Source organism: Drosophila melanogaster, chromosome X (assembly GCF_000001215.4).
Source record: "Drosophila melanogaster chromosome X".
NCBI classification, from domain to species: Eukaryota; Metazoa; Arthropoda; class Insecta; order Diptera; family Drosophilidae; genus Drosophila; species Drosophila melanogaster.
In genome coordinates, this window is record NC_004354.4 from 22,802,715 (window position 1) to 22,946,389 (window position 143,675).

The 143,675-nt window shown below is 39.6% G+C and overlaps 5 protein-coding genes, 3 long non-coding RNA genes and 1 other non-coding gene across 16 annotated transcripts, besides 64 other annotated features; 4 read left to right on the top strand and 5 right to left on the bottom strand.

The window, feature by feature from the left end:
* Positions 1 to 3,620: 3,620 nt before the first annotated feature.
* Positions 3,621 to 3,725: a mobile genetic element.
* A 61-nt stretch (positions 3,726 to 3,786) lies between these two features.
* On the bottom strand, positions 3,787 to 4,685 carry lncRNA:CR45464 (long non-coding RNA:CR45464). The gene has a single exon (NR_123991.1). It is a non-coding gene; the product is annotated as a long non-coding RNA:CR45464 (long non-coding RNA).
* A 1,892-nt stretch (positions 4,686 to 6,577) lies between these two features.
* CG12446 (uncharacterized protein) lies at positions 6,578 to 9,221 on the bottom strand. The gene has a single exon (NM_134631.3). It carries the CDS (start codon positions 9,086 to 9,088, stop codon positions 6,959 to 6,961), a length of 2,130 nt encoding a protein of 709 aa, NP_608475.1. The 5' UTR covers positions 9,089 to 9,221; the 3' UTR covers positions 6,578 to 6,958.
* Positions 9,222 to 9,350: 129 nt separating this feature from the next.
* Positions 9,351 to 14,044: a mobile genetic element.
* A 2,400-nt stretch (positions 14,045 to 16,444) lies between these two features.
* Positions 16,445 to 16,581: a mobile genetic element.
* A 2,542-nt stretch (positions 16,582 to 19,123) lies between these two features.
* Positions 19,124 to 21,446: a mobile genetic element.
* Positions 20,550 to 20,651: a mobile genetic element.
* A 156-nt stretch (positions 21,447 to 21,602) lies between the features above and the next one.
* On the bottom strand, positions 21,603 to 52,480 carry fog (folded gastrulation). 6 transcript variants are annotated; one of them, NM_001272854.1, is made up of 4 exons: positions 52,441 to 52,480; positions 51,093 to 51,618; positions 42,045 to 42,187; positions 23,448 to 26,563 (listed from the first exon to the last, which is right to left on the bottom strand). In NM_001272854.1, exon 4 carries the CDS (start codon positions 26,523 to 26,525, stop codon positions 24,333 to 24,335), a length of 2,193 nt encoding a protein of 730 aa, NP_001259783.1. In that variant the 5' UTR covers positions 26,526 to 26,563; positions 42,045 to 42,187; positions 51,093 to 51,618; positions 52,441 to 52,480; the 3' UTR covers positions 23,448 to 24,332. The 6 variants fall into 6 exon arrangements, with proteins under 6 accessions (NP_001259784.1, NP_001259783.1, NP_001033860.1 ...); NM_001038771.3 differs by having other exon boundaries at positions 52,329 to 52,480; NM_001272855.2 differs by lacking the exon at positions 51,093 to 51,618 and having other exon boundaries at positions 21,603 to 26,563; positions 52,329 to 52,480.
* Positions 29,685 to 82,827, top strand: CG42346 (uncharacterized protein). 2 transcript variants are annotated; one of them, NM_001042838.2, is made up of 6 exons: positions 29,685 to 29,724; positions 63,337 to 64,228; positions 65,025 to 65,287; positions 74,090 to 77,012; positions 77,336 to 77,841; positions 78,296 to 82,827. In NM_001042838.2, the coding sequence occupies exons 2-6, from the start codon at positions 63,475 to 63,477 to the stop codon at positions 79,301 to 79,303; spliced, it is 5,454 nt and encodes a 1,817-aa protein (NP_001036303.2). In that variant the 5' UTR covers positions 29,685 to 29,724; positions 63,337 to 63,474; the 3' UTR covers positions 79,304 to 82,827. The 2 variants fall into 2 exon arrangements, with proteins under 2 accessions (NP_001036303.2, NP_001036306.3); NM_001042841.4 differs by having other exon boundaries at positions 78,296 to 81,520.
* Positions 30,353 to 30,694: a mobile genetic element.
* mir-2491 (mir-2491 stem loop) lies at positions 30,726 to 30,869 on the bottom strand. Its single transcript, NR_047863.1, has one exon. It is a non-coding gene; the product is annotated as a mir-2491 precursor RNA (primary transcript).
* Positions 32,385 to 32,484: a mobile genetic element.
* Positions 35,324 to 35,838: a mobile genetic element.
* Positions 35,889 to 35,938: a mobile genetic element.
* Positions 39,214 to 40,786: a mobile genetic element.
* Positions 41,600 to 41,752: a mobile genetic element.
* Positions 46,567 to 47,093: a mobile genetic element.
* Positions 52,764 to 53,408: a mobile genetic element.
* On the bottom strand, positions 67,553 to 69,444 carry lncRNA:CR43656 (long non-coding RNA:CR43656). Of its 2 annotated transcripts, none has more exons than NR_073669.1 (4): positions 69,304 to 69,444; positions 68,935 to 69,219; positions 68,488 to 68,563; positions 67,553 to 68,430 (listed from the first exon to the last, which is right to left on the bottom strand). It is a non-coding gene; the product is annotated as a long non-coding RNA:CR43656 (long non-coding RNA). The 2 variants fall into 2 exon arrangements; NR_073670.1 differs by having other exon boundaries at positions 68,188 to 68,430.
* Positions 67,726 to 67,914: a mobile genetic element.
* Positions 69,687 to 69,740: a mobile genetic element.
* CG34334 (uncharacterized protein) lies at positions 70,098 to 72,653 on the top strand. Its single transcript, NM_001103572.2, has one exon. The coding sequence runs from the start codon at positions 70,302 to 70,304 to the stop codon at positions 72,426 to 72,428; it is 2,127 nt and encodes a 708-aa protein (NP_001097042.1). The 5' UTR covers positions 70,098 to 70,301; the 3' UTR covers positions 72,429 to 72,653.
* Positions 72,886 to 73,214: a mobile genetic element.
* Positions 79,325 to 80,829: a mobile genetic element.
* A 572-nt stretch (positions 82,828 to 83,399) lies between the features above and the next one.
* Positions 83,400 to 83,799: a mobile genetic element.
* A 61-nt stretch (positions 83,800 to 83,860) lies between these two features.
* Positions 83,861 to 86,701: a mobile genetic element.
* Positions 85,726 to 86,024: a mobile genetic element.
* Positions 86,702 to 86,727: 26 nt separating the features above from the next.
* Positions 86,728 to 86,833: a mobile genetic element.
* Positions 86,834 to 92,436: 5,603 nt separating this feature from the next.
* Positions 92,437 to 92,538: a mobile genetic element.
* Positions 92,539 to 93,581: 1,043 nt separating this feature from the next.
* Positions 93,582 to 95,899: a mobile genetic element.
* Positions 93,959 to 94,071: a mobile genetic element.
* A 735-nt stretch (positions 95,900 to 96,634) lies between the features above and the next one.
* Positions 96,635 to 96,783: a mobile genetic element.
* Positions 96,784 to 96,855: 72 nt separating this feature from the next.
* Positions 96,856 to 97,591: a mobile genetic element.
* Positions 97,592 to 98,998: 1,407 nt separating this feature from the next.
* Positions 98,999 to 99,268: a mobile genetic element.
* Positions 99,269 to 99,271: 3 nt separating this feature from the next.
* Positions 99,272 to 99,302: a mobile genetic element.
* A 624-nt stretch (positions 99,303 to 99,926) lies between these two features.
* Positions 99,927 to 100,251: a mobile genetic element.
* Positions 100,252 to 100,544: 293 nt separating this feature from the next.
* Positions 100,545 to 100,581: a mobile genetic element.
* Positions 100,582 to 101,084: 503 nt separating this feature from the next.
* Positions 101,085 to 101,218: a mobile genetic element.
* A 167-nt stretch (positions 101,219 to 101,385) lies between these two features.
* Positions 101,386 to 101,488: a mobile genetic element.
* A 1,167-nt stretch (positions 101,489 to 102,655) lies between these two features.
* Positions 102,656 to 103,190: a mobile genetic element.
* A 595-nt stretch (positions 103,191 to 103,785) lies between these two features.
* Positions 103,786 to 103,839: a mobile genetic element.
* Positions 103,840 to 104,129: 290 nt separating this feature from the next.
* Positions 104,130 to 105,860: a mobile genetic element.
* A 143-nt stretch (positions 105,861 to 106,003) lies between these two features.
* Positions 106,004 to 106,271: a mobile genetic element.
* A 32-nt stretch (positions 106,272 to 106,303) lies between these two features.
* Positions 106,304 to 110,471: a mobile genetic element.
* Positions 110,472 to 111,538: 1,067 nt separating this feature from the next.
* Positions 111,539 to 111,676: a mobile genetic element.
* Positions 111,677 to 114,174: 2,498 nt separating this feature from the next.
* Positions 114,175 to 114,371: a mobile genetic element.
* A 19-nt stretch (positions 114,372 to 114,390) lies between these two features.
* Positions 114,391 to 114,784, top strand: lncRNA:CR41352 (long non-coding RNA:CR41352). Its single transcript, NR_073671.2, has one exon. It is a non-coding gene; the product is annotated as a long non-coding RNA:CR41352 (long non-coding RNA).
* A 284-nt stretch (positions 114,785 to 115,068) lies between these two features.
* Positions 115,069 to 115,386: a mobile genetic element.
* A 1,509-nt stretch (positions 115,387 to 116,895) lies between these two features.
* Positions 116,896 to 117,023: a mobile genetic element.
* A 4,047-nt stretch (positions 117,024 to 121,070) lies between these two features.
* Positions 121,071 to 121,506: a mobile genetic element.
* An 11-nt stretch (positions 121,507 to 121,517) lies between these two features.
* Positions 121,518 to 121,737: a mobile genetic element.
* Positions 121,738 to 121,870: a mobile genetic element.
* Positions 121,871 to 122,059: 189 nt separating this feature from the next.
* Positions 122,060 to 123,334: a mobile genetic element.
* An 8-nt stretch (positions 123,335 to 123,342) lies between these two features.
* Positions 123,343 to 123,474: a mobile genetic element.
* Positions 123,475 to 125,375: 1,901 nt separating this feature from the next.
* Positions 125,376 to 125,488: a mobile genetic element.
* Positions 125,489 to 127,334: 1,846 nt separating this feature from the next.
* Positions 127,335 to 127,498: a mobile genetic element.
* Positions 127,499 to 128,105: 607 nt separating this feature from the next.
* Positions 128,106 to 128,341: a mobile genetic element.
* Positions 128,342 to 128,371: 30 nt separating this feature from the next.
* Positions 128,372 to 128,467: a mobile genetic element.
* Positions 128,468 to 128,510: 43 nt separating this feature from the next.
* Positions 128,511 to 130,059: a mobile genetic element.
* Positions 128,928 to 129,181: a mobile genetic element.
* Positions 130,060 to 130,149: 90 nt separating the features above from the next.
* Positions 130,150 to 130,975: a mobile genetic element.
* Positions 130,976 to 132,345: 1,370 nt separating this feature from the next.
* Positions 132,346 to 133,386: a mobile genetic element.
* A 236-nt stretch (positions 133,387 to 133,622) lies between these two features.
* Positions 133,623 to 133,746: a mobile genetic element.
* Positions 133,747 to 133,801: a mobile genetic element.
* Positions 133,802 to 135,281: 1,480 nt separating this feature from the next.
* Positions 135,282 to 135,680: a mobile genetic element.
* Positions 135,681 to 135,843: 163 nt separating this feature from the next.
* Positions 135,844 to 135,964: a mobile genetic element.
* A 207-nt stretch (positions 135,965 to 136,171) lies between these two features.
* Positions 136,172 to 140,595: a mobile genetic element.
* Positions 138,249 to 138,547: a mobile genetic element.
* Positions 140,596 to 141,925: 1,330 nt separating the features above from the next.
* Positions 141,926 to 142,010: a mobile genetic element.
* Positions 142,011 to 142,163: 153 nt separating this feature from the next.
* Positions 142,164 to 142,230: a mobile genetic element.
* Positions 142,231 to 142,241: 11 nt separating this feature from the next.
* Positions 142,242 to 142,388: a mobile genetic element.
* A 218-nt stretch (positions 142,389 to 142,606) lies between these two features.
* On the top strand, positions 142,607 to 143,625 carry Cnep1r1 (CTD nuclear envelope phosphatase 1 regulatory subunit 1). Its single transcript, NM_001042844.2, has 2 exons — positions 142,607 to 143,294; positions 143,357 to 143,625. The coding sequence occupies exon 1, from the start codon at positions 142,771 to 142,773 to the stop codon at positions 143,140 to 143,142; it is 372 nt and encodes a 123-aa protein (NP_001036309.1). The 5' UTR covers positions 142,607 to 142,770; the 3' UTR covers positions 143,143 to 143,294; positions 143,357 to 143,625.
* Positions 143,577 to 143,675: part of a mobile genetic element that runs on past the window's edge.

Here is a 143,675-nt window from a genome sequence, read left to right on the forward strand (position 1 = left end):
CAGACCCATTTCGCGGAATACTTATTTCGTTCCATACCGCACCCACTTCCGTTCCACTTCCGGTCCACTGGTTCTGTTTCATTCTTCTGGGGGTAAATAATTAATTATGCAGGGCCCTGAGAACTATGCAACAGATATCGGTGGGTCGCTCGAAAAAAAAAACAAATACGCCGCGGCAACTTTCGCTGGGCGTTTGACGTTTCGTTGGCAAAAAAGTTAAATGAGTTTTTATGCTCCCCTTGGAAGCAGCCCCACCCTCCTACCACCCATTCCAGCCATCGCCCATCTCTAATTGGAAAAAGGTGCAATGACAATACAAAGGTTTGCTGCTCGACGAAAATTGAAATAAATTTCCGGCAATAACAACAGCACACAAATAAATATGATGAGCGAGTTGGCAGCACCTTGAGGGGCTGCGAAAAGCAGGGGGTGGTGAGCAATTGGGAAAGCGGGAAAATGGGAAAGTGGGAAAGTGGGAAAGTGGGAATGTGGGAATGTTGGAATATGGGGGTTGTGGCCATTTAAAACTTGAACGATCTCGTTAGGTGATAAGAAGGCGAGGAGCAGCGAGGAATATGCCTATTTAAAGAGGGACATTTATGTGCGCCGTTAAATCGCTTTAATTGCCAATTTGCCAGGAGAGCAATTAAATGGGAAAAATATTTCTCGTAGCGATTCCGCTAAAATGAATAAATTAATGTGCGCATGAACGATTGCCTGATTGATTGATTGACGCGGCAGCAGCAATCGAGCCAATGTGCTCGGAAAATTGGAAAAGTTTCCTTTGTCTGCGCGGCCGAAAACCATTCACGCTCGCCTTTAATTTTTTCGGCCGGCCACGAATGGGTTAAACAAGTTAATTCTGGTTAACGATTGCGTGGCTCTTCGCCTTCTTTTATTTGAACTCTTTCGCCCAGCTTGGTCATTGCTTTCGGTTGTTTTCAGATAATAAATCATATAAAATGAAATATAAAATGGCGAGATAATAGAAAAGAAGAAATAAAGCAATTTAAGCTGTTATTCTATAAAAAAAAATTGTAATGTTCAGATACAATATATGCAAGCAACTACTTGTTAAATATTTATGATTATTAAATCAAAAATAATAATTAAGTAAGAAATGGAATGGGATTGTATTTAACCTAAGATAACCACGAGATAAATATTTTTCAGATCGTAAATAATGTTCTTTCCATTTCATTTCCCGATGGAAGTAATGATATATTTATAATAATAGTAATAATAATAATAATAATAATAATTAAAAGTGAACTGAAAACTATCCAAAAATAGGGAAAAAGCTCCAGGCTTACACGCATGATTTTCGGCTTGCTCCTTGTATTTTCTTCAATTTTCCACAGCCTTTTCACAATGAAGACCCCTCGCTAATTGAGTTTGCCACGGAAAAAGAAAAACCCCCGAAAATTCTAATGGGGTTTTCTCCCCTGCTCGTGTGCTTAACGTTTAATTGCTCATTCGCATATTTCGGCATTGCAATAAATACAAAAAATAATTAACTCATTAAATAAGCATTTGGCGCTGCAATTTGTGGGTGAGTCTGTCATAAATACTGCTTAATGTCTTGACCAGTAATGGCGACTTTGGGTCAGGTAGTTTTTGGCCACTAGGACGCAATTAATGCCAAAAGCCGGTACATGGACAGGACATCGTCATTATCGTGCTGAACAACTGAACAACGTGCGGCAATAATAATGACATAATTTACAAAACTCATTTTGGCTGGACGGACTCTTGCCTTTTCCAGCCACTTAATAATTTAGTTAATTAATTTTCACACAGCCCAAGCCAGAAACTTTTGTCCGCCTGCAAAACCCCTGCACTTAATTAACATTCGGAATTATTTACCCAAATGATCACAGAGCCAGGTATACATGTATGTGCCTTGTATATCAAATTGGGCATGTGCAGAAGCTGAAGCAGGAGCAACAAGGAGAAAACACCGTCGACCACAACGACAAATGCCGCCCATTGTTGGCATTTGCAATTATTCATACGCCACGTAGACAAATGTGCTGACAGCCCACACACACACACGCCATGTACACAGGACATTCCTGCTTAGATTTGTTGCCTGCTTGTAATTGTCGCAGATAATTAAGTCGCCTATACTCGTAAGTCAGTCCCCGAGCTTTCCCCAGGTCAATGGTTCTGACTATTAAAGGATCATCCTGGGAAAAGGAAAATCGAAGGAGAAGCAGTCACGAAATGGCAGTTGACAGACATATTTCCGCCGACTTCCGTTCTATCAGGACTGAAACATAATTGTCGAATTACTCGTAATTTGCTAGGTGCAGAGAAAAAAAAATGTCGTATCAAGGTAAGGAAAACGAACTTTAAAACAGTTTTTCATCTATTTGTTATTAATAATATTCCTCTGCCTATGTTTTTTATTTTAACATTTTAATACTCGTACTAAAATTTATGTTGGGCGAAATCATTTAATTCTTATTTCGTTCCTCCATCTCGATTGATTTTCGTGTAATCCAATTTCCAATTTCAAGTTAAGCTCTGCCTAATCAAGTCGGAATCCGGCAATTAACAAACGTCATGGTTCATCAAAGGGTTAAGCAACAGAGGAAACGCAAATACAAGTAAATGAGAGCTACCGAAATTCGTTCTCCTCTTGCGAAAATTAGAAGCTACATTCTGCTGGATTTTTCTATCATTTCTGCTCGTCGCCTGTCGGATCTTTGTCCGTTGCAGTTATTTTTATTTACGACCCCCGACGCCACGCCTATTTCAGGCTCGCTCTAAGCATTCGGGGCTTATAAAAGCCAGGGAAGATGCGAAGAGGGAGCTGCAAAACGGCATAAGATTATAAACAAAGTGCTCAGTTTTTGAGTCTTTGTAAAATATTAAAACACATAATTTACAAGACGGAGTGGCAGGAAAAGGAAAGCGCAAAAAGAGGAGTCACTGGTCCCAGGGACGAGGAACAATGGCCAGATTAAAACGCATCCCAAAGACAAAGCCCGTGCAATTTGTTGCCAACGCAAAGTTGGCCCCGAGTTGCAAGTACACAAAAAAGGGATTCGACTAAAAGCTGAGCCAAGGAGTTTAGGATATATAAAAACGGAAAGGGCAGAAGGAGGGAATCAAGAGTCCTTTGCAGTCGTAACTAACACTTTTCAGCTGCACCGTACCCCTTCTCAGCTCGCTTACGCAGAAGAAGTCTTTTTTGCGGATTTTCGGAAAGTAAGCAATAACGAATTATAGCTTTATATAATTTGATCATTTAATGGCAAACATAAATTATTAAATACATGAAATTCTATAAGTCGAAAAAAGGAACCTTCTGTTCTTCCGCTATCATAATAACAAAACTTACAGGTGTTCATACCGAAAGCATTTCATGAAATGCTTGAAAAGCATGAAATTTAATAGCCAGCTTCCGAAATCAATCACCGTAGTTGCGTCAAACTAACATAGTTTTATCAAATATTTTATGATTTGGTTCCCATGTCGAATGTTTATTGCCATGCTCACAGTGTATTGAAGGCAAATTTTGTATATAGAACCCGGCGACTTTCTCAAATTGTTTAAATGAAGGCAAAAATTATTTGTGTATTTATGTGCAAAAGAAACAAGAGAGAATCAGATATCAGATACCCGTTACTCAGCTAGTGTGAATGCGAAGGCGAAATTTCATCATTTTTCTAGGATATCAACACATATTGGGGAATAAAATAAGAAATAATTTAAAAATGGTTCCAAGGTGTCGGCGTTACCGGTTCGGCGGCTTTGGGGCGCTAGAGTGGGCGTGGCAATATGTGTCAACAAACTTGCCCTACGTCCTCAAATTTGGACGAAAATACGGATAGACGCACAGACGGACATGGCTAGATCGACTCGACTATTGATCCTCATCAAGAATTCATATACAATACTTTATATAGTCGGAAACGCATCATTCAGCCCGTTACTTACTTTTCATAGAATTTAGTATACTCTTTTACTCTACAAGTAACTGGTATAAAAAGATGTATATAAAAGCCAGTTTATTAAGCTGTAAATTCAGGATCCCATTGAGAGAGGCAGTTGCTCATAAAGTGAGCTTTTGCTTCTTACATTAACTTGGTCAGCAGGAAGCTCCACAACACCTGATTGCCAAATCAAAAACGAAGTAATATTGATGTTTTGTTGCTGTTACCATGGCAAGGTATCTGTATTTGGCCGCACAAAGGACGCCGGACAATGGACACAGGACGAAGAATCCAGACATCAATTGACCGTGGCCGTGGCGATGGCTTCTTGTGGCTGCCACTGCGGCTGCTGCAGTTTTAAGAGTCCATAAATAGGGTCTAAGCATGTGCTCAGTAATCCGGCAGCAGTGTCCGAAGTATACGAAAAAAGTGAAAATAAAACCAGAACACAGCAGCACAACAATCCAGTCCACTCCACTGGCAGCCACTCTACTTGACTGTACGTACTCCAGTCCTTTCCACCTTCCCACTGGCCCTCTGCACTGGATTTCTTCTGGCTTGGAGTGGCCAAAGGTGCAACTCTTTAAGGCACTAACACTGTCCCAGGGCAAGCAAAATAAAAACACTCAGAAAAATCCCCAGCTCCATGAGACATACCATGCACAATCGGAATAGAATACTCGTAGTTATACACATGTGATTGTAGCCAGCTTAAAGTCGGGTAATAATCACTTTCCTTAAGTTTTTTTTACGGTGTCAGATATCCCTGTCTTTTGATTCCGGTGGGGCAGTGCAGTGCACAACAGGATCAAAGACACGCCCAGCTCCTGCAACATCAGATATTAAATGTTTTGCCTTGCCCAACGCCGAGAGACCGTCAGCTGCGCCCGCAAATTCCCACCGCTGTGCAGCATATTTTCCTTTTTTTTCTGGCCTGTTAAACTTCTGCCTGTCTTTTGGCTTCTACACCTTTTGTTGGGGGCGACAAAAGCACCAGCTCGTCGGGAGTGATAAATAATTATAAATAATTATGCTTAATAATTAGTTGGACACAAAAGCACAAATCGCACAAATCATAAAAGCTGAGTAAGAAAGAAAGTGAGCAAAATTATAGAATAATCAAATCACAGTTACAGTCACTTAATGCTTGCCGAACTGCATAACATATCTTTCACAATGGATATATATTTTTGAAGTCGAGATTGAAGTGTTTTTTATTTATGCCGTTTATATTTTTAGTGTACAAGTACATATGTACATATGCATGTATTTCATGTAGTCAGGATTCTTTGATATTTATGTTAAATAGTCACGGCCCGCTTCTGTGGCTTCGATCTCCGACACACGAGTACGAAAAGAATGAAGTGGAATTTTTTTAAGTGCATATTGGTGTGTTTTTCCCCGCCCGCCTTTCGATGGCCGGACAAATGCGACCTCGTTAGAGGCTGGCTGGTGAAAATGAATTAATCGAGGGCTGCAGAAACGTGTGGGTGTAGGCATGGGAAATGGATTCGCAAAGCGGACCGGAAAAGGGCGCTAATTGCGTGGACATGCCAAATGTCGCCCCTGTCCTGGACAAACAGGACAATTGCCAAACTGGACAGGACAGGAAGCGAGTGCCGAGAAGCGACGGAAAAGGATCAAGGATTGGTGAAATGGCACACAACAGGTACAAAAATTACAAATAAACATTAGAGAAAATACAACAACGGCAGAGCGTTGTTCAAAGGTCAATATCACGTGGCTCGAATCCTTTTTTCGCACTTGTCCCGAGTCCGTTGTATCCTCGCCAATGGATGCATAATAGAGAAGAGGAAGGGAAACCAAACGAGTCGGCCGCAATGAAAGCGCAACACGTAATTGTTGTTCGCATCTAATGGGTGTTCGACTGAGATGGGCGCATCTGAAAAGAACATATGGCCAGGATAATAACACTTGAAAGGCATACAAAATGAAATGAACGATAAAACAATCATGAGAATGAAATGCTCGAGTTCGAAGGCAACCACGTATAAGATGATGCCAACGAAAATCGCATTATATAACTATATAATTAACTTAACCAAGTAAAAAGATGTACATAAGCTCTGATCCTAAACTAATACCGTAAATAATAAAAGTAAGGAAAATTAAAAAGAGGGAGAAACAAATTTTTCCATAAAAATAAGCTTTTTATGGCGAGGATGATCTTTAACCATTCTATGCTGTATTTCAAAACGTATTAGAATCGACAATATAAAGTCAAATTTAACGAACTAATGAAGTTCCTGAAACTTTTGCTGCCCGATGAGGCGGCTTAAATACTTGCTAAGTGAGTATAGGCAAAAGGAGGAAAAAAGGCAGAAACAGCTCGATATCTACTGAGTTGGTTCACTTTGCAGTGGACCAGAAAAAAAGGAAAGAAAGAGCCAACAATCTTACTTACCACTATGAATTAAGCGAGGCAGTCTTCATTCGGCAGCTTCACTTGGCCAAGTTAAGGCTATAAAAATGCCGGACCTGGACAAAGTGGAACTCAGCTTGCAAGAGGACGAGTTATCCATTGTAGTGTGTGGTGTGGTGGTAACTTAGCGATAGTGTTGAAACATCGATGTCGCAATCTTTTCATAAAACAAAACAATTTGAAACGAATTATTTTGAGATTTGACGGGGAAAGCATTTTATTTTATAGGGTAGTTTATCTATTGGGATTAGGCAATTAACTGGACTGAACTGCATCGCAAAATCAGCTTTTACGTGCTGTTAAGGCTTATATGTATTTTTTTCCATCCATGGTTGTTACAATTTTGTTCTTTGGCTTATACATATTTCATCGTATAAACATCTTTTTTGATATTTCACGACCGTCAGAGCTTGCGGCTTGAAGTGGTTGGCAAATAAGGACACTGCCGCCGGATCGGCGAGTAATCAAAGCTGGACACGAAGCTCGAGGCTTCATCTTGGATATTTGCGGAGCTCTTGATGGTGTCTGGTGATGTTAGGTTTAAGGATATGACTTGGAGCTGAGCACATTGCTAAGCCTGGAACTCGTCTTGCTTTTCCCCGGGGCTCGCTCCCTCTGACCTGCCGTAGGGCAACAGGCTGAGAGGCCGATTCATCAGGAAATTGCCTTCTAGCCTGGGCAGGGGTATCAGAACTTGTCCGGGCCTTCTGAGCGGACTGCTCTCCCTGCTGTTCAGGATTTCCCTTCTCAGGACGAGGTCCTCCTGCAGTTCCTCCTCCCGCCAGTGGACATTCATCTTCTCGCGTTCCCTATTCGAACTTGTTGCCATAGGGACAGCGGGTCCAGGTTCCCCGCTCTTGGCTGCACCAAAGATCAGGCCTTGGATGCTCATAGCACTGGGTGGTTTATGTGGCCAGAGACGGGAATGGCTGCTGATGTCCGGCAGACTGCGGCAGCTGCTGAAGTCACTGCCCCCAATATTGGTCTGGTCGGAGTTTGGAGGCGCGCGCGTAAACAGCTCCATTATAGTCGGTGGTGGGGCGACCTTATGTGCAGACTTAAGTCGATGCAGCGTGATGCAGAACTCCTGGAAGCCATGCACCGTGTGATAGTTGTTCGGCTGATCCTTGCTGCAGGACAGGTTAATGTCGTAGCTTCCAATTCCTGTGTGCGAGGCGGTCTGACGATCTAGCCCTGGCGACCAGGCGCGCTGGTAAGGTGACGCGTCCGAATCCAGTTGAGACTTGTCCAGGCGATCTATGGCACTCTGCAGGACTGGATCTAGCGCCACCTCGCGTGCTGTGCGGATGTCATGATGCCAAAACTTCTGGTGTCGCTGAACCGCTGGAGCCACTTCCTTAATCCTCAAAACAACCGTTCCCATCAGCCAAACGCAAATTATGTTAAGGAGGGTGAGGGCCATGCTGACAGCTGCACAAACCAGTAGCTCAACGGAAAGTTGAGAGGAGTACGACCTGTGCTTCACCATGCTGGCCAGGGGCTCATGGTCGTCCGGCAGTACGTGGACTCCGACGGCCAGGGCCCACAGAAGTCCGGCATTAACAGCAGGCGGCAGCAGGGAGGCTGAGATGGCCACGCCCACCAGAGACCCCGTATTGCCACCCAAAACCGCTATGGCGCCCGCAGCTCCCGAAGCCAAGGCTGTGCATACTCCGATGGCAAGGGAATGCGTGTCGCATCGTGAGACGATTTCCTCCGTGAGTCCCTTGGAAATCGCGAAAAAGTGACCGAAACCACAGACCATGGCCCCAAAGAAGAATCCAATAGCCACAGACGCAGCTATACCCAGGAGTTCGTTCTTCAGACCCAACCATCGCAGGTCCCGATCGCCGATCACTGAACCGAATATGGCCGCTATGATTGGGCCCATCAAAGGGGAAATCAGCATGGAGCTGGAGAGAAAAAGAAAACTATTCTCGACAAGACCCACGCACGATAGCAGAGCGGCAGCAATAAGCAGCACCACGAAGTCAAAGGTTAGGGTGGCATCCCGCCGAACTTGGCGCACGACCTGGTTGACATTCAGCCTGCATCTTACCGAGTCCATGAAGCTCTGCCAGCCCTGGCCCTGGGCCTGGCCCTGACCCTGGCCCTGACCCTCTCCATGTTCCTGATGCTGATCCACGAAATTGTCATGGTCTTGTCTGGGTACCTGCAGGCAGGGCTTAGCCCGGGTTTCCAGGCAGGTTAGGGCAGACACATGGGTGCCGGGTCGATCACCGACGCCCCAATCTTGCAACGTGCACAGCAGTCTCTCGTATCGCTCGTCCTGCAGAAGGTCGAAGCGTGCCTGGACCTGCCTCCCGCTGATGTCGTGCGTCCAAAAGACGTTCTCCAATCGCAGCTCTTTGGCAATGGCCCGTAGCAGTTTCTCCAAAGAGGCATCCCCCTTAAGATTGAGCAGCTGCAGGGCCCTCCCCTGGGACATAGGTGCAGACGTAGTGCTGTATTGGAGAGTATTGGCCATTGGAACGGCATCTCTATGCACACTGCTCCCGGCTATTTGACTCAAGCGCCAACAGCGTTCGCACACCTCGCCACTGGGTTCCTCAGTGCACCTGCTCCTTACACATCCACCGCAGCTGGAGCAATATGATGCGCCAACCAGCGGCTTGGGGCACAGTTTCAGTTCCTCGGCTTCCGTGGGCACCGTGACCATCACGCAGACGGCGGCGCACATTTGAAGGGGTCCTATATGCAGCTGTTCGTTTTTAGACTCACTTCAAATCTGAAGTCCTCCTCAGCTTTACATTCGGAATGTAGTATGGGAGTGTGAAACGGAAAGAAATGGGATTGTTCAGTTTCGATAGTTCACTGAGGAGCTACTGGGATCAATATGTATTCATCAAAGTAAGTTCACGATGCTAAAATGTGGCATGCCTTACAGCTAAATACATTAAATACTTAATATCATCATTATTATTACTTTTAATTAATAATAATAATTTATTCGATCGCCGACGTGTGAAGACGTTTTTATCGTGCTCCGCACAAAATCGGTTGTTTTGAGTGAAGTGAACGCCAAATAAAATAAACTAAATAAAAAATCTGAAAGCGAAAGAGACGCTCTATGCGATGCAAGATCGCTTAAATACATAGTGAATTGTTATCTTAAATAATAAAACTATGAGTCAGAATGACACTCGCGCCCAGCGTCAGCGCGAGCATGACGAACGCCGACTCTCAATTCAGCGCAACAACGCGTACTTCTCCTACGTCTCACCGACAATCCCAAACGCAGACATCGAGCGGTCAATAACCCATAGCCCAGGAAACCTTCTTCTACCAACAAATCAAGAAAGAGCGCGCTCCTGCTCTCCCGCTCTATTGGCTCCGACAGAAGCCCCGCTACCTCCAACAACAACAGCTGGAGAGGGACCGGCAGCCCGCTCTGCCTCGTCATCGGCTGCACCCGCTCACGGTCTGACTAAGTCAGCGAAAGCAAAACCGCTAGCAATAAACGGTACTGCTGCACTGCCAGCAAAACAAAACGAAAACGTAAACAAAAAAGCTGGGTCGACCTGGCAGACTGGAATGGACCGCTACATTACAATAAAGCGAAAGCTCAGCCCGGAAAATTCAGATTTGGGAAACAAGCCGAAAAATACACGCGATAACTCTACCTTGATCAAAAATGTAGCCCCTGCAAATACCAACAGATTTGCCTTGCTGGTAGATACCGCTGAGGACGTGCCGCTGGGATCCGTTGATATCGAACCGAAGAAAACAAAGCCTCCGCCAATATACATCCGCGAGAAGAGCACAAGCCGTCTTGTAAATACTTTGATTGGCCTTATTGGGAAAGATAGCTTTCATATAACTCCCCTCGTAAGAGGTACTATCAACGAAATCAAACTTCAGACGAAAACGGAGGACGACTACAGAAAAGTCACAAACTATTTTACCGCACAAAAAATAGGCTTCTACACCTACCAGCTTAAAAGCAGCAAGGGCCTGCAAGTAGTCCTGAAGGGCATTGAGTCTGATGTTACGCCCGAAGAGATAACTGAGGCGCTAAAGGAAAAGGGATTTTACGCCAAAAACGTGTTCAATATCAAAAACAGAAACAGGCAGCCCCAACCACTCTTCAAGATTGAGCTTGAACCAGAAAACAAGCCTCCTAGAAAAAACGAGGTTCACCCAATTTACAAACTCCAGCTCCTTTTGCACCGTAGGATCACGGTAGAAGAGCCGCACAAACGCAACGCTCCTGTACAATGTACAAACTGCCAAGAGTATGGCCACACGAGGTCATATTGTACACTTCGCCCGGTGTGCGTAGTCTGTGGAGATCTCCACGACTCCAAACAGTGTCAAATTAACAAAGAAAATGCATGCGAGAAAAAAAACTGCGGGGGCAATCACACAGCAAACTACAGAGGCTGTCCAATCTACAAAGAGCTGAAAATCCGTCTTCACAAAAGAATGAACACGGCGCGGGCACACCAAGGATCAGCTACCCTGATACCATCAGAGACAAATCCTGAAGTAATTTTCTCGAAAGCAGCTAGTTTCGCTCCCTGGCCTACATTCAACACTAACAAGACAACATTTGCTAACGTTTTAAAATCAGGTATGACGCCTCCAACCCAAAACTCCCGAACTCCACATGAAGTGCACACAAAATTAGACACACAACAAAACTATCACCCAGCTGCGCAGCAGGAAACAAAAACTGAAGCTATGATGCAAGCCTTACAACAGAGCATGATGGAATTTATGACATTTATGAAGACCACCATTCAAGACATGATGCGTAATCAAAACCTTTTGATACAAATGCTTGTAGCCCAACAATCAAATAAATAATGGCTACCTTACGCATAGCTACGTGGAACGCCAATGGCGTCTCACAGCGCAAACTTGAGCTAGCTCAATTCCTACATGAGAAGCATATCGACGTAATGCTTCTTTCGGAAACTCATCTCACAAGCAAATACAATTTTCAAATAAGAGACTACCATTTCTACGGTACAAATCATCCCGACGGAAAAGCACACGGTGGCACCGCCATACTCATAAGGAACCGTATGAAGCACCACTTTTACAAAGAATTTGCGGAAAATCATCTTCAGGCCACATCTATCAACATTCAGCTGGATGACAACACTCTCCTTACACTAGCGGCCGTATACTGCCCCCCCCGTTTCACAGTATTAGAAGCTCAATTCCTGGATTTCTTCCAAGCACTAGGGCCACACTTCATTGCAGCAGGCGACTACAACGCTAAACATACTCACTGGGGATCGCGACTTGTGAACCCAAAAGGAAAACAGCTTTATAAGACGATAATAAAAGCCACTAATAAACTTGACCATGTTTCCCCCGGGAGTCCTACATACTGGCCATCAGACCTCAATAAGCTGCCAGACCTGATCGACTTCGCAGTTACGAAAAATATTTCCCGCAGTTTGGTTAAAGCTGAATGTCTGCCGGATCTCTCATCTGATCACTCGCCTGTACTAATTCACCTCCGCCGATACGCAGAAAACGTGAAACCACCAACCAGATTGACCTCTAGCAAAACAAACTGGCTCAGGTATAAAAAATATATAAGTTCACATATTGAGCTAAGCCCAAAACTCAATACTGAATCTGATATAGAGAGCTGCACGTGTGCATTGCAATCCATCCTTACTGCAGCAGCTCTTACTGCAACACCCAAAATAACAAATAATACAATTAATTCAAAAAAGACCAACGTACAAATCGAGCAACTCGTCCACGTAAAACGTCGCTTACGCAGAGAATGGCAATCTTCCAGATCCCCAACTGCAAAACAAAAGCTAAAAGTAGCCACACGGAAACTGGCCAACGCTCTGAAACAAGAAGAGGACGACGATCAGCGCCGATACATAGAGCAACTCACACCAACAGGCACAAAACAAAAGTCACTGTGGCGAGCCCACTCAACTCTTCGCCCACCGACTGAAACCGTTTTGCCGATAAGGAATTCATCAGGTGGCTGGGCCCGTAGTGATGAAGACAGAGCCAACACATTTGCCGCTCACCTACAAAATGTGTTCACGCCAAACCAGGCTACTAGCACATTCGCGCTACCGTCCTATCCCGTAAACCGCCATCAGCAACACACCCCAATTGTGTTTCGTCCTAAAGAAATAACTAAAATAATCAAAGACAATCTCAGCCCGAAAAAATCCCCCGGCTGCGACCTTATAACACCGGAAATGATCATCCAGCTGCCACATTCTGCAGTTCGCTACATAACCAAGCTCTTTAATGCCATCACCAAACTTGGTTACTTTCCACAACGATGGAAGATGATGAAGATCATAATGATTCCAAAGCCTGGTAAGAACCACACAGTCGCTTCATCTTACAGACCAATAAGTCTACTCTCATGCATTTCGAAACTATTCGAAAAATGCCTGCTGATCCGACTTAATCAACATCTGATATACCACAATATAATCCCAGCCCACCAATTTGGATTTCGCGAAAGCCACGGAACCATTGAACAGGTGAATCGTATTACAACGGAAATAAGAACTGCATTTGAATATCGCGAATACTGTACAGCAGTATTTTTAGACGTATCCCAAGCATTCGACAAAGTCTGGCTCGACGGCCTAATGTTTAAAATTAAAACATCCCTACCCGAAAGCACACACAAACTTCTAAAGTCTTACCTCTATGACAGAAAGTTTGCAGTGCGGTGCAACACTGCCACTTCCACTGTTCATACAATTGAGGCTGGAGTCCCCCAAGGCAGCGTTCTTGGGCCAACCTTATACCTCATCTATACAGCCGACATCCCTACAAATAGTCGCTTAACGGTATCCACATTTGCCGACGATACAGCTATCCTTAGCCGTTCAAGGTCCCCTATCCAAGCTACAGCACAGTTGGCACTGTACCTCATCGACATTGAGAAGTGGCTCTCTGACTGGCGAATAAAAGTAAACGAGCAAAAATGCAAGCACGTGACGTTTACGCTAAACAGACAAGACTGTCCTCCGCTCTTGTTGAACAGCATACCACTCCCGAAAGCAGACGAGGTAACGTACCTAGGAGTACACCTAGACAGAAGACTCACATGGCGCAGGCACATTGAAGCCAAAAAAACCCAACTTAAACTCAAAGCCAACAACTTACACTGGCTCATCAACTCTGGTTCTCCGCTCAGCCTAGATCACAAGGTCTTGCTCTACAATTCTATATTGAAACCAATCTGGACCTATGGCTCACAGTTATGGGGCAATGCCAGCAACAGCAATATTGACATCATTCAGCGAGCACAATCAAAGATTCTGAGAACCATCACTGGGGCACCGTGGTACGTTCGGAGTGAAAACATCCAAAGAGACTTAAATATCCCATCAGTTACCAACGCAATCACGGAACTTAAGGAAAAATACCATAGCAAGCTTCACACGCACCCCAACCACCTAGCGCGAGGTCTAATCCAGCTCAGCAGCCGTTCCCGTCTCCGGCGAAAGGACCTACCAACCCAGCGAATAAATTATTAGGGCCGTTTAAACATAGAACAGTTGGAAAAATAATACAACTGTTCAAAAAATACTTGTTATAGTTAAGATTTTTAAACTTATTGTTAGTTCTTATACAAGAAGATTCAATAAATAAAAGCAAAGTAAAAAAAAAAAAAAAAAAAAAATTATTATTACTTATTAGCTTCTTACAGAATCGAAATATAAAACATGATTGCCATGAAGGTTTCTACTAAAGCGTTTAGAGACCCCTCTAAACCTAGATTTGTTCGGCTTGTGCCCCGGAAAACCCCGTCGCCCACTTTGCGAGTAAACCAAAACTCACATCAAAACAATGGACATATCCGTTGCAACATCCTGATGAGTACGCTCTGGCGATGATGGAGCTGATGAGGATGATGATGATGGACACTGCGACAGATGCGCGTTTTGTCCTGTTTGCACAGGACTGTGGACGCAGCTAACCCCTGGATTCTCCCCTGGTTTGCATGAAGTTCCGGGACCCCACTCCACCTAAAACCCCTAAAATCTCGCCCCTATGCCAACATTTTCCTGGCGCTTCTGGCCGCGTTTGTTTGCATCCGCTGCAATGGCTGGTTTGTGAAAGACCCCACTCCTCTAAACATTCCCCCTGTTTGCCGCATAATCGAAACAACTACAGCAACTACGGGATAGAAAAAAAACCAAAAGAAACCGAACGGGACGCAGCCTGGAGGTGCACAGCAGCCAAAATGTCAACAATCTGCAACAGCCATGAAATATTATTAGGCTTTGTGGGTGGAAGAAGTGTAGAAGCTGCTGGCGGTTCGGTAGTAATAATGCACCACCACCACGCGAAAGTCGCACGAAAAACGCGTGAAAAACGAAACAAAAAAGGATGCAAAACCTCAAAACAAACACGCGCAGACCAACAGACCAACACAGATATGCACTGACCCACACATAAGTGGTCAGGCGTGCTTCCTTTTCTCCGGGTACTTACTCTATACGATCCAAGCCAGCTTATATTTTTAAAATGTGTTTGCCGCCGCTTGCTAAGCCAGTAAAATCGTTATAATTTAAGCTTAGTAGGGCTATTCAAATTACTTAACTGAGAATGCCATATTACTGATTTTTATAGTTGTTATGTATACATAGGAACTATGTATAGGACACGAGTCAATGTGCTGGTAGGTACAATTTGAAGGGTATATAATGGTTCGTACACCCTAATTTACCAAGTTCTACATTTTTTGGGAGCTGCGGGCAGAGAATTCCTCGGTGTGTATTATCTATTTTACGCTGAAACCAACGCGTTTTCCATCTACCATTTTGCAGTTGCTTTTCATATATGAACGTACACTGCAACAATATATAAAACAATTTATTTGTATTTTAATTTATAGTACAAGATATGTTTGCCTTAAAATTAAAATTGAACAGACACATAAATGCTTAAGCTTAGTATTTCCGTTTTCACGCTTGATTTGATCTATTAATCTAACCAATATTTCAATGAACTCTTCTCCTTTTCAAAACTAAAACTATAGGAATGATTATGATTATTATTTGAAAAGAGAAAGGAATAAATTGTTTTTAGGTATAATTTGGTTTGAATCATAGGAAATCCGGGTCGAAGGGTCGATTTGTATATTTAGTTCTAAAATTAAAATGTCTTGCATATTATCTTGCTGACAGGACCGACACCAAAGTTTGATTACTATCTCTCTGTGTATAGGTGCATGTGTGTCCGCCGAGATCAAGCGTCAAAATTACATTGTTGGCACACACTGTCTTTTTCTGGCCCCAACTTTTTTGTGCCTCTTGCAGTCCGTCTCTGCCACTTCCGTCTGTCTCATTCTCTGTCTCCTTTATCCCTCTCTGTCCAGCTATCTCATGCCGTCCCTATCATGTTCGGCTTGTTGTTTTTGCGGATCCTGTTGCTCGGAATCCTTGCCATTGTCTGGACATTTGTGTTTTTGTTCGTTGTTTTTTGACCATTTTTTGCATTCCCTGCCCGTCGACTGTCCGCAGGATGTATGGAGGGGTGTGGCGAAGGGGGCATAACAATGTAGGGATGAGAGCGTGTGGCATATCCTTGGTGGGTGGCGTAAAGGACGCGGGACGCAGGACGCAGGACACAGGAGCAGCGTTGATTGTTGCAATTTCTCGTTAAATTGAATTCGCTCGTTCAATGCGAGAGCCCTGGGATTCGAAGTGCGAGCAAGGATTGTGGACAGAAAATTGAGGAAAGCGCGAGAAAAACGGGGGAAGCGCTGGAAAAATTTGGTGGCAAACAAGGTCCTGCAAGCTGCACTGCTTATTTATGACGAGTGGCCAAAGAGAAGGGGCCGTGTGGCTTTCCTGCCGGACAACGGAAAACGAATGAATGCGACGACGCATTATGAGATTGCTGGGCTTTGGTTTTTCACCATAATTACATAAAACACAGGCGGCTCAATATGCGTTTTACCCCCATGTATTCCACCCATTTTCCTCCGCTTTTTTTCAACAACTTTTATCCTCAATTAAAACGCGAACCCAGATACAGAGAGGGAGGGATGGCATGATACTTTTTCTAAAAGCTTACGGGTCGAGGGACTCCAGTTCTTCGTATTGTCGCTTTGGAGTAGCCCCTATTGAACGGCACCACTAGCGCTCCGCTATGACATCAAATAACTAAATGGCGCGCATTTGAAAAAATGGAAGCGATGCTGCCGCACCCATTCGTAAAATTTACAAATGTCGAAAAGAAACAAAAAAAAAGTGCACATCACAACAATCTCATCTGAGCTGGCTGAAATGGCGCTATGGGTTAATTGATGTCAAATAATTGTGATAACCTCTAGAATTTCGCAAGTCTGGAAATGGCAGAGAAAGATGCAGATGCCTAAAATCAGGTGTCTTGCCAGCATTCGCATATGAAATTCAGAACTGTGCTTCGCACCTAAATGAAACTTAAATTTATTGCCACTAATTGAGATGTGCGAAGGCGGTCGTCGTCTTTGAATGCCGGTAGTTTGGATGATTAGTGAGCATTTAGGAAATGAGCTGACTTAAGGCTTAGACAGGCGGAGATATACTCACTGTCTTTGGCAAATATCTTTCTATCTGGTACTAGAGCCCAATCTTAGCCATTCCAATTACTTAGCTAAAATTCCGAGCAAGTGGATGAAACTCAGGCCCATGGAAGCGGAGGCAAAGTGGCAAATAAATAAGGTGCAAACACGTGTTGGAAGCAGGGGTTGGTAACTAAATCCCCGACGTTATCCTTATCATTGTTATACTTAAGTTAACAGCAGCTTAAGTAAGCAAACGCACACGAGCTTACGCCAGTAATCAAGCACACACGCACTCTTGGCTTTTATGCTTGCCGCACAGTGGGCAATTAGAGTGGATGCATGCTGAAAGCCCAGTTTTGTTATGGCTTGCATTGTCAAATACATATGGGATATATATAGTTTAGAGCTTATGCTCAACCCCATCTGTCAAGTGTATGTTAATACAATCTATAAACCATGCCATTTCCGAGATCATCATTCGAAATATCTTTGTATCTTCTTTAGTTTAGGAACTAAATCATTTCCATGATACTTTAATTGTGATTGCATTTTGCATAAAAAAGCATTTTGTTATAAAACTGGTCTGGAATGTTGATATGTATCATTTATACTGATTAGACCAAGCTTATCTTTGATTCAAAGGTCTAACTAACATAAGTTTTATATTTAATTCAGTGGCCAGCAGTGTCGTGCAATAGTATTTCTGCCAGTCTCACATTTTCATTAGGGAAAAACATAGTTCAGACCCACTGTCCCCGAGGTGTGCATCCTTGGAGCGGTTGCCGCTGCCAGAATTTCTGGCTTGGCGAAATGGAATAGCGGTGGAAAGCGTTGGAGGCAAAGCCGGCATTTGCCTTATTGTGGGGCAGGTGAAAATACCCATAATCAGAAAGCTTTTGCACTTTATTTGTGTTAGTTTCAATTATATAAACAACCGCGCAGGCGAACCGTTGGCAGTGGAAATGACAGCCGAAGAACCAATTACCGCTTGATTTAGCACACGCACACAAATGCAAAGCAAACACAGATACGCACCCCCACTCCCCCGCAACTCACACCCACACCCTGGCAATGACACACTTATGCATTAGCCATAGAGCCCATGACAAACTTATTGAGATTCATTGAGCAGATTGTGAAGCTTCAGTTCACTGCCCATGGGTATGGGCTTTGGTGCCTCAAAGGGCGGCTGCCAGGACCTACGAAAGGGTGGGCGGTTTCCTAGCTGTAGAAGGTGTGGCTAGTTTGTGGGCTTTTGCCGGCTGGTTTGTTTAACCAGACAATGGCTAGTGCCTCAACTGCTATACACAAACACAAATATGTACACTGAAAACATATGTATGTATGAATGAATGCGCTGTTGCTGTACCATTTTCGGAAGATACACTAAGAACAAATTTTCGGATAATATCAAAGATTTTAATCCTGAGGCCTTACAAGAATCGAATCATGTTATTGACATTAATCGTTCAGTCTATATAACTAAATAAAGAACGTAAAAAATTGAGCGCTAAAGAAAAAACGTACTTTAAGGATTGCACAAAAAACAATATTATTTAATAATATTAAATAAGTGAACTAACTTTTAAATATAATCTAGTTAAGTCTTTTTGTACTATACTTTACATTTTTTTTTTTTTGTGTTCGTCCGGTTATGTTAAGAACGATTTCGACGCAGATTTAAAAAAATATATATATGGCTAGACTGGGTTATAACATATTTCCAGCACTGTACTTGTGTTTAGGTGCGTGTAAATGCACGGCTGTGTATGGTTTGTTTACTTTGCATAAAGGCCAAGGCATTGAAAACTAAAATACTGCACAACACTTTGAAACTTTGTATTGCAAAGCATTAGGCCCGTTTCATTTATATTTTATGCACACACTGATACTAACACTCGCAAGCATGCAGACACAACTTGCAAGCGTTTAAGTGCCTGTGTGATTGTGTGATTGTGTGTATGCCTTTCTGCTTCATATTTAAATAAACAGAAGTTTCATTTTACAACGCACACTTGGCCATAAATTCGTCCAAGTTCTAGCACAGCCTTAAATATAATATATACGTATGCTTTTTTAATACAAATAAAGTAGTCATTTAGTATACAAGTAGCTATAGTTTTGAACAAGTAGTGGCGATTGAAGCTGTTAAAAATACAGCTCCCGATGGACAGACTTTAGGAAGCTTGCAGTCTTATGCAGTGGGAGTATACTAGACGGGATGCAACCCTTATCAGCTGCACACGGAAAGTTTTGGTATAATTTGGTTATCGTAAATAGAGTGACTTTCAGCTGATCGTGATTTCCGCCAATGGCCTAGACCCCGGCTTGAGTTTCCGTTATATTTATTTATTTATTTATTCTATTTTTCAAGTCGTGTAAAGTTTGTGTCGTTGAGAAATTATAACCTGCGGGAGTGGAATTTTTTTTTTAGTGCTGAAAGATATTATTAAAGTCAGTTATCCTCGCCACAAACCGGTGCGCGGACTAAGTTATGCGTGTGTTTTTCAGGCAGAAATTTAATCTGGAAAAATCTTCGCAGCGCCACCGCCCAGACCCAAAGGTTCGACTGGGGCAGTCACAGGTTACTGAATATCGGGGGGAAAAGTGATCTGTTGGTTGACGCGAAGGCTCTAACATTTTAGGCGGACAGAAAGATGGAAAAGAACCGAGTCAGGGTGTCTAGTGGAGAAGCAGAAGCAAACGCAGCGGGACCGCAGCTGCCAATAATGTGAGACCCTGCGATGTACACTTAAAATAATTGCCAGAAAAATATATAATTACAGGTTAGGAGTGCGGGAAAAAATATTGGGGTTAGGAGACAAGAATCATAGCGAGAACTTCCTGATGAAGTGAACATATATAAATCGAATATATATATAAAAATGCTTGATAAACTCTTTCTGATCTAACTCTACATCGGAGAAATTAAAAATTACCGAACTGCCATTCTGCACTGAGAGAAATGAAGTTATAGTTTTAAAAATATATTTTATTAGGTTTTACAATAAGTTACAAAAGTTAGGCGGGCTAGTTTACAATACTTTTGTATTGTTAATTTTATTTAAATTGAATACTTTTTAGTATTTAATATTTTTTATATTATATAAGCTAACCCAATCTAAATATTTTTCCAAGATTAATACATTTTCTGAGAGTGCGCGTTTAAAATTTCGGGTTAAATTTGAAAAAAAAAGTATGTTTCAAGTCGTTGGATTCGAAACTCGAGTGAGAGTATCTGTGTGTTCGTAAATTTTCAAACTATTCGTGGAAAATGCCACGCTTTCATTTCAGCTCATCTGCGCCGGGAAATCGATTTTTCGCCGAGGAATAAAAATTTTTTGTCAGTCTCATATATAAAAAAAAATTTTTTTAATTTGAAAAGATCCACGAAATACACTGAGTGAAATTGCGAAGAAAAAGTAATAATAGCAGGAAAAATCATGGAAGCTAAATAGCAAAATTTTTAGGAATACATTTAGGAATTTTACATTTATTTTTGAACTTTGCTTTCATATGATTAAAAAGAAAAGGAAACCATTCTAATGACTACACTACGAACTATTAATTGGTCGGTCCCTCAATAGTAGACAATAAATATAAGAGAGAAAAAATCTAGCCGAATTTACTATTGTAAGTCCTCACGTGCTTAGTGCGAGGTTTGGTTTTATCATGTACTTGGTAATTGCTCTGTTATGTTACTATTACTGCATTGTATGGATTCATCGCTTCCAAATAAATAAATAAAAAAAAGAAGAATTTACTTGCAACCCACTCCCATGCAGTTGTTTTATTTTTTCCTTTTTCGATTTAAGAAACTAATTTAAGCAAAAAAATAATAATTTATGGAACAAGAATATAGAGAAGAGAAATGAACTAAAAACACTGAATTTTGGAAAATTTAAATAAATAATTTTTTCCTCCTCTAAAAAATATATTTAGCAACAAGTGCTCTTCGCGCCTATCTAAGTATAATTTTCTTGAATAACTTTTATAAAAATTTGTTCAAATTTACAAAAAAAAAACCCATTTCCTTATATTTACTTAACTTACTTTAGTTTGTATTTATTTAGGTACTTCTTTAATTTATTATGTACTTATTGTTATCAGTTATAAATATTGTCATTAATTACGAGTCAGCACTAAAAACTTAAATACTGAACTCGTCTGATGTTTCTCTGGACATAGGGCACCAAAGGCTCCTTAAGACCCATGCTCTTAAGGAAAGTAGTCATAGGTAGATTACACCGGTGTTTCGCTTCCGAATATATGTATTAATTGGCTTCCTCCGATTTTGTATACTAGCTCCTCTCTTCTTTTGTTGCAAGCACGGTCAATTCCTGATCTTATTCATTAATGTCTGTAGCGAAAAGGTATCTGTACAAGAGAGACCACCACACCCAACGCCATGAGCTAGAGCCGGACCAAAGACACAAGTTATTTTAACGTCTTTGGGCGGACTCTAAAGTGTGCACTCGCAAGTACAGGTTTCCTTGCCTTCCATCAATTTATTTCGTTACGCGTTACAAAACAAGTATTAAATTTTAATTTAATTTTTTTTTTTAATTTTTTCTCTTTATTTTAAACTACATCTGTAAGCGGGATACTATGATTATCGATAGGTTACAACTTAAAATATTGTAAGCATTAAGTAAAAAGAAAAAACATTTTCTATTTTTCCCATATCATTACCCATTGGCTCAGTTTGCATACGCAGGATTGTTGAAGACACACACGCAGACGCCTTTAAGACCATTTAAACATTCCCCATTCCCTTTTCCCAATTGTATGAATAGCATTTTACGAATATTTATTATTTATTATCCAATTATCACAAAAAATCGGGGGTTTCTATTAAAAATTTAAGTGGTCTGTTTTCTCTTGTGCCCAAATGTCGTTGTACAATTGTCTATACAAAATCCGTACGAAATAGATAAGACAGAGCTGTCGTTGGAATAGATCATTACACACCTATAAATTCCTTAAAAGCAATAAAAGCAACTACACTAATAATATTGAAATACATAAATAAGCACTTGATCTAATTACATCGACGTAGACCCTATATATCTATAATCCTATATCCTTGTTGCAAGGATTTTTTGGTGCATCTTTTTGTAGAAATCAACGTAATTTCTTCCATGAAACACAGTGCTAACAACATGTCGAAATTAATTGTTTCGCTAGACTAACACTCGCAGCCTTAAGGTATGCAACGGAAAACGAGATCCAAGGCATTCTGCCGGTCGCCTACAGATGGCGCGTGTGTGCTTGGTGCGGGTGCTAGTACATTTGGGATTTAAATTTAAAGTTGGAGGATCCGACTGAAGCCAGGTGGTGCGGTGCCAAATACAAGATGCGTATTTCCCAGGCGCCACTGCCACTGCCTTCCCCGTGTTCCGTCCCCTCCACCTGCATCTGTCACCACAGCTCAGCTACTGCAATCAGCGACTAATGCAGCTCGTTAGGCAAACACACAGATGCAGGCGCACAAGATTTTATTCGCCATGTTAACATGCCTTCTGCATATGTTCACTGAGGACATTTTTCGACAAGGAGCAACCAAAGAAATGGGAAATCAGGCGGGGGAAATCGCGGAGTTTCGCTGCTGCGGGCAAATTCTATATTTTCCTAATGCATTTCTTTTGGAAACGGACGGCAGCCTCCCGCACCTACGACGAATATTTTGACAGATATTTTGACATATTATGTTAGTCATTTCTCCGCCAGTGTGTGTGTGCACGGGCACAGGCCCGTGTGTGGGCTTCCTGTAGCTGATTTTGTTTCCGCCCTCCTTCGACCGCTTTTTTCTCCCGCAACTGACGATTCGTCAGTGGCTGGAACCCGTCGTTTAGCGCCTTATTTGCCTCTAGCTTCACAGAGAAGAACGACTAAAACGGTGGATAAATTCAGTTGTTGGTACATTTATTTCGCAGATCTTCTCTGGCTGGTATAAGCGTTTTAATAAACAAAAGCAACCCGTGTTTGAAAAGACATTGGAAAACAGCTAAATTTTGTTGTGGTAGCCTAATAGTCTAGAGCGTGATTTCTGATTTCTGATCAGAATTGCAACTCACTCCAGGGAATATATCCCGGTACTCTTTTGCTTAGTGTATCGCCAAAGCTGGGGTGCAACGAAATTCTCTTTGGCATCTCCTTTGGCCAGTTGACACACAAAGCCCATTACGCAGTTGAAAGTCCTCCTATCGACCTGCACTTGAATATTTGGTTTATTTTGCGTCTGCCTTTTTGTCGTTTTGGCCAATTCGCTGCGGAACGAGTTAAGCGTCCGACTTTCGGACAAACTGTTAAGGTGAACAATAAAGGAATCTTCATAAAGTCCAAGCCGAGTGGCGGTTTGCAGTACGGTTGAATGAGTTTCGCCCGGGGCTCTCTTTCGAAGTTGTGGCTAATCCAGCACCGAATTCTTAGTGGGATACTTACCGCAGACTTTTGGCCAGCTATCAAATTAAGAGGAAGGCCCCAGCCGCACAATCGCCATTGTGCCAATGAAAATATACGATTTTTTGCATTTTTGCATTTGTTTTTCTTCTGAACTTTGGTTGCTGGTTGAATTTCAATTGACAAAAACATGCTGGTTGCCTGATTCGTTTCGTTCGATTCAATTCGATTCGTTTGAGTTAATGGATCGAAACGCATTTTCTATAAATATATACATGCATTACACTATTTTTTAGGCTTTAGTTTCGATTTGTGTTTGCAATGGTTAGCATAACTGTTGCGCTTACATGCTAGGTATAGATACACGTGTTGTTTCAGTAGATGCGTTAAAAATGCTTGGATTTGAAAGGTTTCTTCACTAATGTATATACAACAAATGCTCAGACTGTACGCACAATGAATATATGAGTTACAATGGTAATAATAGTAGTAAAAAAAAAGATACATCAAAAGATTCTGGATATACAAATAAGATTTCCTAAGTCTAACGATCAATTCATATGCCTAAGTAATCACAATGAAATATTGCTAAGGCTCGCAACAGCGACAGCAGCGCTCACATATAAAACTATTGTAATGTAAAAAAAACTTCCCCTAAAATTAAATCAACAACTTAAAAAAGAAAGCAGTTGCAATAACACAAAAAATATGGTATGATATAACGCCAAGGCAAAAAAAAATCAAAAGTGGTTGTTAAGTAGTGTGTTTTGGACATGCTATGTACAAGTGACATTCGATTAAAACATTAAAAGACAATAAATATTTACTCAGAAAAGGGAAAAGTGTGAAAGTGAGATAACTGTGAACAAACTTCAACACGCTATTGAAACGCTGTTGCTAACACGACACTATCCTGCACTACACTAGACTATACGGCACTCAGCTACTTCCTGTGGCTCTAATCGCTAGCCAGAGCCAGGAGTTGCTGCTGCTGTTGTTGACGATGTTGCTTTTAGCGTGTGGTTGCTGCCGTGTTGCTGCCGCGAAATGTGCTGAAGAACCGCAACAACAGCGACTGATCCTCGCCATTCCCATCCAGATGGCGGTCCAGACGCCACCCAATACTCGGTAGCCACCACAAGGGCGTATAGCCATCTGGGTTGCTGCTGCTGTTGGGAGTTGTGGCGGCGGTTCCTGCTGATTCCGTACTTGCTGCAGATTCGACAATTCCTTCCGGCTCTACGGTCAAGCGATCTTCTCTAATTATTTTACTATTTCTATAGCTACGATTAGTAATACTAAAATGTTTTACTTCTGTTGATGCTGACGTTGCTGTCAAGCTGATTTCATTAACCTGGCCCGATGTAGCAACTGTCTCTGTGGTGGCTGCTGTTTCAGATGTGCTCTGTCCTAATTGCGGCATCACCTTTGACCAATTTGTGTATGCTGTTGTGGTGGTGGTGGTGGTGGTGGCATCCTCAGTTGATGTTGATGTTAACGCTGAAGTTATTTCTGTACTGGTTGGCTCAAGCTGTTGTTTTTGTGGCTGATGCTGCTGTCGTTGCTTGCCCTTTACCAGCTCGTTGATGAGCCGCAGTTCCTGTTGGACATGAATTTCACTGGTAGCCTTATGTCCCCCATCATCATCGTCGTCGCCACGTCCGCCAATTGTATTTGTCATTAAATTGTCATTGTCACTCGCCGGCATATCGGACTGCTCGATAGGATCACCGGGAGTGCTGCTGCTGGGCTCTGGTGTTGCCGTCGTAGTACTGCTCTCATCTTCGACAAAATGCTGATAGTGAAACCGGTCAGTTGAGGAGCTTGAATTAGCAACATCAGCTGCAGTTGTTGCAGTTGCCGAAGTTGTTGTCGTTAACTGAACCGGTTGCACTTTCGATTTTATCAAGACCAGGCGATTTTCACGTTCATCTATCTCGGGTTCTTCTGGCGGATGTGGTGATGATTGGCCAGAGGTGGAGGTGGCAGTCGATGTATCCATTGACGCCTCCGCAACCGTTGTGTCCCCTGTGGTTGTTGCCGTCTCTGTGGTATACTCGTCTTCCTCACTTGGTAATATGTCCGTAGCGGTCACCTCCTCCTCTCCCACCTCCTCTTCCAGCTCCGCTCCTACCTTCTCTGCAGCATCAACCGCGTGTTTGGTTTTTACATCCTGGTCTGCGCTTAACGGCGGCGCCACCTTGCGATGACTGAAAAGCGGCGGCAACAACTCAATGCTGCCATCGTAGACCGGCCAAAAGGCGTCGACCTTGAGCAGTTGAGCCAGATCCGCCTCCGCGTTAAATCCATTCAATGTGGTGGAGGAGTCATCACTGTCATTGTCGGAAAGAGAACTGGTCACCAGGTGCACAAGGCCATCGTGCTCCTGATCCGCTGGCAAAACAATGGACTCTACTTGGCCAATGTCCTTGTTGCTGGTGGTGGTGGTGTTGCTGGTCGGCATGCTAAGTGTTGTCGATGTGGAGAAGGCATCACTGGGGGCCGCCAGCAAATCGACGCCGCCGGGAATGCGGTTACTGGCCTCTCCCGAAGGAACAGACGGTACGGCAAAAGTCGTCGTTGACGTGGGCGTGATGCTAGTTGATGTTTCTGGTGTGGTACTGATGTTTTTGGCATATGTTGCAGCCGCCATGTCCGGCGGTAGTGGCATCTCCTCGTGCTCACCCGTGCCCGTGGGGAATTTCTTCTCAAAAATATTAAATTTCAGTGGTGCATCCTCGCTGGGCAGGGCTTGATCCCCGGTGCCAACGCTGGGCGGTAAACCATCCTGCATGGCTGTAGGTATGACCGAAAGATCGTACACGATTTCTTCACTCTCCTCATCGTCGCCGTAGTCATAGTCTCCAATGGGTGGCGGTGGGGGACTGCCATTGGAGCCCCCGGCCAAGATGAGTTCCTGTTTGACCAGATCCGTGGGATCAATGTTGGACTGTGGGATGCAAAGCTGGTTGAACAGCGTATGACCCTGCGGACAGTGGCGAAACGGTAGCGTGAATATTGACTTGGCGGTTATCTTCTTCTCCTTGGTAAGGTTTCTCTGCTCTGGGTCCAGGTTCACCCAATCCTCCCACACCATTCTCTGGACATTCCCCTCGATGGGGCGCGAGGTGATAGGCAGGGCGTTGTTGGCCCCTATGAAAACCGTGAGCGCCAGAACAGCCAGCAGACAATTGGGCGGAGACATCTTCTCGGGACCGATCGATCGCTTACTCCTGGCTAGCGCTGAAAAACACAAAGAAGGGGAACACATATGAAAAAAGTAAAATGACAGTTGAAGAAGTACACTTATTCTACTTTTTACTGGGCAGACAATGCGGGGCTATCCACAATGTAGTTTTTCCTCCCTCCAGATCACCCGAACCCGTAACTCCAACGAAAAAGCACCCACTTCATTCTTTGTGGTCGTGGACGGACGGATAAGCAAACCGGAATACCGGTTCTGTAGCTACACAGAGAGCGGTGATAAATAGTGGAACAAGTGGGTAGAATTGACTTTTTTATGTGCGAATTTTCTCTTTTCCTTGGCGTGTACCTCATAGCTTGTAGATAGACATTAAAACCATTTGACCCGCAATTTTTTTCTATACAAAACCATCCGAATAAAACCCCTGGCGATTTATTGTATAATATCCACACGGGAAAAGAGGATTAGGAACGAAACGAAAGCAAATGTTGCAATGTGTTTTAACACGGGACTCCAAGTTTGGAAATACCGTTCTTTTTTCTGACGCTTAGAATAAGCTTTGCCCGCTCCTGGCTGTTTTCGATAACCTCAAGTAACACCAGTGGTGTACTCGTAAGTAATGTGACTGTATTCCTTTCAATTTCATTTAGATGAGTTGACCAATTTCGACTTTTCAGCAATTACTGTACTTTGGGGATAATAATATCGCATCAAGTTTCAGGCGGCTGCGCGCCCGGCCATCACAAATTGGCTATATCAACGACTCCACTGCACACCAAAGACAGTCACAGGGCTGTTGCACATCAGTCACCATGTTGGCATGCTGTCATCGTCATCGTCAGCAACAATATGAGGCAAATGCAACAACTTGTTGATGCTGTCGTTGCAGCTGTAAGATGATGTTGATACTGTTGCACGCGTTGGTCGCATCGTTGATCCTGCTTATGTTTGTTGCTGTTGACATTGCTGGTATCAGCTATAGCTCTTTGCGAGTATTATTGTTCTCTCAACTTTGACGCATGCTGCAATGCATTCGGAAGCACGCACCAGTGCATTCTTACAACACGTCGGCGGAAGCGAGACGGAGGCGGCCAGAGCAGGACAGCGACAGGGGCGCACGCACCTTTGTACTACTAATGTCGGCATATATTGTACATATTTATATGTATATATGTAGGTTATCGGGGTTCTTCGAATTTATTAGTTCAAGTGTGTGGCTCTTCAACAGCGATTTTTCTAACTGTTGCACTCGGCTTATGGCTGCTGCTGCTGCTGCTGCTTCTGTGGATGTTGCTTTTGTTGTTGTCATTATTACTTGTTAATAGCCCCGTGGAATCGGAAAGTGCGTGTGTCGCGTATCGGTCGTAAAAGCCGTCAGCCGTCAGCCGTCAGCAGCGGAACTCTCATCATTGCCCTCGGGACCCGCTTCATAATGTCAAGTACCTAGGAGATAGTGGTTGTTTGGGTTGTTGTCGGGCCTGCCCGATAAGCCTAATGTCTTTAGTGTAACGGTGTTATATAAGGCAATGACTTTGACACCCGCAGCAATCGAAGATTGTGGTGGTGGAGGAACGTGGCACGTGAATGCATATCATGATCGGGGCGAAACTATTTCGGATTCGGAACATAGCAGCAAGCCTTCCAATATAGCGACCCAATTTCACGTGGTGTATTTTGTGGCAAACGAATCACTAAGGCATATCATCAAAAGCATGATATAAAAAACATCCTTCTAAAATTGTTTAAAATTATATCCACCATTTTAAATTGAATTTAAATTTAATGGTTAAATTTAACCTTAATAATAAAAACAAAATACAACTATATGTTAAAATAAATAATTAAAGGCTTGGATGAAGTACAATAAAAGTAAAAGATTTAGCAACTACTAAGCTTGTTTAAGAATTGTCTAGCTGCGATTGCATCGGCACTGCTGCAATGAAAATCCATATCTGCCTGTCTCATCCCACCACTCGCTATCCTTCCAATAATGTGTCGCTCTATTTGCTGTTTCGATTTGCTAATCTATATTTATGAAGGGTCAGGAAACCGATGGATCCTATGGAATCCACCACTGGCGCTGGCATTCGGTGGACATGTGATGACTGCTGTTCAAGGCTGTCACCAGACATCAACTTTTATTTCAGCCACGAGAGTTCCGTGAAAACCCCCCATTTTCCCAATGTGTGCCCGCGAAAACGCCCTATTGGAGCCCCCGGAAATCCTCACAAAAGGCCCCTTCCTCTGCGGTCAGCAAACGGACGTGAAGGGTCGGACATTCCATCTTCCATGTCCTAAACATCGCAACATCCACATCCAGGGCGTTTCGCATCAATGCCCAGTTGAGCTTCCTATATCAGTTCATCTGTCAGTTTGGCGGGGCCCAAATTGAAATCAACTTCACACGTCGCAAATTTTTAATTAAAAATAAGCAACTGATGTCAATTTTTGGACGCTCTCTTTTCGTTCCTGTTCCTTTGCTCTTTTTCGTTGTTTGTTGATTCGGACAAAATTTGATGCCTTTAACGCGGACATGGAGATAGAGATAAAAAAAGGACATTTCGACATGTGGATATGGATGTGTCTGCTGTTTGTACATAATTCTGCAAACATACATTGACATCTTGCTAATACAAAACAGCGACACGTAGATTTCGTTGTTGGGTGCCGGTGCTTCGTGTCGACACGTATTCAATTCGATTCAATGATTCAATCCCGCATTCCGCATCCTGGGTCTCGTATCCTGGCAAACACGCACAGTCATCCTAGATTTCCCGCAGCTGCGTAATAGAACAAATGCGTGCTCAGAAGCCCACGGATTTGGACTTTTTTAAGAGCGCTTTCGTCCCCCTTTTCATTTTTCCGCCGACGAACACTTTTTTTTCTGCTCCCCCCACCACCCTTATTTTTCTGTTTAACTTCCACCCGGCTCGATTAATTCAGCTTGATTTTTAGCACACATATAGTATCACCGCGATCTGAAATCAGCTTTTTGTGCAGGTCGTTAGTTTTCAAAAAGGGCAGTTTACAGGGATTGCAAAAAGTTCTTTTAAAAGCCAGTGTCTGTTAAATAATACAATAATATTTATAATGATTTACCCCACACATGTCAGCAAATATTTCACACTTCTCTGGTATTTAATTAGGATTTCTTTTCTTTACAGAACACTTTGTTGGATGATCCCAGCCCTAAAACAAGGTGAGTGGGTAAACAGAATTTCTGGAACACAACATATCTGAAACACAACTTTATTATGTTAATAAGGTGTCAAGTTTTTAACTGAATATGTTTAATGCACTACTAACTAGCTTACTTTTAATAAATCAAAATGGATAAATATTATTAATTTGGTTGCAGCTTAGAAATATTAATATTCCCCAGACTTAATGAATAATTCAAGAGATCCGGCTTCAAAACCACCGCTAAGTTGCAGGTCAATTGCATCATTTGTGATCTCATCGATACCTCCTTGCCGTTTTAATGCCACACAATATCGTAGCTAATGGCCACTTAAGAGGCTGGACATTCAATTGGCAGTTGTTGGAAAGTAGTTCAATTAGCTGCAACTGCTTGCCGTAACGCAGATACATATACATACTTTGCAGCCGCTCGGTCTACAATGTCTGATAATGCTGCCGACTGTGTCAATGTCGGCTAAGAATTATACAATTTCTAATGTACGAGCATCTGGCCTTCCGACTAGCTGCGTCTTTTAGCTCGCCATTGCCCACGCACGTGGACACTTTTTACAGTGTCAACCAGTTATTGCCCTGGATTGTCCACCCCACGTTTTCGGTCGATGGTTAAAGACTGAAAATGCAAAATGCAAAGAACTGCAGCAAGCCACTGGCACTCTAAGTGCACCCTCTAAACACTGGGTAATAAAAAAATATCCGAGTGTTTTGCCAGCCTGGTGTGATTTGGTACGAGCAAAAAAACACCCGGGTGCCTGCTGAGCAATAACCATTTTGGGTGAGTGACGCACAACAAGCAACGATCGGTCGCAGTTCATTTTTATATTATAATATTGTATTTGTGCTTGCCTGCCCATGCAGATTTCGACTAGGTGTTTGTAAGTATGCGCAATGTAAATGGTGAGTGCCACCCGCACTCAAAATTGTTGAGTGTGAGTCGAGTGCCAAAAAAACGCCACCCTTGCAGTTCTCTGCAAGCAAACTGAAACGTAGCGACGAATTGAGTCGAAAGTGAATCACGAGTGCTGCTACTGCAGTTGCTGCTGCTGTTGTTGATGTTGTTGATGTTGCTGATGCGCAACAATTGGCCGCAGTAGCAACATGGAAAACAGCAACTGCAAAGGCAACAGCGGCACAAAGTGGTTCGCGGTGGTGTCATTTAGTTTTTATTGCCGCTTAACTGCCGGCACGAAAGTCACAGATACACTTGGAAAAAAAAGTGGCACCGTTTCTATTAATTAATGCAAGTTGTGCGAATTTTTAATTCATTGTACAACCAAATGTAACCAATCACGTTCACACTTCTGTTCATTACAATGCATTTAACACGATAAACGCAATACTTTGAAGTTTATTTGCACTTTAAAAATGTGTCCAAGTGCACAGACAATCACTCAGCCGCCTGACGACTTCGTGGACTGATGGCGGGCTTTCATCTATTGTTTTTTTTTTTGTTTTTCGATTTTTGTTTGTTTTCTTCTTTGTCGCTCGGTAAGGCACTTGGGCAGCGTTACCCCCCTAACTTGAATTTCAATTCGAGCGGAATATTGTATATATTGTAAAACAGCTCAGACGCTGCAGGCATTCGCATGAGATCACTTGGCCCTATCGCTTGAATAAAATCTGCATTCTGACATCATCTTCTGCGAGTAAGTGCACCGCAGACAATCCATGCCTTTTGTGCAATTGGGAATCTCGTTTCCCATCTTCTGACCCCCTTCCCTGTCATTCGCGAATGAGCAGCGCAATTTAGTCCCAAGTCCCATAATCGACAGGGAATACGTGCCCAAACACTTCAAACGAAAGTTTCCGATATCCCCAGCATGCTCATGGGCTTTTCTTCACCATCATAAACTATTGGAGTCGTAAATTGATTTCCAAACAAACCGAAATGCGCGTGAAAATCTGGAGTAAGAAACGCAATTAGTTTTCCATTACCACTCGGCGTAGGAAAAACGATTTGAATCAAATGGCGATTGAGTCCAACGCTGCAGGTGGCCGCAAGGGGGCAGGGTCAGTTCGCAGTTGCCAAACCGTCGGCCGAAAGCATAATTTAACGATAACATATAACATATATAACAACTCAGTTCTAAACGGCTGAGGAGTCCGAGGAAAACCAAAAAAAAAAAAAAACAACTAATCCAATTGAGGGCACACGCGCTGAAAATTGTTTACGACATCGTAGTGCGATTTTGTTTTCCTACATTTTTAGTTTGTTTTGTTTTTTTTTTTGGCTTTGTTTTGGTTTGTGGTGTGGGTGCGGGTGCGGCGGCTATACTCGTAGTCTTGGCGATACAGCAAAGACGGGAGTTCTACGGTCTGGCACAGGTCACAACAAACGCGCAGCTGACTGAAATGCGCACGCAGACGCGTGCCGAATTCATAAAAACGCATTCGCGCTCGAATCGATTTATGTACATTTCGGTGGCACTTAGGTATCAGACCCGAAGACCCCAAAACACCCAGAACGACAAGAGAGGCACGAAACTTGGTCCCAATAAATTGAAAAGCCCAAACAGAATTAAATAACACACCGAAATAAGCGTTTACAAACGAGTAGCATAACGCAAAATCAGAATTGAAACTGGCCGGTGATGAAAATAAACACCAAATAGAAAACACATTGGTATTGTCAACGATAGTCACTAAAACCGTAATGGTTTTTCTCAGCTTTCAAACTCTTATAGTTCCCGAGATGTGAACTTTCATACGAAGACTGATAGACATGGCCAGATCGTGATCCTCACCGATATACACCCATGTACCTTATGGGACCAAAAAGTGAATAAATAGATTGGGAGCCAAATAGTAAGTCGCCCGATGGAAAACAGCTTTTAGCCTAATCACAATATTATGTTGTGTTTCATGTCAAAAGTATTAAAGCTGTGCTGAATTTGGTCAGAACAGATTATTTTTTCAGAATTATCAGATCATTTCTATGATATTAATAGCATGACATGGCTTTATCAACTCGCCCTTGAAGCTAGGACACAATACAATATGTGTATATATTACCTGTTTAACGAATTATTCAAAGAACAAATAAACTATTGGATTATTTTTAATATCAGCGCATTTCCCCATTTTAAATGCATTAATTATTTAGAATTAGCCTATTTCAATTTTATTCTTATCGTTTAACGACCTATTCTATGCGTGTCTGCTTCTTTTCTACCATATGCTAGGATATATGTAAAAATCCCCTATTTATGACATATTGAAAAATGAAAAATGGTTCCGATAATCAAAATACTTGTTCATAAGATTCCTCTGGGATATATTAATCTCCTTATATTTCTCAAAAATCATTTTGACTTGCCGAGAACGGTCTGCGGAATCCGTGAAAATATGTTCAAATTATTCATTTCTCCCCAGAGTCTTAACATTTCCCAACGTCATAATCTTCGGCCCCCCAAATTCGTGACCCTCTCCAGAAAGTCTGGTAGGCCATTAGCATAAATAGCGATTAGAGGCTACCAAGAATCGTGAGTGAGTCTAATTTGTTGCCCTCGCCTAAGTCTGATATTTAAATTGCTTTACCGCCGATTTTTCGGGAGGCGTGGCTATATATTAAGCATGACTTCAATTTGGGTTCCCGTTTTGAATGACGCAAATAGTTTTGTAGACGGTATTCATATGCCATGTTTTGGCAGTTATCGGCCTTATTGCTGTGGCTATGTACTTACGCGAGAAACTAAACAAACTAAAGATGATGACGAATGATTTTCGCACTTCTTTCACTTTCTTACTCACGTTTTATTGGAGATTTTTGCACAACGGTTGAAGGAAACGGTTGTTTTATTTTAAATTTAAATTTTATAAGAATAGTCCAATTAGTTTGGTGTGGTTAAATGATCCGGCCATTCACAATGTATATCAATTAAAAACAAAAAAAAACACACACACAAAAACCAGATTTTAGCGTCTTGAATAGCTGAAGATCTGAATACAGACTGAGTGGAAAATACAAGAAAAATCACAGAGCAACCAAAACAAAATCTTGGCACAGCAGATGCAAAGACACAGAGGTACGTAGATAAAACGAAATTCATGTGTGAGAGATACGAAGAGCACGCTGGAGATAAACTTACGCAATATAAAGAACCAAAGAGCCGAGAACCCGCAATGAAAAAGTATCTGAATCTGTTAATGCAGCTGTATCAGTATCTGTAACTGCGCCCAAACTAGTATCTGTATATCTAAGCCTTGGCGATTTGGCGGTAAATCTTTGCCACACTTGTTTGTTTTGATCCTGAGGACAGGTAGAACACCGCATCCGGCTTCTCCCCTCCTGGTAACTACCTGGTAACCAGCCTTGAAATACTGTTCAATCAGAGCGAGACAGAGACAGAGTGCGACGGATCGAGGCAGAGAGAAGCCTATAGAATCGATAAGAACGTCCTTGCGAAGTGAGCACCAAAGAAGACGCATCCGCAAGTATCTTCTGCTGATAGCAACGAACGAACAAGCACAAGATATATTGTACAAACTTGTCCATGAAATTGCACTCTCTTTCTCTGTAAAGCTCTCCACCACTTCTTCGCTGTTTTTTTTTTTTTTTTTTTTTTACTGGTCAAGGCAAATTCCTGATAACGGACCGAGTCATATGATGCAACCAAGGTGAGACCCAACACAATAATTTACAATCGGCTAAGTTGGCAAGTAAATATGAATGAATGAATAAATATAAAATCTTTGGTGTAATGTATGAAATTTTTATTAATTACAAATTTCGTAGCAAATAATTTAATTTATAACTTATAACGAGCAAGTATACTGCATCTGCAACTAGTTGAGTCATTCAGCATCTTAAAGTATGTACCTTCAGTGCTGGAAAAAAGAGCATTCAAGAAGTCAAGAATCCAAGCGAAGCTCAAGCAAATACAAATGTACATCCACAACCTAGGTCAATGAATATATCCACAATCCACAACACCTGATTCCCCCCCACACCCCAGCAACGCTTCACAACCCGATCCCTTGAACCCAATCTCTCTTGGCAGCAGCCATTGGATTCTTTTCACGGTTCGTCGAAAGTGAATGATCACTCCGATCTCGAAGCTTTCGCTTGGGCACCGCAATATAAAAATGGAAATGCAAGAAAAAAACCCGTGTTTGCAATACAATTAACGTCTGTGTGTTGTTGACATTACAAGATCAGCGACGACCGTCGGCCAAAACATATACCTTTATCTATATTTATGGCTACAACAGTCTTGCGCTCGCTAAGCATCTGTATCTGCTGGATAGCTGGTGCGTTTGTGGCTTATCTAAAAGCCACGCTTTACTGACAGCCATTGTCTGGCCAAACTGTAAAGGAAAACATACGTATAATCAGATTTTGATCGATGCATTCATCGTTGGCAGACAATGCACAAATAGTAGAGATAACTTAAGCAGCGGCAAACAGGAGCAGCAACAAGTGTATGTGAAACAAACACTGAAAATAACACTGAGAAAACAATCGCAATGTAGTTAAAACGGTTTCATCTTATTATTTACTCTCTTTTCTCATGCACCATGTGCGTACGAGTATAAGCCGAGTACAGCAAGCGACCTACCAAAGATTTTAAGTTCAATTAAAATAGTTGGGTAAAGGTGTATACTAGATTCGTTCAAAAATGTATGTAACAGAAGGAAGCGTTTCCGACCCTATAAATTATATATATTCTTGATCAGGATCAATAGCCGAGTCGATCTACCCATATCCGTCGGCCGGTCTGTCTGTCCTTCATTCCGTATGAACGTCAAGATCTCAGGAACTATAAAAGCTTGAAATTTATCATACAGATTCCAGAGACAAAGACGCACTGCAAGTTTGTTGACCCATGTTGCCACGCCTAACGGCCACAACCCGCATATAACTGCCGCGACTTTTGAAAAATGTGTTTATATTTTTTAAAATTTTTATTAGTCTTGTAAATGTCTATCGATTTACCAAAAAAATTTTGGCCACTTCCACTATAACGCCCTAAACTCGCCGAAACCATTTTTGAATTTTTTCCATTTTATTCCACAATATCTATCGATGAAAATGATTAAATTTCGGGTACGCATTCACACTAGCTGAGTAACGGGTATCTGATAGTTGGGGAACAAGGTTATAGCATTCTCTCTTGTTACATTTTATGTTTTGCCATTCGACTTAATTCCGTTTCGTCTAGAAAACAAAAAAGATCGCTATAGCCCAGTGACTCGACTATCAGGTACCCGTTACTTGGAAATAAACAAAAAAAAAATTTTTTAAATCGCTAAAAATGGGCAAGAAAACTAATAAAGTAAAATGAAAGAATTTATCCATATTGTGTTAGCACTGCAGGTTTTTGCGGCTGCTGGGTGATACGTATGTTTAAACGAAATCAACTGCTGTTTTGAATATAAGTTTTACATATCATAAATCTCATACTTAAATATCAATCAGTTAATCAGTTCTAGCGGGTCGAACTGGACTTATTTGACTTAAAAGAAGAAATGTGCCCGAGGTCAAGGTAACCTTAACCTCTTTGGTTCCAGAAACTGGAATTCCAATAAATTCCAAATAAACTCAGCCAATTAAGATTAGAATAAATAAACAATTTGGAAAGGTCCCGCAGTGCCCCAGTATCGATGGGGCCCATTGGGGACTTACTTGTCATTGACATTTCACGTCTGCGTGGTAAGTGTTGCAACTACTCCGCCACACAATGAGCTTCCTTGTTTTCTATACATACAGCCCCTTTGCTCTGGGCAAAACACATTCTCTTCTGTTGAGTGTTGTACTTTCATCAAAAGTCATGGTCTTGAGCACAATAATATATGGTATTGAGAACTGCGACAAAAATAGTTAAGCCAAGAAAATTAATGAAATGGTAATTTTGTTCAGTTTATTTCAAGACGATTTTTTTTAAATGTTAAAATTATGTTTAGTTACATCAATTCAGTTATGGCGTATTCACCTTATTAATGAAATCCCAATAGTACGCACTAACATTAAAACAAAAGAAAATTGTTAGCACCTGAAATTTCTTCAAAAAATCATATAAGTTTAAGCAACACCTTTTCGCTAATAACCAAATATGAAGAGTGAAAAATTCTCGAAATAAACTATGTACTATATAGCCTCAAAATTATTGTATCAAATTTGTAACCTATTAGCAATCGATAAATTTAAATGAAATTGGAACGGAATGTTATCAAAACGAAAATCCGAAAGGGAATTGAATTTAATTCAAAATTTACGAAATGCGATTGCTGCATTTTTATCAATTTGGGTTTTAGTTTAGTCGTACTATTTTTATGTAACTCCCAATGAGCACTGAGTTTCGCGAGGGCGGATAAATAAGACATAAATAAATGGGGACTGAATGGGGCCAAAAAAGGGGAAAAAGAAAACGATTATTCGTCGTAGTCGACGTGTTTCTTTTCGTGCATGTAGCGCGCAATTCAAGGCCAGCCTTTATTTGTGCCATATTTCATTGTTTGAATTTTTGGGTTTTCGCAGTTTTGGCGCTGTGGGCGACGTGTAAACATAGAAAAATTGCCAAATTAACTGTCCATGTGAGTTGAATGGGAAAACAGATTTTGAAACGGCATTCGGCCCGTTCGTTTGAATATTTTGGATATTTTTAACTTCGCAATGTTTGAAAAAGGGCGATGATGGTGCAAATGAACATGTTCGTCGTGGATATTCTCAGTTGAATGCAAATCATTGATTGCATGACAATGCCAAACGGTATCGACAGGGCTGGGGAGGTAATATATTTTAATTTTGTTAAATGATCGCAATTCTATACATTAATTGCATCAAGTAAGTGCAGTTTACCAAGGTCATTCAATGTTACCTTAATACGATGTCGTGTTATTACATATATTGATAATTTTTATTTTATTTATTGAACTATTATTTGATTAACATGTTCACTCAGATCCAAAATATCTGCGGAAATAAGAATAACATGAGTAACATGTTAAGTAAACCAAAGCTTAACACAATTTAAATTTTCTCTTAAAAACAAAAAAAAATTCCACCGAAAAGCCGCAAATATTTTCGTGCAGCAAAGAATTTGGCAGAAGGTGCCCCCGACCTGCGTGTAATCTTTTCAATTGAAAATTTTTGGGCCTTCATTTCGATTTTGGCTGCTGTTTGCTTGTGTTTTGCAGTTTACGGGCTTCAGCTTTGCAGCTTATGTAGCGCATTTTTAAATGAATTGTTCGGCAAATCTATTTGCATATTGCGCGGCACATTTGCGGTAACAAAAGGCGGGCTAACAACAAAAACAGCATCAACTACAACAACATCGCTAGCTGCCCCAAGAGGTCGCGGCGCGTTCCTAACCCTCGACCCGACCCGACAATTTACAAAAATGTTTTTGTGTTCACACTCAATTAATGCCAATTGACTGCGAAATTGCCAACACCTTTGACACGTTTCAAATGGAAATGAAAATGGATGTGGATGCTCTCACGAACAATCTCACCGTGCGTATAGTATCTATGTATGTACATACATATCTATACATTTATCAGTGTATCTACGTATCCGCAATGCCCAAGCCAATTTACATGATGGCCAAAGCTCGCGGTTTCGCTCCACTGCTGGATGCAAAGTAAATCAATAAATAAATAAATTGTCACATGCAAAATGAGAAAATTTTCAAAATACAACCGTCGCATTGATAACAGGCAGCCAGAACAACAACCTCGAATTATTCACAATTTGAACGCAATTGAACTTTTCGCATACATTTTCGTGGCAAGAACTCCGGACCTTTTACTTTTTTTTTTAATTGCCACATACACATATGAACAGTATTGAATTGAAATAAATTAAATGTAACAGCTTAATTGATAAATAATTTTATTTTTATTGCATTAAATCGACTGAGCCCGAGACAAAATGTGAGAACATTACCCAAACTGAAATTGATGATGCGGCTGTATAATGATGTGTCGATGCTCAGCGAAGTTCAACAGATTAATTTAATGGTAGTGGGTAACTTGCCATTGATTTTTGGGACCTGTAAAAATATTATATACGTTTCTGTGATACATTAAGACATCTTCGCGAATTTGAACGAGACTCAACGATCCCTTTATATTCATTACGTGTTTGCACCTTTGTTTCCGATTTTATTTTAATTAAATTATGTCAACGTAATGAAAATGTTATTGAACCAGCACGAACGATGCTTGCCAACTAGATGTATTCATTAAATTGGGTTTTTGCAACTTTTATACAATGTGCGGTAACAGCAACACGAACGATATGAACATTGCCAATTTTAAAGCACCCCGAACTTTTGGACTTCCCCAATTTATGAGCATTGTGATAAAAAAAAAACAGTCAGCTTCGCGATGGAAACAGAAAAAGAATATATTTGGGAGTAATTAAAGATTTTCCAGCAAAGACGTTCGATGCTCTTCGTAGGTGTATTCGTGTACAGTGCTAATGTAAATAATTTGCTCTATTTATTAAAAAAAAAAAATACTATTAATTTATATACCGATAAAGACATACAGCTGTGTTTAGAAAAATAGCAGTGCGAGGGAAACTTAGTAATACAAATGCATTTTTCCATGTCCCTTTTTGGAATCGACTTTTTATTCCACTTATTTTTGTTAAATGTGTAGATAGGGGAAAAAAAAGAAAATCCGTTTAGTTTTTCATGTTATCCTTTTTTTATTTACATTCTTGAGCAATTTTTAGTCTGTTCATAAGAAAAGCAGTGTCTGGTTTTGACCAACGTAAAGTCCCGAAATGATTAATATTTTCTAAAAAGTGAGTTTAGATAAGTAAATTCGTATATTTAAATCGGCAATAAATTAAAAAAAAAATTTTTTTAATTATATTTTAGTGGGTAGAGGACAGCACTGCTCCCAGGAGAAAAGAATGTTAATTCTTTAGCTAAGAAATTAAGGACAAACATATAATGACATTTAAAAAACCCTTGAATGTTCTGCCAAAATGGTATCCAATGCCATTAAATATGAATGGAAGCCCGAAAGCCGTGGTAGCAAATGTAAAACCACAGTTATAGAGGATCGATGCATAGTTCGTTAGAGCAAAGCCTATCCTTTTGCATTCTCTAGGGACATAAAGTCTAAGCTGAACTTGGGAATCATGGACGTTACTATTCGGAGACGACTACTGAATCAAAATTTCAGTGCGAGGAGTCCACGAAAGGTTCCCCTACTTAGCCCAAGGCATGATAAGGCAAGGTTAAGCTTCGCTAAAACCTATCTAATCTAATCTAATCTACCTAATCTGGCCAGTCTCCAAATGGCGAAATATCCTTTGGACTGATGGGTCAAAAATAGTGTTATTTGGTGGAACTGGTTCACTACAGTATATCTGACGACCTTCAAACACGGAGTACCACCCAAAACACCCACTGAAGACTTTCAATCACGGTGGACCTAAAATCCTGGTATGGGCTTGTTTTTTTTACAATGGTATAAGTCCATAACATATGATTTATGGTATTATAGACCAAAACGCATATGTAAATATACTTATTGATGTCTTACTGTCATATTCTGAATATAATATGCCCTTAAAATGGACATTCCAACAGGATAATGATCCGAAACGCAAAAGCAAATCGGCTAAGAATAGGTTCTCCCAAAATATGTCGAAGAAGTCCCCGACGTCTAAGGCTCAGATTTGGCAAGTTGTGCAGGATGCATGATCAAAAATTTCTCCCAAACGTTGCCAGGACCTGGTGGACTCCATGCCGTGTGGGTGTAAGGCTGTGCTGGCTAACAAAGGCTATCCAACCAAGTATTAGGCCCTAATTAACATATTAAAAAGAAAAACTAAGTTCGTTCTAAGTCAAGTTGAATTTAATTACTATTTTTTCATAGCACTGCTATTTCATTGAACACCAGAATTTCTGCCTATTATGTTGTTTTAATCTATATTTTCGAAACTTTTGAAGAAATAAAAGTGAAACATTTGTTCAATTGTTTGAAATTAATCACCTAATGATATTATAAAAAAAATGTCCCATTAAAACTGTAAATCAAAGGAATTTTGTATCTTAAACTCTCAGGGCCAAAGCACTGCTATTTTTATGAACACAGCTGTATGTATTATCAATACCGATGAAGTCATATGTACATACATACATACACCCAACTGAACGAGGTGACAAACAAATCCTATATTCCAATTCTTATTCAGGTCGGAAGTAATACCGCATGCCCCAATAGCGAATGCTACTACGAGTATAAAAAATGAAAAGAAATTCGGGAGCATTTTCGGCAGTGGTCAGCAAGAAGCAATCGTAAACAGTTGTGTTTAATCAACTAAAACCGATGAATAAAAAGTAAAAGTGCGAAGAATAAAAACTGAATCGAACTGAAGGGAGCGGTGGAGTGAATGGATTTTCTGGGCTCATGGGTGGGTGGGTGTTTGTGTCTGCGAAACTTGTCAACGCCCCCGCGAAAGTGTTCCTTTCTGCGATTTATGACAGAAAATATATCAACTGGTAAATATGCGCGAAAACGGAAATATGCCAAAACAAATAAGCTAAATCCATTTTAATAGGGTTTATTGCAACGTACGGGTTCTTTGAAGTAAAAAGTACAAAAGGCATTGCAGCACAATTTTTATAAAATAAAACAAGAGAGTTCCCCGACGGGTATCTGTTAATTTTTCTGGGATATCGATACATATTGGGGAATAAAATAAGAAATAAATTAAAAGTTGTTTAAAAGTGTGGGCGCGACCGTTTTGGGCGTTTTGTAGGTAACAGTAGGAACGTGGCAAGACAAACAATAAAACGAAGAAAAATGTAAACGTTTTTCAAAAGTGTGGCGTGGCTGAATTGGGAGGCTTAAGTTTTTTGGCAATTCGATAGAAATTTACATGCCTAATAAAACTATGAAAAAATATGCAAAAACGGAGAGAGGAACAAGGTCAGATCGACTCGCCTATTGATTCTGATCAAGAATATATATACGTTATGTAGTCGGAAACGCTACCTTCTGCCTGTTACATACTTTTCAACGAACCTAGCATAGCCTTTTACTCTTCAAATAACTGGTATAAATACCACTTGATTATAGCATTTGAATGGCAATAAAGGTATTACTAGAAATCAATTAAAAAATGTAGATCGTTCAGTCAAAACCTAAAACAAAATACCCACTAACTATTGCTGTCAAACCATCTTAAGATTCTTGTAACGTGAAAGGTATATTACATAACTATTAAACGAATATAAGCCAAATTAATTTCATGGAGTGTCCCAAGCATAATTGCAAGATGCTTTTAATAAAAGTTACAATCCTTCTTGTTCCTATTAAATGAAATAGTTTTCGGCTATAAAAATCAATACTCACCCCAAGTCTGGCCACATAAAGCCAAATGATATGTGAAGTGATCGAGCCGCAGTAAAAAAAATCTTTCCAATCGCGCAGACAGTATGTTTACAGAATGTCAATTCTTCTTGTTTTGTATGATTTGGTTATGAGCAGGGGTTATTCTGCAATAAAAAAAGGCATAGATATGTGTTGTATTTAATATTACGTTGTGCCCTATTTCTGGTGATAAGCAATATGAAAAAATATTGAATGGGATAAAAATGGTCTCTTTTTTTAACAGGAAGTCTTAAATGACGCATTAAAGAAAGTAGTTGACATTGAAACGAATTAACAGAGCTCAAGTTTTGGAATACGTACACAACATCCGGAAATCGATAAGCGAATTCGCGGTTCTTTAGGTCTTAGGTTTATTAAGTCTAGACTTTTAAGACAAACATGAATGCTATTATTCTCTTTTATATAACTAAATTGGAATGCCTAAGTGTATTATATATGTTCAAGATATGCCTAAAAGGACGATCTTTATGCTTCCAATGTTGTTTAATATTTGCAGCAAAACTTAAATTCCTTGTTTCCTTTAAGTTGGAGGCCAGTGTGTTTAGTGTTACAAATCCACTTATTTGTTGAATTTAACAGTTTAATTCTACGCCTCGATGAACGAACCGAACTCAATCAAAATGAAGGCCCCCTAAACCAATCCGCAACGTAACGCCATGTGTCTGTTTCAATCCCACAGATACGGATTAATAGCGGACGGAGTAGAGTTGTGGTCTTTACAACCAATGAACAAAATTAAAATTCGCTCACACGTCCACCACCAGCATGCTACAGACACATCAGATGAATCAGAGATGATAGCATGCGTTGCTGGTGATTGGAAAATCAAACAACTTTGACATTTTGATTTTCAAGAAAAATTCCAGCTAGACCTCCACTAAGATATTGTGGCCTAAAGATGTTTAGCAAAAAAAAAAAAAAAACAAAAACATGTCCCCTCAACAAAATGTTTACAAAAGCCGCTCAACAAATGAACAGAAATTTGCATCGGGGCAAAACATTTTCTATGTCGCCTACCACACATTCAAGATCATGTTTGTTAATGGTTTTCATGGGCGTTGCGGGATCCCCTGACGACGGGTGGTCGGGTGGTAGGGCCCGGGTAAAAACTTGTCCAGAAATCAAGCGAGCAATCAAGAAAGCAGCCAGAAAGCCACCAGAAAGCAAGCGAAGAGCAAATCAAGAAAGAAAATAAATATAAAACGAGTGAAAAATGCCGCCAAAAACAAGTGCCAAAAACAAGTTTAAATGTCAAAATGTAAATCCCACCAGACGACAAAAAACAAGAAAAATAAAACCCAGGGGCAACAACAATTGCTGCAATATTGCAATTTGATGGGGCGCCGTAATACCAACGAAAATCAAATCAGCGCCTGTTGCATTCGGCGGACGTTGTTATTCATTTTTTTCGGCATGTTTTTAGTGCCGTTCATAATTCGCGCTTATGCAAAAAATGCTTAAATTAAACGCTATCTTTTTGCTTGTTTTCTTCTGGCAATAAAAACGGGAAACAACTGCAATAACAGCAATCGCAACGAGTTGGCGACCAAGACATATAAATGATAATCATTTTAAGTCCGTTAAAATTTATGAACAATGAAAACTTCAACTACCACAACAATTTCAGGGCGAGAAGAGAATTAAGAAGTGGTCAAACGAATCTGCAGTGAGAAAAAAAAAGTAAAAGAGGTCTTTTTTATCCGGAAATTTTCGGATAACCTAGTTCTAGATAAATCAGAGCATCTTTTTCAACAGTGACATACATATGTATGTATGTACATAAGCGGTCCCAGCTACACGGCAATGCAATTTGCATTCTACTGATTACTTAAACTGATACTCAAATAATGAATTCCACAAGTCTGTTGATACCTATTTTCTCCCAGTGCGGCACACTGCCTAATGCGAGACCCTGTTCTCCACCCTCGAATTTTTTTTTTTCACAATGGTTTGCACCGTTCTTGGCATTTTTGCGACTTTCCTCAAACTGATTCGTGCTTCGATTTCGATTAGCCCAAGAAGAGCGACCTCTGCATTGCCCTCAGTTGGAATCGGTTCGGTTATTCAAAGTCATTAAACTTTCTATGTCGGGCTTATCACTGTTATTGCTGCAGTTGCTACAGTTGACGCTGACGTGCTGGCAGCGAGCCTACCGCTCGCCCGCTCATTAGCCCAGTGATTTTGGAAACGCCGGGCAACTAACAATAAGGTATCTATTGCAGCGCTGATTTATCTATCTGGCGTCTCACGTTCGCACAGCGTCTCGCCATGATCCTCCGGCCAGTTTCCATTGGATAGTGGATGAGTGAGTGATTGTGGATGAGGGATTGGGGATTGGGGATGAGGTCAACCATGAATTCAAGTTTCCCTTTGCCGCGCGCCTCGTTTAGTCATCAGCGTCAATTCAATTGCTTCGCACTACATAACATTGACAGCGGCAAAGTTAGCAACTCCCGATGCTGGTGCTATGTACATACATACATATATTTGTTATTCAGTGCACTCGAAAAAACATTGCTTAGTAATCAAAAATGTATAGGGAAACCGTTAGAGGCCATATACCATGGTTTTCTTAATCACATTTCTTAATAACTAACTGTTAAGTAAGACTTTAAAGTCAAAGAAAATATTCAACATTTCACACACAGTAAATAACCCCCATGATGAGGTTATTATTGGCTATTATTGAAAATTAATTCCAAATATTGCCATTGATTCTGGCACTGTACATCTGCATCTGCGAAACCAGCACCACCACCACCACCCCCCTCCCCCCCTACACGTTTTCGCCAGCTAGGGGCGCCTACGGTTCATGGGAATCCGCTCCAGAAGATGCCACATACAGCAAACAAGATTTGCTGCATGTGCCGCTAACTGCAGCAAAAGCAACAACTTCTACAGCCGCTGCAAACATTGACCCCGCGCTGCATTCTCAGGCGTTGGCGTGGGTGCCATCAGGGGCGGTCTCCGGGTGGCTTCTAGAGGGGGGGGGGGGGAGGGGGCACTTCCGAGGGCCACTGAAAACTGCTTGCTAGCAATTTGCTGTCGCAACAATTTTAATACACTCTCACATGAATTTGCATCGCATACTCGTACACCCGTACAATAAAATGCGAATCCGCTTGTGGGGCTGGCTGCTGCAAGTGTTTCGTGTTTCGGGACCTATTGTTTGCAGATCTGGTTGTCTGTCAGTTGGTCGGTGATGTGGCCGAGTAATTGATCATACCATGCTCTGTACTCTCACAAAGAAAGACAGTTCTACAGAAATTTTCGCTCGGATTTCTTGAAATGTAACCGCTCTTTCCCAAATATTTATTATGTGAGGTGTTCAGTCATTATGAAAACCAAGTAAATTTCAGCTTGTGTCCATATTTGAAGTTTGTTTAATTAAAATTAAGCCACCGCGTATAATTATTTGCAAATGTTTAATTCATGTATATACATATACTTACTTGAATTGAACATTTCCTACAAATTACAAGCCGTGGCTTAATTCAAGTATATATGTATGTATACATACATACTGTATGTATACTTTCCTTTCTTTTAAATATTTGTAAGTTTGTAATTTTACGAGCACGTAAGAGTTACTAGCGTTTAATGGTTTAAAATTAATGCGTTTTAAACGCTGTTTAATTCGATAATCATCTCACGGGCTTATGGTGTTTGTTTGCTTAAAAGTGCTATTGTTCCTGTCATTAAACCGAAAGCCCCAAAAACGAAACATTCTGCATAATAGACTACAGCAACCTCAACAACATTGCGCCAACATGCTAGCATAAACAAGAAGTAACATAACAAGAAGTGGCAAAAAATATGGCAAAATATAATACAGAAGTGTGGGAAAAAATGCCGAAAACCGAACCAGAATTTTCCACTAAAACATCTCCCGGCCACCGCAAACAGCTGTAACGAACGCCAACAATAACACCAGCCACATCAGCGGCACGGGAGCTGCAACGCCAGCAACAACAGCCGCAACACTCTCACGGTGGCAACACCAAGAGTATCAAACACGCGTTTTCATTTTGCGCGGATCCGAAAACTTGCAATGCAAATGCTTTGCATTCTATCAACCCACTCCCACTGGCCGCCTCTCACCTGCCACGCCCCCGCCCGTTCAGTGTCCGCCGCCAAAAAAAAAAACCTAGAAGCCGAATTGTAGGCTCTGGGCCTGGAACACAACGAAAGCGTTGTCAAAACATATGCTTTCGCACTTGCCATGCTCGAACATAAAATGGAGAAAGTGTAGGAAATGGGAGAAAAACTAGTGAGGAGAGTGGATGCACGAAAAACTAAAGACGAAATTGTCAGAGTTCTACATACATAAATGCGAACGACCTGGGTAACACGCGAACGGAGAACTATGAGTAGGGACGGAAAATCTTGGGAAAGTGCCTTTGAAAGGGGGGCGAAACAGATGAATCGTGACACACTCGAAAAATTAAGAAGCAGTCATGCTCAAAATCCCTAACCAAGAAGACAATTGAAAAATAAGAAAGAATGCTATAGTCGAGTTCCCCTACTATCAGATACCCGTTACTCAGCTAGTGTGAATGCGAACGCCAAATTTTATTATTTTTTTCTGGAATATCGATAGATATTGGGAAATAAAATGAAAACAAAATTTTTTCATTTTTCAAAAGTGGTTGCGTGACCGGTTTCGCGTCTTTAGGGCATTAGAGTGGTCGAAATTTACTAGGCTAATAAAAATGTGAAATTGCAACCCACTTTTTTAAAGAGTGGGCGTGGCAGTTTTGTGCAGTTGTGGGCGTTAGAGTGGGAGTGGCAACACGAGTCAGCAAACTTTCACTGAGCTTTTGTCTCCAGAATCTGTATGCTGAGATCCCGACGTTCATACGGACAGACGACATGTCCAGATCGACTCGGCTATTGATCCTGATCAAGAATATATATACTTTATATAATCGAAAACGCTTCCTTCTGCCTGTTACATACCTTTCAAAGAATCTAGTATACCATTTTACTCTACGAGTAACGGGTATAAAAATACGAGATTTTTTTCACTTTTTCAACAACACATAATGTTATTTATTATTTGACTACTTACTAATTGTATTCAGATAAACTGATATATACGAATAATTAATTAACTAAAAAACCTTTTGCCATAGCGAGACGTTCTGTGTTGTTGGAAAATGTAATATATGTGTGTATTTTATTGTAACATCACCGTGGAGAGTCCACGTAGTGACGATGAGCACAAAAAAAGAGTTGTACGCAATAGCGCCGTGTAAGGAAAAATGTGCTACTGTTGTCCAACAAATCGGACAACAGTTTTTATTTCGATACTACTATTAATCTTCACAAAATTTGATATCAGGAATATTTGGAGTTGTTATTGTCTAATTTATAACAGAAAACGCCTTAGTGCATGCCTCGACCCAATGCATACCCATTACTCAGCTAAAGGTGTTGCTAACAACTTTTCAATCGATGGTCCCACTTGGAGCCAATCGTGCGGAATTATGTGGGGTGGTACTGAAGGAAAGTCCAGCACCACGTAGGCCCTTATTAAATCTTACTTTCTGTCTATTTACATGGCTCTAGGCCATCTTTTCGCTCTCCTTACAGTTTTTAAAGTTTTTAATAGCGCGGTGCTCTCTACACGCGTGGAATGATTAAATCATTGGGCCAAAACAATACACTAAGCGAGCGCAGTGTACATGGAAATAAAAACGGAATATAAGATGCGTAGTCGAGTGTAAAAAAAAAAAAGAATTGTAAGCGGAAGTGGCAGCGACGCATTTAGCTGGAACAGAAACGGACTTATATCGAGAAGCGGAAGAAAGAGTCGTCATAAAGAAAGAAGAACGAGCACTGTCCACGGCCACGGACAAGAGCAATAAAGAATCGCATTGTAATAGCGGCAATCGCAACAACAACAGCAACACAGTGCTGGGGGCAGTGCACCTGCGGCTATATCCATTGGGGTCCGTACAGCTGCAGTCGCTACAATTCCGATGGAGCCGCGGCGATAGAATTCTGCTTCCGCTTGCCGCCGCAGTCACCACACACGCAAAAAAAAAAAAACACGCAAATCGATCGAACGAACGAACATCCAATATTTTGTAGTGAGTGTTGTGATCACAATAATTATTCGGAGCCCCGTTTTTGGTATCAATGCAGTGGTACACGGAAAGACTTTAGCACTTTAGTTTAATGAGGAGGGGTTGACAATTTTGGAAACACAATATTCAAGGATTGTTGCAGATTCGAGAAGATTCGAATGCGTTCATTCGCGTTAAAAGCTTTCACTTGCAATGGCACTCGTGTTTTGAATAATTCAGGAGTACATGCTACCACCTAAGACAAAATTCAACGAAAATATATTTCTCGCTGTGCATCCGTGGCAACCGAAAGGGCGTAACAGGTTCTGCACCAGTAGCAGTCGCCCCCATTTCGTCGCCCCTTGGCTCCTCGGCACCCCACCCTCACAGCAATCACTTCTACCCACCACCCTATGTAGATGAGGCACCTGTTCGTCGACACTTTGACGCTTGGCTGGTTTTAGGCGAACGCGCTGCGTGCTACGCTTCTGACTTGGCGATGAGCTCAGCTAACGTGTTCCGCCCGAAAAGGCCCATGGTACACCCCTCATCCGCAAAATCATCCGCCTTCAAGCCTAAATAGCCATGTGGGAGAGATATGGACAGAGGCGGGGGAAACGCGCCGCTGCACATGAAACTCAAAGTCATAAAGGGCGGTGGGGGTGGTGGGGGTGGTGGGGGATGTGTGTGTGTGGGGGTGGTCGGTGGTGATGGTGGTGGCGTTGGGTCAAAAGCTACTGGTGGCGGCGGTCGTAAAGGGCACCTAGGCAGGTGGATTCATCGCTCTAACGGCGAATATGTATTACCTTATTAGCATGGGCTACCCAAACTCAGGTTCAACAGGTGAATAACTAACTGAATGAATGCCATGGAATGGGCAAATGATGACGAAACCAGATAAGTAAATACTGCAATTGCACGACTTCTGGACCAGAACTTATGTAAAAGAGATGGTTAGATAGTAGCATAGCATAGCATATGCCATTGTTTTCCATTTCGGATAGCTTTTCGTCGGTGTAGTTACAATATATTATACGAGTATGTATGTACATACGGGTTTTCCTGTCCTTCTGCTCCATACATCCATACATTTCTAGTCCGTATGACTCAACTTTTTACAAGCACTCTTTTACGCCAAATGTACATATGTATTGTATTTAGTACTTCCAGGTACGAACTTTTTCGGAACTTCTTACATCAGCATTAGCCGATTTCTTGGAATCCCCTTGAAAGCATTGTACAGAATGGGAATAGGATAGATTCCAGAAATTCCAGAACAAATAATCCCCAAGTTTTTCGTGTAAGTGGAGGTCGTATATTGCCATCGGTTTTTGGTTTTCGGCTTTTGGGCCCTCAGGCACGTACTGCCCTATGGATCGACCGTTTAATGCTGTTTGCCCCGATGCAGCTGAATCAATTTTACCACGGCTGCATAGCCATGGGCACAAGGGACTCAAGAGCCTCGAAAATAATTTCGTGATAGATTCGTTTTTTTTTTCGGTTGCTGATTTCATTCCACGTTCCCGGGGGGGTATCAACATAGGCATAAATATATGTATGTCCGGAAGACAATAGCTGTATAGATAATTTGAATCGGATAATTATTTTAGGAGTTATGGCTGAGTGACGGCTATCTGATAGTCGAGGCAATCGAAGCGAACTCTATCTATATAGTATTCATACATATGTATGTATACGTACCATCACAATACCCGTAATTTAATTTTCGTGCCGTCTGTAACACTTTCTATTGCTGATAATGACTTTTGGAGCATTTTGCGGGCGTTTTGGAACTTGCACAAAAAACATTTTGTAATTCATGTCTGCGCAAAAACAAATAAAAGAACGAGTCCACGGAAAAATTTACTAAATACACACATAAATATGGCCATTTTTCTCAGTGTGCATGTCAACAATTTCCCAGTCACTTGAGTGCTTGGCCACCCTTCCAGCTCTTTATTTTTTGGACAGTCGGTTAAATGCAATTAACTTGGTTACACTTTCATGCGGGAATAAAATTTTGGTACCGAAATTCGTTCATGGTTTGCTTTTAGTTTTCCATTTTAAGCCGCAATATATTTTGCGTCCAGCGGAAGTGATCACTTTGCCACATTGGCGCTGATAGTCACCGCGTGACTTCATCGGCATTATCATCATCATGTCCATTACCAGCGAACTCATGGAACTCACCTCTGTAAACATAATCGTGAACTCACTTGTTTGGCAAATGTTTGAGAGCGAACCCCGATAAGACACCTAATGCGCCTCGAATTGGTGTAGTTCGATTGTTTTGGTTGCATGATGACACTAAGGTCAGTTGTCATCCATTGTGGTCACGTCGTGAAATTGGTTTTTGCAATAACTAGTAAGGCGCTTGACCAGATTGAGAAATGTGCACGTGTCTATTGTTGTTCAAGAAGTGATTAAAAATGCTTTTAATATTTATCAGTTCGCTTTTAGGGAAACTATACCTACTCGTCAGTCAATGGCATGAGCCCAAACATATTCATGCTGAATCCATTTGGACGCGTAATAGCTACTTCGAAAAGCATTAGACTAAATACCTCCCGATTTGGTCATTTAAGATCTCAAGAGCCAGCTCTGTATCTGCAGAATGGCTAGATTTCCCACATCCGCAGAGTCAGAAGGTCAGCATCGGGCGTGAGACCGGAAAAACCGCTAGGATAAGCCCACGAAAACGAGACATCCTGATACCCAGGAAATAATGAAGCAGGATAATAAGGAGTACCAGAAACGAGATACTGTGGGTTTCGAATCTGTTATCCAAATTTTCTGGGCTGTATACATTTCGCTGGCTTCCTTTCAATTTAATTTGCATTAAGAAACAAGTTTCGCAGCGCAAAGTAATAATGGGTTATTCGATGGGCATTATAAAACACACATAAACGTTAAATAAAAATACATACAATCCACTTACTTTTGCTGTTTTATATCCCAAAACAAAGATGCCGAAGAAGGTGCGCTGCTTTTGCTTTTAGTTGCTTCTTCTTTGTCTTTTCCCCACTTTTGTTTTTCTTTGATTGTGGGTTAATATCAAGTTGTTGTAAAAATAAATTAGCATACAAATAAATAATAAACACCACAAATTGGCTCGTTTTGAATTTCGATTTGATGGCGGTTGAGCTTAATTTTTTGTTTGGTTTATTAAGAATTTTATATGTATGTGTTGATTGGCTTGCTGGTAAGAGCCAGTTCAAACTTGTAAGATACTAAATTTTTTTCAGTTGCTTAAAGTTTTCCCGTCGCTGGCTGCCTTTCATTTTTCGCTGCAGTTGTTAGGCTCATTAGGACAACACGGTTTTGTATTCGATTTTGTTGATTTATCTATTTTATTTCTCCAACTGTATCACATGTATTATCATATAATTCACAAAGACTTTTGCGCACACGAAAAAAAAACACACTACAACAAATCGACTTCAAAAGGTATCAATGGTAACATCCTGTTTGGGAAAAACGAAAGAGAATTATTTTGTATGCAACATTGAGTGCAATTCAAAAATAATGCCTACATGTGCACCGAAAATAGCTTAAGATTGTGAAATATTGTAGATATTTAATATATATCATTGTGAAATAACGTTAACTAAATATTTATAACTCAAAGCTAAGCTTCAAATTATGGTTGGTACTAGTATTTTAAAGTTGATCTCGGGTTTTTCAGTAGGCGAATCTATATGTACGGCGCACATATATTTTTAAGATTATAAATTATCGGACGCCTGTTGCTGTAAAGACAACAACAAGTACAACGACAACTGTTTCACAATGTAGTATAAACACAAAAGCGTAGTATATTTATACATGCCTCGTAGTATGTATTTTATTTTATTCTACTTTATTTTCACTTCGTTCGTTCTCTCTTTCCTGTTTCCTTTTACAGATAAGCATTCGAATGTTTTTTTGTTTTGTTTTAGTTTAGGTTCTTGTTCAAATTCAAATTAAAATCGGGTCAAATTTAGATAAAATAAAAGCACACGAAGAAACGTTTTTAAGGGACACAATCAGAAGATATTTATGTATATTACAAATTTATATTCCCATGTTACTATTTGCTTTTAAGTTATATGCGCCACGTTTTGACCGATTGCACATGTCTCTTAAATATCGAATTTATGTTACAAATTCAATCGAAATGATAGTGTTACTTTACTTTTTTCATTTGCTACTATTGTTGGTGATTTTTATCCGCTTTCTTCCCCCCTCATTTCTTTTAAGTTTTTTTTTTTGAAGAGACTGTAGCGGGCGGACAAGAGAACACGCACCGTTACCGATCACGTTCACAGTTGTTTTTTGAATGAGAAGCGGCTTCGAAACGTGTCGTCGCAGGCGTCGACGTCGGCGCCGCAGTCGCTGCGACAGACAGAGAGTGGTCAGATATAAATATACATGTACTGTATATATGTATATGTACGCGCGTTCGACAATGATCTTAGCCGAGAGAAAAGAGCCGATGCGCGGCATTAGGGAACTCTTTTCAAAGAGCGCGCTGAAGCCGCGCTCAGTTTTCATTGCTCTTAAGTTGCAACTGCACAAAGAAATCATTTTGCTGTTTTGATCGTGCATTGTTTTGAGTATGTATGTCATTAATTTAAAACAAGAGAGAACGCTATAGTCGAGTTCCCCGACTATCAGATACCCGTTATTCAGCAAGTCCAAGTGGGACGAGACTTTTCAACATTTTTCACGAACATTAGTAGAAATTGGTGGGAAAAAATTAATTTTAATTCTCTAAGGTCTGGGCAGGATATATTGGGCGGTTTAAGATAGCATATCTTCGGCATATCTATAAATTGGAAAAACAACTGGTTTAATACAAAAAAATTAAATCATTTCTCAAAAGTGTGGGAGTGTCAGTTTTGGTGCATTAGAGTGGGAATTTTTATCATATCGATAAAAATTAACAAGAGTCATAGAAATATGGAAAACTATCAAAACATTATGCAAAGGTGTGAGCGTGGCAGTTTTGGGAGGTTTGTGGGCGTGGCATCATGGGGAACAAACTTTCGCTGCGTCTAATGTCTCTAGAATCTAGCTTTTATATTTTCTGATATCTCGACGTTCATACGGACGGACAGACAGACGGACATGACCAGTTCGACTGGTCCTGATTGATCCTGATCACGATACATATATACACATGTACATATACAAGTACATGTACATATACATATACATATATGGTTGAAAACGCTTCCTTCTCCCTGTTACATTCTTTTTAACGAATCTAGTATACCCTTTTACTCTTCTCGACAATTCTCTTTTCTTTTTTGTTTTTCCCATACATGATTAACATTTTCTTCTGTTATGTTCTCTTGTTCTCAATTAGGGAGATGCTCTCTTTTGGCCGCCTGCAAAGGATGATTAATGATGTTCTCTGCTTTTAATTTTTTCTGAATGCTGCTAGTTGTTCAATTTAAAAAGGCAGTACGGCTCTTCCTGGTAATTTTCCGTTGGCTGTTTGTTTCTATTTACATATGTACTATGTATGTATGTATGTACCTTATTAAATAAAATTTTTATTTTCAATTTTGTCCGAGTTCGGTAGACCCCTACAGACACTACTAACATTCGGAAATATGTAAGGCTAACTGGAGTGGCCGGCTTAATAAAAATATCTCGGAAAAGCTGGAAAGTCGGAGATGGATTTCCTCGAAACCTAATTGAAGTTGATAGCAGTCATGGTTTTGTTCCCCGTCATCATCATTGGGCACTGAATCGCAAATCGCACTTCTTGGTAATTTTAGCCGCCACTTGAGCCTGTGCCGGTGTTTAGGCCAACATAATGGCCAATTAAGGCCACTTTGTCGTTTACAGCGTTTCAATTTCGATTTGATTAAGGTGAATTCCCTTTATTTTTTATGCAGTGATTCCGGCTAAAATTCATGAATAAAAGCAATTTTATGTAGATGATATAGATCATTACTTTAAAAAATAAATTTACAGAGTTAGCTTAGGGAACTAAAAATGACCACAACTAAACTAAGGGTATTTTGCCAAGTGTACGAATTGGGATCATCCCCATTTCCCTATTCTCTCATTCTTCGCCGTCTTCCCTTCGTATGGACTTATCGATGCGATGGTCAAGTGTGCGGGGCTCGTCTTCGGTCATTCGCCCAAAAACTAAAAATCGAAGAAACAAAAGTTAAACAAATAAGAAAAAATACCGAAATGTGTTTTCGTACTTTTCCTTCTTCTTGCGCAGATGCTGCGTTGTTGTGAAGCAAAAGTGATTTAAGTGAAATCAATTAAAAAATTTCGTTTTCTCTCGATTGTTTGCCTTCGCTGCTGCTTCTTCCCTTCCTTTTTCAGACCCCACCCCCTTTCGCTGACCTTTTCGAGTGGCATTTGAATTTTCAATGAAAATTAATTTCTTTCTACATTTTTCCCGTCCAGCGTATTATGTCCCCTCCCCACTATGCTAATTATTTTCACTTTTTTAATGTTCTAGTTTTCACTTTCGAACAAATTTGTGTCTCTGTGGAAAAAACCCTAATATTAATTAAGAGGCGAAAACTAAAACAAACGTTGTCAAACGTTTTGCGTGGAAGTCTAAATACGAAAAAATGTATGTATGTACATACGAGCCAAGAACATGGACAGACGAAGTCGTTGGCACGGGCAACAGATTTGGTATTCGAAAAAGTTATAACTGAATTGGAAAGAGTGACGCTAAGTAAATTGAAGCTTAAAACGCGCAATTGGATGTCCTTGTCACCACAGTAAGACCTTACCACCAGTATTCCTCGCCAAAAAGTCATGATGTGTGGTTAGTGAACATCCGCAGTTCTTATCGTATCGTATTTTCTCTTATTGGAATAAAGCAACAGATCAGTCGGCTATACGCGGTATACGTACATACATATGTACTTAATATATATAATATATACATATATATATATGTATATAATATATAACATATGTATTACACATGTCCCTTATGTAGGCACCCGATGGCAGCGCTCCAAAGTCGAAACGCAAATTGACAACTTAATTCCATCAGAGTTCAAAATCCAAATACGCTCCCCAAAATTTTGCCCTTTTCATAGGCACTTTCCACACCACACCCACAACTCGCACAGTCAGATTCCTATTCGACATTGACATTCAAATCTAAACATAAATAATAACAATGATTAACATATCAACACGCCGCTGGAGCAGGGAGTCATGGAAGGGACTAAATCGCATATGCATGCCAAAGATACTAAAAGAGTCGAAAAAATGGAAAAGCGGGCAGGAAAATAAAATAAATCGATGCCCAGAGCTGGGCTGACGTGAATCAAGTTGAAAGCGAGAAAACCCGAAACATTTTTGGGATTCATTTGCTTTGGGCCTCCTAAAGATAAAATCATCACAATACTACGAGTATGGCGAGAGATAGCCCACGGCCACACGGTAAGTGAGCGTGTTGGAAGGGGGGGGGGGGGGGGGGGTCTGTGTCGGAGAAAAGAAAAGCCATTGAAAAAAAAATAAAGACACGGCTGCAAAAAAGGGATCACATGGCGAGGACAGCATGAAAAGTGGACAGCAATTTGCAAGTTTGCCAAAGCATAAGCCATTTATGTACATACATGTATGTATGTATGTATGTAGCTTTGTGCTCCTCTCTTTCCTCTGTTGTTTCATAAAATTCTTTGGGGATAAACTAAACGAGAATTCAATGCCGGCCAATCTTGCATTGCTATTCTGGCTTAAACATAGAAAACATAAAAGATATTAAGGGGGGAATCATTCAAACAACAATAAAATAAGCACAAGAAATTTGAGGTAAGTGTGATGACAATTTTGAATATGTACATATATTTTCTAACATATTTGTAAGCGTACTTACTTACTATCAGGTACATTTATGATCAGGCAATGTCGTCGAATACATTTGACAATTTTCGGTCTAGGCACTCCGTGTGCGTGCCACCGCAATACCCTCTCAGGGGGTATATTGATTTCAGTCAGTCAGTAGTTGGCAACGAAGTGGAGGAGATATTTGCGACCATTTGAAGTATTTATATTCATAATGAGTATGAACAGACGAGACGAAACGTCCATCTGTTTTTTCAAAAGCCTATTTCCTGTTTCAGTTAAGGGCTGGATAGTGATACGATATCATATAGCTACCATGCGAATAAACTTAAATTAATGAATAATTTTGCTTTTAATTATGAAGTGTTCTAATTCTGTAATTAGCCATTTGTGACAATGTTAAATTTCAGTTTTAATTTAATCAAATTCGGGCAGTTTAGTTCTTTTAATCACACCAGTTTCATTGTTTTTAAATACATGCATAATTGCATAGTTCAAAGGTACATATAACGGCTTCGGCTTGCCGAAATCACCCTCATATCTTGGTTTTTATTCATTATTATCATAGAGGCAACGCTCTTCTGGAGGGCCCCTCCCCCCCCTTCCCATGACCAAGGGCGACGACAGCCAATGAAATATTTCCCTAAAAGAAAACACCAAAAATCGTTGAGCACATCTTTGGCGAGCAGTCGGGCAATGCTCGGCTCCGATACGGCGGACACGGCTTTCTGGGATCCCGAAACAAAGCCGAAAGACAGAAACTCAAAATTCAGAGCCCTAACACTCAAACACTCAGCAAATCGCAGCCGACGAAACTCGTGACATTCGAACTTAGCAATGAGTGATCAAAAAACCGAAAGATCACTATTGCATTGACCTTCCTAAAAGGGAAAACATGGAAAACAAGGAGAACAACTCACTCCGATGAATGCCTAAACGTCGCACATCTGTGGCCCATAATGAGCCGCTACTTGAAATTTCTACACCACCGTGTTATGAGGCATTTGGTTAATTTCAATCGGGCGTATCGACATCCAGCCTCATCCCTATCCTGCTTCCTTAACTTGAGGCCTGCGTCGGTTTTGTTTCTCGGCCATAGTTGGAATGGAATATTCGAATGCTCCATAAGTGGATGTGTCAGGTCTTCCAGAAGTCTCTTCCGCTTTTAAAGTGTGCTGCAAGTTGCAACATGGGATAATAAATAAGCTTTGGCACTATTGGTTTACATACAAAAAAAGACTAGGAATTATCGATTGAAATGTACAGATATAATTACTCACTTTATATATATAGTGTTGTAGTGCGTCCCATTTGCATATTATGCTTATTAATATTTATCGATAATTAAGTTATAGTTACACTTTATATCGTCAAAAAATCAAAAACCTTAAAAGCTAACCTCAAAATTAGTTCCACAAATGATCTTTCCAGCTCCCTATTGGTGGCGAAAATTGCACTCAACCTGCGCGATTTCATAACTTCTAACGACGATCGTAATTTGTTCGTGTCATATATGTATGTACATACATACATATACAATATGTTCCCAGATGAGTAAAAATAACTCTGTTACGGGCAGGGCTCCTGCTGTAAGCTAATTATAATCAATTCTAATCGCCTTTAAATTGCTGTGACTGCCCTCTGGATCTTCCTTTTCTGGGCCGCACTTTAAAAGGTGCTGCTTGTTGTTGTGATTCTCGGCTTCCGCCATGCAGGAGCTATTCGAAGCCAGCTTAGACTAAACAAACAGTTTCCCCCGTTGTTCATACTCAATACTCCGTCCTCCGTCCTCCGTGATGACCGCTTCTCTCGCCTTCCCGCTCTCTCACTGACCATGTTATTTCCATTAGAATACATTGACCAGCGGTTCACCGCGCACTGCTTGCGGCGCGGATTGGCAACGCAAAATATCGCAAAATATCTGAACAATCAATCAAGCTTCATCCGAAAAACACAATTTCACCAATCTCGCAAAATAACATTAACAAGTTACGTGGTTGAATAATTACCGTCTATCTGTCTATCTATAAAAAAGATCTTTATTTCTGACATTCAACTATCTCATACTCATAACATTCTCTTCTTATTTACTCAGCCAGTCCCAAAAGGGTATTCCAACATAGTGTGCTCCAACTGTGTTTTCTCTCTTTAGTAAACGCCAAGTTTATGGGCCTTCGGCGTTTTCCGCTCGATTCTATTTTCAAACTAAACCTATCTAAAACGAACTAAAACAAACTGAACTGAACTAAAACGAGCTGATGCCTGATTATGGTATTAGGCAGAAAAAGGGAAACCGTTTTTGTGGCACTTTTCTATAGAAGCTCCACTGGAGCTAGCTCGGCCCAGCCTGCTTCGATGTGGAATCTGAAACGAAATAGGAATGGGAATGTGACTGTTAGCGAACAACAAGGAAATCTACTAAAAGACGTCTTCAGAACCTCTGCTTCTGTGACCCCTACGCCTGTCAAAATGATACCTTCTCAGAGTTTCGTTTGCTTAAAAGCCACAGCAACCGCCAGATTGCTTGTCTTAACACCAGCAGCCTCATCCCCAGGCTGAAAATTCCGCGACTGTCAATCACAATTGATGCGATGACTTCAACGTGATATTCCCTCGCTTGAACTTCATTTGACTTGGTATTTTTCCGCATTTTCCCTGGGTACTAGGCATTTGTCAGGGTGACCAATTACCCCACCCTTAGTAGAACAAAAAGGAAAAGAGCACAATCTGGGCAAGAAAAACAGGGAGCCGCGGAAGCCGTCTTTTTGATGAATGGCCTGTCAGTTGTCAGTCGGAGCTGAGGAAAACACGCATGTCTACGTTTCGCACAGCCGAAAATTGTAAGAAATTAAGTGCTAAAGTATGCCTAACATAGAACACATTGTAAAATAATAAAAGAGTTGTGGATCACTTATATATAACTGATTTATATTTAACTGATTTTATGGAGGTAGTTTTAATCCTCGAAAAAGTGTCAAATCGATAACCGAAATAATAAAGTAAGACCATGTTTCATAATTATGCTCACTAAAATGACATTTCAGTGCAAAGATTATTTTGACCAATAGGCCCCTTAAAATAGTCTTTCTTCCATAAATCGGAAATGGAACATCTTCCCAAAGTCGATATAATTCCAAAATCGGTGTGTTCAAGTCTTGCTAATGGAAACTTTTCATTTGCTGACGCTAATTAACTGACTGTTTTGACTACGGTAGGGGTGGCATGTGGCATTCAGCTCATTTTCCAATTGAGATTGTCTTCAAAATGCATGCTGTGTGTGTGTGTGTGTGTGTGTGTGTGTGTATGAAACAAAGCAAGAACCCATCTCTTCTGGTCTCTGCCATCTCATTCTATTCCCTTCTGTTACTAGCCCCGTCCCCCTCTATAATGTAATATCATGTTAGGTGTATAACTTTTATTATTATGATTATACTTGTGCCCCCGTCTCTACTGCTATGGACAATGTTGCTATTGCTATTGCTGTTGCTGTTGCTTTTGCTTTTGCTTTTGCTTTTGCTTTTGCTTTTGCTTTTGCTTTTGCTTTTGCTTTTGCTTTTGCTTTTGCTGTTGGTGCTGAAGTTGGAGCAACGATGTTTTGCCCTCCCTTTTTCTCCCACATATACTCGTATGGGAGCTGGTCTGGTTCTGAAGAGATACGTGAAAGTCACGTGAGTCATTAAAATGAAATGGCAGTAGAGTAGAGTCTAAGTAGAGAAGCATGACAAAGGGCGTATGGAGGCGATGATGTTGCTCTTGCACTGGGGCAGGAAGTCAGCTTGGCCACAGCAAGCGTGGCCTCCCAGCTTTTGTGCAGGAAAAACAATTATATAATTATCAGAGAAGGAGGCAGGGATTTGGCATAAACAAAGTATTGGTGCACAATGTATATACCCCGTTTTTATGTTTTTCGATCAAGCTGGAATGTTGACTCTATTACTCGTACAAATATTTCCTATGTCTTCACCCTAAACTAAATAAATTACTTGTTTTGTAGGAACTACATTTCACAATGGTAATATCAATTAGCATAATGCCTTTGTAGTTAGTTCACACCAACTAGATAAAATATCCCAAAAAGTGTCTCGATCTCTCGATCGCTTTTCTCAGTGTACAGTGTATTTGTGTGAGTGATGAGATTCTCGCTCCAATAAGCAAAGTGGTGTTGCCATTGCTGCTGTTGCAATCGACTGGCGTACTCTTTGTCATCGCTAATGTCATCCGAGCTGAGGTTTCTCCTGGGCTTTCGGCCCGAGTTGGACGTACAGATGGATCCATATCCATGGACAACGGCCATTCCTGTCGTGTCTTGGCCCTTGTGACCTCGGATTTTAACTTGTAATTAGTTTTCGACGATCCTTCTTCACTTCATATCGCTTTTCGGGAGGCCTTTTATTTGTTGGCACTGTGAATCGATCTCAGTTCGATGAACAAAGGATAGTGTTAGTTGCTATTCAGCTATAGTGCGAGGCGCATAACTCGGCTTTGATAGAATATTTCCATGTGAACTTAGGGATTTGATTACAATTATGCTACGATCTGGGCAATATGCTTTTGCTCCGTGGAGAGGCAAAACTCATCTGAATTTCACGACAGAAATACTACCTTACATATCGCAGGTTTGGTCCTTCGTAGGAAATTCCCTTTCCTACACATACACATACTTTTTATTAATTATGGCCTCCCCTTTGGTACTGGGCCCTGGGTGATCAACATTGCAATTGGTGAGCTAACCACGTAATCGATAGAACTTCCGGACTTCCTTGTGATCGGATTTTAAAGTCAAATAACTTTGGATATAATTAAATGAAGCCATAATTAATTTCGACTGGCAAATAAAACAAATTGTGCTGTAATAAAATATACCATTTGTGCCTAGTTGCCTTAGGTATTCATGTCAGTGAATATAATCGGTAGTCCTTAAAAGTTGCCAAGATATTTTGATAAACATATTTATAAATCAATAAAAGAACTAATAGCTTATTATTCGTCAAATTTCAAATGATTCAGAAATGTATGTACACGAAGAAAATAACCGGGACTCTCAATGTTGTCTTTTCTTTTATTGAAAAACTGGTTTCCTTCAGTAAATAACAGCATGACGCATAAAATATAAATGCAGCCATATTATTTATTACGAATATCTGGCAAACCTGTGGTCCTGTGGTTCTTAGCTACCGCCCGTCTATTTGCAGTGTCCTCCCCATTCAGTGAATTCTCTTTTAATTGCTGAATGACGGCCACATTTAGCATTAATTTATTAATATGCCGGATTTATTGATTTGGCCGCGTTAAATAAATTGCCAGTGCATATTTGATTTCAGCGCCTTGTGAGGGCCATAATTTTAATTATATTTGTCAATGACGAACTGCACGTTGCATTACGTGCCTTTGTTTGTTACTCAATAAAGTTTTTACTAGCCGCAAAAGCGAGCCCAGCTTAAACTTCCAACTTGCCGACTTCCTGGCTATCTGACTGATTAACCCGACTGAGAAACGGAATGACTTGCCAGCAAACTGACCGCTGCAGCGACTAAGAAAGCTCGGGAAACCAAACTCAAATGGATTTACGAACACGCCGAAAAAATAAAGGGAAAATAAAGTGGAAGCGCAGCAATAAAAACTTCAGTTGTCATGGCCACTAATTGAAAAGGCCGCCAGACAGGGGGTGAAAACGTGGTGGTCGCCGGCGGTATTCAGACCCGGATTGGGATTCCCCAAAGGACATCCATAGCTGGCGGCGACAGGCGAGACGATCGCGCACGGGGTGGCAACTACAGGTGTCGCAGGGGCGACAGTGGGGACCAAGCGAATAGCGGATGAAAGGTTACGGGCTTCGAAAGCCTCAAGCATTCGCAAAAGGAACTTCGGTGAATTCCTACCCAAGGTGAGATGTTTCTAAATGGGTTTAATGGGGTTAGAGCCTCCAAGGAGCCGCAGATGTCCACTGCACTCACTTTGAGAAAATAAAATAAATCCGGCATGAAGGAAAATAAAATGCTCAAGCTCACTAGACACCACAGCTACACATCCTGTGGCCGTAAAAAATTAGATACTTAACTTTATCAGTAATTTGGTGTCAAGTTTTAACCAAAATTCGAATGTGAATTTTCTTATTGAAATGAAAACTAAGCTCAAGATTGCCCAGATCAAGGTTTTTTCTTACATTTTTTCATTTCCTTTCAAATTCAAGTCAATCTGGTCGAAGCAAACTTATTCATATTCACGCTTCCTAAGAACGAAGTAAGTTACCACAAAATATTTGAAATCCCCTATATGACTATTGTACATCGATGGCTTAATAACCACTAAAACTATGTTTTAATACTGGGAAGGCACAAGTCCTATCTCCATTAAAAACTATTATTCCAATGCCCATATCTGGTACTTTGCTCTATTATTTAGAACTGTTTTGCTGTCATCGTTGTCGCCCGCCGGAAATTCAGAATAATTAATATATAGCTGCCGTTGCTGGCATTTTTTTTTTTTTTACCAACGAAATTTCCGGTTAAGACGACGGGCGGCCGGCAGGAGTTATTTGGCGCATTAGCTGCCATAATTTTAATGGCATTTAATGGCCCTAGAGTGGAATTGAATGGGGAATAGCGAAAAAGCGCATTAATTACTAAACGAGCGAACAACAACGACTAAGTAATAAAATAATAATAATAAAGCATGCCAACGTGACCGTGTTCCACGAGGGGGAAAGTCGGTATATTAGGAGCCATAAAAGCCGAAAAAATTCACACACTTGACACAAATTCCTTTAGGGAGGCAGCGAGCATTAAAATTGAAAATAGAAATGAAAAGACTGAAACGAAATTCAAGAGTGAGAAAAAGTGGCAAAACTGCTGCAAAGGCAAGCCAGAGAATGCTTCATATTATAAACGATGGCAGTCCGACAAAAAAAAAAAAAAAAAAAAAAAATGGTCTTATGCTGTCAGCATAACATGGCAGGAAAAAAATCGGTCCAAAGGCTGGCTGCTCGAAAGACAAATAAAATTGCGGCCGGGACCCTGGAATGTGGGTAAGTCCAGGGACCTGACTCCGTAGTTACTCACATAAGCATGGAACCATTAATTTGCTGTATAATTAAGCTCTAACTGGGTTTTCGCATTAGCACTTTAATTACATTACATTTTTAACTAGTTCTTTAATTCTCAGTGGAAACCCGAGTGGTTTTTGCATTATCTTGGGCGTTGATCTGTTCAAGTCCTTTCGTTACTATTTCCTCACTCTTCAGTCCTAGTGGCTGGGCTAGGTATTTCAAATCCCACTCCTAGATGGGGAAATGAATTGCCACAAAAATGCTTGTACTAATTCTTTATTAATTGGGTTTTTCGACATTCCCCACCTTGCAGGGATATGGAAACAGGAGGATATCCATGCAAGTGCGACACGCTGATTGAGACCGGCTGAACGAGACGGGGACAAACAGACGGCTGGCGAGAGGCGCAGGAACAGGAACTGTAACAGAAAGACAAGGGACTATAAGGAAAATGTGCAGAGGAAGAAATTTAAGGACGTCAGCAGCGCTTGTAAACTTATTAGCGAAATGCACGAAGTCAACAAACGGACAGGCGGCAGTCCTTGCGAAGGACAAGGAATCGGAAAATCGGGAAAACCTCGTGCCGCAAAAACAACGAGCTCAACGTCAAAACAAGCAGCAGCAACATCCACAGCAGTATCCGCAGATGATGCAGCAGCAGCAGCAGCAGCAGCAGCAGCAGCGACAGGAGCAACATCAGGAGCAGCATAATCAGCGCCAGCAACAAGGACGTCAAATAGAGCAAATGGCAATGGGGACAAATGCAGAGGCGGCGGCTGCCAAGAAGCACAAACACCAGACCAAACCGACAGACTCCGAATGCGAAGGCAAACACAAACACAAACGGAATCGCAATAATGTTGCCGGCGTACAGCAGCATGTCCTGCGGTTGAAGTTGGAGCTGCAGTTGCTTCTGTGCGCCCTGTTGCCGACTGCCTTGCTCCTGGGGCTGCTGCCCCTGCCACCGGGCGCCGCAGCCACGGCCATGATCTCCAGTGCCAAAGGCTCTGTACGTGAGCTTCTCTTAACCGAGATGGGCGGAGGGGGAGTCGGGGTCGGAGTTGGCGGCTCCTCCGGCGGAGCAGCACACCCGGCGGGCGGTGGTCCTGGCACAGGACTCGCCGGGGGAGACGGAGGAGGTGCGGCTGGCATCGAGTGCCCCAGCTTCGACAACACCGCCTGTCCCTGCTACAAGTTCGAGGATGGTAAGTGCGAACGGTAGAGCGAACTAATTAAACGCATCAGCCGAGCCGCCGAGGCAAAGTTTATTGCACTCAGGACGTGAGAACGAATTCCATATCAAGCCATCGAATATCAGATACCCCGTACATAATAGTTTACCTTCTTCCCTTTTCTTCTTAATAGAAGAAAAGTCAGCCTAGGTTTTTGTGGAGAAAGGATAGAAAAGGGTTTTTTTTTTTTTCATTTAAATTTCTGGTCGTGTGCTACAATTGAATAAAATCTTATTCCAATTTACTGCCCAGAGTCTTATTGAGTATCTCTTTTAATCAGACCGCCTTAAGAGTACATCTCCAGAACAGGAAGTGTTTACACAAGGCACCAGGGAATCATTCTATCGAGGCTTGTCAATAACGAAATACAGTGTAGTCAAGGAATATTAACCGTGTATGTACATACATGCTGTTTTCTTTTTGCAGCTTTCCAACTAGTTAATTTTGGCGATATTTATTTATAAATTGGATAAATAATTTCAAAGCTAGAATGATGATTAACTCTATATTTCAAACTAAACACGACCAGTACATATTGCACAAAATGATTTTCTTTAATTTGGCCAACCAAAGTGTGTATTTACAAGTCGACTGTCAATCCGTGTCCTTCTCACATCACACATGAATATTAACTGGCACCTGCGGGCAGACTACTAACAAGCAGTGCAATCGACTAGCTGGGACAGTTGCTTTGATGGAATTAATTGAAATGCACACACTGCTCCTGTCCGTCGGCGTTACCCACGTGATTAATTCGTTCCATTTTCAGGACTATTCCTGGAGTGCCCCGGCACGACGGCGATATCGCTGCGCTCAACACTCGAGAGAATATCGGCGCCGATCCACTCGCTGTCCATCTACGACTTTGACCGTTCGGTGACGTCACTATCGCAGGACGTCTTCCAGCCGGGCGTCCATATCAGGCACCTGCAGTTCTCCCATTCGCACCTGGAGGCTCTCAAGGACAACAGCCTGCGCAACGTACGCTCGAGCCTGGAATCGCTCAGCATTGTCAATGGGAAACTAACGCAGGTGAGTTGAATTGGGAAAGTAAGGTTATTTGAAAAAACAAAAATTAAGACTGATATATTCGAACATAAATTTCGGTTTACAAAGTTAGATTCGAGTATAAGCGAAGATAGCTAGCACATGTAAAAAATATCTTCGAATCAATAAACCAATTGTCATGAGTGCTCATCGTATCAGATTTTCAATGCAACGGCTGTATATTTTAATTTCCTTACTTATAACGCTCTTAGTGCACTTTGCATCACGTATAAAACAAAAAAAAAGGGGGTTTAATTTCCATAAGCTTAATAGATCACATAGATTGTTAAGTGGGAACTTCCAGTAGTCTCAACGATAGTTATAAGAAGCTTTTTTATAGAGACTATCTGTGTTTTAATTAACATTCAAATTCAAGTGACAGCTGTATGATACAGTGGTGTGGTTCGGCTCGCTTCGACTAATATAAAGTTTAAAGTTTAAAGTTTAAATATGCATATGTTGTTTAAACCTAAGTGTAGAATCGGACGGACTTCAGGACATGGCTAAATAGACTCGATTCTGATAATATAGACGGAATATACATATAAAATTTATAAGGTCGCAAATATCTTATTTACTGCGTTGAAACCCAGAATTCTCAGAATTGAAGCCCAGTGCCTCTTATTCAACAGAGGCGATCGGCAAACGGGAAATGGGCAGGCAAAATGGCAAATGGGAAGTGAAAAGCCCGCCGCCAGCCATAAAAAGTAATTTGCTGCCGCCGCCGAATAACAAACGAGCCAAAGCCAAAAACAATTGCGTTCAATAAAATAATTTGCAGGCGAGCGGCTCAACTGGAAAAATCGACCAGTTAGGAAACGCATAGAAACATTCTAATAGAAAGATACGATTGCTGAGGATGAGCTGATGGAAATGATGTGCGCGGGAAATCAATGTATAAGCAGACGAGGTATGGAATAAGTCCAAACTTCCACTGGAGGTCACGTGGAGTGGGCTTCCGAGGCGATTCAGGGCCAGAATGTTCTGGAAGCGATCAGGTCTAAACCATTTAATATGTTTTTTTTAATAGCCAGGATTTTTCCTTTCACTATGCCATATGGGGCAACCTACAATGCCATCAACATGATACAATAATACGCCAAATGTTGCGAGGTGTGGAAAAGCCACTTGATTTCTAGACCTGAGAAAAGCTAGCCAAATCCAAAAAATCAAATAGCCAAATCACCCAATAATGTCGAAACTGGACATACAGCATCCGCGACTTCTTTGTGTCGGCTTTGTGTCGCGACAGAGCCACCAATACCTGCACCAAACTGCGGCCCTGTCGCCTCTAGGAGCGGAACTGCATGCCGGAAATGAGTTACTACGGGAGACGTGCACCAGCCAGTGTCGTTGGATATCTGGAGGCAGTAGCGCCACCGGGCCATGTGCCCCCAAGAAACGACCCGTGATCAGGGATTACAGTGTGGACACCGTGAATCGTTCTTGTTCTTTGGAATTCAAAATGCCCATAAATATTTCATTTTGTGCCAACAATAAAAATAAATATAATTTTATGTCAGACCATTTCTTTGCTGGCCAGCCACTAACCATAAATTTCGGCTGAGTCAGGGCGGAGTCGCATGTCCTGGGTCTCTTGGATGGCTGTGTTGCGTTCGCAAGGCGCGAAACGGCAGCGCAAAGGTTCAATAAATTTAAATCGACTGCCATAAATTTCCGTGTCAGTACATTAATTAAAAGGCCGTAAGTCGCTTTGTCCATGTCATGTGACACTGCATCTGCATCCTTTCGATCCTTTGGCATTCACACACAGATGTGCTCACCCACACACGTGGCCAATGTGGTGGAAACTCTGCTCAATCAGTGCAATTAAAACTCCCTCCACACGGATGGTCGCTCAAATATATAACGAGAAAATATTTTCGAAGAATCATTTCAACATATTTACTAAAAACTATGGCTGCAGAAAACATGCCAAACATTACCAGCGAAATAATTAAGAGAGCGGAAGTGGTAATCTACATTAATGTTATTATACAATAGATACATTTTATTGACAGTGCAATCAGCCTGATTAAGTTTTATTACTGCACGTGTCTAACAATTTAAAATGTATTTTAGTAGCGAAAATTGAGTTGCAATACAAATGGTAACAGTTAAAGTTTGTTATAGATAAGAAGAATAAAAAATAACAAAAGATAACGCTATTGTTGAGTCCCACACTAAGTGCACTATCAGGGACAGTCGCGAATTTTTGGGCTTTAGAAGGGGCTTGGCCAACATTTTTTTGGTACATCGATGACCGATAGAAATTGGCAAGCCAAAAAATGACAAACGAAAAGCAGAAAATAAAATTAGCTGAAAAAATATTAAAACCTTTTTTAAAATTCTTGGCGGTTTGTGGGCGTTAGCGTAGAGACTTTGTGCATTGGTGCATTGGTGCATGCTTAATCACGCATTAATGAATCTTTCTATCTTTTGTGTTCATAGGATCTCGACGTCCATACGGACGGATAGACGGACGGACTAGGTCAGATCGACTCGGTTCGGGATCCTGATAGGAATATATATGGCTTCCTTCTGCCTGTTACATACTTTTCAACGAATCTTGTATACCTTGTATACTTTTACTCTACGATTAACGGGTATAAGAAAACATACCCTAACAGCAAGAAATAGCATTAAAAAAAAAAGATTATGGCTTAAGTATTCCAAAAAGTATTAGTATGTTGCAGTTGGAGTCGATGATAAGGCCTTATCGATAGATACAGCGATAGGGTGATGATTTTGAGTGGCCCCCTTTGGGAATCCTGTTGAGCGATCTGGCCGTTTGAATTATCCCGGTTCACTCCGGGATTACTCTCAAATGGCCCGGATTATGTCCAATGACCCAAATCGGGAGGGGATTAGAAATATGACGAAATAGGGCCCCCGGCAATATTGCATTGGAAGACAGGAAAATACATAAATATTTCGTGAAGCCAGTCTACATCGCCGTCGAAAATTCATCTGTATTTTGGTAACTTGCTTGTCCACTACACTAAGGAGTCAGAATCTGCTCGGATTAGGAGTCTTCCAGGGCAACCTCCCTTGACTCCCGTAGATTCCCTGGACACTCTGAAGACGTCGACTGCCACAATTATTTCAACGGCCGTCAACCGCTGGTGCTAGGATATATTATTCCATTAGGCTTTGTTTTGTGTAAATTATTTTGAAACGCTTACCTGAATTTGTCACTAAATCCGGTGTCAATCGCGAGTCTGAATTGTCGTCGGTGGGCCAGTGGGCCAGATGATTTTTCTAGTGGGACAAAAGTCACATTTTTAAATATTTAAATACAGTTTTTTCTTTTTTAACTGACTCTAACTGACTATCCGTCTGAGCCTATAAGAGTTAGCATAAGAGTTTTTGCTTGTTTAAACATATGTTTCAGCGCGTGGTCATTAAATATTTGGCGTAACGTTTCGTATTTGTTTATTGACCTTTAATTTAAACAAAGTAAAACAAATTCAATTAACAACTTATGTTAACTTTAGGAAATAAATGTTCGAAATAAAAATAATGTGTTTGTGACCCGCATTTTTATGTTTAGTAAAAACAAGTGTTCGAAGTTTTTATTTTACCAGGTATGGCATTACGCTTGAATTTAGCATATTTGGACTATAACTAACCTTGTTCACTCTTGTTCGAGCTGATTTAAGCATTTATGTAACGTGTGAGCCTTTGTGTCGTTGATTTTTTCAGAATTATATCCAACTTTGACCAACTGTAAAGTCTGTCAGCCCCAAAGCGTGTGCTTCATTCCAATTGGCTTAGCGAAACTGATCCCGCATACCAAAAGTAATTGGTATTTGGTACACTTTTAAAGAATCGTCAGCTTTCTGAAATATAATCTGAAAGAAAATCAACTAATTTTGACCATTTCAAAGCAGTCGACGATCTAGGGTGATCGCTGCCTAATGAGTGATTGAAGAAAAAAATAAAGAATGTAAGAGTTAATCAGTAATTATATGTATGTGTAATAAAACAAGAAAGCATACCGGAATGCTTCACCTTTGGGGAGATGGGGCTGTCCTAGTCGTTTGAAGCGACACCGACGTGTTGATAATGAGTGATGTCCGCAATAATCCTTCGTGCAACCTAGGTCGGTTGGGTGCCAGTACTTTAAGATTTTGTCGTTTATGTAAATTGAATTCGTTTTTTTTCTTCTACTTTTTTTTGCTTGTCTGCTTTTTAGAGATCATAGATATGTAGGGTCGATAGTCGATGTCGATAGTTATCGATGCCTATGTTGCAAGCTGTGTGGCACTCCGCCCTGAGAAAAGCCTGAGCTAGGGGCACTGCCACTAAAAAAAAGAAGGCAGTTCGTAACATACATATATAGGTTAAGTTAATCTGCGAATCTGCACACTTTCTTACAACTAACTTCCTATCTTTTATACTTCCTGTGAGCCCGACGTTTATACGGACAGACAGACGGACATTGTTCATTTGATCAAAATTTGATATGTCATATTAATTGCTAGTTATAATAAAGAGATCATAGTTTCGGTGCTTTTAATTATAAAGTGTTTTTACTTGGTATACAACAAATTTGTATTTAAATGTATAGTAACTGGAAGGGTATATAAACTTTGTATTACCGATGCTACCTTCCTTTTCTTGTCTGTGTATATTTAAATTATGTTGACAGGTGATAGGAATGCCTTCCCTGAATGACGATAGTTACAGCCCTGATTTCGAAGTGTTGGACAACGATTATATCCTTAATGTGGTCTGGTCTAGTGTTAAATTGCTTGAGAATTCGTTACTGCGGTGACCTAAGGTGGCAACCACAAAGCAAAAAAGTTGTTATCTATCATTGAGTGGCCTTTGCTTGGTCAGCTTTTATTTTTATGACAGTTGTCAGACCAAGTTTTTACACGCCATTACATTTTCATAAGGCAGCCGTTCCCAACGTGTGAGTAACGGAGCATCAAATCAAAATAGTTTCGAAGGCCGTCATATTTGTTCGCAGTGAAAGTGAAATCTTGTGAAAATGACCAAGGTATCAGGGACGAAGGCAAAAGACGATGGCGAGCCAGCCACTAAGCGCGAACGCAAGGAGATGCATTCGCACAAGAAAGATCGCAGGGAGCGATTGGAACGCATGGAGCGCATGGACCGCAGGGACCGCAGAGACCGCAGAGAACGCAGGGACCGCAAGGACCGCAAGGACCGCAAGGACCGCAAAGAGCCAGCCAGAGGCCCCTCCTCCCGGATGAGGAACATCTCACCAATTCACTCGAATGCTTCGGAGAGCACTGAAGCAGACTGCAGCGACTCCAGCTACTCGGACTCGAGCTACAGCACCTCTGGATCGTCCAGCTGCACAAGCTTTTTGAGCTCCACCAGCAGCAGCTACTCGTCGAGCGACAGCGAGCCAGAGCCAGAAGGATCCGTCAAAAAGTTTGAGCGCACCAAGCACTCGTGTTGCCATTACCGACACCATCGTCGCCATAGGCGCCACCAAAACCCTCGTCATTCGCACCGTCGCCGGCACGTCACCCGTTGCCATCACTCGAATCACGGACGCTTTTCCAAGCGTTTGGCTAAAAAGAGTCGTCGTGGCATATCCGCCGCCAAGGGAGCTATCACGGTTAAGGAGGAGGTTGTCGAAAAAATTTCTCCTGCTTCAGCCCCTGGGGTCATTCAGATACCGGCACCCATTCCGCTGCCCGTGCCGGCACCCATTCCGGCTGTCCTGTCTGTTTCGGAGGCACAACCGCGTTCCCACTCCCGTTCGCAATCGCACTCCCATCTCCATAGCCATTCCAGCTCCCATAACAATCCCCACCCGCAACCCGTTCCGGCCCCTGTTCCGGTACCAATTCCTGCTCCGATCGCCATGCCAACTCCTATGAGGGAGCCAAGCAGCGTGGTATTGGACCGCAAGTCTCGTAGACGCAGCTCCACCTCGCAGAACATCGCCTCGGCCGCCAGCAGTTCTATCGGCACCAACCAAGCCATCATCCAGTCTAGCACTATAACCATTACAAAGACGATTGCCAACGCCACTGGTATGGCCGAAACCAATTCAAGTGGCGGCGCTAGCATCTCCAGCACAAAAAATAAGGGGGACAGCAGTACCGGCCAATCTTCAAAGACGGTTGTCACCAATAACGCGGGCAGCAAGGCGGGTTACCAAGCCCCCAAGACTTCAGTGGCAAGCACATCTTCGAAAGCGGTGGTCAGGTCTAACGCAAGCGCCAGTTCAGGCCACGGGAACCACACCAGTTCCAGCTCGAGTTTCACCCAGCTGCACTCCAGTGCCAGGCCCTCGACAGCCAAAGATCACGACAAGAGTCCTCAGCAGAACCGCTCAGGCAGCTCAGGCCCCAAGGGCAAGTCGTCGAAGATCAACGATCCTCCACGTCGTGGCTCTTCACCGTCTGCTGGTGCAGAACCTACTCGCCAAAAACAAAGCGTTCAAAATCAAAATGGGCGGAATTGCAGCAGCCAGTGGAACCATCGGCGCGGTGAAGGGGATGGAGAAGGAGCAGAAGCAAGTGGACGGGGCTACAGAGCCGTGGGTGAGGTAAACAAAGTGGCCTACAGAAACGGAAAGGACGCCTTCAAATTTCGCCAACCCGTGCGCAATGTTCGCCTGCACATTAAGGGATTGACGCGTCAGGTGACCAAGGAGCACATAACCGAGATATTTGGTCACTTCGGCGCCCTGACGGCAGTCGACTTTCCAATGGACCGTTTCCAAGGGCGCCAGGGACGCGGATACGCCTTTGTGGAGTACTCACGTCCAGAGGACTGCGCCAGTGCCATCAAGCATATGAACGGCGGGCAGATCGATGGGAAGCTGATCAGGGTGTCCGCCTTTCAGGAAAGCATGCTAAAGGCGCCGTGGCGTCAATACCGACGTTACTCGCCAGTCAACCGGCGCCAGAGCCAGCGTACGTTGTCCCGCTCGGGCTCGTCGTCACGCTCTCGATCGCCGTCCCGCTCTGCGTCCGGCTCGGAATACGGGTCGCGGTCCTCCCACTCTCGCGTCCGCTCTATGTCGGGATCGCGCTATTCTCGGCGCAACCGTTCGCAATCGTGCTCCTACACTCGCTCATCGCCGCGCTACGGGCATTACCATCGCCCTAGACGCGATTCGCGTTCGCCCTAGATAGGCGGACCTGTCTAATGTTGCAAAAGGAAGGCGAGATTAAGCCAGACAGGATTTTCAGGACTCTGCCAGATGCCTATTTTATTCCATTCCAACTTCAAATACAAATGTAGACTTGATGGACATCGTGCGTTTTAAAAGTTACTTATTAATACCAGTCTAATTTAAAAACATTGTTGGGCTTAAAATAAATAAAAATAAAAATCCATGCTCCGCACAAAAAAGAATTGTGAGGTATATCAGAAAATAATCATCGTATGTAAGGTGGTTATCTGTTAGTAATAATATAAAAGCCCACTGCAATCAATCGATTACCAAAAGACAGGTAAATGGTATTTCGTAGAGAACGCTTAGAAAAAAAGTACCGCTATTCGATGTAAAATCAAGAACAAACCATATCGAAAGTACGGTAAGCCCAAAACTTGTATAAGGGTATAATATATATAATAGGGTATAATAGATTCGTTGAAAAGTATGTAACAGACATAAGGAAGCGTTTCCGACTATATTAAGTATATATATTCTTGATCAGGATCAATAGCCGAGTCGAGACAAGTCGTCTGTCCGTCTGTCCGTATGAACGTCGAGATCTCAGAAACTATAAAAGCTAAAAGGTTGAGATTCAGAATACAGATTGTAGAGACAAATGCGCAGTGAAAGCTTGCTGACCCGTGTTGCCACGCCCAATCGCCAACAAACCGCCCACACACTTTTTTTTGGTTTGTTCATAATTTTATTAGTCTTGTAAATTTCAATCGATTTGCCAATACAACTTCTTGCCACGCCGTCTCACTCACACATAAAAAACGCTTAAATTTTTCTGCATTATATTGTTTGTCTTGCCAATTTTTATCTCTATACCAAAAACACTGTGGCCACACACCTCCTTTCACACTCCGCAACTTTTAAGCAATCTGATAGTCGAGGACTTGACTTTAGCATTGTCTTTTGTTTTGTTTTATAAAGCCAAACAACATACAATTAATGATAATGGTTATGAAAATTAAAAGTGGACTATATGTACATATATTCCGATAGCATATAAGATGCGATGAAAAGGCTGTAAAAATGTATTCCTATTAAACGGGATATCGGAATAAAAGGGATCGCATATGATCAGATCGATTGGATGGCAGGTGATTCTGATCAAGAATCTTGACTTATTCTTCTTAAAGTCGGATATGCCGACCCCGAGTATAAAAATTATTTGCTGGCATGTTAAGTCTGCTAATCGGCCAGTTCGGTGGAGGCGCAGTTATGTTCTCACCTATGCTCCTCAGTCTGTTGGCTAATTGTTGGTTATTGTTATTTTACAAAAATGGTAACAGAAACATGAAATTAGAAGGCTTTGCAATCACCACTTGTCCGGACTGCGTCTAGGACACAACAGACTGACCCATTGTCATCGATTCTCCTAGCCAACCAAGCCACCAATGTCGAAATTATGACACCATATCAATTCACAGTATCCTAAACTATCCTAAGTTCAAACCTTACAAACTACATCTAAAAATCTTCATTTACTTAAATTTCTGAAAAAAAGTCATTTATTTTCTTCTCTGTAAACAGCTCAAAGACCCTGCCAATATCTTCCTGATCCTAAGTATATAATATTTGTCTACAACGTCTAAATAAATAAGATATATTTTTTATATTTTCAGATGCCATCACGTGCTTTAAGCTCGATGCAAAAGCTGACGGCCCTTGATTTTGACTACAACGAGATCGTGCGGGTGGATGACTACAGCTTCTACGGGCTGCGGATCTCCAAGCTGAATATGAAGGGCAACCGGCTGCAGGGAATGCCGGAGCACGCCTTTGCCGGGCTGGAGGAGTGCATGCAGGAGATAGACGTCTCAGAAAATGGACTGCGCACCTTTCCACTGATGGCTCTCCGAAAACTGGACCACCTGCGAATTTTGAGGCTCTCAAACAACCGGATACCCACCTTCTACGGGGACATCCAGTTGGCCACAAACAATGCGTCGGCAGCGGCGGCTGCAGTAGGTGCGTTCCAGCTGCCTTCCTTAATTTTTCTGGACCTGAGCTCCAATCAGTTTGCCGAAATCGGGCCCGACTGCTTCAGGGCCTTTCCTCAACTAAAAACTCTCTCCTTCTACGCCAATCAGATAGAGTTGGTTCAACCGGAGGCTTTCAAGAGCCTGCGTGAGCTCATGTCCCTGGACATGTCACACAACAGGATTATAGGATTAGATCCCAAGGTATTCGAGAAGAACAAGCGATTGCAAACGGTGGATCTTAGCCACAATCACATACACACTATTGGTGGGGTGTTTTCGAACTTACCTCAATTAAGAGAGGTCTTCCTGAGTGAGAACAACATCCTGGAGCTGCCGGCAGATGCGTTTACCAACTCCACAAATGTCGATGTCATTTACTTGGAGTCCAACGCCATCGCCCACATAGATCCCAATGTCTTTAGCACCCTGGTTAACCTAGATCACCTGTACTTGAGGTCAAACTTTATACCCCTCCTACCTGTTACCCTGTTTGACAAGAGCACCAAGCTTACATCACTGTCCTTAGACAACAATGAGATCCAGGATCTGGAGATAGGCATGTTCCGAAAGTTGGAGCACCTGAGGGAGGTGAGACTGCACAACAATCGCATCCGTCGGGTAAGAAGGGGCGTGTTTGAGCCCCTGCCCTCCCTCCAAGAGTTGCACATCCAGAAGAACAGTATTGAGGATATCGAACCGCAGGCGTTTCACACTTTGGAAAATATGCAGCACATTAATCTTCAGGATAATCAACTAACTGTACTCGAAGATATCTTTCCAGACGAAAATTCCTCTCTACTTTCGGTGCAGCTAGAAGCCAACTACCTGCACAAAGTTCACCCCCGCACCTTTAGTCGGCAACAGAAGGTGCAAATTATGTGGCTAAAAGACAATCAGTTGACCAGAGTGGAAAGGTCTTTCTTCGCTGATACTCCTCAATTGGGGAGGTTGTATCTGAGCGACAATAAAATAAGAGATATAGAAAAGGACACTTTTGTAAACCTGTTACTACTGCAATTCCTTGACTTAAGTGGCAATCAACTGAGACAACTAAGAAGGGACTATTTTGCACCGCTTCAAGATCTTGAGGAACTTAGTCTAGCTCGAAATCACATAGAGGCCATTGAAGGTTATGCCTTTGCCAAGCTTAAGAATCTGAAGTCTCTGGACCTTTCTCACAATCCGCTGGTGCAACTAACACGGGATATTTTCAGCAATGAATTTCCCTTAAACTCCCTAAATTTAGGAAATTGTTCTCTAAGGAAACTGGAACAACATGCGTTTAAATCACTGACCAATCTTAATGAGCTCAATCTGGAAAGAAACCAACTGAATCCAGCGGATATTCAAACGCTGGATATACCAAATCTCAGAAGACTTCTTTTGAGCCATAACAACTTCAGCTATGCCGGATCTGTTGGCATCATGGCTGGAATGTTAGATAGACTCCGCTCTCTGCAGCAACTCTCTATGTCTAATTGTAGTTTGGGGCAAATACCCGATTTGCTCTTTGCCAAAAACACAAATTTGGTAAGACTAGACCTGTGTGACAACCGACTGACCCAGATCAATCGGAATATCTTCAGTGGCCTTAATGTGTTTAAGGAATTGCGGCTCTGCAGAAATGAACTTTCCGATTTTCCGCATATAGCCCTCTATAATCTCAGCACTCTGGAAAGTCTGGATCTAGCCCGAAACCAATTGGCCTCGATTGATTTCTTTAAGCTAAGCGGAACCTTAAATCTTAGGCAACTAATCCTGAGAGACAATAAGATTACCGCCTTGAGTGGCTTTAATGCCGTTAACCTAACCCAGTTGGACAGTGTGGACTTGAGTGGCAACCTGCTACTCTCCTTGCCGGCAAACTTCTTGCGTCATTCGATCAATTTGCAGAAGGTTCACTTGTCCAACAATCGATTCCTGCAAATACCCTCATCAGCTTTGTCGGATGTTTCCATACCACGACTCTCATGGTTGAACTTGACTGGCAACCCTATTAATCGGATTTATACTGTAAAGGAGGAGCGGTATCCCTACCTAAAGGAACTCTACATCTGTCAAACGAACCTTTCCATACTCACGTCCAAGGATTTCGAGGCCTTTCAGGCGTTGCAACACCTCCATTTGGTGAACAACAGAATTACCAGAATTTCTCCGGGCGCCTTTAAATCTCTGACCAATCTGCTCACTCTGGACTTGAGTGTCAATGAGTTGGAAATGCTGCCCAAAGAGCGATTGCAAGGACTTCGACTGCTACGTTTCCTCAATATTTCGCATAATACCCTTAAGGATTTGGAGGAGTTTAGCGTCGATCTTTTGGAGATGCAAACTCTGGACCTGAGCTTTAACCAGCTGGATCGTATTTCAAAGAAGACCTTTAGAAATCTTCACGGTCTGCTGGAACTGTTTCTTATGGGCAATCGAATGACTGTTCTATCAAACGACGCTTTCCGGTTCTTAAGAAAACTCCATGTTCTGGATCTGCGTAAAAATTATTTCGAGCTGGTGCCGTTGGAACCACTAAGGCCCCTGGAAACCAATTTAAGAACCCTAAGACTGGAGGGTAAGTGCTTAGCTATTTCTTTTTTTGTTCTTGAACGAAACAAAATAATTTTACAAACACCATTTTTGTCGGTGGCTTTCATTTAAAGACTCCTTCTAAACAATTGTTCGACTTTCCAATGCAATTTCAAACTAACAAGTACAGACCTCAACAACATTTTAGATGCTAAATTTTCACGAATTATTGACTTTCAGTTTTCACAAACGTTTCATACGGCTGCAGCGCCTTTAAATATTTAGCTTTTCAAACATACATAGCAGTTTTACTCTTCGTCGCCCCGTTGTCAAGGCCAATTTGTTGTTCATATTGCGTGCTCGTTTCAGAGAATCCACTGCATTGCAGCTGTGACGCCCAGAAGCTCTGGGAATGGCTGCGGGATCACCGTAAATGGTCGCTTTCCATGGGCTCCGGCGCAGGACGAGGAATAGGCGGACTGACCGGAGGTCTGGGCGGCGATTCCATTAATTACCTAAGGTGCGAACACCCAACGGAGCTGCGGGGCAAGGTGTTCGGCCGTATGGAGCCGCAGCAGTTTTGTGACGCGCCGCTAATACCCAAAATGGCCATCCAGGACATTCAGCCCTACTCGGTGGTCGTGTCCTGGCAGAGCCGCGACCATTTGGGCCTCAACGGTTTTGAAATTGTTTATCATGCCACTGGCGACGGGCTCGTTACGGCCGGATCTCCAACGAGCCGTGAGCGGGACAGTCTCAGGGACATTCACGACCCCGAAAGGCAGCGAACTCGGGACCAGGCACGAGAGCGTTCACGAGAGCGGGATCGCGATAGGGAGCGGGACAGAGAGCGGTTCTCCATTGCCACCGATGAGGTAAGGACCTTTCCAAAGAGCAAATGCTTTCAAGACTAATCTTGGCATTTGTTATTAGATATGCATTGCTTAAGTATTATTACGAGTTCCTTTAGTTATAGAGGTCTGAATACACCTGCACATTTATCCATAATCCTTTTAGCTCTTTTTTTCGTTGTCCGAAGTTCTTTAGCAGCCCTTTCAGAATGCCCGACTCCCCGTTCTGTCCGCCCATTACTGCATACATATTTCTAACGCTTTAAAGCCCTCAAAGTGCCGTGCTCCATCAACACACCGCGAGCGAACAGGCCACTGTGGTCGCGGAAAGCGGAGGGCCGCAGGGAACGTTTTTAATAAAGCGACACGGCATTGACATCGGCGGGATGCTGATGTAAATGATAATGAGAATGGAAACGACAATGACTACATGGCGATGACAATAACCGTCTTACAACCTGCTTAATTTATTCCACAGATCCACGGCAAGCGGCTAAATGGGACGGCCAGCTCGACCAAGCTAACCAAGCTGAGCCCCAATACCCGCTATCACATCTGTGTCATCGGGAGCGGTAATTGGCTCTCGGAGCCGCTGGCGAACGCTCTGCAACGGCTTCATACCAACGAGTCCTTGCGCGAGGAGGAGGCGGTGATGATGTCAGCTCCGCTGCCTGAGTCATTTTCGCCTTATCAGCATCAGCACAACCGGAACTCCAATGGCAACGCTAATCCAGCCATGGTCCAGGATCACAACAAGAAGCAAAATCCTGACCAGGACCTGGACAACGTAGTCGGTCAGGATAACGCTCTGATGGAGGTGCTGAAGAACTCTCACATCTCCGCCTGCACAGATGTCCAGACACTGGACTCCACGCCCAGCTTGGTCACCGACGAGAACGGTCTTTCCAGCAATGGCTTCATTCACTCCATCCTGACCAGAAGGTTGGGACTGATTGTGGGCTGCTGCCTGGGCATCATAGTGTTCATCGTAATGATCTCGGTTTTGAGTTATGTCAAGCTGAAGAAGAAGCGCATCGAAAACGCCAAGCGGCAGGCTGCCTTGCCGCCAGAGTATATATCATACAGGCACTTCTCCATACCCAATGAGGAGCTGACCAGGACCGCTGCTAATGCAGGCACAGTAGCGGCAGCAGCCGCTGCTAATAATTCACATAACTCGAATAATTCGACCGACGAGGGTAGCTCTCCGCACATGTCCAGTGTGCCCAGCGGCATTAGTGCTCACATTAGCGGGACCAGCCTCAGCACAGGTGGCACGGGCACCGGCTCTACAACCACTACGGCCACCACGCCCATCGGAGGCGTGCCTCTGGGCAAGGCGGGAAGTACCCTTGTGGGCGTGGGTTTGGTGGTGGCCGACTCCTCTGTCGACGTAGGTTACGCCCACAACCACGCCCATGCCCATGCCCACCGCCACATGGCTGCGGGCGTGGTGCTCAATACAAACCACTTGAGCGTGTGTTAGTCTCACCTGCAGAAGGGTTAAGTACAGCTGTGTTCATAATAATAGCATTGCGAGGGAAACTAAGTAATACAAAGGTATTTTTTCATGTCCCTTATCGGAATCGACTTTTTATTCCACTTATTTGTGTAAAATGGATAAATAGGGAAAAAAGAATATCCCGTTAGTTTTTCATGCAATCGTTTTCTTATTTACATTCTTGAGTAAAATCACAACTTTTAAGCTGTTAGCAGTGTCTGGTTTTGACCAACTTAAAGTCCCGAAATTATCAATACAATATTTTCTAAAACGTGAGTTTGGTTAGATAATTCGTATTTTTAAAAGGGCAATAAGTTAAAAAAATTATATTTTAGTGGGTAGAGGACAGCACTGCTCCCAGGAGAAAAGAATGTTAATTCTTTAGCTAAGAAATTAAGGACAAACATATAATGACATTTAAAAAACCCTTGAATGTTCTGCCAAAATGGTATCCAATGCCATTAAATATGAATGGAAGCCCGAAAGCCGTGGTAGCAAATGTAAAACCACAGTTATAGAGGATCGATGCATAGTTCGTTAGAGCAAAGCCTATCCTTTTGCATCCTCTAGGGACATAAAGTCTAAGCTGAACTTGGGAATCATGGACGTTACTATTCGGAGACGACTACTGAATCAAAATTTCAGTGCGAGGAGTCCACGAAAGGTTTCCCTACTTAGCCGAAGGCATATTAAGGCAAGGTTAAGCTTCGCTAAAACCTATCTAATCTAATCTAATCTACCTAATCTGGCCAGTCTCCAAATGGCGAAATATCCTTTGGACTGATAATTCAAAAACAGTGCTATTTGGTGGAACTGGTTCACTACAGTATATCTGACGACCTTCAAACACGGAGTACCACCCAAAACACCCACTGAAGACTTTCAATCACGGTGGACCTAAAATCCTGGTATGGGTTTGTTTTTTTTTTACAATGGTATGAGTCCATAACATATGATTTATGGTATTATAGACCAAAACGCATATGTAAATGTCTTACTATCATATTCTGAATATAATATGAACCGTTTCGGTAATGAACCGAAACGCAGAAGCAAATCGGCTAAGAATAGGTTCACCTAAAATAGAATAGATGCAGTGCCGTGGGCAGCACCATCATCCGATTTAAACCCGATTAAAAACCTGTGGGGGGACATAAAACAATAAATGTTGGCAAGTTGTGCAGGATGCATGGGCAAAACTTCCTCCCAAATGATGCCAGGACCTGGTGGACTCCATGCCGCGTGGGTGTAAGGCTGTGCTGGCTAACAAATGCTATCCAACCAAGTATTAGGCCCTAATGAACATATTAAAAAGAAAAACTAAGTTCATTCTAAGTCAAGTTTAAATTTGTTACTATTTTTTCAAAGCACTGCTATTTATATAAATAAATGTGAAACATTTGTTGAATTGTTCAAAATTAAATACCTAATGATATTATAAAACAAATTTTACCAATAAAATTTTTTATCTTAGACTCGCAGGTCCCAAGAACTGCTATTTTTATGAACACTGTAAATACTAGAGGCGTGGGTGCACGTGCCAAATCGGGGTACTGAATTTCTAAAGGATATTTTTTGCATTTCAATCAATTTCACATTCATTCCTAATGGACCCTCTTCAAAAATCCTTTTCAAAAAGTAGAGGGTAATAAAAGTTTACATACTTCTAAATACCGCTTTTTTCGAACTCCTCATTTAAGGAGTCCATGGAACAAAGAAATTTAAATGTTACATTATTAATCTATACTTCTAAATATTATATTAACGAGAATTCAAAGAAAACTTACAATCTTGACATAATGCATGAATTGGTTGGTTATGTGTAGTACTTTACAAAACATTAATGTAAGCACAGGGGTTCTGAACTCAAAATACCGAACAATAATCGCTCACCCATTCGAGAACAAAAGAGTTATAAAAGGATCTGCCGCATATGCAGGCTGCACGTTTTGACATTGAACACCCAAATCTGCGCTTCATAATCAAATGTATGTGCGTGATTTAGTGAAATTTTAAGTGGATTCATCTACTTCGGCACCCCTTTCAATTGAAATGTGCAATCCCTAAAAAAGTGAACAAAAAGTAGCATATTTCATATTCCAAATGGAGTCAAAATCGATTACCAATTACCAAGAGCAAGCGCAAAGCAGTTTTTTGATTTTCAATGCGCCCAACATGCATTTCATTTACGATTGGAAGTCCAAAAAAAAAAAAATGCAAAGAAATAACATAGAAAAATTAAGAAAATCTAGGTTAGTGATAATTATGAAGATGCGTTCAACGTTCGTTTAGTTATGACAATTGAAGGTAGAGCACAATGCGAAAATCTAAGGGCAATGTGGAATTTTCAATGTAAATAAAGCGAAATCAAAGCGAAATCTCAGTCGTAAATGTTGCATCTAAATCAAATTAAGCTCTATATAATGCTATCTATAGGAAGTACACACAAGGCCCGTAAAAATATAAATATACAGGTATGTTGTAATGAAAAGCACACATGCAGAACATTTTTTTTTGAACTAAACGTAGCAAATGGATAGTGAATGAGCGAATTTTTGTGTTTTTTTTTTTAAAGCGAAAGCTGCGAAATTAAGGACTAGTTATAAAAAATAATTAAAACCGGCAGACATATTACCAAAAGTAGCTAAATAACTATAAAAACATAAGTAGTAATATAATTTAATTTAAGTACAGACCCCAAAGTATGGATAATTGTTAGCAGAACTCAGAGTTTCATATACTTACATTTTTTCTCAAAGTTAACTATATGGTTTTCCTAATTTCGATTCGAAATGAAATTGAATATGCATAATAAACATCACGCATAATGACAAGAAGCCAATTGTAGAGTCATAAGCGAAATAATTATAATACTAATAATTAAGAGGATAAAGAATTTCAAAAAAAAAATAGGCAACCGGTTCAAGTGAAATGAAATCAAAACCCCAGACAAAAAGACATTCACACACCGAACAAAAGCGAGAGACTTCTTCATTATCGGTCCCCATTTCTTCCTGTGTAAGCATCTGTGTGTCTGGGCTTCTCAAATATTTTAATATTGTTATATGCGAAATACAACAAATGCAGTATGCATGCATGAAACTTAGGAAGCAAACTATAACAATACCCAGAGGAATACTCGTAAGAACACAACAAATACAAATCAAAATCAAAAAATCAAACTTAAGACAACACGAAATACAGAAAAAACAAGACGAGCAACCGAAAATGAAGAGGAATAATAAAATTAAACTAAGCTTTGTTATGCTCTACAAAAATGTAGCACATTCGTTGCCATGCAAAAAGACCTTTTCTTCGATTCTTGTTTGATTGTAGGGCCTAAAAAGCGGAAACACAAAACACACACAATGCAGAGGTAAAAAATAAACAAATATAGAGCAAACATACAATAAATGTAATAAATTAAAGCGCAAAAAAAAAAACAACAAAATATTATATGGCATGCAACACAAAGTAAAATATTAATAAATGGCAAGAAACTTTCAAACAAAAGCGAAAACGGCTTTTCATTTTATTACAGCTGATATTTGCACTCACTCTGCCTTAAATATCCAGCCGTGTTCTGCGTTTAACCATGACAAAAATGGTGGAGTTTGCTAAATTGGGAACACAAATGTTTATATCCTTATTTTTTATATATATTTGCATATATATTTTAGAAAAATTTTACATATGTCAAAGGTTTGTCACTTTATTTACAATTTGGGACTTATAATTTTCTAGTTAATGATCTGACACCGCGGGCCGTATTCACTTACCAACTGTTTCAAAATGAAGTAGTTTTCTTAGTTTTTATGCGAGCATATTTTTTTTTTAAATATAACAAAATACTAACCGATTTAAAGCATGCGAGAAATTTTCTTTTTCCAACGGTACTTTAGCACACAACTCTTGTCATTGCGTCACATGCGCAGGACACGGCACCTATTTTGTTTTGTTATCTACTTTATGCATTTTCCGTAAGCTTCCCAGGCGTTTCCTTTGTATACCCCTTAATCATCGGGCGGTGGGGTATGTTACGTTTGTTCAGAATTATGTAATAGGTAGTTTCGTCAAAAGAACTAGAATAACAAGATGCGTAACGCCATACGATTTTTTTGCACTCGATTTTTTCGGAGTGTCTCTAGAGGCTTCTCCCATTTTTGTTCAAAAGCGAGAGAGCGGAGCGCTCTACAGCGAAAAGCTCTTTTAGACTTAAAATTTATATTAATTTTTATCAATTGGCATCATGTAAAAAAATCTTTTGTTTAATTCCCTTAACGTTATTATTATTCAAATATATCTAAGAAATAGTAATAGCCGAATATAGGATTCGGTACATAATATCACAAAATAAATTTCAAAAATGACTTTATATTAGAATATTTGTACTTAGAGTATTCATCTTTTGACGTGTGAAAAATTAATAAGGTAATGCTTGTTGAGTGCATGAGTCCGCACTTCGTGCCTAAAGTTATGACTTTTGCAATAAACAGTTTTCATATTTTTATTTATTTTATAAATTTTTATTCTCTACTACGTAGGGGTATATAGTTTCTAGTGAATCTACTTGGAACCGAGAAGTTAAGCCGACTAAGCAAGTCGGGACTCTCAACATCACCACAAATAAGCTTACAAATAAAGACTGTTCCAAGCATAGTTATACGGTTAGCTAGGTAAGGAAAATCAATTAAAAGTAATCTACTGGAATAAGGAGGTAATATACGGTTAGCATCCCAATTTAGGATTTGCCGCAAGGCAAAAAGTAAGAAACTGTTTTGGCCCGATTCAATGCGGTCCGAGTGGACTACGTATTGTGGACTCCAAACAGGTGATCCGCACTCAAGAATCGGACGGACTGACGAAATAAATAAGGTTTTAGTCAAGTAAGGATCATCAAATTCCTAAGACCATCTTTTTATAATTCCAAGCACACCCCTGGCCTTATTGACAATAGTCGAAATATGGTCGGAAAATTTTAGTTTAGGGTCCAGAAGAACACCAAGATCATCAAGAGTGTAAGTCGTGCGTATTGGGTTCACACGACAAAAGGTCATAAATTTACATTTGGAGCCATTTAAGTTTAATACGTTATCACGGCACCATATTTGAAAGCTGTCTAGATCGGATTGTAAGTCCAAATGGCGCGAAATGTCCTTGTGCTGGAGGCATAATTTAACATCGTCTGCGTACATAAGTACTCGCGAATGTTTTATTATTAAGGGGAGGTCGTTAATGAATAAGGTAAAAAGAAGCGGACCAAGATGGCTCCCTTGTTTGACACCGGATGTGACTCGGAGAATTCAAGATATAGAATTTTTAAAGAGGACTTCTTGCTTCCTGCCATTCAGATAGCTTGAAATCCAATTTAGAAGATCAACAGGGAAACCTAAAAGATCAACTTTCCTTAATAGAAGGTAATTATTAACAGAGTCAAATGCTTTACTAAAATCAGTGTAGATGACATCTGTTTGAAGATTAGCTATGAATCCCTGTACTACGAAAGAAGTTAGCTCCAAGAGGTTAGTGGTTGTTGATCGGCGTTTCATAAAACCACGCTGACACGGTGATATGATTGATCTACAAAGGTGCTGCAAATGAGATGTAATAGCTTGCATTCAGTTTGCTACCTTTTTTATGAAAAGGCATCACAAAGGTCTCCTTCCATATATGAGGGAACTGTGAAAATTCCAGAAATAAGATAAACAGTTCTGGGCAAACAGCCAGGGATTCCATCGGCACCTGGCGAATAGACCGGTTTAACACGCTGAAGATCGTTAAGCAGCGAGCTTTCGTTTATAGTGGGGCAAATTATTAGATTCGACTTAGATACCGCATAAGAGATGGCTGTTCGGAATGAGGTAAAGTTGAATATGTTGTTTGAAAAAACTTGGCGAAATGATCGGCTATTGCCTGATCCGATGTTACCGTAGTGTTTTCAAAAAATAGCGAGGAAGGGTAAGAACTTGTTGTTCGCTTAGTGCTAACGAAATTATAAAACTGTTTCGGATCCTCTGCAAACTAGAACTTATAACGGTTTAAATAATTCTTGTAGCACTGAGCATTAAGCATGGTTAAGTTTAACCGAGCGCTTAAATATTTACAACGGATGGACTGAAAACCGGTATTTTTAAATTTTATATAAAGTCTGGACTTTACATTTCTTAGGTGTGTCAACTCTATATTAAACCATGGAGGTTTAGAGACTGACGGATAGTACACGGAGTGACGGAGTGAAAAAATGATTTAATTGCGGTATAAGACATATTAATGGCATCCATCAATATGTTGCAGGAGTAAAGATCGGACCAATTAAAGCCAGCTATAAAATTGTTTAGCCTCCGAAAATAAGCCTTGCGAAAACAGGGAATTCGCTTTGTTGACTTCTCTGAATTTACTTTTTATACAACGACAGACTAGAATCGCATCCTAATAGTCTAGCTAGACGACTAAGTATCGCAGCCCAAAGCCATCGGACAAGTACGAGAAGAAGATTAAAACGCCACCACCCTCAAGACCGGAAGTTGACATAATTCATACTTAATTCAAATCTTCTAAATATTACTAAACATTCCATTTATTTAATACTCTTAATCATATAATCTTTGTAAAAAACAACTTAGATAAGAAGAATAGTTAAAATTATACCGATCAGTTTCAGTTGTCCAAGAAGGATAATAGTACGCTAGTCAATAAAATAAAATAAACAACAAGGAATAAAAACAAGGAATTTACTTTTAATACCGTACCTATGTCGATTGCCACCTTGAAAGTAGGATGATATGGATCTTCAGGTTGAGTAGGAGGTGCTACCCTGGACAGAAACACACTTTTAGGACTTGTTACAAGACATAGATCCAACAATCGACCAAGAGAGTTTCGAATATAATTAATTGCGACAACGATACCACGTTGTGTCAGGTATATGAGGAAAAAAAAAATCACCTAGAACTACCAATTGGTCCCTGTCAGACAATTTATATAAGATGGATTGGATAGCTGACAGATGATTCAGATATTCTGGGAATTCAGAAGATGGCGGAATATACGAGCACGTAATATAAACTGATCTGTCGGAAAATGACAGCTTTACGCATATGAATTCTGAGTTACGGGACTTGTCCAAAAGTAACTCCTCCGACGCGAGGGTAGATCTAACCGCAATTAAAACTCCACCTCCCCGTCTGGAGGGACGGTCATACCTATATATAGTGTACATCCCTGGGAAGACTTCGGAGTTAAGTGTTTCCGGCGTTAACCAAGTCTCTGTGAACACTATTATATGGGAGGCAAAGGAAAGGCTATCACAATACAATTTGGTTAGTTTGCTACGCAAGCCTCTAGCATTTTGATAGGAGATAGTAAAATTCGTTGTTAGTTTTTCGGAGAAGAGGAATTGTTGATATTTATTCACATTTTTATAAGTCTTGTAAATTTCTATCGATTTGCCAATAAACTTTTTGCCACTCCCACTATAACGCCCTATAACCGCCCAAAGCTGTGACGCCCACATTTACATATATTTGGTTTTTGTTTGATGTTTTAAGTTTAAAAAGTTCGACTGATATCGTGAAGCGGGGACTCATATTATTAATTCAGAAGCGGCTAGAGAGTGGTGTGTAGTAAAGTGTTTGTTTGGGTGAAATCATAGGTTCAATTCTTTATCTGTACTTCATTTCCCAGCGATATTTTAATTTCGGGGTAGCTCCTCGTAATTTTGATTAAGCTGTGAATGTTTTAGTTTGTCAGAGATTTCAGATCGTGTTGAGAATATTTATGTTGATACAGTTGTGTTCACAGGAACCTACGGGAGGTGTTTGTAGGGTATATTTTTTGTCTGGTAATATGACTTCATGTTGATATATGTATGTAAGTGTATTCAATGCAATTTAGATCACGATCTGTTAAATAATGCTTGGCGAGAGTTGCCATAGAAAGGAACGGTCAGCGTGTACTATAAAATTACATCTTATTTACTCTTACAAATTTGTCCTTTTCTGCTAATCGGGCATATTCCGAATGGGCCAAATTCAAGAGCTTCGTCAAACACACTATAATTTTTGGTGCCAGATAATTCAATGGACCCCCACCCAAATTCAAATCTAGATAAGGCTGCGGCAATTAACAAGCCGTAAGTTCAATTGGCTATAAAATACAATTTGCATTGATAGGCGCCACAGCCTTTGCGCAGGGATTACGAAAGTCACACGTGCTCAAGTCAAATTCGATGAATTAGAGCCATCCCTCGGGGATTAGTTGTGTATTGTGCAATTACTCATGTGGTTGGGCAACTGTGGGAAATTGCCCACACCCCCACTTACAGCCAATCCTATATGGCTACCTATACCTACATACATATGTACATATATATATATATATACCTTCAGTTAAGTAAGAGGACTCACCTGCAGTAAGAAAGCACCTTGAGTGCACTTTGGGTCGCCATGCCTATTACTTCTGCTAATGGCGTGCAATTGCAGGTGGGCGGTACTGAAATCTGGGCTAAACACTTAAATTAAACACCCGCCAGTACTTAGGACAATCAATTTTATTTCAGTTCACCTCGTTTTGGGAAAAGCAACAGTCAGCTTCACATCTTCAAAGTGCAGTAGCATGAAATGCAACCCTCGCCATTTCAACCACCTCCCATATCTAATTTTTAGTGTTTTCCCCGTTTTCCGACCTAATTGGGGCTATGGTCTATGGACTATATATCCAGGGAAAATGTATAATTTTATCCTTTAAGTGAACAATTTGTATATTAAGCGCTAGCATGTTTTAAAAATTACACTTTTTATATTTTGAATAAAAACTATCTTAAGTGCATCGGTATGGTTTGTGGACATATAATTTATATTTATATTTTAATATGTTTCCTAGTCATTCCTTTTGGGTCAAGGGTCTTTCGTCTTTTAAAAAGTACGGCTTGTCGTTCGTGTGCCGTATCGATATCGATATCGTTATGGGCGGAATATTAAATCGGGATAGCCCCCAGGTATTTCATAAAAGCTATACACTTCGGAAGATGGTATTGACCATATTCGCCCGTGGCTCCAATTGAATTCAGAGGCAGTATTTGTCACTGATCAGATCTGATATGAAAAATTTGGATGTATATGGGTATTTTGAAGGAAAATAAATCGCAATTTATTAATACAAACTTGTACTGTCCAGCTATTACCAGTAAGTGCATGCTAACTCTTAAAACTATATACAATAATTGGCATAAGTATTTTGAAAAAAAAAAAACGCTTCACATTTTGTTACTTAAACTTTAAAATAGCTTTCAATGACCAAATTTGCTGCGTTTATTCTGTGCAAATCCAAATGCCGACTAGAGTAGCTCCCGAGGTCTCATTTTTGACTATCCGTTTTTGCCTATCCGGTTACATAAAAAGTTGATGTGCGAGGAAGAATTTTTAAAAAGATTTTGACATATGGACATATGTTCTATCTGTTCTGGGTTACATACTTTTCAACGAGTCTAGTCTACTCTACGGGTATCGGCAATAAAAACGTATAAATCTTTAAATAATATAATTAATCGTATAAAATATAAATACATATACACTACGCGTCACTTGAGCAAAAATTTTTGATGTGAGATATTTAGAAAACTATTTAAGCGAGAGCTTTGGACAATTTTTTCCTTTAAAAGCTTAACAATTCTATAAATGAAAAGTTTATATGGGATGCAGTTCGTTGTTTATAGATTTCTATTTAAATAAAAAAAAAACAATCCATAAATGGGTAAATCAAAATTGGGTCGGCAGGGGAAGCGCCCCTACGATAATTTAAGTTTTTTCGATTCATTTCGAAACAATTTAGATGATTAACACTTAAATATTTAAATTATTATATTTCTTTCAAACGTTTTATATTGTATTAAGATCCTGGGAGTATAGCGGCCATTCCAGAACTCTTACTTTTTCGCTTTTTTTGGGCATTGTCGTGCTGAAAATGCCATTCTACATTTTTAAAAACGTTTTTAAAGTATTACCTACTTTGCAGTTTTTAATACACAATTATAATCTTTCACGTTCATTTTTGGTGTTAAACATCCTACACGACTGTGAAAGCGATCCAAAATGTGCTCCCCTTTACGCAAATCATGATATTAATAGCCGTCTGGTTTCTCCAGATAAATTTCTTCTCGTCCGAAAGTCTAACATAATGCCACTCGTTAAACGAGGTTTTATCAGCTCGAGCAAAACTCGGGGTTTTTTTTCAGTTTTTCGTGTTTTAAATGTTTAGCTTTCTTGTTGTCCTACCTTTTAAATTATGGAAGATATTTAAAACTGCATTGGGGCGCTAATCTGATGATAATAAGCCTAATAAGCCTACAAACTGATTTTTTGTTAAACAATTCGCTTCACGATTCGTCAATGAAAAAGTCAATCCTTGACAAAATATCAGCAGGTTATCGGGCAAATTTAATTAACATATTGCGAGAAAAGTCACCGCGTTGGCCAACGTATTTATTGTATTTCCGTTTTGCTATTTTGCCGACCGGAGTGGTTGGCCAACCAGTAATGATGTCTCTTTCAAACGGATTGGTGAAGAATCGGCACCCATACGTGAACATTTTTGGGAATCCGCACTCCCTGGTATTATTTAATAATGGTAAGCGTTATTACAATCATAGTCGCAATCACAGCCGATTATGGTCATCAATATTAATGTGGGCAGGCTGGCGTGTAATTATCATGAATGTTTTGCACTTGCATTTTGAGGTCGACTTCTGCGGCAAAAATCACATTGCCCTGAACGGAAATATATTGAAAACCACAGTTATTATTCGTGATTATGATGTGATTATGCAAAGCCCAAGTGCATGGGTGTGGAATATGTCTGTTTAATTAGCGCCAGACATGGTAAAATGGACTTAGGATTGAAACTAACGAGGATAATACAGACAGACAGAGGATAATATGAACTGGGAACTGAGAAGTCCAAACTTTTGACCCGATTATGGCATAATCAAGCAGCTCACCTCAATTTAAAGCCCGAACATAATTTAAGTAGCTGTCTAAGGTTAAGGATAGGGCTGTGACTCATAATCCAAAAGCCACTCACACTGCTGAACACTTAAATTGGCCGTGTAAACTTTTGACTAGCGCTAGTTGCAAATGCTCTACGTGTCCATGTTCCGCCTGGCGCCCACTCGCCACCTCTTTGGCGCACAGAGAGAATGCCGGAATGTCAAGTTTCCCAGTGGAAATATGCTCTTCTATTAATGAGGGCAAAATATTTGCGCTATTTTGTATGAATTCTCCTATTGGAACGTTATTTTCATACATACATGTGGATTTTGATAAACATCAACGAAATCCCATTACACTTTGATATGTGTGGCTAATACCTTTCTTAGCTAATCAATGGGCATTGGGCAGTTAATATTTTATATATTGACATTTATAAACTAAGCAATATAAACTTGCCCGGCATAGGGGTCTTCGCATCCCACAGTAATGTGGTTAACAGAATGATAGAACTCCATCCCTCGTTTTTCGCTGTGAGTGGAAGGCCACTGGGGCTGGGCAACGAAATGGCCTCGTTTTGGATCTCACAGATCAGTGGCTGGGTGGTTGACGTGTATGAGTGGGAACACATCCCTTCTAGATAAATCCAGGTTCAGCACACGAAACTATAAGCAATGAAACCATAATAAAATACACGCCTTTGTTCCTCCAAGTGCATGCGTACTTGTCACACACACAATTACATTCCTCTGCCGTGTCGTCTGCTCATGCAACAAACAAATTGGCTAAAATTCTTCTAATTGTCGCCCAAGTGCACTTCATCCCGTCTTCTTCGCAGTTGCATGGGGTCGCCTGATCGCCCCTTCTTTTCACTGGCCAGGCTATGACTTGGTCTCTTTATTTTTGCCATTATGCATGCAAGAGCAACAATGACAAACGACAAGGGCAGACATTTTCCTTAAACACGGACAAACTGTTCTCCTTTGCGCTCCAACCGCATCTCCTACAGGGCTTGCCCACCCCCACATGTCTGCACTTTCGTAACTTTTTCCCGTTACGTGTTTCATTTGCTTCGGTTTTTCTAACTTCGCACAGTGGTTCCCATTGTTTGGAGAAAGTGGCCAAAAATACTTCTAGTTGAGGTAGACACTTGAAACTTACCACAAAATGTTCTTATTTTTGTAGTAAAATTATATAAAAAAATCAGACGGATCGGACCACTATATCATATAGTTGTCATATGAACGATCAGTTTGAAATTAAGGGTAAGTATGGAAAACTTTTTTGTTTTCAATTATTTTGCAACGAAAACTTCGAATTCTACATTAGAAATTAGTATATATATCCATGGCGAGCTTAGCGAAAATTGTATGCTATATCATGTAGCTGCTATAGGAACCATCAGTCGAAAATCGTGATTTGTTTTTTTTTTTTTTTGCAAAAGGGCACCGGTCGGCACCAGAATTAAACGTTTTCTTCTAAGTTATTATTAAGTTAAGTGGAAATGGACATAACGAAAAGTCCAACGAAAGATAGCAAACATAAACAAAGAACATCTGCAACTATATACTAAACACAACACTCATTTACGCACAACACAGAACGTCGTACATATAATTTTTATTTTCAAAATATGCTAAATACCATTATTTATGTCGACTCGACCAGAGTAATGTCGATTTATAAGGTTTTTTTTTTACTTTACGGACAGCTTCACTTGCAAGTTGCTCACACTGCAATAATCGATTGATATCATGCTGTTTATTTCCATGCTATTCTTATTTTTGAATAGCTCTTTTGAATAGCTAGACCAATTATGAGAAAGTAATGATACATTTAAAGTCAAAATTTAAACTTTGATTTTTTATTTTTGGCCTGTGGGGGAACCACTGTGCTTCGGTGACAACGCCATAATGAGCAGCACCACTCCTTCAAAAGGCTCTCAGAAACTCGCACGTCTGGCACTTTGCATGTATTCGGTGTATGTAGTGACGTATTTACATAATTATCACTGAAATTAAATAAGAATATGCTGAGTGGCAAAAACCACTCAATACACCAATACACATCCACTCATTGTATACAATCAATATCCCAAGCGGGCGATCTCTCTCCTAAAAAAAATATTAACAACAATTAGTCTTAAGCTGAGATCAAAAGAATAAAGACGTGAAAACTATTTCGCTGATATTTATTTATTTCTAAGCGTTGTCCTTATTAAACTGAATGGACATTAGTGGCGTTATTCTTTTTACCGTGCTAGGCTGTTATGAAGAAATTCTTTTGCTCATGGTCTTGGAGTCTTAATTGCTGTTTTCATACTGAAGACAGACTGTGCTGGTGTATACTTACAAGTATGAATTAAAAGAATTTAGGGACTCCCAAGCCAAAGTCAATAGTGAGTAGAGTCTGGAATCATGTCCTGATAGAAGATAAAGGCATTGTTTAGGAAGTTTAGACATTTATAACTAACATACCTTTAATTACGCAACCAATCCAAATGGCTTCGACTTCGGACCACAACTAAAATTGAGGTGGGGCCTTGCCCAACTATTGCATCCACAAGTTTTCGCAGCAGCGTTTTCTCAAAGGAGCTACCACTCTTGTCGAATTGATGGACTTCGATGACTATATGTCTGGCATGGCCCCTTAGCCATGTGCAACAGCATCGGTTGCAATTTAAAATCTGAGTAAAATAAATGAAGCTGCATTTTCCAGCACGTCGCAATTGATGAGCAGAGGGCTGGCTGGTAGTGCAGTCGAGAGTTTACTGTGCACACGCTCTCTGCTTCCACATCGACACTCGTAAGTAATTCAAGTAAAACCAACATTAAACCTTCTTTGCTAATTGCAAGCGAGACGTCGCCAATGTCGCAGGCCCTTGTTGGGTGGAAGCTTTTGCAAAAGGAAAACCACTCCCCCCAATCCAACGTCTTATCTACATAAACGTGACATGGAAAGCCCTCGCGGTTGGAGGCGGAGTGGAGTATCTTCCAGAGCTGGCCAATCATTTTAATAAATTTGTCAGGGTGTTGGTAACACACACAAATTTATTATACTCGAATGACGCGAAATCGTCTCCGCAGTGTCACTTAGAGGGGTGGCTCTATCTATTCGGTGTTAACCCATTTTCTTTCAGAAAAATGGGTAAAAATTAAGCTTCAAGGATCTGTTTGTATGAATGAGCAAATGTGTGTGGCTCGGAAATCAGTGTTAACGCGCCGTGGGAATAAAACTTTTGATTGCAAACGCTAAGAAAATCAATACTACCACAAGACACGAATATCAACAAGAGAGAATGCTATAGTCGAGTTCCCCGACTAACAGATACCCGTTGCTCAGCTAGTGTGAAAGCGAACGCGAAATATCAACAATTTTTTTTTTGGGATATCGATAGATATTGGGGAATAAAAAAGGAAAATATTTAAAAAATGGTCAAAAGTGTGGGCGTGTCTGTTTTGGACGGTTTAAGGGCGTTATAGTGCGCGTGGCAAAATGTTTATTGACAAATCAATAGAAATTTACAAGACAAATAAAAATGTGAAAAAATATCAACACATTTATTAAAAGTGTGGGCGTGGCAGTTTTTTGCGGTTTGTGGGCGTTAGAGTGTGCGTATCAGCAACTATCGGAGATCTGGACGTTCATGGCCAGTCCGACTCGGATTAAAAGGGTAAAGGGTATACTAGATTTGTTAAAAAGTATGTAACAGGCAGAAGAAAGCGTTTCCGACCATATAAAATACATACATTCTTAATCAGGATCAATAGCATGTTCGCAATTCACAACAACTTCAGGCATATTCAATAGTTCATGGCCACGTTAGGAAGTTACTCGTATATGCAATTAGTTGTTAGCATTATATAAATAAATGTATATATAAAATATAAATATAATAAAAAGGAAAAAAATTTCTTAAAAGTATGAATATATTCTCAAGATGGCGAATACATACTCCATATACACAAACACTATAGTAAATGTACAAAATGTTTTTATTTACGTTATTGCGATTTTACCATGGTTATCGTGGTGTATCTTAAATGCGGACGAAATGTTTACAGCAAAACTTCAAAAAGTGTCTCGACTAACAGATACTCGCTTTTCTAAAGGGAGTTCGAGGAAAGTATTAATATTTCCCAGGTTGACCACGAGCGCCAACTAGTGGCGGTTACTTTAAGATCATCTAATCTTTAGAAAGTTAGACATAAACATATTATTTATTATTATCATTGCGACTGGTTTTAACAAAGACACTAGAATTCTAGTGTTATTAGTTATTCTAGTGTCTTCGGTTTTAACAACAAGGGTATTAGTTAACTGCTCAACGAATGGACACAGCTACCGTGGGAAAGCATCCGATCCTGTATCGCATGGACCATCGGCATTGTTTATAGGGAACGATGGCTGAGCCTTCTGCTGGAAGAACAATCGTGCAGCATAAGGGCTGTTTGGTCAACGTGGAATGAACGACAGGAGAACTCGAACGCTATGGTGTCCCAAACGTGACCGGATGCAGAAATTCGCTTAAGGAATGCAATCAGTACAAATAATATTTCGATAGTTAAAAAAAATTATCATAATTGAACAAAGAAAACAAATAATAGATGTATATAACCATTTAACCTTCAGGTGTATATAAAGTTTTTTTTTTTCAATTCTAATCAAATTGTACCCGTTCTTCCAATGCAAATGATGCAACTTTGTTGATATGTGAATGATATCCGCAACCATTCTAAGTCATCCACTCTCGAACGTTAGGTGGTCATTGCAGTTTTATTGAAACGGAAACGAAATTGAGAGAATGTGATGCAGGCATCGATCCGATTTGGGTTAATCTGAATGCGAATCTGAGGCGAGGTTGTAAAAGTCATTCAGCCAGGAAGCAATAAAACTATTTTACGCCAGTGCCATGAAAATGCTGAATTTGAATAAAGCTGCTGCGCCATGCTAGACTCCATAGCCAAACTCGGGCTGCGTGTTTGGTACTGGCATCGATGGCGTCTTAGCTACCACGTTTCCTCCAGAAACAGAATTTTCTGCTGATGCAGCTACGAGTACGGCACAGCTGGCGACAGCTGAGTTAGGATGCCACAAACTCCTTTCTGCAGGACTCTGCATCAATAATGGGAGTGTGTGGATTCTAGTCTAGCTGACAGAGCGCGCACTTAAGCAAAATGAGCTCAGCTAATGCATAGCGCATATTGAATCTTTAAATTGGAATAGTCATTCCTTTTAATACAAGCGGTGGGTGTGGCCGGTTCACGCGCTTACATTTGTTTCCAATATGTTCAAATTATTTACAGAATTAAATTGAAATAAATACACACTTTTTCCATGTTCCTTCGCTTTGTTGCAAACCTCGAACTGATATCAATATACCTTCTGCAAAGGTATGAAAAAATAATGCGAGGGATATGCAGGTACCGAATGTTTTTTAGATTGCACACGAACGACACCTAGCGGTGGCTACGCAAAAAATGCACAAACTTGCACTACCAGTTTGTCTCTGCTATTGATCCTGATCAAGAATATATATACTTCATATGAATGAAAACGCTTCTTTCTGCATGTTACAGACTATTCCACGAATCTGGTACACCCTTTTAACTAATTGTAGTTGAAAAACGACGTAGAGCATGTTTATAATTATTTTCTATTTTTGCTTTTATATTTTCTTTTTAGGTCTTTGTTAATTTCTCAGAAAAAAGAAAACCAGTTCATTCCGTGAAACTCACTCACGCTTTTTTTAAATGGCTTAATTTGAGTCATACCTTTAATGTCCTGAAACTAGAGACTTGTGCCAAAGACACTAGAATAACTGGGATATTCTAGGAACTTTGGTTTCGTGCAGTCTAAATAGAGTTTTAGTCTAGATGCATTTCTTTTATATAGCGATTCGACGCTGCGAGTATGGGATTGGTTTTCTGAAATATATATCCATAGAAAGTTCCAAGTGTTTTTGAACAGGGTGGAGTTTTGGGATGTACGTGACGTTATTTGTGTGTTATACGCTTTTTGTTTTTGTTTTTTTTTTTAACAGATGTCCGTTTTTTTTGTGCCCGTTTCTAATGAAGTAAGTCTTTCAGTTCTAAGGCTATCTGAATGAAGCTTACTCAAAAGTCTTTTTCTATTGTAGGAAATATATGTACATATGTAAAATGCAGAAGAGATAATCGGAAAATGGTTAACAAAGTACCTTTCATGTATTAGATTAAAGAAGATAATAATTTGAAAAAGGAATTTTAACAAATTTTGGCAATTCGAAAAAAACAAAAAACAAATAAAGCGTGGACACAAACGCGCGCAGCAAAAGCTTTTCACTTAATTTTAGGCTTAATTTTAACTTTCTAGATTTTAGCGTTCCTGAGATCATAACTTTCTTACGGACATGACCAGATCGACTTGACTAGTATTCATGGTCAATAATGTTAATACTTTATAGGGTCGGAATCGCTTCCTTTTACCCAATTCATTTCAACGCACAAACCTGTTACCGTAATAATTTTTTTATTATTATTATTATTAATTAAGTGAAAAATACGTACATACATACGCTTTACCTTTAAGGCGGAAAAGTACGGGGGATCAAACATAATGGTATGGGCGTGCTTTTCATACTATGGAATAGGTCCGATCCATTAGATTCAAAGCATCATGGATCAGCACATTTACACAGATATTCTGGAAAATGTGATGCTGCCATATGGAAGGGATGAAATGCCGTTGGTTTGGACATTTCAACAGGATAACAACTCAAAACACACGAGCAAGAAAGCTCGAAAGTGGTTAGAGCAGAAATCGATCCGAGGAATGAACTGGCCTGCTCAGTCACCCGACTTGAATCCAATCGAAAACCTTTGGGCGGACGTGAAAAAAAGGTTTCTGAAGCCAAACCCAATAATAACGATGATCTTTGGGGTCTGGTCAAGGATCCATGGAGCAAAATTCCTCAATAACGGTGCCAGGACTTGGTGAACTCCATGCCAGGACGATGCGCGGCTGTCATTGCCAACAAAAGGTCACGCATCCAAATATTAAGATTCTTTAAACATAGTTCTTAAGATATAATCCATTTGTTGAATTATTTTTTTATTTTTTTGGTTAGTTTTAGCAAACTACGAGAAACAGTGCTATTTTTGTTACCGCCTAAATTTGAAGGTTTTTTTTTGTTTTACCAATTATTTTTCAAATATCTATTAGATATGTTACTAATTTTTTTATTTCAGAAAATAGAGAATCCCTGGGACAAACACGAAATGTGCTTATGGTGCTATTATTGTTAACTGTACATCATAATATTGTATTAACATGTATCAAATCTTGAGTTTAATGTTAAACATCTTCGCTTACCCAGTGCTGCATAAGCGCTTATCAAGTATGTATATATTCACCTCAGCTGGAAAAAGTGCGTCTAAAGACCTTCAAATCGAAATTTATGACACACATACATTTGTACATGAAACGTATGTTTTGTCATGTGGCCATTTATTGTCCGCGTCTCGCCAATTGCAACGTTCACATGTCCTCTCCACGCTCCTATACATTTTTTTAAGCACTTTTCGAGCAAAATTGCGTTTTTGTTCTACTCTTTTTGATCCGAAAAAATACATTTTTTGTTTTGCAACTTTCATGTATGTATTTTTTGTGTAAAGAGCTGAGGAAAATGCGCAAAAACTAGAGGGAAAAATTGAGCTGTCATCAGCCATAAAAACATGTGTGTATAACAAAAGGAATGACACCTGAAATGGTGTTCCACAGAGGGAAAGGATAAAAGGTGAGGTTATCCGCAAACAAAGGTCGAATTCCATAAAGCCAATTCTTTTGCAACGATGAGGTCGGATTCCCTTTAAGTAATCCGCAAAAGAATATACCGATTAGGTAATTTCAAACCCCGATATAAAGATCTTCGTGTGCTAGAAAACGCTTAGAATGCACATAGAATTTGGTACTTTTCATGAAATGAATAGCGTGTAAACAATAATATACGTGCTTATGTATATTCGATGCTCGCAAAATTGCGATTGAGAAGTGCGTTTAAATCAAAAAGTTCGCCAATTTTCGACTTTATTTCTGTCACCGCTGCCATCGAGCGAGTACCTTGTACGCTTCATTGATTTAATGGAAAAACTTTTTGCTCCGTATTGCTTCTTGTTTGTTTTCCTTTCCGTTGCTTACGAATGCTCTTTTTATACGCACATGCATATGTATGTATATTATTATATGAATACGAATATCCACGTTAGCTTATAAACGTATGTATGTGGTGGGCCAACATATCGACAACCATAAATCGAATCGAATCGCGTACGCCTGGTCCAAGGCTATCATAAAAAAGTAAAATACTGGCTATTGTTGGAGCAGTAGTATTTCTATGATGGGCGGCCAGAAGTCCATACGTTTTTTTGCGGCGGTGTTCATAGTAATTTTCAATAGTGTTCATGTGGGATGCAGTTTGCATATAGTACAACTTTTTAAATTGGCAATTGTTGTTTTCGTGATTCGCGTCACATATGTATATACATATATACATATACATTTCTCTCTCTCTAAATGCTTTTAAATCGCTGAAATGAGTATTGAAATAATAATAAGTACATTTCTATCACAGGATGATTAGAAAAATTATATAGTAGCGTACTTGGGTGATCCAAACCGGACATTTCAATTATTTCGAAAAACTATAAACAAATTTAGCCGCTCTTGTAGACATCCTATAGCCTGGCCTAAACAGATTTGACTGCTCTCTAGGAATCTTATCCTAATCTTAAGAATCCAATAGCAATGCTCTCACGAAATACCAATATTGTTAAAACACTAAAGCTTCTCAATACAATTAATTTTTATTTTTAGTCCTTAGCTGAGATCAAATAAATAAAGACGTGAAAACTATTTCTTCTCAGATAATTTTTTATTTCTTAGCGTTGTACTTAGTCAACTGACGGGGCATTAGTTCGACTCAAAAATATAAGAGTTCCCCGACTATCAGATAGCTGTTACTCGAAATTTTTAAAAACATTTTTCAGGAAATCGGTGTAAATTGGGGGAAAAAAATGTAACGCTCAAAGGTGTGGGCGGAATAGATTTGGTCGGGCTTAAGGTGTCAGAGTGGGCGCGGACAAAATGTCTTTGAATATCAATAAAAAATTGGCAAAACAACTGGTATAATCATTTGGGCGTGACCAAAATTAAATCATTCCTAACAGATGTGGGTGCGACCGTGTTCTGGTATACCGATAAAAATTGAAAACAAAAAAACGAAGAAAAATCAAAAATTTTTCAAAAGTTTGGCGGCTTCAGTTGTGGGCGGTTTGTGAGCGTACATAACATATGAAAAAATATCAAAACATTTTGCAAAAGTGGATATCGTTTGTACTCAGCATTAACACAATGTTCTCATATGATCTAGGAAAAAGACACAAACATATTTTTTGATACAAAAGCGTGTTTTCAGCGACAGCAATCTCGGTCGTAAGACGTTAGGGGACGACATAGAAAATTCGTGTCTTAAAATTACTTGACAGCTATCGATGTCATCTTCGTTTTAATAAATTATTTGTATACCTAATACTCGTAGAGAAAAAGAGTTTTCTAGATTTGTTGCAAAATATGTAACAGAGTAGGTAACATTTATACTCATGATCAGAAGCAATATTCGAGTCGAACTGGCCATATTCGTAGTTCCGTCTGTCAGTATGATCGCCTTGATCTCAGGAACTATAAACTAGAAAGTGGAGATAAAACATGCAGCTGCTTCCAGAAAAAAGGACGCAGCACACGTTTTATATTTTTTAGTTTTTAATTAGAGTCGTATGGAAATCCATCGGAGTGCCAAAAACTTTTTGCCACGCCCACAACGGCACAAAACAGTCGAGCCCACACTTTTGAAAATTTGTAAATGTTGTTTTCATTTTATTCATTTTCTACACAATTTTTACCAATATTTCAGAATATATTGAAATATTTCGTTTCCACTTTCACTATCTGATGGTCCGATAATTTGACTTTAGCATTCTCTCTTTTTATTTCTATAATTTCGGTACAAACACGAGAATAGAACAGATACACATCGATCTCGATGTAAGTATGTCGAGTGTGTACATCGATCTTGGCTAGCTTTTAGGATGTTTCATTTTGTAAGCGACATCGTTGATACTAGTTTTTTCTGGGTTTGAAATAATCTGCTACCAATTCAAATTATTGTCACACCGTTTTAAAGTGTTAAAGTGTAAACAGTTTTGTGCCAAAGACACTAGAATTGTTTTTCTAGTGTCTTTGTTTGTGCCGACCAGTTTTCCTTGCGCATTTCGAAAGCATTTGATAGTATTTCGCCACAGATTTTCACGCCCATAATAGCAGCATTTGTGCAAGGCTCCCAGTGGGCCTCTGTGTGGGTGTTGTATTTGAGTGTGTGTGCACTTTAAGTGGATTTCCGTTCAGGCATTTCACTTCAGCCTCCATTCCGGGAAATTCGACGTGCGAGATATTTACATAAGTGTAAAATTGCTGAAACATTTGAACACATCGGTGTCTGTATGTGCACTGTAAATATACGAGTATGTATGTACATATACTCAAATGTAAATGTACGTACATATGCAAGCGGGAATTCAAGTACAAATCACATTAGCGGATGATCAGAGAGTCTCGTATGTAGCTGTCGGGCAATCGTGGTAGTCAATGCTTGTATGACAAGGAAACTTCATTAAATATGTAACTTTTAAATTTTCCGGCTGCAAGTGAGCGGACTCCATAACCGTAACCATAACAATAGCAAACAAGACAGACAATGATATAGTCGAGTTTTCCAACTATCAGATACCCTTTACTCGGCTATTGGGATGGCAAATACGAAATTTTTTCATTTTATTGGGATATAGAAATAAAATCAGAAAAAAATGTAAAAAATGATCAAAGGTGTGGGTGTGGCCGGTTTGGCGGCTTTAGGGCGTGACAAAAAGTTTTTCGTAAATCGATAGATATTTACGAGACTAATTAAATTATGAAAAAAAAAATCCAAAAGTTGTTCAAAAGTGTGGGCGTGGTTTTATGTTTTATGCGGTTTCTGGCAACATGGGTATGCCTAATCTCAACCTTCTAGCTTTTATAGTTCCCTAGATTTCGACGTTCATATGAACGGACAGGCATGGCTAGATCGACCCGGCTATTGATCCTGATCAAGAATATATATACTTTATATAGTCGTTAACGCTTCCTTTTGTCTGTAACATACTTTTCAATAAATCTAGTATACCCTTTTACTCTACGAGTAACGGGTATAAAAACTGGCAGCATATGTACTCAGGATTTTCAATTGGATTTTTTGCGGTCTAAGATCCAGCTCTATTGCCAAAAGAAGGTGAACTGGAGCAGTAATATATACTTTCGAAGAGTCGTCAGCAAAAAAAGGATAATTACGAGTTTTTTTTTTCTCTTTTTACTGGACTGGACTTAAACGCGGCAATGATGAAAACACGTAATGTGAAAACCGAGACTTGAAAACCACCAAACCACCGAAACAAATCTATCGTTTTCTCTGTGCCCGCCATGTGATAAATGAGAACTCCATAAATTTTTTATCTTTGCCCAACTCAATCTTGTGCTCAATCTGAAGCCATGTATTTGTCCCTTGCGGTCAGTGTAATGGAGCTAGAGTTGAAGATGTTGTGGAAAGACGTCATGCTTTTGGGAAATGTTTGCCTTTTCCGAGTCCAAGGACGCGTAAAATTCGCTTAGAAATAAGCCCACAGTCATTATCAATTTAGCTGGACCCTTGATCATACGCCGTTTCTGGAACTCCCTGTGAGGGAAAAGACTATTAAAGTATAGATATTACCTGTTGTATTGTTTTTAAGCTTTCGTGGGCGTGGGCAAAATGCTTTTTGGCATATTAAGAGTTATTGGCAGGTAGAATGTAATCGATTTTAAAAGTTTAAGGGTTAGTGGCGCTGCATTTTTTTTGTCGCTTCCTGTGGTCGAAGTGCTTGCTCTGAAGGTACAAGTAGAAATCAAAAATGAACTTTATAGTCAAATACCTCAGTTGTCAGATACGCGTTCCTCAGTTAGTGAGAGTATAATAGAAATGGTTAGAAATATATATTGAAGGAAGACCTTTAAATGTTGGCGTACCACCATTTATTAATTAATTAATACGTAATATGTAAGGGTGTTAAAACATTCTTTAGGAAACAGGTTCGGAAAGGCCTCATACATACTTTTCAACAATTGTTGGAATATATATATTTCATTTTTTACAATATACATATAAATAAAAACTGAAATACATATGTATAATAACGAATCCACGGTAATTTATTAAGAAAAAAATATAATTTTAATTTAAATAAAATTACACAGTTTTGGGCGGTTTTAGGGCGTTAGAGTGGGCGTGGCAAACAGTTTTTTGACAAATCGATAGAGATTTACAAGACTAATAAAACTACAAAAAAAAATAACCAAAAATTTTTCATAAAATGTGAGCGTGGCAGTTTTGAGCGGTTAGTGTATGCTGAATCTCAACCTAGCTTTTATAGTTCCTTAGATCTCAACGTTCATACATACGGAGAAACGGAGATGGCTAGATCGACTCGGCTATTGATCCTGATCAAGAATATATTGATATGGTCGGAATGGATCCTCGACGATCATATGGACAGAGAACACAGTTGTGGTTTTTTATATATTGTTAAACGTTTTTATTAATTTCAATAAAGGAAGAATTAGATCCTTTGGATTATCACAAATATGTGTGTGTGTGATTGTTTACAATAGTTTGTGTGAGTTGTGGGTGTAGAATGGATATGTTACTATATGTACATATATGATATATATATACTTTATATAGTCGGAAACGCTTCCTTCTGCCTGTTACATGTGTTTCAAAGAATCTACTACATCCTTTTACCAAAGACACTAGAATAATTCTATTCTACAATATTATTTTAGTGTTTTTTTTTTTTAATTGTACGAGTAACGCGTATAATCACGTTATAAGCTACAAGTGTATACACACTTCGTTTTCTTATATTGTATTTAAATAAATCGAAAAAGCGAAAAAAAAAACCCTGATCACCGCACTCTTTAAATTTATATTTTGTATTCCGGTACCCATTTATTATATTCCACTCAAATCATCCATTATGTATGAGTGGAGACCACTTTCGATCTCATTTTAAATCTTTGTCTGGTTTTTGGCTCATTTGTAGTCCTGCACCGAAATTCTATATTTTCCCAGTGGTGTTTCCTTTACTTTAAATTGGTTCCATCCAGGAATGCTTGCCCTTCGATTGTTTTTATTGGGTTTTCGTGTGCGTATAGATCTTTTTAAACTTAAAAAAAAATGTACTTGAAAGCTAGTCCACAATTCAAAAGTGTGTTTTAATGTCACTGGTATTACATTTTTGCTTGTGAATAACAATCAGAAATACAAAAATTTTTTTAATCACACTAATCAATCGAATGCTATCTACCGAGCAAGGACGGCATGTAGAGGGTATCCGATAGTCAAGGAATTCGACTATACCGTTGCCTCTTTTTTTGCAACCACTGCAGTGGAGCAGTGCACTGCTCCCTCGGACGTTCGACGCACGTTCGCACCACACATACACACATGTAAATCAAAAATCTAAATCAGAGCTCATGGAAAAGCCGCTGCACTATGGGAAATTTAACCACGTTTTCTGGCCAAAATTAATAACTTCAGAACGGGGAGAGATATTTTTGCAAATGTCCCTATGTGTGTGTTTGTATACGAATACACTAATACATATGCAAATGTCAACGCTGCTATTTTACTGCACACTGCAGTGTGCAGTGCAGTGCCAGTGCACTGGCATAAAGTCCAATAATAAAGCTGAATTGGTGCATCTGACATTTAAAACACGTACGTAAAATTTCAAGTAAATCGCACCACACCCACCCATACCGCCCATATTAGGATATAAAGTAAAGGAGTAAATTTGGCATGATTATATCTTTTTTAATAAATATAATAAATTAATATAATATATATTAATATAATAAATTTAAGCTGAATTTTTCTTATGTATCTATTTAATATACATATAATTATACTATTATATTAATCAAAATTTTCTACGTCCAAATGCATAGAAAATTGATCATCGTGATCCGAATCCGAGTCGCTATCATCGCTTCCCAAATGTTTTAATGTTATTAATATGTTCTACATTTGATGCATCTAAAAGATTGACGACTTCTTTCGGCAAAACGATTTTTTTTATTTTGAGACGATCTTGAAACTAAACGATTCGATAAATCCATGGATAAGAATAATGCATAAGAATAATTCGACTGGCCGTATGATTCAGCAAATTTTGGAAAGATACTTGGGCAAAGGTCTCTGTCACATGAACTCCCGTCTCTCTGACTTTATTTTACGATGGATAAATGTTGCTAAATTGTGTTTTGTTCAAAGATCTCATGTCGTTGTTTTTTGCTTTGGATAGAGAGCTGTCAATCAAAGCAAGAGCCTGAATTGGTGTGAGCGGTACTGGCTCTGAGAATATCAATTTCTTTCTAATTTCAGTGGATGCAGTTGAAGTTGAAATGGTTTGCTTTAATACAAAAGCAGTATAGCCCATTTTTTCCTTTTTGGCTGAAATTGATGGTTCATGGACAGGAAGACTTGTATTATTTTCTTCAATATTAGCCAGATCCGTTGCTATTTTTCTTTTGAGCCGTGATGCTGCATCACTGTAAGAGAGTCGAGGTCGTCCCATTAAACAGTCTGAAGCGACTTGGTTGTTGTTTCGGTCCACGACAACCATCATCGTGGATGAAAGCCAACTGGAATGTTTTTTTTAAATGCTTCCATTGTACGGTTACATTTAGCCAGATTTTTCATTTTATATAGGTGAAAGCTTCTGATTTGCTTAGCGATTTTAGCTTTCTCGTCAATAGTAATATCATTTAATTTAAATTCGCCTTTTTCATTTTCATTCATTCACGGCTTCATTCATTTTTTTTCACGGCTTTTTCATTTCGATCTCCTTTGATCCATTCATTCAGCAGAACCGATCGGCTAATCCCAAACTTGTCTTAAAAGGCAAAATATAAAGAGCATAGACAAATTTAGGCAAAAGGCGCTACTAACATCAACTTAATTACAGTTTTGAGTAAACACATCAGTTATTACAATAGTTTTTGGCACAAGTTGGCACAAATCATTTCTCACACCACAATAGACGAACACTTTGGTTCGATTTTGCCTAAACTAAGACGTAAACAAAGACAACAACAATTACAACATGTGTTCCATGTCCATAATTCTAAATCAGTAAGTTATACCTACATTAAGCATACCTTGACCTTTATATTCCATTTTATTTGAAAATATTTGAACACTTTGTGTATTTTTAACAGAATCACAAAGTTGAGTAAAAGTTTCGCGCCAATTTTGCTTGAACAAACAGCTGGTCAAACATATGAATTTGATATCGCATAAAAAATGCAGTGTTGCAACTTAAATGTTTTTAAATATATTTATGGTGTCCCTAATCTAAGCTCTTTCATAATATATAGTTAAATTCAAAATACAAGTTCAAGTGCACATCGAAAAAAGATAAAATAAAACAAAACTGAATTTCACACAAGTAGCTGTTGTTTGATTGTTTAATCTGGATATTATTATTTCTTTCAATAGATATTAAGATAATTTTTTTTTGCATTGGGTACATATACAAGTTAATAGATGTGTGTTTTCATGTACATATGTCGTGGCTATGGCCTACGAATTACATATATTTATTGTAGATTAAATTTGAGCTTGTAAGTTTATGGAATAATAATCAATGTCTGCGTGGCGACGACCGACGCGTTCGATGATCCAATTTGCTCTGCCCTTCTTTCTTAAGCTCGCCTTTGATCCCAAGCCCAAAAGCTGGACTCTTATCGTGAAAGCTTCAGGGCTTGCATTGGCCTCTCTTTGCGGCTGGTTAAATGTGTTAGCTTACACATATGGGTACATTTGAACTAGTGTACAAATTATCATTTTAGTAGATTTTCCATATATTTATTAGCGTAAGTTTATTAATTACAATAGGGCTTGCGCGGTCTGCACTTAATGAGACGAATAGTAAGTACGTGGCGATGACCGACGCTTCTAATCTTCCAAAATCGACTGACTTAAGTATAGCAAGAGTTCTTATCTCTAAAGCTTAACAAGTTACAGTTTCTTATAGGTAAAGCTCGATCTATAGATGGGAAAAGCACTTGAGGCTTACGACTATATTTCGGGTGTTTTGTGATTGTGTTAACTCCTCCCCTTCTAAGACGAAGGCTGTCCACAGACTTTTTACAATTGGCAAATCTATTTGAAAGCGGATCTTACGGGTAACATTGGTTGTGCACTAAGTTCCCATACTGCCAACCTGGTACTGCGTTAAACCATCGAAGGGAAGGCAGCTCTGCGTGTCTGGATGATCCGAGAAGTTCGTAAATGCTGCTGATTCTCCATGTCATGGGTTCGCAACAAGGTTCTGGAGATGATCGTAGCGAACTTGGAAAAAATCTTTATTGTAACCGTCGACTTGTTGACGACGATGATGCTGATGTTGGTTGAACTAGTTGACCATCAAAACGTATGTGTTGAACGCACTCTGGTTGGCGTCTGATGGCAGATATTATTCAGTTCGTCGTTTCAGTACCCAGGCGCAGAAATAGTTGCCGCATCTTTACGTCTTTAGCAGATACTACGTTGATAGATCTTAATTCCCTCTTCTACTCTTCTCATCTACTTAAGAGGTAGTTACAGTTTTAATACTAAAGTTTTGACAATAATTAAGTATAACAATTATAATTTTATAATAAAGTTCATTCAGATATTTTTGATATTAAAGTATGTAGTAAAACGCTTATTGATTGCAAGTATTGATTTTCCTATTTAGTTGAACAGAATCAGGAAAGGGTATTGATAACATTAGTGTTTTATTTTTTTTTTAATCGGGAATTTGAAATCTAATTAGAGTGAGTGCGCTATACTGTTATTATGCCGTTTTGGTAATGCATTTATTTTCTATGGTAGTTTCAGGAAATATTTGTGGTTGCGTGGACTTTAAGTTTTCAAATCATTCGGGTCTAGCATTTCATCACATACCTTTAAAATTTTCTAAAGAGGATGAAGCGGAAATAATACAAAATGTTTAAAGATTAAATAAGAAGGATTTGACAAATATTTAATTGAAAAATGTTTGCAAACTCTTTTACTAGTGTTCAGATTTCACGTTTGTATTTTGCTAACTTGGCGATGGTCACAAAAGGAAAAGAAATACTAAACCTAGCGTAGATTATCTTTATGAACGACCCTCCCTTTTATGAGGACCGTTGTCCCGAGGTCTGCTTCGATTAGTTCTTCCCTATACCGTGGGGTTAGTTTATTTCCCAAGCGATTGTTTTTAAATTTAGTTTTCTAAAATCTATAACCAACCTTTTCTTAGTATTTCCCTCTTCATCTGTACCTTTTTTATCGACTACCCAAACCGGATTGTTGTAAGGTGACGACGAGGGCCTGATAATTCCGTCCTTTAACAAAGCATGTGTCTCCTTATTCACAAAATCCGATACGCCCATGGGGTACGGATAGAGTTTTGAGTAAATGGGTTGGTCGTCCTCAGTACGTATTGTGGCAACAATGTTGGTATTATACGGCAGTGCTTCTTCCGGTTCCGCAAAGACGGCCAATCGGTTTCGAAGCATTGTATGGAATTTATTAGATATCTGATTTGGAACCACAATATTCTCTATGTTGGTGAAATTTACGCTGTCACATCTCAAAAACTGAATAGATTCCACTTCATTGTTGATATTCAACGTTTTGTTCTTAAAATCTAACGTTGCATTTCCCTGTTTCAAAAGGTCAAGTCCTATTATTGCGTCAAAACTAGAGAGACTTGGAAGAATAAAGAATTGAACAGATGTGTTAAATAGCTTAATAAAGCATTTCTGTTTGACGGTGTTGCAACCATGAAGCGATTTTACCGTGAATTTATTTTGTACCGGCATTATGTTTTTTAATTCAGGGAGGGGCTGTATGTAATTTTTCGAAGCCCCGGTGTCAATCAAAAGTTTTATGGTTCTCCCTGCTATCTCTCTTTCTATGTACGGTAGCAGGGATTTGTGGCTAAAAAATGAACATGATCGTAATTCACTAGTTCGTCCTCATAATCATCAACCTCCGCTTCTGCCTCCTTTTGATAACCGTCTGTATCTTCCTCACATTGACCTTTCTCATGAGGTAAGTAGTTGATCCTCTGCTGTTTTGGCCCTGTAAACCTTGCACTGCCACTCGTTGGTCTTTTTGATGCTTGCGCATACCCAAAATGTCCCTGAGCCTGACTTGTGTTTTGCTGTTGGGGTTGCGATGCGAATTGATTTTGTGTTCGAAATGAATTTTGTTGTTGGGATGGCCAAGAATATTGTTGTTGAGATGGCCAAGAATTTTGCTGTTGGGATGGCCAAATATTTCCCTGAGTCGGAAATGGAGTTTGTCCAAAATTTCCAGTTCTTCTAGATCGCATGGATACATCAGGATTTGTTAACTGGACTGGATCTTGTCTTTCCTGGTTATCATAAGTATGCACCTGACGCTTGCTAAAATATGGGTTTTTAGTTTGCATGGGCATGATTGAGTTTCTATCCTTATCGCTGTGCCTTTGTTCGATTTTCTGACCCCTGTCTCCAATATTTTTAGAATAAATAAGGGCGAATTGGTAACGCTCATGGTTCGACTCGACCTCTTGCGCTAAAGCGAGAGCAGTTGGTAAATCTTTTGGACCTTTTGCAAAAAGAATGTCGCTCAACGATTTCTTAGCTCCGGTTACAAATACACGTAACGCGTCCGTCCTGTACTTTTCATTCAGTGACATCGCCAAGGCACTATCAAATGTCATTATTGTCTTGTTGGTAAGTAGGGTCAGTTTTTTCTCGACTTCATCGTAGAATTCAGTAAGAGTCATGTCTCCCTGTCGCAAAGTTGATAGCTCTTGTTCGATTAGATAGATCGGCCTTTTGTCAGAATATGTGAAATCAAGACGGCTGATCATTGCTTTGAAATGTAACGGAGTATTAAAAGAAGCCAATCCTGTATTCGCTGGACCTTTTATTTTATTTCGCATAATACCAAGAGCTTGGTAAAATGTTGAACTTCCCTCGTAATCTTTGAAAACTTTAAAAGCGACATGAGCCGCTTTTCTCCACGACACATATGTTTCACTTTTGCCATCAAAATCTGGCAGAGATTTAATTATATCTAGAGGCTCGCTACAGACAACACCTGGTCTAATTTCAGCATCTACATAAGTTTCCACCTCTGGGGTGTTCACTGTTAATTTCCCGATTCGCTCATTCATCTCCTGCAATTGCTTTTCAAATGATTGTTTTTGGACTGCGAGCGCACCGGCAACAGCACTCTCTACGATCGCTTTTAACTGAGCTTCAAATTCCATTTCGCTAGTTGTCTTTGTTTTTGACCACCAATTATCTGATGACTTATTATTTTTTTCTGCACTGTTTTGCCTACTTGCCTGGTGCGCTGACCATTTATTTAAGCTTGACACTAGGTTGTCTAAAAGGTTATCACTGTCACTCATGTATTTTTATTATCAATACTCTTTGCATAGGTTATAATATAATAATAATAATAATATTTTTAATTCGTTCAATAAGCGTTATACTTACAATATAATAATAGTGATTAACAAACAATTTTAAGGTAGATGGTCTTAGTAATTAATATTATATTTTATGTAATCACGAAATTTTTATTTCTTAGGTTAGAGTTAATTAGCCAAAGCCGCTGATTTTGTCTCCGGATCCTCCTTTTGTTATTTATTTATAATTATTCAGTTATCGTAGGTTTTTATATCCGTTTGGGCGCCAATTATCATTTTAGTAGATTTTCCATATATTTATTAGCGTAAGTTTATTAATTACAATAGGGCTTGCGCGGTCTGCACTTAATGAGACGAATAGTAAGTACGTGGCGATGACCGACGCTTCTAATCTTCCAAAATCGACTGACTTAAGTATAGCAAGAGTTCTTATCTCTAAAGCTTAACAAGTTACAGTTTCTTATAGGTAAAGCTCGATCTATAGATGGGAAAAGCACTTGAGGCTTACGACTATATTTCGGGTGTTTTGTGATTGTGTTAACTTACATAAATATCTTTTATGATAGCAAAAATTGTGAGCGTGGCACCGCCTGTTATATATTTTGTAGTTTGTAACTCCAGAACGGATAAAGATATTTAATTAACATTTTTGCATTGGGGTACACTAGACCATATCTTTTATGATACCAAAAATTGAGTCACATATTTGTATTTAATTATCTAAAATAACACAAAAATAATAACAATTCAGCAACAGCCTTGATTAACTCCCTTTTAGCTGAAATTACTTTTAAATTTAAATATCTCCAAAAATCGCAGAAATCCCATTTGAAAGTTATGTTTGTATCACAAAAATATTTTAGTAGGACGACTAACATTTTTACGGTATTAAGGGGACAACACGATTTTTTGTTAGTTTTCACAGTCACAAACACATAATACAAGCCACACTGAATAAAACTCATTATGCAGAATGAAAAAGACGCAATGGTTTAAAAGATATACAAATATGCGTATCGAGGGGAAAACTTGTCGTTGCAGACAATTTTTTTTTTTGTGCGTGCAACAGCTGATTTCTTTGTTGTTGCGCCATCTATACTTATGTCTAGTATGCAGAACTAAACATTGGTCAATTATGAATGCATGCATTTAATATTATTTTAATCAAAATTACAATTGTAATGGGACCTATATTCATATGACCTTCGAGTTTATTTACGTATTTTGCAACAAAACGACTTTAGTTGAATAAAAACTCCATTTCAAATTTCAAGTAGCTCTGCGTATAGTCAACTTTAAGCAACCGGGTAAAGAGAAATTAAAAGGAAAAATGTTGTCGACCCACCCAAAATTGCGCGCTTTTTTAAAATATAAAATTGGATTATAACAAAATAATTCAACTGAATCTAATTTTAATTTTAAATAATAAAAATGGATCATTTACATACATTATTATTAAGTCAAATGACTAATGAATAGTCAAATGAATAATTAAAGCAAATACAAAAAAATATTATAACTACTGTAATATATAACATAAATTTTCCAAAAAGAAATCATTAATTTGAGAAAAAAAATTTATAAAAATTATACGTTGTAGAAAATAAAAATTTATAAAATAAATAAAAATATAAAAACTGTTTATTGCAAAAGCCATATGTTGAGGCACAAAGTGCGGAGACAAGCACTCAACAATTGCCAATTAATTTTTCACCGTCGCAAGCTAAATACTCTAATGATCAATATTCCTGGACGTTGCATGATGTCCATATCGAAGTCCTTGATGCGTAGCCAACACCGCGCTATTCTTTGGATAAGTTCGCGTTATTTCATTGCTGTACGTAATGCCCTGCAATCAGTAATGACTTTAATACTCTTGCGATACACATAATATTTAAACCTTTCCAGCGACTCCACAACGGCGAGAGCTTCTGGTTCGTAGGTGTGCATTTTCCTTTTGAGCTCCGTTGTTGACCGGCTGAAGTATGCGACGCCGATCGAACTAGCGTCTGTATGAAGTTCGCGCTCCGCGTCTACACGGTAGCTTACGAGAATAGGCTTACAGCTAAGCTTCTGTTTTAATTCGTTGAATGCGTCTTTCTGCTGCTGCTCCCATTCGAACTTGACATTTTTGGGGATTAGTTTTCGTAGCGGTTCGGCGATGAGTGAAGAGCAAGGGACAAATTTTCGGAAATAACCGCTAAGGCCCAGAAATTTGCGGACTTCGGTGATGTTCTGTGGTTTCGGAAATTCGACTATGGCATTTGCCTTTACTTCTCCTGGGCTAAGACCACTGCACACTGGTAGTGGTAATAGCGTTTTGAAATGGATACTGTAAGTTCTTAAACATTTAAGAACTGTTAAAATGTAAAAAAATAGGCGTGGTCGATAATATTTACGCCCTCAGGAAGGCAACAAGAAAATAATACACCTAAAAGCATGCTACAATTTTCGCAATTTCGCAATTAACGAACTTAACGAACGGATCAGCAAATATTGGTGTTTTGTTAATTCAGTATCCATTACAAGCGCTACAACCCTTTTACAACCTGAAATTAGACAAAAGCTTTAGTAATTTGTCGTCAGTGACAAGCGGCGTTTTTCCTTTCGAATTTTGCTTGTCCGTTGTCCAATTTAAACAGGATGTCTGTTTAAACGATAACATCTTGGCCAAATAGGAATTTGTGTTGCATCAGCTTGTCGTCCGCTATATGCATACATTTGCGCTGTGAGTACTATTCCGTCGATTGCCAGATCAGGTGTTATACAATAGCTTCGTATAACGTTTTAACGTTTATAAGCGTTTATGCAGACAAGGCTGCATTGACTACCTGTGTCTACAAAGGCATTGTAAGACTTGTCTCGTATTATGATAGTTTTCAAAAAACAATCGTCGTAATTTACTGCACCCATTTGACGTAGGGAGGCTTCCACTTTGCTGCATTTTTCGTTGTTCGGATGGACTTTATTGCATGTCGTACATCTGTGGCGTTTTTGCGGCATTGGGACTGACTCAATATATGTCCCAACTCCTTGCAGTTGTAGCATTTAGTCCCCGTTTTGGTCGTTGTACTCGTCTTCGTTTCATTCTCCGTTTTTGCTTTTTGATCCGACGTTACCTGGATACATGAAGTAGCTATCGATGGCAGTACGCAATTGCTTAATCGTGGCGAAGGAAGTTGCAGCAATGCTTGTTTGAAGTTCACGATGCTTCAAGCCACCTCGAGTATAGCGTATCTGCAATTTCTCTAATTGAAGCGGGGTGGTGTGGCACCTCTGCGATGTTTGGTGAAGTCGGAACGTTGTTGACTTCAAATGCTGTTGCATTTGTTTACGAAGATCGTTCATCTCGAATTGTAATTCGAGATTCTAGTCTATTTCATCAGAACTCTCGTGTCCGATCAAACGAATAATTAGCTTTTCGCTGCTTTCAGACGTGGGAAGACCTCGTTCTCGCAGAAGAACCTTCAACTGCTCCACTCGTAATTCGTTAATTTTCGCCATTTTCCTTTTTTTGGTTATTGCGAAAGAGTCGAAAGAACAAAAAACGAATTTCACAATGGTGCGTAACAAATAACTTTGATCGTAAGTAATTCCACTTCTGAAAATTGTAAGCGAAACTCTTGTTTAAATGAATAGGCGATTCCGTTATATGATGGCTTGTATTAGTTTATTCGAGATCTTCGTCTAGAGTCCAAGCTTCTTATAAAATACCAACAGTATTCATCGAAGTGACTTATCGCTAGGGCTTAACATTAATAAGTATTTATCTTCTTACACTATCTACATACATATATACATGTATGTATCGTATGAGATAGAAATGAATGAAATGGACCTCCACTGTTACCCTTTTATGTAGTCCTTGTAGTAAGCCAGGAAACGTATACGCGATAAATGAAATGAAACAAGTTCAACAAAGTGTTGAGTAACAATGAAATGCAAATCCAGAAACGAAACTTCCAAACGAAGTAAAGGGCAAATTACATAGGACTCCGTTTGCCGTCTGGATGTGTGTAGTGTATGGATATGAAAATATTGTACATATAAGCTGGGGCACTGAAAATTGTGGCCATAAAACCGAGTGTCAGAACAAAGCCAGCTTTAATAATAAAATGTATAATATTTGAACTGTTGCCAAGGAAGACTTTCGTTTACTGACCTGAGCTACGTGTATCGTTTAAAATCGTATAATTTATAATTTGTCCGGTTATAACATAGTGTTCATAGTTATAGCCATCGTCAAAGTGGAGTTCCTCGACTATCAGACACCCGTTATTCAGAAAGTGGGAGTGCGAATGTGAATTTTTTTAAAAATTTGTTTGGCATATCGATAGAGATTGGCAAGTAAAATAATGGAATGAAAAAAAAAAAAACAAAATTTATTTCAAAAGTCTGGGCGCTCCCGTTTCGGACCGCTTTTGGGCTCTAGAGTAGGCGTGGTAACGGTTGTAATAAAATAGTTGACATTTGAGCTATGTACGTCCAATATATGCCTTAGGCAGACTAGACGAAATATGTGCATGCAAGCTGTGCTTCCCCTAATGAATGCGTTTGCCCAGGACGAAAATTCCATTGACGATACTAGTAATGTAACCAGAGGATGGGACATTCGGTACACAGGTCTAAATAATGCCCGTCGAAATTGCAATGCAATTGACAACAATAGCACAGGATCAAAGACATCGACCAACGAGAAGACCAGGCAAATGGGAAATGTAAACCAGAAATGCGAAACAGCAAACACAATGAATCGCACACATATGGCACAAGGATGGGGAAGTATGTTCTTCTTGCCAGTACAAGGATTGGCTTAAAATTGTCATTTATAAAAAATAATATGTTCATATTTTAAGAAATATTTTTGCGTTTCAGTTTAATTTTAGATTAAGACAAGGATTTCAATATTAAGTGAAAACCATCGAAAAAATTGCTCGTCAAAGAAATATGTGTGCAAATGTAATCAAATGTTCATTAATGTTAAAAGTTTATCACACGAAGAATTATTTATTTTAAATGCAAAATGGCTTAATTATTTTAAAGAATCTGATGTAATTTTTTTTTTTTTGTCATACCCACCACTGCCACCAAAAAGTTTACACTTAGTCGTCCTTTTGTGTCATTTTGTGATATTATATTATTCTAAGATATATTTAACTAATAATAACGTTAAGGCAATGCAAAATAAGAATTTTTTACATTGTGCCAATTAATCAAAAATATTATAGATTTAAAGTCTAAGAACTTTTAAGATGAAGAAGGGCATATTTGCATATGTGCATACGTGTGCACACATACTGTTGCCGGCTATCACTGTATGCGTAGAAAAGAGCTCTTCGCTGTAGAGCTCTCCGCTCTCTTGCTCTTGAACAAAAATGCGAGAAAGCCTGGAACCACTCTAGAGCCACCCCGAAAAAAATCGTATGGCGTTACGCATCATGTTATTCTAGTGTCTTTGGTTTGAGCAGCTTGCTTCTGCAACATGCTGCACGGCATCATGTTGCTCTGCACAGCAGACTCAGCGGAGTAGGGAATTTATTTAGATTCCTGATGAAGGCTGTCACAGGACGCCCTAGAGGTGGGGAGGGACTAAAAGGACCCTGAATGGCTGGTAGTTTCCCAGAAGTATGCAAGCTAATTGCGCGAAGACATTATCTGCGTGTGTGTTACGTATGAGTTGCAAATGAAATGCTTACAATTATACAGCATGATCACGGAACCCAGAAAAGGGCGTGGCAGCGGCGGAGTCCCACATGCGCGCCTTTGCAATCACGTCGTAATATTTACAAATGGTTTCTTGTAATTAAATTAACACAACACGTGACATTGTCGCTGTAGCAGATTTTTAAGCAACACACACTTGTAAAGTACATGCACACACAGGACCGCGGTGCACCGAAAGCACCCACACTAGCGCTCTTACAAATATACAAATCAAGACGCAAGAACAAAAGTCCCCAAAGCATTAAGCACCAGGGCATCTGAAGTTGGGCGTCTACATTTTAACTTTCCTCCCCCTTAAGCCGCCCCACGTTCCATCCTCACTTATTGTCACGAAATGAAATTTAATACATAAATGAGCAAAAGTGCGTACCTGTTCCTCGCCCTGAGTGGCGGGAAAACATGGATGGATGCGGGTGGGAAACCGGGGATGGCTGGCATGTCTGCGCATCAGCGGCCTTCCAAAGATTAGGAATGTAATTTACAATTTACAACATGCTCGCAAAATAAATGTCGACTTCTTTTATACAGGCACTTATACCGAAACGGTTCCCCAGCCTAAAGTACCACCTTTTCCTTAGAGCCCCACCATCAACCTCCTACCCAAGTACCCGCTGCCACTTGCCCTCTCTCACCTGCCGCCCTGCCGCCAAATCACGTACAAAGCTCGACTGGGCTTGTGCCACAATGTGTGTATTAAAACACACGACCACATGGCGCATAAGTGTTGTTGGCGAGGGGTGGCGACCGGGAGCCCGGGCCTTGGTTGGGAAATGAGGCAACTGCTACTTGGGTAATTCTCGTCGGCACTGCTGAGAAACGGAAAGATTGACAGTTGTTGGCACTGAAATGCGCACACAAACAGCACAACAGATAGCAGCAACAAAAGTTGCCAGTTGAATAAAGAGAGACGCATTTGAACGAAGAACAGGGTGCCCACGTGCGATTATTACTTATCCCATATCACTAACGTAATCTAATTGGTATATCCTCTTATATAACCAGTAAAAACAAGTTAATTAATAAACAGCATTGGTTATATAAATATTGGAAATTTTATTAATAAACATGTATAACTAGTCTTCTTCAGTTCTAAAATGCCACGAAAAAGGCACCAAAGCAATTTTGTTTTGCAATGGATAACCCATAATTCTAATTTAAGCGAATATGTATTATAGCAACACTTCGCACGACAACAATTCAATGACTTCTCGAGGAAGAGGGAGTAAATTTATATTGTAGATGAATTATGGAGTACGAAGTTTCCAATCCTCTGCGAAGCACATGTGTAAAGTTGAAAATTCGACTCTGCTTTCTGGCATGATTAGGTCAGTCGGATTTGTAAATTTTATTTCTGGATTCTGCAGCCTCCTCGCACGATCGAAAGTTGGCTAAATTTTATGCCAATAAAACGGATCAAATTCCCCATAGTGCGGTCTAGAGAACGTCACTCTTATATGTACGAGTGCGCGGCAAAAAGAAATGTAGAAATTCCTTATCGCACCTCAGTGTGCTGCACTTAATGAGCCTGCGGCACGGGCACGTTTTCGTCCTGATGCCCAAACACCTGGATTCGTCAGTCCCAGGCGGTGTTCCATCACCCATTCGTTATTCTCGGTCTGCCACACACATTGCAGGTGGAAAATAAGAGGAAGTCAGGGCTGTGGTGCAGCCAAACCGATTAACTATCCTACCAAAAGTATTTCAACATACCAGCCCGGGCGATATAAATGTGGACGGAGGGACTTACCGGGGCGTTGAGAACGGTGAATGTATCTTGGACGTGCTGAGGCAGTGAGACATCTGGTAATCCGTTTCACAGCCGACAACTATTCGTCCTCGTACTCAAACAATTTGGCATATGAGTCAAAATCGGAATAGGAAAAACAAATCTGAATCGAATTTGAAACAGGGGCGAAAATCTAATGTCACTCACAATTCGCTTACCGGGCAAACCACGATTTTCTTTGGCGGATAAATGAATCACATCGAGTCACATGGAACGGCTCTAACATTTCCCTAAATCGCCTTTAAAAGGAATGTCGTGTATAGGGGCTTAATTTGAATTCATCGGCGACCCGTTGGTGGCACGTCTTAAGGAATTCTCCTGACTATTGCACAGGATTTCGAAATTGTCTTTTCTTTAGGGAATTTGTTAAGTAATTTGAAATCTGGCAGAACATTGCATTCTATAAGCGTAATATGTTTATTACAAAGGAAAGGAATCTATACTTTAAGTAAATATAATCTGTTATTCTTGAATTGTTTTTTAACATCCTATTTGTTTTATGATTTTTGCAATTTCAACAGTTTCTTGATTTAACAGCCAATGAAAACAGTAAAACATTGTTTTTCGATTTTCATGTTACATTGCAATACGGATTTTCCCAACATTAATTTTGTATATTTTCCGATCGCAACTATACGATACGCACGTCTAATATTTATATAATGATTTTTAAATGCTGAAATAATTAAAAATATTGAATCCAATAAATGGCGATTGGAGTACTGTACTCACTATATTGCACACTAGCTCCAACTAGCGAAGGTCAGTTCCACAATCACTTTTTCACTCGGCAGTGAATTTAAAAGCATTGATACAATTTCCACTTAAAAGTACTAAATGTGCTTTGTTTCTTATTAAAATATAAATATAAATAAATAATAATAATAAATAATAAATAAATAAATAAATAATAAATAAATAATAAATAAATAAATAAAATATCAGTATTTCGGTCTCAAGAAAAAAAAGAATGTTTTTAAATACGCCTGTATTTTTTAGATTGCGATTAAGTCTTGAAGTCTTAAGTCGTGAACTTCGAGATCTTGAAAGCCATTAATTAAACCTCTGCTAGGTGGCTTTCGTAGACAATTTGGAAAGCAGTTTCCATTCCCCTAGCACTTCCTAATGTTGAGTAAAGGGTATCTGACAGTCGAACAAATCAAAGAATCGTTCTCTCTTGTTTTGTGCGGTTATAGTTGCAGAGCTGTTGCCAACTTCTTCAGGGGAAATACATATCTACAAGCATATGGCTGCCATAAATATTTTATCATAATTAAAGAAAACGGGAACTACATACATTGGCGTTACAAAAATCTTTATTTACCTAGCTTTTGGTGGAACGAGGCCTGGACGTTCATACAGCAAATAGGCGGAAAAGTGCAATTTTTAGGTATTCATACTTGCCAATTGTCTGCACAGCCCACATTGAAGGCCAACTGAATAAAGATATACCCAGAGCTTTTAAGTTGTCAGAATGTTTAACAAGTTCCCTGAAAATTCATTGAATTCCCCTTTTGAAGGGAAGGGAAATTCCGAGGAGTGATTTCCAGCGATGTTAGCAAACCTAATGTTTAGTATCGAGAGCTCTGGCTTTCAACCTCGGATCTCGAGTTCAAGAACCTAAAACCCTCTCCCTAATGGTGAACGTACTCGGACAGTTAAAAGAAATTATGGGGCCATGGCCAAAATGAAAGTGAAGTGCATAAATTTTACACCTAATTAAAAAGTAAATGTTCGCTTTATGCAAATCACGTTGTGACTAAATAAATTACCCCAAGCCGCCGGATAGAAATCGGTGGCAGAATAAGTTTGAATCCGCCAAAAGATGAAATGGTGGTGATGATGGCAGGCCCTTTGTTTTATTCCATATATCTTTGCCAGATTTCCTTATTACGCTTTTCGTTTTTCCCTTTCGAGATGTGAAAGCGAAAAAATTGCATAATGCGGGTAATGCCAGGAAAATGCGCCAGCAATAAAAAGAAACAAACGCACTTACACCGAAAAGAATAGCTTCCTGTTCATTATGAAAACAAGTTCATGGCCAACTTCTTGTTTATCCTTGACCAATTAAGAACATACATATCTGAGCAATCACTATCAGACTCTCAGCTAAGAGCCACATCTCATCATAGCCTAAAGATAGTTCAGATATACACAAGTTATTTAATATATATCATTGAATAATCACTATGAACGGCCTTGCTAGGCAGTCCACTTAGTGACGAAACAAATTAAGAGCGTGTACGAAGATGACTGCAATATATATACAGGAGGGAAAAAAGTCTGCTGATTATTATATTATATATATACTTACGATACCCAACATCGATTCTTTTATAATTATATTCGCTGTGCAGGGCCATAGGCCGCCCATAGATTTAAAATAGGGATTTAAAGAGAGGGAACGGCTTCTAAGCTCGTCGGCGTGTTAATCAGACTTAATCTCATTTTTATTTCTTGGTCAGCATCTTTATTTATTTTTTCGCCCTGTCCCTGCATCTGCTTCTCTCCGCATATGCTTTAAACAACGATTTTGGTCTCATGGAAAACGCACTACTCGTAGACGTTGACCACGCCCACTGGCGAAACGTTTTCGCATTGCCGGCAAACCGTTAATATGCTTGACAAATCTTTTTGCCCTTTTGGCGCGCCAGTCGCAAATAAAAAAAAAACCACCTTCGCAATTCGCTGTCGTTGTCGCTGTTGTTGTTGTGCTATTGTTGCCGATGCCGCTGCTAGTGCACTGAAATGAATAAAGTGCAAGTCTAGTTTAAACTATAAGATATTATATATTATTTCTGATCAAAAGAATTTTGATATACCTTCAAATCACTTATAAAAGCGTATTAAAGCGCGCTGAAAGCAATTTTGAAAAATAAGTAAACGTAATCCAAACCGATTACAACACTCCAAAGTTTATTCATATTTCTAGCGGTGGACTAACGCCGTTCTTGGTCCTGCCTTTCGTTGTTTGTTACGTCACTTTGGCTTCCGCATGCCTCAGACTCCAAACTTAGACGCTTTAGCTTCTCAGACTCCTCTTTACGGGTCAGGTTATTTACGTAACGAACCACCTGACACTTTCTAATTTATGGCAGGCCAAAACCTATTGCCGCTTTCTGCATTCACATCTCTTCAGCCATCCGTGAAATCCCCATTTCGAATACTTCGAGTATAGTCTAAGAGCTGATTATGACCACGATAATTCCGTTGGTTTTGTAGTCGCACCCATTACCAACGGATGCCCATGTTAGGGATTAGGAGAGGATCGGCAGAAGCTGGTGGAACACTACCAGTTACTGATCTCCACCTTTCCGGAAGTCCCTATTAATTTAATTGACAAAAGGCAGCACAAAATGGTCCCGTAAAATCCAACTACGTTTACATTTAATAAATATATTTTAAGCTTTTTACGGAGGAAACAAGTTAGATGATTATAAAATCAAATTTATATACCCGTTATATTATTTCTGTCTGCATCTAGAGGAGAAGATTTTTCATATCACTCACAGATATTGTTAAGCAATAAGTGTCCCTTCACCTCACTTGTTTTTCTTGCATGAATCGTTAGTAAAACTTTTTAAGAATATGTTACTTAAGTTTCAAACTGACATTGGGACTAAGTCGAGTCGAGTTGAGTTCGCCGACTATCAGATATCAGTTACTCAGCTAGTCCAAGCGAGAATTTTCAACATTTTTCTGGAACATCGATAGAAATTGGGGAAAAAAATTAATTTAAATGTGTGGGCGGGATAGATGTTTGAAAAAACAACTGATTTAATCAAAAAAATTGGGTGTGGGTGTGGCCGTTTTGGGCGGATTTTTGCAAATTGATAGAAATGTAAAAGACTACATGGATCAACAAACTTGCGATGCGTCTTTGTCCCTAAAATCTTTATGCTTAATCTTAACCGTGTAGCATTTATAGTTCCTAAGATCTCGACGTCATACGGACAGACGGGCATGTCTAGATCGACTCGCCTATTGATCCTGATCAAGAATATATATACTTTATATAGTCGGAAACGCTTCCTTCTGGCAGTTACATACTTTTCAAGGAATCTAGTATACCATTTTACTCTACGAGTAACGGGAATAAAAATTTACAATTTATGAGCATACGTGTGCACACATACAGTTGACTGCTGTCACTGTATGCGTAGAAAAGAGATGTTCGCTGTAGAGCTCTAATCTCTCTCGCTCTTGAACAAAAATGCGAGAGAACTTGGAGCCACCCCGAAAAAATCGTGTGCAAAAAAATCGTATGGCGTTACGCATCTTGTTATCCCAGTGTCTTTGGCCAGGTCGACTCCGCTGTTGATTCTGATCAAGAATATATAAACTTTATATAGTCGGAATAGCTTCCTTCTGCTGGTTATATACTTTTCGACGAATCTAGTGCACTTTTTAACTCTATGAGTAAGGGGTATAATGAACTCCAGATTTAATCCGTTTTCCTAATTGTTGTCTTCGGGACAAGCTTGCTTTACATTTTATAAAAAAAATTTAACTTAACATAATGAGTTCATGACTTTGCTAAATTTTATTTTGCAATCCTACCGATCGGCTCAGATGTTATTTTAAGCTTATGTCGCCAGGCGAAAGTATACATACATACATACAGTAGTGGGCATAAGTATTTGGACAAGAAATACATTCAATATATTTGTTTGTAAGTCATTGTTTACTTAATGGAAAATTGTTTAATAATTTTAGTAGTTAAATTAGGTAACATAAACATATGGATAACTTCATAGTTGATTTAACAAAAATTACTTTTTTACAAATTAGAGGCGGCTTAGGTATTTAGACAAATTATTTAAATGTCATAAATTTAAAAGAAAAAAGTCAACAGAAAAAATATAACAAATTAATAATAATCCCTTTGCGTCTATCACCTTTTGAAGACGTTTTGGTACAGAGTGTACCAAGCTGTGGTTATAATCTATTGAAATATCCTTCCATAAGGCTTGAATTTCCAAAATCTTTCAAAAACTGCGTAATCAGTTTGCATTATCCTGCTGGAGTATGAAGGATTCTCCAATCAATTTTCCACCAGAGGGGAATGCATGATTATTAAGGACATCTAAATATTTTCTTTGATTCATGGTTCCATCAACAGGAACCAAATCTCCCAAGCCAGTGAAGGCTACGCATCCCCAAAATATAACAGGCCCTCCTGAATGACTTATTCTCTGACATACTGGTGCCACTTTTGTCCAATATTGTTTCGGTAATCTAACAAAAAAAAAATTTTTTTTGCGCAGTGAAACTCAAAAGAGCTTTCATCGCTCCACAAAACATTGTTCCAGAATGATGCAGGCTGGCCAACATATTTTTTTGGCAAAGTCAATGCGTTTTAACTTATTTCGTGGAATTTTAGTGGTATAACTCTGTGTGTGTTTTTTTATATTTATTTATTTGGTAATACACAGTTGCCCGTAAAATTTTGTATAAATCAATGATATTTTGTAACGAAATACCAGCGTTATACTTAATAATTATTTAATTTTTTATAAATTCGCTAATTTCCCTTGTTTGTCCCCTGTTTAAGTAATTTATTAATTAAATAAAAGTAGGTAGTAACACGTCATCAAGAACAAATGTTTAATTAAAAAAAAATTTTAATATTTTTCGAACAACAGATCAAAGTAAACTATTTAAATGTGATGTCTCAATACTTTTGCCACCGCCCAAATTGTTGTTGTCTGTCTAGCTTTCTTATCAGCAGAAGTATAGATGAAAAGGTAAACGGCAAAACATACCTCTCGCGTGTAACTGTAAGTGCACTCTTTGTTTTATTATCAATAGTTTACTTATTTATCAGCCTGTACTATGAAAAGCATAGCCCGGCAGTTGAAAGCTAATGGTGTCTAAATACTTATGTCCACTAGTGTATGTATGCAGTAAAATTGTTGTTATATTTTTGAGTCGAACTAATATCCCGTCAGTTGGCTAAGGACAACGCTAAGAAATAAAAAAATATCGGAGAAATAGTTTAGTCTTTATTCTTTTAATCTCAGCTTAAGACTAAAATCTTTCTTATACTGCCCTTATGTTTACATTAATTCTGGAGCGGGATCGCCCGCTTGGGATATTGATTGTATACAATGAGTGGATGTGGATTGTGTGGTTTTTGCAACTCAGCATAGTCTTCTTTCTTTGGGACTGTGCTAATTATGTTATTACGTCACTAAATAAGTTATTAAATTTTGCTGTCTTAAGTCAAATTGTAGTATGATTTGGGGACGAACGGATTCTGTCCGATAACTTGATTACGTCCAATATTTAAAGCTTCATTAATTTTTATTTTATGGCATAATATGGACGGGAGTTCAGGGCTCGAAACTGATGAATTGACAATTGTGTGGGACTAAGCCGCTTTTGGCACTTTACGGCAAACAGATCAACACTTTTTGCCCACCTGAGTGCAGGGGCAAAAAGATTTCCGGCTTCGACACTTTATGACGTCCATTAGTCGACGACGATGGCTACACATGCTGCCCATTAAGCGGATTCCCTTTACTCTCATTCAATCTGTGTACCCAGCGGCCAAGGGCAACAGTTGTTGGTCGAAAAACCGGCAAAAAGAGCTGCAAAATATGTGAAAACATTTGTATACTCGGCTGGCAAATAAAAAAGCATGCGACCGGTAGCTGACAGCGCGCTGAAAAAGTGCGGTAAATGTAACCAAACCCGCACCTAATATGCAATTTTAATGAAGTAATTCAAAGGGTTTTGTCCCGGTGAGATTCCAAGCATTTCATTTCAATTTGGTTCTCCTGTTTGACCAACACCTTCGCAAGCATACCAAAAATCACAAACACAACCGCACATTTTAGTCGGGCACTAGGGAAAATCCTTTGGCGAGAGAGACCTCCCACTCTGGGTGGTGGTGTATCACCTGGTGGTGGATCAGCTGGTTCCGTTGAGGGAACTTCATTTCATTTATTTCACGCTTAATGACATACAAATTTTAAAGATTTCAACATTAACAATAATAAGAGTACAGGCCAAAAATTAAACCTTATCTACTTAAATATTAATACAAAAATGGATAATATGATAATGAAAATACTATACTGATTGGGGGAAAATTTTAAGTAAATTAAAAAAACTCCGTAAGCACTTAAAAATAGGCTACTATCTAAAAATTACATTTTAGGAGACTAGGCCAGATAATTTATATGCTGGTGCACAGACTCTTGGCATTGAATTGAGAAATTTTGGGACAATCTTATTAATCTGTTATAGACCATTTCGATATTGGCTCGGTTATGTAATTCAGCTGTTGAGTGATGCCAAGGGGGATTAAAGATTAGTATTGATATTTTGTATTGCTGCCGGTTTATATGACATTTGGCTATATCTGACCATACCGTCTGACCGTATAAAGTTACTGCAGAAACATTTTGTTTTAAATATTTTATCTGGAATTTCTGTTTATAAATGGGTAAAGCTCTGGACTGACTGCAATTTTCCACTTACAAAAATAAGATTCGACCGAGTCGTAAGCTACTTGAAGGTTTGCAGTTATGTCTGCTAAGAGTAATCCAGAGTAGAGAACAGCTGTGTCATCAGCAAAGAACGATGTTGTGAAATGGGTTAATGTTGGGAAATCTGAGGTATAGATATTATACAATATTGGGGGATAAGCATGAGCCTTGGTGACAACCGGCGGGAATATTTACTGTCGTGGATGTGGCTTTTCCTAAATGGACAACAAAGGATCGGTTTTCTAGGTAATTCTGTCAAATTTCCATTCGGTCAAATGACCGCTGAAAAAATATATAACCATAACATTTTATGGATAAGCCCATCATGGCACACTGATTTTCATAATTTTTAATTAGTTGTTGCACTATGTTGTGCTCTCTACGAAAACCAAATTGTTCACATGGCAAAATATTATGGGATTCAATGCACTTTCTTTTATTATATTCTCGAGTACTTTGCTTAGTGAGGAAAGTAGGCTAATCGGTCTATATGCGGACAAAGAATCTGCTGGCTTATTTAGCTTTGCAATAGGAATAACTTTTGCACATTTCCAAGTTAACGGAAAACAGCATTTATTAATAGCATAGCATTTTATTAATCACACAGCTGTGTGCACAGGTCAGAAATCTTATTCCCTTTTAGGAGTAAGACAAGCTTTTAGACAAAGATTATCAATACCATACTTCCCGGGAACTTATTATTTTTTAGCTTTTTAATAAATTCCTTTATGACGCCATAACTGACATGGGTGTTATTTTCGCACGGAGTTTGCAACTGTGCTAATGTACATACGTATTGACGCGTGTACGGCACTTTTAGTTGAATGGTCACTAAGGCCTGCAGATAAGCTGTGATTAATACTAAAAGATTGAGCTAGGGCTTCAGCCCTTTCTGTATCTGTTAAGTATCGATTGTTTTTTAATATTAAGGTTGGGTTGTTCCTCCGTTTCTTCCTGCTAATTTTGGAATGACTGTATCTAGGGATGAGAGAGCGATATTACAGGACTTATTTCGAAAGTCGAGTAACGCTTTTGTAACTACACTAGTCGGCATAAGTTTTTTGACGAAATTGTCTGTTTCTTTTCAACCTAGCTTTCATTCAGCACACAGAAGGCCAATTTTTATACGGTTTATTGTTTGCATTCCCTTTCCACTGATAACAATGCACGCAGACAACTAATTTTTGTTCGGCATAAGTATTTTGACAAACTCATTTGGTAAATGGTGTTCTGCTTTTGAGCACGTGTTAATCAACAATTGTTTAAATTGAACTTTTTTGGATATTGAACTTTAATAAAAAACAAAAAATTAATTGATAGCCATGGGTAAAAAGGCTAAGTTAAGTTTATTTATTAGATCAATGGTTGCACAGTTTAACGTTGGAATTAAAGTAAAAAACATTGCAAATGAGTTTAATGTGTCGCGACAAGCTGTGTATTATCAAATTAAAAAGTTTAAGAAACATAATGACTTAAACCTAAACAAGAACAGGCCGTTGCAACGCAGTGGAATCTGACCTCCAGCCTTCCGAAAAGTGAACGTAAGGCAATCAGTGAGTGGACATTTCGTCGACGTTTAAAGGAACAGGACACTGCTAATCAGGTATATTTTTAAAAATTAACTAGCTTAAAAGGCTGAAATTTGCAAAGGAATTGGCTTTCTTTATGTCAAAGCAAACGAAGATATTAGTAAGTGGCTAGTCATTAGTAACTTCTAGGAGAACAGGTAAATAATCTGAACTGAGAGTGTTTATTACTCGCGGAGTTATAAGATATTGTGGGCGATTTGTTAGGAAAAAGTTTAGAGTACATGGTTGACCGTGCTTTCCTGCAGGCATATAGGTGTGGTCAAGGGGATACAGTATTTAAAAGTTGTTGCTGTCAACTTTGGATTTTAGCAGGTTACCCCACGAGTTTGCCCGGCGACATCCCCAAGACTGGTGTCGGCAATTTAGGTCACCTCCTACAATATAAGGCACATTTGCGCTGCTTAATTGGTGAATGTCGGACAAAAAGAGTTGATTTTTCTGAGGATTTACTTGACCTCATGGAAAGTAACAAGACTAAATAAATGTCTGAGTGGCAACTATATTAAAAATATTTACGCCAATAGGTGGCAGAAAATGGCGAATACTTTTTTATATACATGTATATTGCAACCCCTCCCCCTCTTTTGACTGTTCGATCGTTTCAATAACAGCTATAGTTGCGTATTTTAACGTGTTGTAAGATGTTTTTAACCAGGTTTCAGAGACTAGGCAAATATCAACATTATTACTATATAGAAATTAAGAAAATTTCTCTTTTTTGTTTTGAATGCCCCTGGCATTCCAAGATAAGATTTTGAGTTTGTCTTAAATTTTGGAAGGAATTTAAATGCAAGTGAAGTTATAGTTATCTTTCCTAAGATCTCGACGTCATACGGACATGACTAGATTGACTCGGCTATTGATCCAAATCAAGAATATACATACTTTATATAGTCAGAAACGCTTCCTTTTGCCTGTTACATACTTTCAACGAATCTAGTATATCCTTTTTCTCTACGAGTAACGGGTATAAAATGGTTAAAATTCCGGCGTGCAATGCAATGTATTTCTATGTTTTTGAAAAACATTCCAAGCCAAATTATATGCACTCGCGGGATGGCTCTATAAAAATAAAATTTTTCAATGTGAAACACTCAATGTTGGGCTTTAAATAGCGCCCATTTGACTGTATTTTCAGTTAACAAATGTTTTGATATTTAACCTTCCTCCAATATAAATGAAGCGAAGATACATTTCACTTCGTTTGGACCCGACACACATTTATCTTAATGGTCAACCGTCTACTTTTGCACTTTTTTCATTCAGTCCTGGGGTTCCGTTGTTTGTCCTGTCCACCGTCTGACTGTTGCCCTTTGTACGCAGCGCCACAATTAAATTTAATAGCAACGAAATTAATTCTGAATTTCTATTTAGCTGTTCCATAGCATACGGACATGTTGTGGAAGTGGCAGTTTCGGTCGGTTTGCGGGGCTTAAATTGGGCATCCCGAGATATCTAACGTTATCAGGAAGAACATAAGGAATATATCTATTTTTATAGGGTCGAAAACGCTTTCTTCTACTTGTTACATACATTTCAGCGAATCTACTATACCATTTTAGTCCATGAGTAGGGGGTATATAGTAACCTAATTATGTATTCCTTATAATTCACTTATATAAAAGACCGACGACGGTGGTCCGCCGTATCGATTCTCAGTACATCTAAGATTTTCTCACGCCACTTGTTTCAGTCTTAAGCCGACAATCAATCAATAAAAACGCACAGCGGATTCAATCGGAGTTTTTACTTAATTCGGCGTTGATCTTAGTTCAAATACGCATCGTTTATTCGACTCAAAACAAAAACTTTTATACTATATACCTAACATTTATTTCTATACTCGAGGCTGTAGTAGAGTTCCTCGACTATCAACTACCCGTTACTCAGCTAGTGTGAATGCGATCGCGAAATTTCGCCATTGTTCTGGGATATCGATAGATATTGGGGAAATAATTTTTGTTTTTGAAACTTTATTATTATTTGTAAAACCCCTTTGTCACCTTTGTCGCTATTAAATCAGCCATTTCAAGAGCGTCGTAACACAAAACAATAACAAAACAATAATACAAATATAAGAATTAACAATATAACAATTATGAGATCATCATCATCTCGTCAAGGGGGACCGTATGATGAGGTCCTTCGGCTGTCTCTTGTGGAGCCTTCTTAGTGGGCGAGCTCTGGACAGTAGCTTGACTATGCGATTTCTTTTGCTAACGGCTGGAGTGCATGTTTATTGCCTCGAAGACTAGCTTGAGGTCTTTGTGCAGGGTTGCGTTCCTTACGAACCATTCGTGCACAATCATGCACTTTAAGGGATATTTAGGTCCAGGACTTCTTAATTACAGGCCAAAGTTTTCCATTGTTAGTTGCCCGAGAAGCTACAACTGCCTTTTTATTATCGTTGAAAGTATGTAACAGGCAGAAAGGAATCCGACCATATAAAGTATATAACTGCTACGCCCACATTTTTGAAAAATTGTTTGATATTTTTTCATAATTTTATTAGTTGTGTAAATTTCTATCGATTTGCCAAAAAACAGTTTTGAACAATTCTTAAATTTTTTCTCATTTTATTCCCCAATATCTATCGATATCATAATAAAATGATAAAATTTCGTGTTCGCATTCACACTAGCTGAGCAACGGGTATCTCTCTTGTTTTTCTTGTATTTTATCCATTGCCCACAAAGTTAACAACCTTGCTCACATCTGACCATAAAATGTTAATGCGCTTGGCTATGTGTCTCCCATTAAAAGGAGGGACTTTCCTTGGACTTCAGTATTTTAAACCATGTTCCCTGAGACATGTTCGAACTGTTTCTGCTATTGCGAATATGCCGAGCATCTGTTTCAGTTCGATAGCAGCTTTAAATGGGTCCTTCCTGCTCTCGCGCACTAGCCTTTTGAGTTTTTTAATTTTTCGCACTATGGGAAATTTGAACACCTTTTTTGTCCAAAATTAATAGCTCGAGAACGATATTAAGATATTTTTTTTGCATTGGGTTACACTAGCACATAACTAATTTTGTATAGGGCTAGGCGATTTCTGTGGCGCTCTAGCCTGTCGTGGTACCCGCTGGAGTGCATGTTTATTGCCTCGAAGACAGTGGCTAGCTTGAGGTCTTTGTGCAGGGTTGCGTTCCTTACGAACCATTCGTATCCCGTTATCATCCTGGCGATTTTGTTTTGGGCAGCCTGAATGCGACGAATTTGACTGTCGCACGCCAAGCCCCAAATTTGGCAACCATTCCGACATATTGGCGCTAAAATTTGCTTGTAAATTGTCACCTTGTTGGAGAGTGACAATTTACTTCGCAAATTAATTAACCAGAAGTGCTTTGACGCTGCTGCACGTATACGCACTCTCATCGCACTTGCTTCGGAAAGTTGAGTCTCCGATCCAAGATTACACCAAGATATTTGGATGAATTGGACTGGGGGACAGGGGTACCATCGATGAGCACAGCCGGTGGTGTTCCCCTTTTCAGTGTGTAGCACACATTCGCTGATTTGTCACCATTGATGTGAATTCCTGGATGCCTTGATATTAAGGGTGAGAGTGTCAACAAGACCAGATTCGCTAGCTCACGCCATCTTCGATTGCATCTCCCCGCTCCCCACCACCTTTGTCGCTCGAGTCGTTGGCAGTGTAGGACTGAAATCCAAATATTTTGGGTGTCTGCGCCTCCTTACAATGGGTCTCACTGAGCAGCAGGACATCGATCGAGCGCTGAAGTGTACCACTAGACGACCTTAGCCGGCTGCGGCTCCTTTGACGACTGAGGCTTCTATCCTTGGGCTGTTGCTGTTGATAATGTTGTTGGTGCGTCAAGCTCAGTGGTTGCTTATGGTGAACGAACCCTGTAACCACATCTGCATACGATATACCTCCTCTAGAAGAGGGGATCTCCCTACCTCCAGATAAGCCCTGTGTAGTTGGTCGCTCCTTTACCTCGGTTCTTCCGGCCACTCCACTTCTGGGTCTGGATCGCAGCATGAACGCTTGTAGATTGGTGCAACCTTTATAATTTGCAGTATGCTGAACAAGACAGTTGTGCCAGTGCCCAGCTCGACGCGAGGCCTAGTACAGTCCTTGGCTGGGTGTTCGCCGGCACATTTCATAACAAATGTGGGCCTTACGGCAGTATTTGGCTGTGTGGCCAAACTGCTGACGATGATGGCATTGAACAATATCGTTACGCTTGCGGAGAGGCTCAATAAGTACTCTCATATGGCATAGTGCCTTTACTGCGAGGATCTCCGTATTGTTTGCCGCAGCAGCAATGTTCAGGAAGAACATATTGACTGTCAACGCTTCTGAGGTACCTGGTTCGTTTCGTCTTAGCGTTGTATGTATTTTCATTTATTTTTTCCAGCTTTTCCCTGATCTGGTAATGTAGCGTACTGTGGTGCAGGCCTTTCACGAATACCCTGTAAGTTCTTCCTTAGGACACCGCCCTAGCCTCAAAAATTTAATGGAATTTTAATGTAATTTTTGCCAGTGTAATAGTATCAATTATGTTTTGCAAGTCGAACAATCGTAAACGATGTTTTCGTAACGGCAATTCTTGACCAATGATCGGATTTTATCTCGCTATTTTATTCTTTATTTTAATGAAATCGTCGTGATCTGGAGTTCCAGCTAACCGTTTCCAAACAGTGCCTAACTCATTTATTCCCCTTTTTGATCTACAATATATAAACATCCTTCACCCATTACCGTTTCGGTTTAAATAGTTTTCGTTCATCAAAGTATTTTATCATAAAATATTCTTTTAATGAAAGAACATGTTTTTCCCCAATTAAACACAAATCATTTTATCCTCAATATCATAACATTCGAGCTCTTCTTTTTTCGATTATATTCCATAATACCCCTTTCTACATCTATTTAAGCTTCAGTTTTCCTTAATAAATTGTACCCAATTAATAAGTCAGATTCTAAACCTTATATTTCATATAATAGATGTTTCGTTTTAAATATGGTCAATACATGGTAATATTTTATAATTGAGTATCCATGAACTGTAAATACTTTCTTGTAAGTTGGTAATTCTTTTTTATTTTCATAAATTATCTCTTTTAGCAAGATGTGGCTCCTGTGTCAACTTATATTTTTAGTTTTTTTTTTTTTTTTTTTTTTTTTTGTATTTCTGTCTATTCTTGTTATATGTGGTATTTCCCTGGTTCTGATCTAAAAAATGATCATCATCAATGTTATTCATTCTGATACCATTCTGGGTTGGTTGACTTATGGTCCCAGTTGCTTCCCGTTTTAATGGGATTTGCGGTTCAGTTTCTTGTGCTTGATATCGATTAAAGTTATTTCTTTGCGAAAAATTATTATTGTATAATTTTGTCTGTTATTATTCTACCCCCTTTTATAATTATTACTCTGCTCTTATTTTGTCCCGTGCGACCAATTATTATTCAGAATATTATTCCAATTATTATTCATTCTATTTGATGTATTATTATTTTGTCTTGGATCTATTGGAATAAATTTTTGGTTACTTCCCTGATTTTTATTTCCATTCCTAAATCCATAATACCTATTTGCAAATTGGGCTTGAAAGTTGTTAGACTTTAGTTCCTGACACTTTGCCAGAGAATTTGACAAGACTGGTGAGTTTAGGGATGAGAGTGTTTCTGGGATTGAACCATTTTATAGTTGGGTCCATTGTTTGGATTTTATATTCTTCTACTTCATTTCTGCTAGCGTTTAACTGCCTTTCTGTTCCTTCAATTTTTCTGGTCACTTCACCTAATTGTACATTTATTATTCGGTTAATTAATTCCATTGTTATTGTAGATTGTGTCTCCCTTTTGGGACACCAGTTATGACTAAGAGAATACAAGAAAGAGAACTTTTAAAGAAAGAGATAACTTAAAATATAACTTAGAATCAAGTTTCTCTACTATGAAATAATGCATAACGTAGTCAAATTCTTACCAAAGTCAGTGTAGATGACATATGTTTAAGATTATTTTTTAAGAAGAATACTAGTTTAAAAAACTTGGCAAATAGATCGGCTATTGACAGATCCAACTATTACGTATAAAATAGCGAGGAAGGGTAAGAAATTGTTTTGCGCTTAGTTTTAAAACTGTTTCGGATCCTGTGCGAACTGGAGTATTAAGCAAGGTAAAATTTAACCGAGCACTTAATTATTTAAAAAGGATAGATAGTCGGAAATTAACCTAGGATGATATGGATCTTAAGGTTGAGTAAGAGGTGCTACCCTGGACAAAAACACACTTTCAAGACTTGTTAAAAGATATATATGCAAAAATCGACCAAGAGAGTTTTGAATATAATTAACGTGCGACTATGATAGGTCGAGCAAGGCGTCTATAAAGTCATGTTGTGCTATAGGGAGACAGATATTTGATTTTTATTCTGGCGACCACATTGTGCCACGTATGTACATTAATATATATATATATATATATATATATAATATTAATTTTAAATTCTTATACTATATTATTATATTAAAATAAATTATAAATTATATTACAAAATATTACCAATTGGTTCCTATCTGACACTCTATTAGAGACGGAATGAATTACGGACATATGAATTAAATATTCTGGGAATTCAGAAGACGGCGTTATTTTAGAGCACGTAATAAATACAGATCTATCGGAATCGGAATCATACGAAATCTATGTTACGGGACTCGTCAAAAAGTAACTCCTCCTCCCTGTCTGGAGGGACGATCATACCTGAGTATTGTGTAGGGTATCAAAATACATTTTGTTGGGAAATAATTTCTGATAAGACTAGATGTTAGTTTTTTGAAAAATTGGAAGAAGTAGATGGATGGATGGATGGTGCAATGGTCTGGACAAAGACACTAGAATAACTAGAATTATTCTAGTGTCTTTGGTCTGGATACATCCCGTAATTTTTAATTCCCACGGACTCCATTTTCTTGCTATAACCGTTACTCGTAGAGTAAAAGTAGATGCATTGAATAGTAGAAGAAAGCGTTTCCGAGCGTATTAAGTATATATTTTTTATCAGAATCAATAGCCGATATGGCAATGCCCGTCTGTCCGTATGAAGAAAACCTAGAATGTTGAATAACGCCCACAAACCGCTTAAAACTGCCACGCCAACACTTTTGAAAAATGTTTTGATATTTTTTCATATTTTTATTAGTTTTGTAAATTTCTCTCGATTCGCCAAGAAACTTTTTGCCACGCCCACTCTTACGCCCACAAACAGACCAGAATTGCCACTCTCACCCTTTTGAAAAATATTTCCATTATTATTCGTTTTATTGTTTGTCTTGCCAAAAGTGGCAAAAGAAGCCGCGTGCAAGCCATGGAAATTCTGCAACAGGAGCACGGTGTAGGGTGCGATTTACGGTCCTCGGTCTTGCTTTTAGGACAGCCATTCAACGTGGATCTTTGGGTGTGCGGTTGGCGTCGTGTTTGAGTGTGTTGTATTTTCAGGCAGAGCGTCACCTTGGCGTCTCCATTTTCGTTTTCTTTATTTTTGCTAATGCTGCTGTTGCTGCTTTAATGCGGTGGTGGCTGATGGTAAGGCGTTGCGTGGTGCAACCGTAACTGCAACATTGCGGTGGATCTACACTTGTTTCTGTGCAGCGTGGAACTGCCTGCGGGTCTCAGGTCAGATAAATGCACTTTCCGAAATTAATACTTTTTCAATGGGTCGAACCGAAAGACTTTTAGACTAGACTTTTGCGAAAACCAAACGGCATTAATCACAAAATTTATTGTTAACTAAGTTTTCAAAAATAAATTCTAAGTATATTATGTTAGACACGAAATGTTCTTTTCTAAAGGACTTATTGATAAACTATGCTGCAAGAGAACAATTTTTCGCGGTGTACAATTATTTCACTGCTCGCGAAAAAATGTCATAACATGAAGAGTGATATTCCACGCTCCAATTACGAGCAGTCGTGCCTGCGCCAGAGCCACAAGAAAAATGTGCAAGCAGGAGCAGAGAGGAGTGCCCACTTACAAGCCACCCCTCCCCGACCACCGACAGTGCTTGCATTTGCGCTTATAAAACCAATGTCATCGTTATTTTTAACTTAATTTACATGCCTAACTAAAGTTGTCAGAAAATTATGTTGACGCATGCAGCTTTCAAATATGTTGCATACACGAGGGAGCACATCAACGCACTATGGGAAATATTGTTGGCCCTTTTTTGGCCAAAAACCATTTTATGAAAGTCGGTCGATTAAGATAGTATTAAATGCATAACTGACCAATGTTTAGTTCTGCATACTAGAACTAAATACAGATGGCGCAACAACAAAGAAATCAGCTGTTGCACGCACAAAAAAAAAAAAATTGTCTGCAACGACAAGTTCTCCCCTCGATACGCATATTTGTATATCTTTTAAACCATTGCGTCTTTTTCATTCTGCATAATGAGTTTTATTCAGTGTGGCTTGTATTATGTGTTTGTGACTGTGAAAACTAACAAGAAATCATGTTATCCCCTTAAGTCCGTAAAAATGTAAAATAAAATAATTTAATATGCAATCACTACCACGAAATCAGTTGTTTTTCGCTTGGTCTATTATTATTAATTTTTGGCCAGAACAAGTGGTCAAATTTCCCATAGTGCAACGTCTCTATGCGTGTGTGCACAATTAATTGCGCGATGGGCAACACGGCGTATGAATTTTTATGTGACATGTGCATATCATTTTATTATCCCCGTTATTCCCGTTACGCAACGCAAGTTTGTTTCCAAATGATGCCCACTCTAACGCCCGCAAACAGCGAAAAACAACTACGCCACCCTTCTGAAAACTGTTTTAATATTTTCTCATATATGTAATTATTAGTATTGTAATATTCTATCGATTTGACAAATAACTTTTTGCCAAGCCCACAAACCGCCCAAAACTGGCACGTCCACACTTTTGAGAAATTATTTATTTTTTTTGCAATAAATCGGTTGTTTTGCCATATTCTATCGCCGAAAACGTTTTGTCTACTATGACTCCTACAAACCGCCCGAATCTATCCTGCCCACACCCATGGTCTACATTAATATTATTTTTTTTCCCCCAACTTCTAACGATATTCCTTACAAATGTTGAAAATTCTTGTTCCCATTTGGACTAGCTGAGTAACGGGTATCTGATAGTCGTTCAATCTTGTTATAATTGCGGCTGGCAAACGAGAATAAACCAAATGAATAACAGTCCATGCCAGAATGAGTGAAGTGGCCTAAAGCCAGGGAATGCCATTTGACGTAAATCTAACTATGCTGAGTTAAGGTAGAATGTAAACCAAAATAAAAATAACTAAACAAGAGAGAATGCTATATTCGAGTTTCGCAACTATCCGTTAATCAGCAAGTGGAAATGCGAACGAGAAATTTCATAATATTTCCGGAATATCGATAGATATTGGGGAATAAAATGAGAAAAAGTTTTAGATTTTTTTAAAGTGTCGGCGTGACCGTTTTGTAGGCGTTTTCGGTAAAACGTTTTTAAAAAACATTTAAAGCCAAATTATAAGCAGTCGCGGGATGACTCTATAAAATTAACATTTATCAATGTGAAACACTCAATGTTGGGTTTAAAATAGCGCCCATTTCACTGAATTTTCAGGTAACAATTTTTTATTTTTTTTTAACGCACGTGTCCCACGGCCACACCTCCCGTCCAACCGACCGAGGTTATTATAACTCTAATAAATATAAGTGTTTGTAGGATCTAATTGTGTATAAAAAAAAAGTTAAAATTGATTGCTTTAAGAGCGGCAGAGAGTCAAGATTACAGATAATAAGATAAAGTCTATTATAGTCAGAACATATTACTCTGTAAGGGTCATTCAACTCATAGTTAGATCTACAATGATTTAAGATAATGGGTATATAGTTTCTAGTGAATCTACTTGGAACCGAGAAGTTAAGCCGACTAAGCAAGTCGAGACTCCCAACATCACCACAAATAAGCTTACAAATAAAGACTGTTCCAAGCATAGTTATGCGGCTAGCTAGGTAAGGTAAATCAATTAAAAGTAAGTGTAAAGTAAAAGTGGACTCCAAACAGGTGATCCGCACTCAAGAATCGGACGGACTAACGAAATAAATAAGGTTTTAGTCAAGTAAGGATCATCAAATTCCTAAGACCATCTTTTTATAATTCCAAGCACACCCCTGGCCTTATTGACAATAGTCGAAATATGGTCGGAAAATTTTAGTTTAGGGTCCAGAAGAACACCAAGATCACCAACTCGTGCTATTCTGTCCAAAGGCCACCCACTTAGAGTGTAAGTCGTGCGTATTGGGTTCACACGACAAAAGGTCATAAATTTACATTTAGAGCCATTTAAGTTTAATACGTTATCACGGCACCATATTTGAAAGCTGTCTAGATCGGATTGTAAGTCCAAATGGCGCGAAATGTCCTTGTGCTGGAGGCATAATTTAACATCGTCTGCGTACATAAGTACTCGCGAATGTTTTATTATTAAGGGGAGGTCGTTAATGAATAAGGTAAAAAGAAGCGGACCAAGATGGCTCCCTCGTTTGACACCGGATGTGACTCGGAGAATTCAAGATATAGAATTTTTAAAGAGGACTTCTTGCGTCCTGCCTTTCAGATAGCTTGAAATCCAATTTAGAAGATCAACAGGGAAACCTAAAATATCAACTTTCCTTAATAGAAGGTAATTATTAACAGAGTCAAATGCTTTACTAAAATCAGTGTAGATGACATCTGTTTGAAGATTATCTATGAAACCCTGTATTACGAAAGAAGTTAGCTCCAAGAGGTTAGTGGTTGTTGATCGGCGTTTCATAAAACCACGCTGACACGGTGATATGATTGATCTACAAAGGTGCTGCAAATGAGAAGTGATAACATTTTCAAAAAGTTTTGGGATAGCCGACAATTTAGAGATTCCTCTGTAATAGCTTGCATTCAGTTTGCTACCTTTTTTATGAAAAGGCATCACAAAGGTCTCCTTCCATATATGAGGGAACTGTGAAAATTCCAGAAGTAAGATAAACAGTTCTGGGCAAACAGCTAGGGATTCCATCGGCACCTGGCGAATAGACCGGTTTAACACGCTGAAGATCGTTAAGCAGCGAGCTTTCGTTTATAGTGGGGCAAATTATTAGATTCGACTTAGATACCGCATAAGAGATGGCTGTTCGGAATGAGGTAAAGTTGAATATGTTGTTTGAAAAAACTTGGCGAAATGATCGGCTATTGCCTGATCCGATGTTACCGTAGTGTTTTCAAAAAATAGCGAGGAAGGGTAAGAACTTGTTGTTCGCTTAGTGCTAACGAAATTATAAAACTGTTTCGGATCCTCTGCAAACTAGAACTTATAACGGTTTAAATAATTCTTGTAGCACTGAGCATTAAGCATGGTTAAGTTTAACCGAGCGCTTAAATATTTACAACGGATGGACTGAAAACCGGTATTTTTAAATTTTATATAAAGTCTGGACTTTACATTTCTTAGGTGTGTCAACTCTTTATTAAACCATGGAGGTTTAGAGATTGACGGATAGTACATCGGAAGAGTGAAAAAATGATTTAATTGCGGTATAAGACATATTAATGGCATCCATCAATATGCTGCAGGAGTAAAGATCGGACCAATTAAAGCCAGCTATAAAATTGTTTAGCCTCCGAAAATAAGCCTTGCGAAAACAGGGAATTCGCTTTGTTGACTTCTCTGAATTTACTTTTTATACAACGACAGACTAGAATCGCATCCTAATAGTCTAGCTAGACGACTAAGTATCGCAGCCCAAAGCCATCGGACAAGTACGAGAAGAAGATTAAAACGCCACCACCCTCAAGACCGGAACTTGACATAATTCATACTTAATTCAAATCTTCTAAATATTACTAAACATTCCATTTATTTAATACTCTTAATCATATAATCTTTGTAAAAAACAACTTAGATAATAAGAATAGTTAAAATTATACCGATCAGTTTCAGTTGTCCAAGAAGGATAATAGTACGCTAGTCAATAAAATAAAATAAACAACAAGGAATAAAAACAAGGAATTTACTTTTAATACCGTACCTATGTCGATTGCCACCTTGAAAGTAGGATGATATGGATCTTCAGGTTGAGTAAGAGGTGCTACCCTGGACAGAAACACACTTTTAGGACTTGTTACAAGACATAGATCCAACAATCGACCAAGAGAGTTTCGAATATAATTAATTGCGACAACGATACCACGTTGTGTCAGGTATATGAGGAAAAAAAATCACCTAGAACTACCAATTGGTTCCTGTCAGACAGTTTATTTAAGATGGATTGGATAGCTGGCAGATGATTCAGATATTCTGGGAATTCAGAAGATGGCGGAATATACGAGCACGTAATATAAACTAATCTGTCGGAAAATGATAGCTTTACGCATATGAATTCTGAGTTACGGGACTTGTCCAAAAGTAACTCCTCCGACGCGAAGGTAGATCTAACCGCAATTAAAACTCCACCTCCCCGTCTGGAGGGACGGTCATACCTATATATAGTGTACATCCCTGGGAAGACTTCGGAGTTAAGTATTTCCGGCGTTAACCAAGTCTCTGTGAACACTATTATATGGGAGGCAAAGGAAAGGCTATCACAATACAATTTGGTTAGTTTGCTACGCAAGCCTCTAGCATTTTGATAGGAGATAGTAAAATTCGTTGTTAGTTTTTTGAAGAAGAGGAGGAAGATGAAGAGGCGGATGGTGCAGTGGTCTGGCCACGTGAGGGAAGTTTAATTCCCACGGGCCCCTTTTTCCTATTTTAGATCTTAGTTTCCAACTCTTTTACCACCATATTATCCGGCCAAAAATCACCCAAACATATAATCGAAAATAGCTCAGTTATCTTGAAAGATGATATGTCCCTAGCGTAAGAGAAGTTAAATTTTTCCACTCTTATATTATCGGCTTTTGTTTTGTCTTGTTTATAAGACAATACATCAGACGATGTTTGATTAGGGGATCACCCTGCAGATTGTATTTCCTAAGTGCAAAGACCCTAGAATATTCTAGTGTCTTTGCTAAGTGCCAACATGTGCCGGTAGTCCGAACTCAATGTTCCCTTGTGGTGGTAAACTAATCGGGCCAGGTGGAATCACTGGTTGAGAAACCAGTGTAGACAATTCGGAATCTTTAGCGATCCCAGGGTGGGCTCCCTCCACAGCGGATTGATCGGATTGCTCCGAATCTTTTTTAGTTGCCGATCTAAGCAACATTTGCGGATTTGCTGCGATAGACAGCTGATCAGCTGTGGAGTCCTGTTGATCATTTGCACGTGGTTGCGGGGCGTTCGCCTTAGGCAGCCTACCCTCAGCGGCTTTTTTTGCGCTTTGGAGATTCATCTAATAGCTTCATCTAATAAGGCCATTTAACTGTGAATTAAGCGCGGAAAGAAAATCATCAGCTCGACGAAAACTATCTCTAGCCACGCCACCTTTAGTTTGGCGCATAAACGATTTCATTGCATTCGCAACCACAAGGCAAGCATCACAACAGTAATTTAGGTGTTTACCCTTTGCTAGGTCATCACTTGTTCGAACATTAAAACCAGCGCACTTAGTATGCACCATTTTATCACATTTTTGGCTGCTCAGGTTTTATAACCTGGCAGCAATATTTATGAAAGCAGACAACATTTACTGTTTCCATGTTTATCTAAAATCAGACTACTGTGCACGAAAACACAAGATCAAAACTTTCAAGCGAGCTGTTAAAAGAGCCGCACGAGAGCAGTCTGCAGCTCAGAAAGTTAGATTTTGTGTGGGAGAGCGAAAGAGATCGAGAGAATAGGTGCACAGTGCAAAAAAACAACACCAAAAAGCACTGCGAACAACGCACAAAAGGGAGAGTAAACAAAACAAAAAGAAGAAAAATGCAAAATACTTTGTATATTTGTTTAAACTACTGCACAAAACACAAAGAATCACTCGCGAAGCGAACGGATCTTTAATAATTATGTTTACAATATATGATAAATAAAGAAGATTATTAAAAACCGCGGCTGGTTTGACAAACACAAAATAAAAATCGAAGCACAAAAAAAAAAAAACACGACTGTTCGCTTTGAAGTTAGGATATTGATATTTAACTTTCCTCCAATATACACTAGTCCGCATAAGTATTTGGACAAAATAAACGCTGCACATTTGTCAGTGAAACTTTTAAATGGTTTGATATGGTAGTATTGATTATTTTGTATTTTTTTGTGTTTTTAATTAAACTTAAAAAGTTATAAACAACTTAATGAAACATGATAATTTTTTGTTTGGCATTATATTTTGACAAACTCATTTAGTAAATGGTGTTCTGCTTTTGAGCACGTGTTAATCAACAATTGTTTAAATTGAACTTTTTTGGATATTGAACTTTAATAAAAAACAAAAAATTAATTGATAGCCATGGGTAAAAAGGCTAAGTTAAGTTTATTTATTAGATCAATGGTTGCACAGTTTAACGTTGGAATTAAAGTAAAAAACATTGCAAATGAGTTTAATGTGTCGCGACAAGCTGTGTATTATCAAATTAAAAAGTTTAAGAAACATAATGACTTAAACCTAAACAAGAACAGGCCGTTGCAACGCAGTGGAATCTGACCTCCAGCCTTCCGAAAAGTGAACGTAAGGCAATCAGTGAGTGGACATTTCGTCGACGTTTAAAGGAACAGGACACTGCTAATCAGGTATATTTTTAAAAATTAACTAGCTTAAAAGGCTGAAATTTGCAAAGGAATTGGCTTTCTTTATGTCAAAGCAAACGAAGATATTAGTAAGTGGCTAGTCATTAGTAACTTCTAGGAGAACAGGTAAATAATCTGAACTGAGAGTGTTTATTACTCGCGGAGTTATAAGATATTGTGGGCGATTTGTTAGGAAAAAGTTTAGAGTACATGGTTGACCGTGCTTTCCTGCAGGCATATAGGTGTGGTCAAGGGGATACAGTATTTAAAAGTTGTTGCTGTCAACTTTGGATTTTAGCAGGTTACCCCACGAGTTTGCCCGGCGACATCCCCAAGACTGGTGTCGGCAATTTAGGTCACCTCCTACAATATAAGGCACATTTGCGCTGCTTAATTGGCGAATGTCGGACAAAAAGAGTTGATTTTTCTGAGGATTTACTTGACCTCATGGAAAGTAACAAGACTAAATAAATGTCTGAGTGCCAACTATATTAAAAATATTTACGCCAATAGGTAGCAGGAAATGGCGAATACTTGTTTATATACATGTATATTGCAACCCCTCCCCCTCTTTTGACTGTTCGATCGTTTCAATAACAGCTATAGTTGCGTATTTTAACGTGTTGTAAGATGTTTTTAACCAGGTTTCAGAAACTAGGCAAATGTCAACATTATTACTATATAGAAATTGAGAAATTGATAGTCAGAAACGCTTCCTTTTGCCTGTTACATACTTTCAACGAATCTAGTATATCCTTTTTCTTTACGAGTAACGGGTATAAAATGGTTAGAATTCCGTCGTGCAATGCAATGTATTTCTATGTTTTTGAAAAACATTCCAAGCCAAATTATATGCACTCGCGTGATGGCTCTATAAAAATAAAATTTTTCAATGTGAAACACTCAATCAAATCAACAATCTTAGGCATAACTAGAATCTGCAGGATTAATCTTAACTTTGTAGCTTTTATAGTTCCCAAAATTTCGACGTTCATACGGACGGAGAGAGTTACAACAAAGACACTACAATAACAAAATGCGTAACGCCATACGATTTTTTTTTTGGCGTGGCTCTAGAGGTGGCTCCAGGGTCTCTCGAATTTTTGTTCAAGAGCGAGAGAGCGGAAAGCTGTACAGCGAACGTTTCATTTCTACGCATACATTCTAGTTTCTTTGTTTACTACTATGGTGATCTAAACGAAATATAACAATATAAACATTTATTTTAAATGTGGTGGGATAATGCATTACATTATAGGCAAAATAGTGGATATTTTACAATCTCAATGTATGTACTTTTTACAAGGAAGTAAAAGTGAAAGCATAGAAACCATCACAGCACTCGTTTCTTGAAAATCATATCATTATTACTTTGTCTTTTTTTTCAAACAGATTTCGTCTTTACCGAAAAAAATTATTATCGTGTCAGTAAAAATTCTGCAAATGATGCGGCCTTGCTGCTGTTCGTAAAATAGTAATTAACGGGGCAATCAGCATTGCAGCGCCCAGGGGACCGCATTAGAGTCAACTCCTTTAGCAACAGAATGGAGGACACAGATCAGGAAGACCTGCTGGCTTTCGAGCGTCGGCTGGCTGAGGTGGTAAACACTGAGAAACGGAGTTCACTCCGCTGGCGCTTTGTTCTGGGCGCCATCTTCGCCTGCTCGGCGATCAGTGCCTGTCATTGGGTTCGGGATGCCAAGGAAAGCGAGTCGGTGGTTTTCCAAATCCTGTCCAGTCAAAGCGCCTTTGCCTTCTCCCTGGCAACCATATGCCTGCTAATCTTTTATGGATTCAATCACGCCACTAAGCAGGACCCCAGTATCCTGCGTGACACCCAAGAAATGCTGTCTCCGTTCCGCCTTAACATTGATAACCAGGGACGTCTCATCCTACTTCCACGGCAGACAGAGTAGCTGAATATATGTATATCCCCAAAAACACATTTTTATTGACGGCGTTCCAGTGGAATAAATGATCCAGTCAATAAATGATCCAGCTAGTCAAATAAATGATCCTCAAAAATGGAAATGGACTAGGTATTGCACACCATGACAAATTTCGCGAGGTGACTTCTTGAAACTAATTGTTTTTTATTTACTTTTGAAACGTTATAAATTTTATTTCTAGTTAATTAGCGCTTAGACTAGCGACGACAACAATACAAAAAAGTTCGCTGACAATAATGCTTAGCGATCAAGAAGCGAAGAGTGGACTTAAAAACATGCATTGCATAGAAATGACCGAGATAGAGGGCTGTTAGTGCTGCGGCCTTAAATTATAAAAGGCTACAGAATTCGATTTTGCTGTTATGAAATCAAAAGGAGTTGGCTGCTGTCGACACAACAAAAGTGGGCATAAGTATTTAGACAATAAATACATTCAATATATTTGTTTATAACTCATTGTTTACTTAATGGGAAATTGTTTAATAATTTTCGTATATATG

Excerpts from the sequence above, each read along its gene's own strand:
- CG12446 (NM_134631.3), bottom strand. The coding sequence starts at position 9,088 with ATGTGCGCCGCCGTCTGCGTGATGGTCACGGTGCCCACGGAAGCCGAG.
- fog (NM_001272855.2), bottom strand. The coding sequence starts at position 26,525 with ATGTCTCCGCCCAATTGTCTGCTGGCTGTTCTGGCGCTCACGGTTTTC.
- CG42346 (NM_001042838.2), top strand. The coding sequence starts at position 63,475 with ATGTGCAGAGGAAGAAATTTAAGGACGTCAGCAGCGCTTGTAAACTTA. Across the intron at positions 65,288-74,089 it reads TCAATGGGAAACTAACGCAG|ATGCCATCACGTGCTTTAAG; the intron begins GTGAGTTGAATT and ends TTATATTTTCAG. Across the intron at positions 77,013-77,335 it reads AAGAACCCTAAGACTGGAGG|AGAATCCACTGCATTGCAGC; the intron begins GTAAGTGCTTAG and ends TGCTCGTTTCAG.
- CG34334 (NM_001103572.2), top strand. The coding sequence starts at position 70,302 with ATGACCAAGGTATCAGGGACGAAGGCAAAAGACGATGGCGAGCCAGCC.
- Cnep1r1 (NM_001042844.2), top strand. The coding sequence starts at position 142,771 with ATGGAGGACACAGATCAGGAAGACCTGCTGGCTTTCGAGCGTCGGCTG.